At 52.4% G+C, this 140162-nt stretch overlaps 5 protein-coding genes and 1 long non-coding RNA gene across 14 annotated transcripts in view; 2 read left to right on the top strand and 4 right to left on the bottom strand.

The window, feature by feature from the left end:
• Window positions 1–7766: 7766 nt before the first annotated feature.
• On the bottom strand, window positions 7767–10742 carry GPR31 (G protein-coupled receptor 31). Of its 2 annotated transcripts, XM_043457181.1 has the most exons (3): window positions 8590–10742; window positions 8460–8511; window positions 7767–8407 (listed from the first exon to the last, which is right to left on the bottom strand). In XM_043457181.1, the coding sequence occupies exon 1, from the start codon at window positions 10652–10654 to the stop codon at window positions 9686–9688; it is 969 nt and encodes a 322-aa protein (XP_043313116.1). In that variant the 5' UTR covers window positions 10655–10742; the 3' UTR covers window positions 7767–8407; window positions 8460–8511; window positions 8590–9685. The 2 variants fall into 2 exon arrangements, with proteins under 2 accessions (XP_043313116.1, XP_043313115.1); XM_043457180.1 differs by having other exon boundaries at window positions 7767–8511.
• An 11515-nt stretch (window positions 10743–22257) lies between these two features.
• TCP10L (t-complex 10 like) lies at window positions 22258–26307 on the top strand. Its single transcript, XM_043457106.1, has 5 exons — window positions 22258–22373; window positions 22483–22618; window positions 22884–23099; window positions 24843–24956; window positions 26107–26307. The coding sequence occupies exons 1-5, from the start codon at window positions 22258–22260 to the stop codon at window positions 26305–26307; spliced, it is 783 nt and encodes a 260-aa protein (XP_043313041.1).
• Window positions 26308–31838: 5531 nt separating this feature from the next.
• Window positions 31839–43110, top strand: LOC122434215 (centromere protein J-like). The gene is made up of 4 exons (XM_043457441.1): window positions 31839–31863; window positions 36829–36910; window positions 40414–40531; window positions 42253–43110. The coding sequence occupies exons 2-4, from the start codon at window positions 36859–36861 to the stop codon at window positions 42440–42442; spliced, it is 360 nt and encodes a 119-aa protein (XP_043313376.1). The 5' UTR covers window positions 31839–31863; window positions 36829–36858; the 3' UTR covers window positions 42443–43110.
• Window positions 43111–48421: 5311 nt separating this feature from the next.
• Window positions 48422–50017, bottom strand: TTLL2 (tubulin tyrosine ligase like 2). The gene has a single exon (XM_043457108.1). The coding sequence runs from the start codon at window positions 50003–50005 to the stop codon at window positions 48422–48424; it is 1584 nt and encodes a 527-aa protein (XP_043313043.1). The 5' UTR covers window positions 50006–50017.
• Window positions 50018–61459: 11442 nt separating this feature from the next.
• Window positions 61460–97686, bottom strand: UNC93A (unc-93 homolog A). 8 transcript variants are annotated; one of them, XM_043457354.1, is made up of 11 exons: window positions 92723–92839; window positions 92426–92637; window positions 85821–85967; window positions 85529–85716; window positions 80917–81098; window positions 79691–79920; window positions 77584–77709; window positions 75457–75671; window positions 72581–72716; window positions 71567–71698; window positions 61460–62105 (listed from the first exon to the last, which is right to left on the bottom strand). In XM_043457354.1, the coding sequence occupies exons 3-11, from the start codon at window positions 85840–85842 to the stop codon at window positions 62092–62094; spliced, it is 1245 nt and encodes a 414-aa protein (XP_043313289.1). In that variant the 5' UTR covers window positions 85843–85967; window positions 92426–92637; window positions 92723–92839; the 3' UTR covers window positions 61460–62091. The 8 variants fall into 8 exon arrangements, with proteins under 8 accessions (XP_043313289.1, XP_043313283.1, XP_043313288.1 ...); XM_043457348.1 differs by lacking the exon at window positions 61460–62105 and adding an exon at window positions 65809–66566; XM_043457353.1 differs by lacking the exons at window positions 61460–62105; window positions 85821–85967 and adding an exon at window positions 65809–66566 and having other exon boundaries at window positions 85529–85658.
• A 41922-nt stretch (window positions 97687–139608) lies between these two features.
• The window catches only part of LOC122434155, a 6367-nt gene continuing 5813 nt past the window's right edge, over window positions 139609–140162 (bottom strand). The window contains exon 3 of the long non-coding RNA XR_006267273.1: window positions 139609–140162. This exon is cut by the window's right edge and continues 1738 nt beyond it. This is a non-coding gene — a long non-coding RNA (uncharacterized LOC122434155).

Here is a 140162-nt window from a genome sequence, read left to right on the forward strand (position 1 = left end):
ATCTCTGTCTCCTCCTTGGGGACCCCGGACTGCTGCCTAGGGACTGACTCAGTTGGACACAATGACCGATCGCACACCACAATTTCAAGGGGCCTGACTTCGCAGGCGACGTGGGGGCGGACCTCCGGACGGGACGCGGCTGCCACCTGCTGGTCACAGTCTGCGTTTACGGGACGTCCAGGAGAGAGGCCCCAGCATCTCAGAGGGCAACCCCGCCCCATCTGCCCGCGAGGTCAGTGGGGGACGCGCGGGCGCCCTGGAGATGCTGTCAGTGGCGGCCGGCAGCCTGGCCTTCCCAGGGAGTGGTCCTTGGCCGTGTTTCCAAGTCTGCACCCCGCGCCCAGGAAGCCTGGTGTGCGGTCGGCACTTGGGTCTCACACTTCTCTCCATGAACACTATGGTCCCACCGAAAAGGCCAGCTTTTCAAGGCTATGGTTTTTCCAGTGGTCATGTATGGATGTGAGAGTTGGACTATAAAGAAAGTTGAGTGCTGAAGAATTGATGCTTTTGAACAGTGGTGTTGGAGAAGACTCTTTGCAGTCCATCCTAAAGGAGATCAGTCCTGGGTGTTCATTGGAAGGACTGATGCTGAAGCTGAAACTCCAATACTGTGGCCACCTGATGTGAAGAACTGATTCATTTGAAAAGACCCTGATGCTGGGAAAGACTGAAGGCGGGAGGAGAAAGGGACGACAGAGGATGAGATGGTTGGATGGCATCATCGACTCGATGGACATGGGTTTGGGTGGACTCCCGGAGTTGGTGATGGACAGGGAAGCCTGGCGTGCTGCGGTCCTTGGGGCTGCAGAGTCGGACGTGACTAAACTGAAGTGGAAATGCCAGCATTGCTGTTCCAATTTGTCTTGGCAGGAAGGTGCGGGTCTCAGCACCCCTCATTTGTCCCATGGGACCCAAGCTGAGTGTGGCAGCGGGCTCAGGGGCCGGGAGGAGCAGACGCAGAGCCCTCTGCATGGGAATCGTGATGAGCCTCCTGTTAAGTCAGAGCTGGGCTTCCTGCGCTCTCCCCTGGTGGCGTTCACACCCTGTGTGCCAGCCCTGGGTGGAGAAGGGGTCTGCTGATGGTTTACAGCTGAAGCAGGGACGCTGCCAGATGCTTGCCAGGAACTCGGGTACCGAGGTTTCCACAGGCCGGTGACGGTTACCATGGTTACTAGAGCAGGGCCCGGAGGGGAGCGGCCCCCGTTGCCAGTGCCCAGGAAGGCCCTTCCCTCCCGCGGTCTGGTGTGAGTCGGCAAGGATGCTGGGAGACCTTCCTCCCCCATCAAAATCTGCAGGATGCCCCCTCCTGTCTCTCGCCCACGGAGGACGGCAGGGTCCCTTCGTCTGCCTCTCTGTTGATGAACCGGCTCTCTTCACCAGCTCTCCCCACACACTCCCCTTAAATGTCAGGTTGGGAATTTAACTTTCAAGTAACGCCATGGCTGAGTCCACAGTTTCCAGGGAATTTTGATGCCTCATTTTTGCTGTTTTCTTCCTTTATCTTAACAGTGTCTGCCTTCGTGTTGGCAGGAGTCACAGCCAGTGCGTTTTTCCTAGGCAGACAGCGCTTCAGATTTTATGATGCTGGTGTTTGGAATCAAACTAAATATTTTAGAGTAAATTAAAGCTCTAATTGCTTGCAGGCTTGTTATGATGCAGCAGGATTGGGGGGGGGTTCTTAGTAAATAAAAGTGTGATAGCATCAGAGTTCTAGTAAAAATGAGGTAAGTGAGTCATGAGAGAGTTCTAGAGTTTCTCCCACTCGACACTGAAATTCAAGGTAGAAACCAGAACGGTGTGCCTGCAGCTCCCCCTGAGCTGAGCTCGAGGCTGCTTGGAGGAATTATTTCTGTAAAATGCATGTATTTTCTCTAGTATATGGTGAGTGTGTTCACACCCCAGGTTTCTGTTCAGGCTTAAAAAGAGGTGTTTTGTGGTTTTTTTTGCCTGTATTTTAAATTTGAAAATAAGTGTTATAATTAAATATATTTGTTGAGTTTTAACTTGTAGTGCAAGGAGATCAACTCACACAATCCTAAAAGAAATCAACCCTGAATAGCCATTGGAAGGACTGATGCTGAAGCTGAAACTCCAAAACTCTGGCCACCTGACACAAAGAGCTGGCTCGTTAGAAAAGACCCCGATGCTGGGAAAGAGTGAGGGCAGAAGGAGAAGGGGGCAGCAAAGGATGAGGAAGTTGGATGGCATCATTAACTCAGCGGACACGGATCTGAGCAAATTCTGGGAGAAAGTGGAATACAGAGGAGGCTTGTGTGCTGCAGTCCATGGGGTCAGGAAGAGTCTAACTCAACTGAGTGACTCAAAAACAACAGTAACGAGACTAACCAAGAGCTGCAGCTGAGACCTGGGGGCTGAGTTTCAGGCCGGTGTTGGACCGGGGTCGGGTGTGCTGAGACCTGGCCCCTGTTTTCTCACTGAGGGAAGAACTGGTCGTATGAGCACACAGCTGCTAGAGCGGTTTGGGCTTTTGTCCAGAGGTGGGAGACAAGCCCCCTGGGCTTGAGTCCCTTTGACTGCAAGGAGCTCCAAGCAGCCCATCCTGAAGGAGATCAGTCCTGGGTGTTCATTGGAAGGACTGATGCTGAAGCTGAAGCTCCAGTACTCTGTCCACCTGATGCGAAGAGCTGACTCACTGGAAAAGACCCTGATGCTGGGAGGGATTGACGGTGGGAGAAGAAGGGGACGACAGAGGATGAGATGGCTGGATGGCATCACTGACTCAATGGACATGAGTTTGAGTAAACTCCAGGGGCTGGTGATGGACAGGGAGGCCTGGCGTGCTGCAGTCCATGGGGTCACAAAGAGTCGGACACGACTGAGCGACTGAACTGAACTGAACTGGAAAACAAATCTGTCCTATGCGCTGAACCCCCATGTGAACACACAGCCTGATCTGATAGGAGCTGAATCTAACCAAGAAATGTTCAGTTTCGCGTCGAACGGAAACCAGATGCACGCGCTCTGGGGACTCCTGATCGTCCCTAATGCAGGCACGGGAAGATGGCAGAGCAAAGCCGGCGAGGGGGTGGCGTGTGTCGGGGAGAAGCGAGGACCTCAGAGGACAGGAGGGCACTGTGGATGGGGGGAACGGAGGCCCAGGTGAAGCTGACGCTGAGAGCGTGGAGGAGAGGTGCACCAGGAGACGGGGGCGGTGGAAACGGAAATAAAGCGCTAAGAGCAGAACTTCAGACGACCTGCCCTGACAGCCGAGCTGAAATCACTGCTGTGGGAACAGGAAGGGGAGAGCAAGAGGGGAGGAGAGCTCTCCTCTCCGAGGAGCACGCAGGTGTGCACACAGGTGCAGGGATTCGTTTAAAGGGCCTGACTCCTACGCCCGCGGGCTGCAAGCTCCGGCGGGTTTCTGCCTTCAGGTCTGAGCGCAGGACGCCTCCTTCTCCCCGGGAAACCCAGGGATCTGCCTCTAAGGCCCCCTCCTGATCGGACAAGGCCCACCCTGTCAGGAAGGGTGAGGTAGCTCCTCTCCTCACAGGCAGCCGATGCAGACGCTGACCCGTCCAGAAAAGCCTCCACACAGTGCCTGGGTTAGGGTCTGGTGAGTCCCTGGGCACCAAGGTCTGGCCGTGTAGACACAGACAAGTAACCATCATGGTGACCGAAGAAGGGAAACTGAAAAATGCGTTTGAAACTCAGTGAGGTGTAGGTGGGGCTTCCCAGGTGGTCCGTGCTTTAGGGTGATGGGTAGGTCAGTGAGCCTACTGCTCAGAGCTCAGTTGGCAAAGAATCTGCCTGCAATGCGGCAGACCTGGGTTTGATCCCTGGGTCGGGAAGATCCCCTGGAGAAGGAAATGGCAACCCACTCCAGTGTTCTTGCCTGGAGAGTCCCAGGGACAGAGGGGTCTGGGGGGCTGCCATCTACGGTGTCGGACAGGACTGAGACACACGCAGCGGCAGGGAGGTGCAGACCGGAGTCCACGAAGGCATAGCTGCTCGCAGGGACCAAGGGGGCCACCTAGCGGCCGGGACGGACTGGCAGGGACGTCCACTCCAGGGCGGGGCTCCACCCCCACCCACCAAGGCCTGCGGGCGGGGGGGGTCTGTGCCCAGGGCTGGCAGCTCTGCCAGTTTTCAAAACCTAGACTTTTAAAAATGAAGAGTCTTGGGTCTCCTGAACTACATATAGTATAAGGCAAATTAAAAATTACTTGTGAGTTCAACAGAAGCCTTCTGTGAGCAGAATGCAGCCTTCGGGCAGCTGTTAGAATTCTGAGGTGGACGAGGATTTAACCATCCAGACACAGCGGCAGCCTGGGGAGGCCCCTCCTGCACCTCTCGGTGGTCAGGCGGGCGCTGTGATGGTGCAGCGGACAGCCAGGAGGCCGGGTACGGGCCAGGCGGCCGGGGGCACGCCAGGAGGCCAGGTACGGGCCAGGTGGCTGGGAGCATGCCAGGAGGCCGGGTACGGGCCAGGTGGCCGGGAGCACGCCAGGAGGCCGGGTACGGGCCAGGCGGCCGGGGGCACGCCAGGAGGCCGGGTACGGGCCAGGCGGCCGGGGGCACGCCAGGAGGCCGGGTACGGGCCAGGCGGCTGGGAGCACGCCAGGAGGCCGGGTACGGGCCAGGCGGCTGGGAGCACGCCAGGAGGCCGTGCAGGGCTGTGCAGGGCCTCCGGGGTCGGGCCTGGCACCCTCTCCCCCTCCGTCTCCCACGCCCTGTGCAGCACACTCACATCTCTGTCCTCCGCCCTCTGAGCCTCACGCGGGACGAGGAGTGCCCTGGAGCATGGTCTCCACTCTGCTCTCCTCTACAGGCTGAAGAGGTAAAGTGAGTCACAGGACAAAGACTGGCGCGTTAAGCAACCTGTCCCGTTCGAATGTGAGCGTGGAAACCATCTGTGCCGCTTGTCCAGGGGCTGGACTGACGGAGGGAAGCTCCCATCAAGTCCCGGATGGCCCAGCCTGGGGCGGGGCGTGCCTGGGGAGGCGGCGGGGCGGGTGAACTCGGGGTGTCAGCCTGGGAACCAGGCGGGGGCGGGGGAGGGTGTGAAAAGGGCCGGCGCCTCCCTGCTGCCCGGTCTCCCGTTTTCTGACCGCAGTCGGCAGACGGCTGCTCGGCAGGGCTGCACTGAAGACCCCAGGCGTCCCATGTGCACGGGTCAGGACGTGGTCCTGGGGGGCTGGCCGCCCTCCCAGCCGTCCTTCCAGTGAACGGTCATCAGCCTTTCTGGATGGAGATGTGGGCCCCACCAGGTGATGGGTTCGAGTTTCCCCGACAGAAGGGCAGCAGGGCTGAGCCTCCAGCTGAGGCCGGAGCGCTCCCGGGGACGGCAGCCCGTCCCACTCTGACTCAGGCTCCCGGGGGTCCCGTGCCCGAGGCTGCGCATGGGGGCCTCTAGGCTCTGCTTCCAGGAGTGGCTTCTCCGACCACCCTCAGGACACGTGTCTTCTGGCCAACGGTTCCAGTGAAAAAGAGGCTTAGGCATGGAAGCTGTCTGAGATCTCGGTGGAGCACAGAGCAGGGTGGCCGCAGAACGAACCCGCTGCGGGCCCAGTTCTCGCCTTCTTCTCCGTCTCTGAAGTCATCAAGTGTTTCCTGATTTTCAAAGAAACATTTCTCCACCTCACATCTCTTGGGATGGCTACTATAAACACGAAGAAGCGAACAAGCAAAACCAGAAAATGACAAGGTCTGGGAAGGAGGTGGAGCAATTTGGAACCCTCGCGCATGGCAGGCATGTGAGATGGGGCCGGCAGTGTGGATACGGTGTGGGGAATCCTCAACTAGAGCTGGAGCCACAGGGCCCAGCGTTGCTCTGCTGGGACGGCCTCTACCCATTTAAAAAAGATCCCTATTAAACAGTGAATAAAGTGAATTTTTAACTTTAGATCAGGTTGGTTTGTGTATGTATTTATTCCGCAGATTTATTAAGCCTCTACTGTGTGCCAAGCCTCGTGCAAGGAGCCTCCAGTGTGGGGAGCGCAGACGGGAGGTCCAGGGAGGCCTCTGGGCCAGGGTGAGCCAGGTGGCAGGCAGGGGGCGGTGGGCAGGGAGGGACCCCCAGGATAGAGTCTGGAGCGTCCCAGGCCCGAACCTGCACCTGCAGGACGTGTGACCCAGGCCGGCGCAGGGGGTGCTAGACTCTGGAAAGGGGAAGGAGAAGGTGGCCGGGATTTTCAAAGAGCAGCGGCGTGATCTGAGCAGAGAAAGAAATACATCTCTCGTACGGAAATCTGGGTCAGAGCTGAGGCAGGGCTGAGATTTGCAAGGTGCGCAGCGAGGCTGGAGACCCACCGCGTTGCAGGAAGTGAGTCACGGGAGAAGAGAAACCAAAACCTGCCTCTGGCAGCAGGATGATTGCGGTTCCGATGGCCGTCGTGTGCTGTCTGCTCACACTTTCATTCTGAGTCATTTCCTTACTCGGAGAAGATCATCTGGAGAAGACAACCTCCGTGCTCCGTGTCTTTAAAGAAGAGGCCAGTCCACGTGCAGAGCTGGCGTCCGACGGGAGAGGCAGGACCAGGCGGCCAAAACATCCTCAGAGATGCCTGGTGGATTCTGAACCTTCCACACACACAAAAGTTCGTCCCGTTTCACAGGATCTTTAGAAAACATGCAGAAAGGAATCGCTGGAAGGAAAGAATAGCAATAAAGCTTTGATGTAGCAGAGCTGCCGGACAGCCGGCTCAGGAGGCCGTGCTGAGGGCGTGTGGGTGAAAGGCTGAGTCCCCAGAGGGACCACAGGCTTGTGGGGACGTACACAGAGACCGCTGGTTGAGCGGGTTGTGTGGAAGCGGCCAGGTAGCACCTGCTGTACGCTGTGTCATGAGCCGGGTTCCATGCCCACAGTTTCGTGGATTGTTTCAGCCACACGGTCACCCCGTGTGGCCTGTTTCTCCTGCCCCCATTTGACAGGAGAGGAGAGTTAAGAGCAGCTGGATGAACTGTCCCAGGTCACAAGGCAAGGAAGCGATGGAGAAGCATGCTGACACAGGGGCCCCGGGCATGGACGCTGACCCCCGGACTCTCAGCCTGGCTGCACGGCGTCAGAACTGACGCTGTTGCTCAGCCGCGTCTGACTCTTTATGACCTTATGGGCTATAGCCCACCAGGCTCCTCTGTCCATGGGATTCTCCAGAAAGAATATTGGAGTGGGTTGCCATTGCCTTCTCCAGGGGATCTTCCTGACCCAGGGTTCGAACCCAACTCTCTTACATCTTCTGCATTGGCAGGCAGATTCTTTACCCTGGAACCATCTGGGAAGCCCAACGGAATTCATGAGGGGACTTCAGTCTCACCCATGCCTCCCAGACTAACTGAGTCAGAACCCCCAGGGTGAGCTGAGGCATCCAGGTTTCAAAAGTTCCCAGACTGATCCCCCAGCAAGTCCAGGAGACGGTCATCAGGACCCTGAGAGGCAGCAGTTCTGTGACGAGACCTCCCCATTTGGCCCCCCGAGTGTGGGCAGAGCCGCTGGCCACAGCGCTGTGGAGGGAGCCTGGCAAGACGGCTTGTGGGAAGCAGTCAGTGCCCAGGGTGGGCCAGCAAGCCTGTCCAGACGGTCAGGCGGGCTGGCTTTGCCCACCCCCACCCCAAGTGTACCTGACGTCTGGACGGCTGTGTGTTTTCAGGGTGTGGATTTACCTGCGTAGGGGCAGAGATGTCATCAGTACGAAGATGGTTAAGAAACACCTCCTGAGTAGATCACTGGGTTATCAATAAGGCTTATGGGGAACTTATCATAATATGGGAAAGGCTTATATTGAATGTTAGTTTCTCTAAGTTCAGTTCAGTCGCTCATTTGTGTCTGACTCTGCGACCCCAGGAACTGCAGCACGCCAGGCTCCCCTGTTTCTTTAAAGCAGCATTTAGCATTGTATGTGCAGTAAGATCAAAGGAAGAAAAATGGAGACAATTCTTTTCTTTGAGACGGAAGAAACACAGTTTAGAATGGCCACATCAGAGAATTTTATTCAGCGGCATCACAACTCATCGGGTCCTATTTCCCTTCTAAGTCCTTTGAAATTCTGTTCACTCAGGAGGAACTGAACTCCGAAAAGAGAGCGCAGTGTTGCTGGGGGACCCACATTCCCTGGGTTAGTACTGGCAGCCTGCCTCCTTCAGGGGCACAGTGGGAAGGCCATGCCCACATTTCAGGTCTGGTTCTGGCAAGGAGCCTACGTGGGAGGCACACAGATCCTGGAGGGGAGGTAGCTTTGCCATTTCCCGTTGCCTAATTCCAGCAGTTTTAACCTTCAGTACCTTCATAGAGCACCTGGGAAAAGCAGAAGTCTCTCCCTGGGGGTGGTACAGGTGAAGGTCATGCAAGGCCCCAGTGTGGGCTGCATGGGACCCAGTGCTACAGGCAGATCCCGGGACCCGGTGCTCCAAGCGGACCCCGGGATCCAGAGCTACAGGCAGATCCCAGGACCTGGTGCTCCGAGTGGACCCCGGGATCCAGAGCTACAGGCAGATCCCAGGACCCGGTGCTCCAAGCGGACCCCGGGATCCAGAGCTACAGGCAGATCCCGGGACCTGGTGCTCCGAGTGGACCCTGGGATCCAGTGCTACAGGCAGACCCTGGGATCCAGAGCTACAGGCAGATCCCGGGACCCGGTGCTCCAAGCGGACCCCGGGATCCAGAGCTACAGGCAGATCCCGGGACCTGGTGCTCCAAGCGGACCCCGGGATCCAGAGCTACGGGCAGACCCCAGGCCCCTTCTAAGCATCTTAGAGTCTCTCTGGGGTGGCACCACTGCCTTGAACAGAGGATGGGAGATGAGGCAGATATGAAGGTGATGTTCTAAGTCCTCTGTCAGCAGCATGGGTTGCAAATCTGGGACATCATCTAAGAGTCAAAGGAGAAGAGGCAGCCGCTGTTAGTGTCCAGGGGCTCTGCCCACCTTCTCTGCCATGGCCTTGCACCCAGCCGGTCCCCAGCAGCCTTGCTCAGGACTTCTGCATCGTGGGCATTGGGTGGAAAGCACGCTCTCACACCGAGTGCTCCTCCCGGGAGGCTCAGAGCACAGCGGTTGTTTTAGAGCAGGGGAAGCAGACGGAGTTTCAGAAGCACGTAGCCATTCAAACCTTAAAGAGTTCTACAAGCACTTCTGAGAAGTTTAGTGAGAAAGCACGCCTAATAATAAAGGTAGGCACTGACCGTGCTGTCTTGGGTGTGACCTATAATTTACGCAAGTGGAGCTCAAGTTTATCAAGCAGAGCTGAGCACGGGATGCTTACAGCCGGCGGAACCTGGTTTCAGACCCGAAGCCCCACTTCCCCACGTCGGTGACCACAGTCTGCACAGTAGGTGCAAAGGAGCAGAGACCTCTTTGCATTTACAAACCAGCATAGGAAGTTAAAGTGATTTGCCAACGCCGAACCGTCAGAACCACACGAGGCATGCCACCTTCCTCCTCCTCCCCCTCCATCACCGGACACAGAGCATCTTTTCTCAGCGACGAGCATGGGGCCATAATCGAGCAGTTCAGCGTGCCCCGTGATTGTGTCAAGGAGGCTCCGCTGGCTCGGTTTTGAGCAGTGGCTCCGTGAGGCTCTGTCGCTGGAGGAAATCGCAGTGAACAGCGTGGGCAGGACGCTTGCTGGCGCGGTGTGAAGTGTATAGTGCCGAATCCTGATCCTGCTTGCTTGGCCCGGGGGGTGGTGGGGGGGGGGAGTCGTCCTGGAGACAGGGAAGGGCGGGCGGTCCTCAGGAGTCCGAGTCTCTGAGGTCCCAGCCCGGGGCCTCTGCGTGCAGCCTGCGGGCCCGCAGGGTGAGGGTGTAGAAGAGCTTGCGATAGGAGTGCCGGAAGGCCGGGCTGGAGAAGCAGTAGACCACGGGATTCAGCACGCCCTGCATGTAGGTGAGGCTGCCGGTCACGTCAGCCGCATGCACCGCGGCGGTCAGGAGCCCGCAGCTGCGCGCCCCCCGGGAGGCGGCCAGCAGGACGCGGGCCACGAAGCAGGGCAGAAAGCACAGTGCGAACAGCACGCCCACCGCGCCCACCAGCGCCCGCGCCCGCCGCAGCTTGGGCTGCTTGTCCGGCTCCCGCAGCCGCTTCCGCAGGGTCCTGAGGATGCCCGCGCTGCAGAACAGGATGAGGCCGAAGGGCAGGATGAACTGGACGAAGAAGAGCGCCTCCTGCCAGAGGCGGCGGAAGGAGGACTCTTCCCGGGGCTCAGAGCTGGGGCACTCCGCCTCTGAGAGGAAGGCGCTCTGGTGCGTGAGCCCGGCCATGAGCAGCCAGACCAGGCCCGAGATGCCCCAGGCCGCCCGCAGCGACAGCGCGTTGACCCTGAGCCTGGAGTGGACCACCCGCAGGTAGCGGTCCAGGGTGACGGCGGTGAGGAAGGCCAGGCCCGCCCCGCGGCACAGGGCCCGCAGGAAGAGCAGCGCTTGGCAGGGCGCGTGCCCCGGGTCCCAGTGCTTGTGACTCAGGTAGAAGGCGGCATGGAAGGGCAGGCAGGCGGCCAGCAGGAGGTCCGCCAGCACCAGGTTGAGCAGGTAGACGGCGTAGGGCTTCCACACCTTCAGACGGAAGAAGAAGGTCCAGAGCGCCACGGCGTTGCCCAGCGTGCCCAGCCCGCACTCCAGCAGCAGCAGCGAGGCCGTGGCCACCTCCGCCGCCTGGCTGTGCGCCGAGCAGTTCGGTGGCAGCATGTCGCGCGTCCCCGCCATCCGTCCGTCCGTCTGTCCAGGGAGCCGAGGCTTCGGGAGTGGAAGGCAGGGATGGAGCCCGAGGCTGTGCTGGTTCCCACAGGGAACACACTGACAGCATCCGGATGAAGTCAGAGACAAAGTAAAATTTGTTTGGGGAAAGAGGATCAGGAGCAGAGGGGAAAAAACCCTTGCAGTTTTGTTTTGCCCTGAAAAAGGGGAAATTGTGTTTCACTTCCCGTTGTCCTGTGTTAAATCGAGTGCTTTATCCTGAGGGTCTGTGTGTGGCCCCAGAGGGGCTTGGGAAGTTCAGGAAGACTTTATAAAGTTAAGATAATGAAGGGAACAGATTGTTCTCGAGTTTGCACTGTTTTCCGACAGTCAGACCCGGTGCTGTGATCCCCAAGAAGAGGACGTGGATGACCCGGTCGTTTGACAGTTGCCCACTTTCACTTGTCCTTTCATTTCATCAGAGCTGGCCTTCTGTTGAGAAGAAGATCCTACCCTACCCTCCCACACTCCCCACGTGGGGACCCGCACCCCTGGGGGTCGGAAAGCCCCCCTCAACGGGCTTGGAAAGCAGAGTAAAACCGATGATGGGTCTGGACGCACAGGCTCCACCAGCATGTCTGGTCCACGAGCCCAGGGATGCGCTCTGTGTGCTGGTGATGAAATAGTGCCTAAGGCATAAGCAAAGTCAAAAACCAAATACTGATGAACCTGTCATTCCGACCCATCCTGACCCTAATTCACTGGGTCTTGGCCCTGATTCTCCCTCTTTCTCTTCGGCCTGAATTTTTTTTTCTTTTTTGACTTCATGACATGCAGGATCTTAGTTCTCTGACCAGGGCTTGAACCTGTGCCCCCTGCAACGGCAGTTCTTACCGCTGTACCGCTAAGAAGTCCCTGTTCAGCCTGGTTTGTGCTTTGGAGTCAAATAGGGTTTAGTTCTATCTGGCTTCTCCACTCAGCAGCCCTGTGGGGTGCATATGAGGACGTCGGCGTGCAGGGTCCCGGTGTCTGAGACACTCTTACAGGCACGGCACTGTGTGCCATCATCTGGGGCTTCACGGGTGCCAGACGCGTGTGCTGCAGTCGTCATTAACCTCTATCCGATGCTTAGACTTTCAGCAAAACTCTTCTCTCCCAACGTCGTGGTACAATTCCACACCTGACTTCAGTTCCATGTGCTTCGACGCCTTCGTTTCTGAGACCTAAGCTGGAAGCTTCAGGAGGTTTTCCAACGTGAGGATTACTAGCTGCCGTATGTCTGCCGTGTTTCAGGCACCGTCCCGTGCTCACCTGTGTTACTGCGATGAACTGAGTGGCATGAGGTGCAGGAGGCACAGGTCTAAGCTCTGCGCCGTGGACGACGGCGTGGCGGCTCGGAGAGGGGAGGTCGCTCGCTCCAGGTTGCAGGGCGGTGAGCGGCAGGAGCTGGGTCCTCCCAGCCCCGCCTGCCCCAGAGCCTGCGTCCCGGCCACTCTGCCCACGGCTTCCACGCCTCACACCTGTGTGCGTGGAAAGTCCAGGTCCCAGCAAGCCCGCCACGGCCTTTGATTTGCATGACTTCTCAGGCAATTTGACTTGTGTTCCTTCTTGCTTTAATTTTATCAGGTTTTCCTTTTCAACTGGACCACCAGCCCACACATTCTCCCATCTCTGCATCATGCAGGTTCGCCTGCCTCTTATTTCCTAAGAAGATGCATTTGGAGAGTTGTCTAAGCTTTTGCAATTGCAGAAACATCCTGCCTGGTACCTCTTGTGACGCCTCCAGGGATATGAGAGGATGCGTTTGTTCCAGCTGAGGGCTGGCTGGAGACCACCAGCTCGTCTCCAGGGATGCTGTGGCTCATGGTGACGCCCAGGAAAGCTGGCACTTACTCAACTGCTCAGGGACAGAAGTCACACAAATGCAGGAAAGAAATTGATTAAATCATTTCAACGCCTTGAAAACTTGGAGAGACCTTAAAAGCTACTATCCCTTAACAGAAGATTCACAGTATACCAAAAACTTTCTAAATTATAAATATTCTAGCTCAATAGGTAACATAAACATTAATACTTATGTATTTTCCCTTTAAATATAAAAGGAAAATACTTATATATTTTAATATATATTTATATAATATATAAATAATTATATGTTTCCTTTTACATATAAAAAATCAAAGTTATAGACTTAAAAAAATTCTGCTTCTTTTTCTCAGAATACTTGTGTGTTCTCCTTACTTCTGGAAGACGGTATTGTCCTTTAAGAAGTTTGTTGTGATCTGCACAGTCAAAGGCTTTGGTGTAAGCAATAAAACAGAAATAGATGTTTTTCTGGAACTCTCTTGTTTTATCTGTGATCCAACGGATGTTGGCAATTTGATCCCTGGTTCCTCTACCTTTTCTAAATCCAGCTTGAACGTCTGGAAGTTCATGGTCTACATACTGTTGAAGCCTGGCTTGGAGACTTTTGAGCATTACCTTGCTAGCATGTGAGATGAGTGTAATTGTGCAGTAGTTTGAACATTCTTTGGCATTGCCTTTCTTTGGGATTGGAATGAAAACTGACCTTTTCCAGTCCCGTGGCCACAGCTGAGTTTTCCAAATTTGCTGGCATATTGAGTGCAGCACTTTCACAGCATCATCTTCCAGGATTTGAAATAGCTCAGCTGGGATTCCATCACCTCCCCTAGCTTTGTTAGTAGTGATTCTTCCTAAGGCCCACCTGACTTCACATTCCAGGATGCCTGGTTCTTGGTGAGTGATCACACCACTGTGATTATCTGGGTCATGAAGATGTTTTTCGTACAGTTCTTCTGTGTATTCTTGACACCTATTCTTAATGTCTTGTGCTTCTGTTAGGTCCGTACCATTTCTGTCCTTTATTGTGCCCATCTTTGCATGAAATGTTCCCTTGCTATCTCTAATTTTCTTGAAGAGATTGCTAGTCTTTCCCATTCTTTTTTCCCATCCATTTTCCTCTATTTCTTTGCATTGATCACTGAGGAAGGCTTTCTTATCTCTCTTTGCTATTCTTGGGAACTCTGCATTCAGATGGGTATATCTTTCCTTTTCTCCTTTGCCTTTAGTAAAGAAACAGTCAAATATGCAGAATGTGATAAATTTGCTTTTCAGGACTCTGTGCTTTCCTTGAGACCTTTCCTTCTGTCCCAGTGTGTGAAATCCCAGACACCCTCTGTGGTGCCCGTGCCTGTGAGCAGATTTGGTCCATGGGGGACAGGCTCCCAGAGGGCAGCTTTGGCGAGGGTCCCTGCAGGACCCAAGTTTTGGCAGGGACCCCATGCCACTGTCAAAATTTCCTTGCTGTGAGTGAAACGAAGGTCCCTGTAAGCCGTGCCACATGGAGGAAAGGCAGGGAGAAGGGGCATTGCCTCTGCAGGCCTGCACTTGCCGGAGGAGCCCTCACACCTGGGGAAACTCGCCAGAAGGGGCTTCCCCGAGGGGTCAGGAGTGAGCAACTTTCTCCTTCCAGAGTGAGGATCCACATGGGAGCTCGGAATCTGGATGACGTGTGAGCAGGGTGGCAGCTACTGACGTTTTGTAAGGTGGCAAGTCTTCTCCTGCCTTAACCACGTTTGGGCTGCAGCGTGATCTTCAGTTCAGTCAGTCAGTGTCCGAGACTTTGCGACCCCACGGACTGCAGCATGCTGTTTATGCAGCATACATGAACCCAGAGATGGCCGCACCAAGCGAAGTGAGTCAGACGGGACAAGTACCACATGCTGTCCCTTACGCATGGAATCTAAAGTGTGGCTCAGATGAACCAGGCAGAGAACAGGTCTGTGGTTGCTAAGGGGCTGAGGAGGCTGGGGGAAGGATAGCCTGGGAGTTCGGGGTGAACAGATGCAAACTATTACATACAAGATGGATTAACAACCAGGTTCTTCTGTAGAGCAAGGGAACTGTTTCCAACAGTCTATAATAAACCACAATGGGAAAGACTATGAAAAAGAATGCATATCTGTATAACTGGGTCACTTTCTGTACGGCGGATTTTAGCACAGCATTGTAAATCAACTATATTTCAATAAAATCATTGTTTTAAAAAGCCCTCATGTGGTGATGAACTGCTAGATATGGACAGAGTATGCACACGTGTGTGTCTGTGTGTGCATCACAGATCTCTACACTGATCCGAGAGGAGCTCAGCTAGCTTTCGGGGGAAGACGACTGCTACATCAGATCTTTTCAGATTTGCTTTGAAGGCAACCTGGATAACTGTTGCTAGGATGCCGTGGCCCCTGGCTTCCGCTCCTCCCCACGCCTGGACCAGGGGCGGTGATTCTGTGCTCCTGAGTTTGCGCCCCTCTCCTCGCCCTCCCGGCGGAGTCTGGGGGGCAGGGGGCGGGGAGGGGGTCAGTGCAGCCGCCTCATCCCCACCACCCCCGCCTTCTACTGTCACAACCCACTCCCTCGACTTTCCCACCATCACTCTGATAACACACAGCTCAGAGGATTAGGAGAAATCGACGCTCATTTTCCTAGACACAGGTTTGCTTTTTTACAGAGGAGTCTCAGATCTCATCCCATCGCCAGTCTCATCATCTCATGATGAGATCTCATAATGAGATCTCGTCTCATCATCTCAGCGATAACAAACAGGAAACACAAGGAAGCGCAGTGAAAAGGGAAGTCGCTGTTACATACCCGCCCGTCACACGCGGGCCTTTACACAGAGACAGGGTCACGCAGTCCCTGCTGTGCGCAGCCTGGCTTGCCGCCGGGCCATTCTCGCCCATCAGCGGACGTGACTCTGCGCGTGGGGAGGGCTGCCGGCTGGGTGGTGTGACTGCCCCCACCGCGCCCTCCGGTCAGTACTGTCTGCTTCTCTCGCCTCTTCTTCCCCCAGACCCGAAAATGGCCAACGCAATTTCTGTGCTTATGAGAAGGATTGGAAAGTGGTCTAGTGGGCTTTAAATTCTCGTTCTCATGAGCTCAATCTTGACACTGATCACACATGTTCTCGCCCTTCCCCACGTCTTTATCTCTGTCTGTGCGTCTCTCAAGAGGGTGTGATGCCCGTGTCCACATAACTAACCGCGCTGCGAGGCTGCTCGTCACACGAGTGAACACTGCGTCCTCAGCCTCGGGCTGACGCTTCCAAAGAAAATGCGTCCCTCTCAAGTGTAACCTCACAGGTTAAAAACTTTAGAATTTACAGCTAGTTCCTTATTATTGAAGTGATCTATTCAGTCATAGAACATATAGGAAGCTATAAGTAAAATAAAAAAAATTGTTTCTAATCCCACTACTTAGAGACACTATTTGCTAAAATTTTGGTGAATTTCCTTCCAGTTCTTTCTATGAGGCGCTGCTTCACACCGCTTGTTGCTGTTGCACGCTCAGCGGCTCAGTCGTGTCTGACTCTTTGTGACCCTGTGGACTGCAGCACGCCAGGCCTCCCTGTCCTTCACTATCTCCTGGAGCAGGCTCAGACTCAGGTCCACTGAGTCGGTGATGCCATCCAACCATCTCATCCTCTGCCATCTCCTTCTCCTCCTGCCTTCAATCTTTCCCAGCATCAGGGTCTTTTCAAATGACTGACTCTTTGCATTAGGTAGCCAGATATTGGAGTTTCAGCTTCATCATCAGTCCTTCCAATGAATATTCAGGACTGATTTCCTTTACGATGGACTGGTTTGATCTCCTTGCAGTCCAAGGGACTCTCAAGAGTCTTTTCCAACACCACAGTTTGAAAGCATCAATTCTTTAGCACTCAGCCTTCTTTATGGTCCAACTCTCACATCCATATGACTACTGGAAAAACCATAGCTTTCACTAGATGGACCTTTGTTGGCAAAGAAATATCTCTGTTTTTTAATATGCTAAGTTTGTCATAGCTTTTCTTCCAAGGAGCAAGCATCTTTTAATTTCATATCTGCGGTGATTTTGGAGCCCAAGAAAATAAAGTCTGTCACTGTTTACATCATTTCCCCATCTATTTGCTGTGAAGTGATGGGACCGGATGCCATGATCTTTGTTTTTCGAATGTTGAGTTTCAAGCCAGCTTTTTCACTCTCCTCTTTCATCTTCATCAGGAGGCTTTCTGCCATAAGGGTGGTGTCATCTGTGTATCTGAGGTTATTGATATCTCTCCCAGCAACCTTGATTCCAGCTTGTGCTTCATCCAGTCCAGCATTTCATATAATGTACTCTGCATATAAGTTAAATAATCAGGGTGACAATATACAGATTTGATGTACTCCTTTCCCAATTTGGAACCAGTCCATTGTTCCATGTCTGGTTCTAACTGTTGCTTCTTGACCTGTATACACATTTCTTAGGAGGCAGGCAAGGTGGTCTGGTATTCCTATCACTTTAAGAATTTTCCGAAATTTGTTGTGATCCACACAGGCAAAGGATTTAGTGTCGTCAGTGAAGCAGAAGTAGATGTTTACAAAGTGGATATTTTTTCTCCATTTAATCTGTAATCTTAAAAAGCTTCTCATGTCATTGTGCTTTGAAATATTTGGAACATCAGCATCGTAGACACGGTGAGGGATATCCTACAGCCAAGCCTTTGTCTATGCCACTAGCTATGACTTTACAGAAGGTTCTAAGAGATGGAACTTGTGTCCATGATATAGGAGGGCTTTGCATGTGTTTGATTTTAAATTTTTTTGTTTTTAGTAAATAGGTGTAGAGTTGACACAGAAGATCGTGCATTTCTTTGGTTTTCTTTATACATCTTTTAGGCCAGGAACTGGGGGAAGAAACACACTTTGGGGGGGCTCGCTGAGGAGGCACTGGGAGTGGATTCTCCTACCGTGGGACCCCGCAGGGCCCCCGGCCCTGCCCCGGCCCGACGCACACCCCTGGGACTGAGCCGCGACCCGGCGGAAGTGCCGCCCCGCTGCTCCGTCAGTGACCCGGGACGAACCTTCCTGTCCGGCTCCACGCAGCTCTGGGAACCTGCACTCAGGCCAGCAAAAGCGTGAGTTTCAGGGACAGGCCCGCCCTTTCCTGTCTCTCAGGCTTGTGGTTACGACGAGCTGGCTGCTCCCCAGCTGTGACCCTGCTCGGGCAGCCCCCCGTGGGTGGCAGCTTCCCACAGGGCTCGGGGGTGCGGGAAACTTTGAAAGAGAATCAGAGTTTACCAGGTAGTCCTCTTCATTTATCGACATTGAACAAAAACTGAAACCACATTCACGTCTAAATTTTGCAGGCTGGGGGACCGAGGGGAAAAGGGACCCTCTTACCTGACGCTCAGAAGAGGCAGACAGGGGACATGGAGAGACGGGGTCTGTCCCATGTGCCGAAGTCCCGTGACTGAGAGAAGAGGAGCTGGTATTCACAGAGGACCCCACTCCGCACCGACCGGGCTCCTCAACTGGCACGTTCATGGGGTCCCAGAGCCAGGAGCACATTTAAAGTCATACTCCAAATTCAAACACCTTGGCCATGGTTAACTAGACATTCTCCCCGGTGTATTTGAAGAATATTACAATCTGGTCAAACTGTTCTTGTTAAGAGGGTTCTCTAATTAGACAGTATTAGGAATGTACTTTCAAACTGTTTTCTCAGTGGGCAGCATTAGTCACAAATAGTCTTTCTACTGAACCACAGGATCATGCCTTCATACAGCTAAGTGAGAGCCTAGAAATGCCTTTTTCTTCCAGCACTTTCCTAGAACTCCCAGCAACAGCCGGCACGGTTGAGAGCACAGCTTCCCTGACACGTGGTGCCCAGGGCCCGTGTCCGGGTCCTCTAATCCTGTGGCTTCACCTGGAAGCCCTGCTCTCCTCCCGTCCAGGGTCTGCAGGCTCGGGGTCGGCCCCCTCCCCCACCTCCAGGGGCTTCATCTGATTTATTTCCCCAACTGCGGACTTACATAGCCACACTCCCTCTGTGTCTGCAGGGATCCTGCTACCCTTCTAGCAAATGATGGGTCAAAGGACAGCTTTACGTCCTCGAGGACACGGGCTAAGAGAAATGAGGACTTGCTCTGTGTTATGCATGGAAAGCTTGATATTAAACACATCGTGGGTGGTCAGTTGGGAGGTGGAGTCCCACCACCTTCAGTTCCCTCTGTGGGTAATGTATTCCGCTGACTTTGAACTGACTACACCCAAACCACACGTTTGTAAATATTTAACTGTCTTCTAACTTTATGAAATCATAAAGCTCGCCAGAGTGTTGGGAAGTGTGGTACGTGTGTGCCCCTTTAAGGCGGGGAGGCGGTTTAGAATCAATCGCTGTTCTCTGAGAAGGAGTGGCGGGGTCAGGGTGGCTGTGGGGGGCCAGGACCCCACCCGATGACCACCCTGGACTAGGTGAGGCGGCAAGACTTGTTGGGTCGGCCGAGGGTGGGGTCTCCCCAAGACTGCCTTAGGAGCTGGTATTCATCCTGTTAGAGAGTCAGGAAAGGAGCACCTTTTTAGAGTCACAAGGATGACACACACAAGCCAGCTTCTGAGTGAGACTTTAGTAAAACCCAGCTGGGGCTGGGATGATGGAATGATCAGTTCATTAGTCTTTGCTGTTGGTGCTTTTGATTATCTTTCTTCACAAAACAAATGCTTTTAACTTCTTACTTTGCTGCCACTGTGGTTAAATTGTTCATTTCATGTTTAGTATAGTTTGAAGTTTATGAATAAATGCGTTTCTGTTTGCACACAGGTGTAGATGTCATAGTTTCAGTTGTCCTTGTAAGCCTGCGCCCTCCCCCAAGCGCTTGACCCTGGGACAATCACTGATGTCCTCTGTTGCTGTTGTTCCGTCGCTAAGTCATGTACACTCTTTGTGACCTCATGGATTGCAGCACACTAGGCTTCCCTGTCCTTCAGTATCTCCTGGAGCTTGCTCAAACTCATGTGCATTGAGTCAGTGATGCCATCCAACCATCTCATCCTCTGTTGCCCCCCTTTCCTCCTGCCCTCAATCTTTCCCAGCATCAGGGTCTTTTCCAGTAAGTTGGCTCTTCGAATCAGGTGGCCAAAATATTGGAGTTTCAGCTTCATCATCAGTCCTTCCAATGAATATTCAGGGTTGATTTCCTTTAGGATAGTCTGATTTGATCTCCTTGCAGTCCGAGGGATTCTCAAGAGTCTTCTCCAACACCACAGTTCAAAGCATCATTTTTTTGGTGCTCAGCTTTCTTTATGGTATAATTCTCACATCCATACATGACTACTGGAAAAACCATAGTTTGTTGGCAAAGTAATGTCTCTGTTTTTTAACATACAGTCTATGTTGGTCATAGCTTTTCTTTCAAGGAATAAGCATCTTTTAATTTCATGGCTTCAGTCACAATCAGCAGTGATTTTGGAGTCCAAAAAAATAAAAGTCTGTCACTGTTTCCATTGTTTCACCTTCTATTTGCCATGAAGTGATGGGACCAGATACCATGATCTTAGTTTTTTGAATGTTGAGTTTTAAGCTAGCTTTTCATTCTCCTCTTTCATCCTCATCAAGAGGCTCTTTAGTTCCTCTTCACTTTCTGCCATAAGTGTGGTATCATCTACCTATCTGAGGTTACTGATGTTCCTCCTGGCAATCTTGATCCCAGCTTGCGCTTCCTTCAGCCCAGTGTTTCTCATGATGTGCTCTGCATATAAGTTAAATAAGCAGGGTGACAATACACCGCCTTGACGTACTCCTTTCCCAATTTTGAATCATGTAAGTTGTTCCATATCAGGTTCTAACTATTGCTTCTTGACCTGCACACAGATTTCTCAGGAGATAGGTAAGGTGGTCTGGTATTTCCATCTTTTTAAGAATTTTCTACAGTTTGCTGATATTCACACAGTCAAAGGTTTTAGAATGGTTAGTGAAGCAGAAGTAGATGCTTTTCTGGGATTCTCTTTTCTCCATGATCCAACATATGTTGGCAATTTGATCTCTGGTTCCTCTGCCTTTTCTAAAACCAGCTTGAACATCTGGAAGTTCTAGGTTCATGTACTGTTGAAGCCTTGCTTAAAGGATTTTGAACATTTCCTTGCTAGCATGTTAAATGAGCACAATTATGTGGTAGTTTGAACATTCTTTGAGATTGCTCTTCTTTAGGACTGGAATGAAAACTGATCTTTTCCAGTCCTGTGGTCACTGCTGAGTTTTCCAAATTTGTTGGCATATTGAGTGCAGCACTTTAACAGCATCATCTTTTAGGTTTTGAAATAGCTCAGCTGGAATTCTATCACCTCTACTAGCTTTGTTTGTAGTAATGCTTCCTAAGGCCCACTTGACTTCACATTCCAGGATGTTTACCTTTAGGTGAGTGACCACGCCATCATGGTCTTTATGATTATCCAGGTCATTATGGCCTTTTACGTAAAGTTCTTCTGTGTATTCTTGCCATCTCTTCTTAATATCTTCTGCTTCTGTTAGGTCCTTGTGGTTTCTGTCATTTTTTGTGCCCATCCTTGCCTGAAATGTTCCCTTGAAATATCCAATTCTCTTGAAGAGATCTCGAATCTTTCCCATTCTGTTGTTTTCCTCTATTTCTTCACATTATTCACTTGAAAAGGCTTTCTTATCTCTCCTTGTTCTTTGGAACTCTGCATTCAGTTGGGTTTATCTTTCCCTTCTCACTTTGCCTTTCACTTCTCTTTCTTTCCTCAGCTGTTTCTAAGGCCTCCTCAGACAACCACTTTGCCTTCTTGCATTTCTTTTTCTTTGGGGATGGTTTTGATCACCACCTCCCCTACAATGTTACAAATCTTCATCCATAGTTCTTCAGGCACTCTGTCTATCAGATCTAATCCCTTGAATCTATTTGTCACATCCAGTGTATAATCATAAGGGATTTGATTTAGGTCATACCTGAATGGCCTAGTGGTTTTCCCTACTTTCTTCAATTTAAGTCTGAATTTGGCAATAAGGAGCTCGTGATCTGAGCCACAGTCAGCTCCCTGTCTTGTTTTTGCTGACTGTGTAGAGCTTCTCCATCTTCAGCTGCAAAGAATATAATCAATCTGATTTGGGTTTTGACTGCCTGGTAATGTCCACGAGTAGAGTCGTCTCTTGTGTTGTTGGAAGAACATGTTTGCTGTGACCGGTGTGTTCGCTTGACAAAAGTCCCTGTTAGCCTTTGCCCTGCTGCATTCTGTACTCAAGGCCACACTCGCCTGTTACTCTGAGTCAGGCTTAATCCTCATTTTGATAAAGGGCTGGGTTTACTTAAAACGGAGCGGAAAGACCATCAGCTGAGGGTGGTTTCAGAGGATGCCCTGTGTTTGGGGAATTTGGTTTCTCGGGTATCGCTCTGTTTTCTGCCGCCGTGAGGTGCGGCGGTGGTGGACGCGCCGTCCCGGAGGCCTGGTTCCTCCCGGTGTCTGCGCACAGCCTGTCCGGGAGCCACAGGAGTCTCCATGGCCGAAAGCCCGCAGCCTGAAGGCAGGAAATGCGTCCACCCGTCCCCTGCCTGGGGTGTCCGGGGGCAGGGCCAGCACCCCGCTCTAGGGTGACATCCCTTGTCCCCAGTGGCCCAGACTCGGCCCGCTGGGGGTGTTGGAAAAGCTGCCCCTTCAGCCCGGCGGAAGGAGGGTCCGTTCCAGCTTTTGGGCAGTGGCCCTCATGCTGAGTGCAGAGCAGGGGCCCTCAGTTTCCCACGGAGACGCTCCTGAGCACACCCGCGGTCGCGGGGCCAGCCACAGTCCCATCTGCACGGCCCGATGGTCTGTGAGTTCAAGTGTCTGCTCTCCACCACCAAGGAGAGCCTGCGTGTGGCCACTCAGTCCTCCGTGGGAGCTTGGCGGACACCGCCATGGCCTGTCCATGAGTCAGCTTTGTAGGCATCACACAGGCCGAGCTGGACTGTCCTGAAGGGGGATCCCATGCTGCAGTGGGGGGCAGCCTGCACCCCCTCCCTGCCCACCGACCTTCTGCTCCCTCCTCAGAATGCTGAGGGCTCACCTGGGGGCCGACAAGCTGGCAGAGACGGAACTGGGCTGCCCAGAGAATGGTGGGGCTGAGCCTCACCCTGACACAGCGGCCGGGCGCTCCCCAGAGGACGGCAGGGCTGAGGATATGCTGGTGAGCGGGGCACAGGCCCGGGGGTGCAGCCTTGGACGGGTGCAGGCCTGGAGAATGCAGTCTCAGAGGGGTGCAGATCTGAGGTTGAAGGTCTAGGGAGTGTAGACCTGTAGGGAGAATAGAAGGTCCAGGGGATGAAGGTCCAGGTGGTACAGGCCTGGGGGTGCAGTCCTGGAGCGATGCAGGCCTGGGTGTATAAATGGGGGTGCATCGCGCCCAGCGGCCGCGGGCTCCTGACAGCGGTCCTTGTTCTTTCCCGGCGCAGCGGCTGCAGCAGGAGGTCTCGGGGCTCCGAGAGGAGTTCAGGAGGCAGGAGGCCCGCTGGGCAGCCACCCACCGTGAGCTCCGGGCCCAGATGGACGTACTGGTGAAGCAGAACCTGGAGCTGCGGGCCGGGCTGAGGGCCTCGGAGAGGCAGCGCCTGGAGGCCAAGCGGAGTGAGGCGGGCTCGGTGCACGTGAGAAGATGCTCAGACACTCGGGTACCGGGGCCTCTGTTTGCTGCCCAGAGCGTCTCCCCCAGAGCTGCGTGCTTGGCGCTGGGCGGCCGTGGCACTTCCCATGCAGGAGACAGGGGGCTTGCTTCCTCTGGCCAAATCCACACCCCATGAGCAACCAGTTCAGTTGGGAGGGGCCAGGCCATTCACGGGGGCCCCGCACGTCTGTCTGCAAAGACATCTCCTAACACCAAGCAACAGCACGTGGGATGCTGCCCAGGTTTACGGGGGCAGTCTGTGCTTTCTGCCCCTATTGACCCCTGCCATGACCCCTGAGGTGGGTCTGTCCTACCCTAGGGATAGTCAAGTGGCTGGGGAGCCCAGAGTCTAGATTCGGACCAGCTCGCTGATTCCAGAAGCAGCCCATGGGCCCCAGGGCCGCTCTGTCCATGCCGTGGGACTACTTAATGGAGAGGTGGGAAAGCGACCACCCTGCTTCCCTGCACGCAGCGCCCGGCTTCCACGTGTGGGTGGCATGGTTGAGCGTAGGCCGCAGAGATGGTGGGGTGGCCAGGACTTGTTGCTGTGTTGGCAAGTGCATCTAAAGAACTGGACCATTCGAGTTGTACGTGCAGGAGTCAGCAAGAAACCATGTAAACACCCTCGAAAAGTAACTGGGGGTTTCCTCTAGCAGATTAAGGGAAGCGCCAACACTTCTTGTCTGCACGCACCGTGTGCTTCTGAGTCTGTAGTTCAAGGACTTGAAACTGAAAAATGAAGTTGCTCAGTTGTGTCCAACTCTCTGTGACCCCAGGGACTATATAGTCCATGGAATTCTCCAGGCCAGAATACTGGAGTGGGGAGACACTCCCTTCTCAGGAGATCTTCCCAACCCAGAGATGGATCCAGGGTCTCCCAGTTTGCAGGCGAATTCTTTACCAGCTGAGCCCCCAGGGAAGCCCTGGGGGTATCTCTGATATGACGGCTGGCCCTCCCTCTCTCATCTCTCTCTCGTGTTGAGCTCTTGTACTTGGCGGGCTTCCAAACACGCCTTAGGTCTGTGGACAGTCCCCGTCGCAGGGTCCTGGGGTTACTTAGAGGGACCGGGCCTGCCCTCCAAAGTACACACCCGATCTGAAGGGAACAGACACACATGGGAATTGCACACCTTAGGTGCACACAGGTGCATCTGTGTGCAGACACGACTTCAGGGACAGAAGATCAGAAGGTCAGCGACCTCAAGGTCAGTGACCACTCACGAGCACACTGGACCAGCCTCCCCCCATCCCCCACACCCTCGCCCCTTCCCCGCCCAGCCCTCCTCTGAGCTGAATGGTGAGTAACTTAGAATACCTCCTCCCGCCTGAGGGATTGGGCCACATGCTTCAGATCTGGGAGGCTATGGCTCTCCCAATTCCGATCTTAGATAAACTGTGAGTGATGCTAGAAACGGGGGCACTTTTTTCCTTCTTGAATTCTTTCTCAGCTGAAGACACACAGCGCAAGGAAACAAATTAGGTGTTGGTTTTGTTGCCTTGGGGATCTTGGGATATTTTCAAACAGTGAGCCATGACATCCCCATGTTTGGGATGTGGTGTGTGTTCCTGGAGAACCTTCCACACGTTGAGGGGAGAATCCCACCCTGGTCCCCCACTTGGCATCCCTGTTTTTTCCCTAGGACACTGTAGTTACTGTTGAATGAGTTAAATGTGCGTTTCTCTCCCAGTTACTGTACATCAGGAGACGTGACCTCGCTTCCTGAATTTTCTGTGTGATAAATTGTCTTAGGTGTCAGAGCCTACTGTCGGGAAAACGTCCCCTCTGCCAGCTGATACAGGGATAACACCGAAACACGCTGGCCAAAGTCACAGTGCAGCGCTCCTAGGACTGCCGTCAGGGAAGGTAACTTCCACCCGCTGACTCTTGGGTTTGTCATCTGTGAAAGGACGCGAAGGCTGGGCACCCAGGCCCACGTGTCCCCACAGCGTCCCGGGGGGACCCTGCCTCTTTGAGGGATTCCCTCCTGATAAAGCAGGGTTCCCCTCTCTTGCCGCAGTCTCCCTGGGGCCGTGAGGGCAGAGGGCCTGGCAGGGAGCTGGCCACGGGCGGGAGGGCCGTACACCTGGGTCTGGGCTGTATTTCTACCGATCCAGCCTCGGGTCGGGGCCCAGGTGACCACAGCCACGACGCTGTCTGGCTCATCGTCGTGTGTACCTGCAGCCATCGCGTCCCCTTGTGGCTCGTGCCCTGGACTCTCTCCACGCACAGTTCATGCTGCTGTCTGGGGGCCTCCTGCGGGGTGTTATTTTATCTCGCTGCATTTTCCTGGCTAAGGGCAGCTCCTCTTTAGTCTGTCTTAACCAGCAGCATATTTGCTACTTCAGCTCTGAGGTGTCTTCACACCTGGAGGCCAGCATCGGGTAATGGGTGACTCGGGCTGAAAAGCCCCCGGACTCCTGGGGATGGCCTGGTGTCCTGCCCTCCTGCCCAATGCCTCGACTGAGCAGAAAATATTTTATTCCTTGAAGGAGGGTCTGGGCTCTCCTAATCCAGGTGTTTATTAAAAGTGGGAAAGCTGTCTTTTTCGGGTCATTGGGGTGGGGAGTGTCCGAAGCTCCAGCGCTGTGTGGAGTTGCTGGTTTGCTTTGGGACGAAGCGTTGTCTTATGTTCTGCATTGAAATGAATTAATTAGGAGCGTGCAACGTAATTCCTTAATCAATGCATGTGTAAGTGAAGAATTGGTATGCTCACACCACAAAGCTATCAATTTTCGAATAATGCAAAGGATAGAAAAAATTTCTGCTGCATGTTTTAAAATTCAGTTTTGAGCAATTTGTTATGCTGTGATAGCAAATCTCTTCTAGACAATCAATGCTAACTTTCTTCGATTCCGTGTGAACACGGGCTAGCACGTGGGAGACTAGATACACCAAGAATTCTGCTTTGCAGCATGTGCAAAACAGGGCTAGAACAGCCTAGCATGAGGTTTTTGCTGATATTTTTGGATAATTATTGTCATTAATGCAAAAGTACTGCCACGTTCCTTTTCAGCCAATAAGCAGAGAGACAGAGAAAACTGACTCAGGGAAACCGGTACCGTGTGAAGATGGCAATAAAGCTCTTTTCAGAAATCTTCACGACAAACGTGCAAAGCCTCCTGGGAGGGAACAAGCCTCTGAAGAAAGGCCAGCCCTGTCTGAGGATGCCAAGGTAGCACTGGGGAGTAGTGAGAATTTGTACTGCTTATGCTGAAAGTCTAGGTTTAGATGGAATTCCACTATGTCTAAAAAGAATCCTCAATTTATCATTCTAAATAGTTTAAATTTATTAAGAATAATTATATTTTCATATACTAATGAATATTATTTGACTTTAATGCTAAAAAAGTAAACGAATGGAGCTGATTATCATTTTCTCCGTTGTGCTCTGTATTTTCCTACACCTAAACACGGCCCCGTGAATAACTGACTCGATGGCGGTGAGTTTGGGTGAACTCTGGGAGTTGGTGATGGACAGGGAGTCCTGGCGTGCTGCAGTCCATGGGGTTCCAAAGAGTCGGACACGACTGAGCGACTGAACTGAACTGAACTGACTCTATGGCAGACATTGAGAAATATGACAAACCAGCTATATACCTCAATAGAATACATTTTATTTTATTTTTTTAAGCAGTTATTTACAGGCATATGAGAACTAAGATAACTTACCCAAATCAACTATTTTTAAAATAAATTTATTCATTTTAATTGGAGGCTAATTACGTTACACTGTTGTAGTGGTTTTGCCATACACTGACATGAATCAGCCACGGGTGTACATGTGTCCCCCATCCTGAACCCCCCTCCCTCCTCCCTCCCATCCCATCCCTCTGGGTCATCATCCCAGTGCACCGGCCCTAAGCACCCTGTCTCGAGCATCGAACCTGGACTGGTGATCTTCTTCACGTATGATAATAGACATGTTTCAATGGCATTCTCCCAAATCATCCCACCCTCGCCCTCTCCTAGAGTCCAAAAAACTATTCTATACACCTGTGTCTATACATAGAATACATTAAAAAAAAAATAGCCCCTAAAAATAGAACTGTCATATGACTCAGCACTCCCACTCCTGGGCACACATCCGCAGAAAATCATAATTTGAAAAGGTACACACACCCCAGTGTTCATAGCAGCACTGTTTACTACAGCCAAGACACGGACGTAACCTAGACGCCCATCAGCAGAGGAAGGACAAAGGCGACGTGGCACATACATACAGTGGAGCGTCACTCAGCCACAAGACAAATGAAATAAGGCCGTTTGCAGCAACGTGGATATAACCAGAGAGCATTCTACTAAGTAAAATCAGGGGAGAAAGACAAATACACATGATGATATCACTTACATGTAGGATCTAAGATATGATATAAATGAACTTACACTCGAAACAGAAATAGACCCACAGACATAGAACACAAACTTATATTTACCAAAGAGGAAAGGGTATGCAGAGGGATAAATTAGCATTAACATGCACACACTATTGCAGATAAAACGGATAAGGAACAAGGACCGGCTGTATAGCGTAGGGAGCTCTGCTCCATATCTTGTAATAACCTATAAGGGAAAAGAGGCTGAAAAAGAATACAGATGTTTAACTGAGTCACTTTACACCTGAAACTAACATAGCACTGTAAATCAACTCTACGTCAATAACGACAACAACAACAAAAATAATATGACCAAAAAAAAAAAAGGTCCTTCTTGCAGTGCTGGGCTCAGGGCTGCTGGCAGAGTCCTCGGACGCTTTGAAAACGCTGACCGTGGAAGGGCTTTCTGCGGCGTGTCTTTGCGGCCCTGAGGGCTGCAGCTGAGCGGGCCTGTGGGCTCTGTGCCCGTCCTTGCTCCTAGGTGCTCCAACAATCACCCCAAAGTCTGCAGAAATGGAGCGGCAGGAGGTCCCCAGCGCCAGCTGCTCTTGCGGTCGCCCCCCAGGACCACCGAGCCAAGGACGACCCGGGTGAGCCTCCTGGAGCGGGTTTTTCCTCGGCGTTGCTGTTGGCTCCCAGACGTCGGTTTTATTATCCTGTTAGCGTTTTATTATCCTGAAGATCTTCCCGGGGCGAGCGCCTGTGTTTCTCAGCAGGTCGTCCACCCTGCTCTGACCCTCTTCTCTGGTTCCCTCGCCGGGCCCCCTTCTGCCAGTCTTTCCCGCACACCCCGCTCTCCCCGCACACGCAGAGCTGGTCCTGGGGGCGGGCGGTCCCGCCACCCAGATGGGACCGTCCCCGCCCCGTTTCTGAGCTCGGGGCTCTCAGCATAGCTGAGCTGGGTGACCCTGGCTCCGGGTCCCAGCAGCAGGACCAGAGAGCCCCGAGCTCTGGACGTGTCGGGGAGCCCTTCCCAAGTCACCTTCGACCTGCCTGCCACCCTAAAGCCCACCTCCGCGCCGGCCAGAGCCCTGAGGGTGGGGCCTTTGCGCGGAGCAGGAGCTGCGGGGCCTCGGGCACCGAGAACTCAGCGGGACAATCAGGATTGCCTGGCTTCTGGAGACCTGACCCTCGCACTTAGCTGCCTGTCCCCCGCCAGTCCTCCTGGCAGGACCCCCAGCCTTGCCATCTCAGAGCCCGCCCTCGGCCCAGGTGGACGCGGGCCCCTGCCCCGCGCCGGTCCTCTGGGTCCCCCCGGCGGTCTCCCTACAGCCCAGGCTAGCTATTCATCCCCCAGAAGGTCGATGCCGGCGGCCCCTCGCACCCCCCGAGGACCCTGTGGGCCAGGCCCGACCCTGCTCCCCCAGCCTCAGTTTACCTGCTGGTGCTTCCTGCTGCTGACTTGCCGAGTAGGACAGCCCCCACCCCACCCCAGCCTCAACCTCCAGTCCTGTTTCCCCTGAGGAGCGGTGCCTCCTTGGAGACACGCTCCCCGACTCCTGGGACCGAGGGGGCGCTCACCCCCGGCGCCCTCTGCCCAGCAGACCTGCCACCGTGGGGTCAGGTTTTTCTCTCCTCGCACCCATCTGCCGGCTGGCTCACTCGCAGCTCCAAGGCAGACAACAGGCCTTTGGATTCCATCACCCGAGCCATCTTACTATGCGAAAAAGGGTGAATGTATTCTTTAAATGGGCTTCCCAGGTGGCGCCAGTGGTAAAGAGCCTGCCTGCCAGTGCAGGAGAGGTTAGAGGCACGGTGTCGATCCCCGGGTCCAGAAGATCCCCTGGAGGAGGAAATGGTAAAACCCACTCCAGTGTTCTTGTCTGGAGGATCCCACGGACAGAAGAGTCTGGCGGGCAGCAGTCCATAGGGTCGCAGAGTCGGACACGGCTTAAGCGACTTAGCACACATATTCTTTAAACAGTTCATGTTTCCTGCATGATCAATTGACGCTGTGTCTGCATAATGGACCCTCTGTTTGCATGTTGATCTCATGAAGGAAAGAGAACGTGTTCACAGTCAGTTTACGTGGGACTTGGGAACCAGATGAAGATAATGTGGTTTTGAGACGTGTGTTCACTGTTCACTCAACCTCACGCGCTTGCTCCACAGACACACGCTCCTCGCCCTCCGGGAGTGATGCAGGCAGGCCCCCTGCCCGGATCCCGACAGATGAGCCCACGTGTTCCTCCCCAGCCATCTCCGAGGAGCCACAGGTGGGTGGGGTGAGGGGGTGCAGCCCCCAGCACTGGGAGGGACACCCCCTCTGTCTTCATGGGGAGAACAGAAAATGATGATGATTCCAAATGCCCCTCCTAACCTGCCGAAGGGCTGCAGCCTTACCGATATGTCGAAACATTTTTTCTAGCTTTCACTTGGATGCATTTAGCATGTTGTCAAAATAAGAGCGATAATTTTCCATCACTTGAGTTCTCAAATTAAGTTTTATATTATAATAATTTTACTTATAATTTTTAACCAAAACTATTAATAGTAAAATCAAAGGCAAATATAGCGTAATTACCTCCAACTGCTAGCTAGCAATCTGCTTATTATATGCTGTATTTAAAACAAGAATAAGTAGTATTATTCAGTTCAGTTCAGTCGCTCAGTCATGTCTGACTCTTTGCGACCCCGTGGACCGAAGCACGCCAGGCTTCCTTGTCCATCACTAACTCCCGGAGCTTACTCAAACTCATGTCCATTGTGTCGGTGATGCCATCCAACCATCTCATCCTCTGTCATCCCCTTCTCCTCCCACCTTCAATCTTTTCCAGTATCAGGATCTTTTCCAATGAGTTGGTTCTTCGAATCAGGCGGCCAAAGTATTGGAGTTTCAGCTTCAACATCAGTCCTTCCAATGAATATTCAGGCCTGATTTCCTTTAGGATTGACAGATTGGATCTCCTTGCAGTCCAAGGGACTCTCAAGAGTCTTCTCCAACACCACAGTTCAAAAGCATCAATTCTTCGGCGCTCAACTTTCTTTATAGTCCAATTCTCACATCCACTGGAAAAACCATATCCTTGACTAGATGGACCTTTGCTGGCAAAGTAATGTCTCTGCTTTTTAATGTGCTGTCTAGGTTGGTCATAGCTTTTCTTCCAAGGAGCAAGCGTCTTTTAATTTCATGGCTGCAATCATCATCTGCAGTGATTTTGGAGCCAAAAATAAATAAAGTCTGTCACTGTTTCCATTGTTTTTCCATCTATTTGCCATCAAGTGATGGGACTGGATGCCATGATCTTAGTTTTTTGAATGTGGAGTTTTAAGCAAACTTTTTCATTCTTCTCTTTCACTTTCATCAAGAGGCTCTTTAGTTCTTTGTTTTCTGCCATAAGGGTGGCGTCATCTGCATATCTGAGGCTAATGATATTTCTCCCGGCAATCTTGATTCCAGTTTGTGCTTCATCTAGCCTGACATTTCACATTATGTACTCTGCATATAACTTCAATAAGCAGAGTGACAGTATACAGCCTTGATGTACTCCTTTCCCGATTTGGAACCAGTCTGTTGTTCCATGTCCAGTTCTAATTGTTACTTCTTGACCTGCATACAGATTTCTCAGGAGGCAGGTCAGGTGGTCTGTTATTCCCATCTCTTTAAGAATTTATAATTTTCTCCATGGAAGGAAATTTGGGCTTGAACGTATTTATGGTGTAAAAGTTGTTGTTTAGTCACTATGTCATGTCTGACTCTTTGTGACCCTCTGGACTGTAGCCCGCCAGGCTCCTCTCCATGGAATTCTCCAGGCAAGAATACCGAAGTGGGTTGCCATCTCCTCCTCCAGGGGAGCTTCCTGACCCAGGGGTCTCCTGCATTGCAGGCAGATTCTTCACCATCCGAGCCGCCTGGGGAGCCCAACAACAGCAACATGGTGTGGAAGTAGGGAGCTGTGAGAGATAACTTCCCTTCCCTCCTCCCAAGAACAGCCCACATTCTGTTCTGCCCTTTCTGACGTCATAAGTAAGGCGCTAAGAGGTGACATTTTTCTCTGGCTTTTACTTGGTTTTGGACCCTTACTCACGGGTTCACCTCAACTCCTGAGAAGGAACCCCGCCAGCTCTGGGTGGGGGCCGACGTCTCCATCAGGAAGTGCTTCATTACCTGCCGTCAGTCACTCAGTCATCCTGGCCTGGATCAGATGAACAGGGATGCTGGGGACATGTGCCTTCATAAAAGCCCAGAACACAGCCCTGGATCGGGTGCGGGGCTGGCCCAGTGAGGTGTGGTGGCAGGGGTCCTAACCACGGTTTCCATGGAGACCTCAGACACTTTGATGCTCTTTGCACAGGATCCTCCTGTAGAACCAGAGTCGCCCCCAAATGCGTCTCAGCATGAGGACACCGAGATAAAACAGGAGGAGGAGGGGGGAGTCCAGCACCCCAAGGACAAGGTAGGCGGTGGTACGGCTGCCCATCTTCCCAGGCCAAGCTCCTGGGCTGACAGTCTGTTTCCAGTAAGCAAAGCCACATGCTTCCCAGAGGAAAACAGATTTAAACATAATTTGTCTTGTATTGCCTGGAGTGTCTCCTTGCTCCACATTTCGACCCTTGGGAAGAGTCTCAGTTCCTGAAGGTCACGTCCATGCAGTGGGCGGGGGTGTGGGGTGTGGGGGGCAGGGCTCTCAGGAAGCGGGTGGAACAGTATGGCCGCCACTGCAGCCCCAGATGTCCCGTGGGCTCTGACGAATATTCACTGATGCCCAGATGACTCCCCAGGTCCGCATTCAACTGACGGCATTTTGAGCTGGTCGTCGGCCTGTGGCAAGGTCGGAGTCTGGCTCATTCTTGCTTGTTGAATTGCCTCTGGCCTAGGTGAAGATGGACCCATGCTCTTTAGGGTCAGGAAGATCCCCTGGAGAAGGGAGTAGCTATGTACTCCAGTATTATTGCCTGGAGAATCCTGTGGACAGAGGAGGCTGGAGGGCTGCAGTCCTTGGGGTCGCAAAGAGTTGGACATGATTGAGGGTCTAGGCCTGAGCACCAGCAGGACTGAACAGAACATAACCTCCCTTCCTCATTGGCCGGTTTGGGGCCTGGGTGACGGTGCAGCCTTGGCTCCGACCTCAAAGCGGAAGGCTACTGTGTTGGCCAGCAGAGCATCCACCGTAATTCGTTTGATGGATTTTGCTCCGGGTATTTTCAGAAGCCAATGTTAGCTTTCATTTCCTCTGTATTTTCTCAGTTGAATTGCTGCTGTATTTCTGAGCTATGGTAGGAGTAATAAGGCCATAAATTAGCCACAACACATTTTACTAATTGGAAAATATACACAAATATTAACTCCCAAAATTCTGATATTATTTGTCAGTTTTCTCCTTTCTGTTCATTTTTATCATGACAATATTTTCAAGGGGAAGACATAGATATTCTTTTCTAAATTTCTAGTTCAGCATGATGGATATGAAGCAATATAATATTTGCCAATGGTCAACTGAAATCAATAAACATTCCAGACAGAGTAGTGTATGCATCAACAAGATGGGGTAGAAACAAAAGAAAAATGTGAAACGGAATATGTTTAGACAGTAATTATTGTATTTACATGGCCTAGGATTTCCAAATTTAACAAATTCAATGACTATGAAATAGCTAGTGTGTGTGTGTGTGTGTGCGTGTGTGCACGCGTGCATGCGTGCACATGCGTGTTCAGTTGATCAGTCGTGTCTGAGTCTTTGCTACCCTACAAACTGTAGCCCACCAAGCTCCTCTGTCCATGGAATTCTCCAGGCAAGAATACTGGAGTGGATTGCCATGCCCTCCTCCTGGGGATTTTATCTAGACTGATACTTAATAATTTGATAATCTAGGCACATTTACATAACATGGCCTTAAGGAAACCAGATATTTGAAAGGCAAATCATATCATTTTTTACTCATAACCAAATTCAGGGTGGGGATTTGGCGCTGATCAATTTAGTGAGACTTATTCATGGAAATGTTACAGTTGGTGTCTATGATGCCACGCAGGCAGTAGGCTTATAACAGTTCTGAACAGAAGGAAAGATCATGAAACCACAGTAGTGAGACTTTAAGTAATTTTCCATCTCAGAACCCTTGTGTTTCCATCAAGGGGGGACAAGCACTCAGCGACACCTGTAAAATGGGCACTTTCTCAAAAGGCACCGAGAAGGATGTGCGTGCTGACAAGAAGGCCGCCGCCCCACGGTGTTCTAACCGGGACATGTAGGAGAGCCCACCAGACACCAGACTGGTGTGCACAGCCTTAAAAAAAACCAAACCCCACCCGGTCATTAGGAAAGTTTCTGCTCATCGTCACCCTCTTCCTCGGGGGCTCAATGAGGAAGCTAGAAAGTGGGCAGGTGCCAGGCTTTCACTGGGGGGGCTCTTCTGCCTACTGGGCGCTCTTGGGCCGGTGAGATGCTCAAGTCAATGGGAAACTCGGGATTCCACACCACAGAGGGAGTAGCTGCCAGCCCCCTTCCGGCCGTGAGCTCTCACTCCATCATTCAGGCACTGGTCAGCCCTCTAAGCCTCTGTAACATGAGCGTCACTTGATGGATGGTGATGAATAGCTAGTGACACAGGGCATAACCTGTGTAGCAAACAGCGCCTGTGTTTACTAACCTGTGTTTGTAAACTCAGTAGTAAACACTTAGCGAAAGTGCCTTAATTATAGAGTTAATGTCAGTACTGCAACAGATTTAGGCAGAGAACTCAGTCCTAGTGTGAGCCGGAGGTCAAATGGAAGGGATGGCTTCTCTTTTCTTCAGTTGGATGGCTTTTGCACAGTCTGGTAGGAGAAGGAGGCAGTCTTCCCAAAGCTGGTGCTGCCTGCTGGGTGCTGGGTGCTGGGTGCTAGGTGCTAGGTGCTGGTCGCTGGGTGCTGGGTGCTAGGTGCTGGGTGCTGGGCACTGGGTGCTGGTCTCTGGGTGTTGGCCCTAAGTGCTCAGTGCTGGTCTTCTGGTTCTGGGTTTTGGATGCTGGGTGCTGGGTGGAGCAGGAAGCCTGGGCCTTGGAGCCACAAGGTTCTGGGACAGTGACCTGAGATTTCTCCATGACCACGAGTATGAACATGGGAAATGAACTGATCTTCTGAGCCCTCAGTTTCTGCATCTGAAAATCAGGGCACACCTGTTTAACAGATCAGTAGTTCTCAACTGGCACCCGGGAACATTTGCAAGGCTGGGGGACCCTCTTGGCTGTCATGACTGGAGTGATGGGGGGAGGGGGGGTTTGGCATCCAGAGGGTGGAGGCCATGGGCACGGTCAATGTCCTACAGCAGGTGTAGGATGCCCCCTTGCATTCTAACACACACACAACAAAGGACAATCTGGCCCAAATTATCAGCTGTGCCCAGTCTGGGAAAATCCACTACAGGTTATTAAACAGACTAAATTCACACCAGGCCGGTATTGCTTGGTGCATATCTAGCACTCAGTCTCTGGTTATAACTGGTAGAGGCACGTGATGTGTTTGGGGGGAGCAGGGGTCAGTGTTGACCGAGGCTCATGGGACAAACTGATGTCTGGGTTGTGTTAAGTTATCATATTTGGGGGAAGAGATTCAGCACAATCTCAGAATTTACAGGAACTTCTCCAGAAAGGCAATTGTCCAGATAATTTGGGATTTAACTTGGTTCTAACTAAGGAAACTTTGGGAATTTACAAATCATCCTTTTAGTAAGGCCTGGAGATGAGAGTAGGGTTGTAATAGACTGATAACTGTCTTTTAGCACTAAAACATCACCAAACTGTGTTCTACACATTTCTTAAGCCTTCTTTAAATACTCAACTTGACTTTTTTATTTTAACCAGGCTTAGGGATTAAGAGGTAGTGCTCAGGGCCCTGGGAGTCCTGAAGGACTGCAGAGCTCATCTCTGCTGTTTCCCTCATGTTTTATTGGTTTTAATTGGGTCAGCTGATGGCTCTGTGATTTCACTCCAGCTAAAGCCTCTGACCCTTTCTGAGGGTGAACGTTGGAGTGCTAAACTATTTTCCTGCCACGTGAGCTCTCATTGGCCTGAGTTAACCTACACGTTCCCTTTTACTTGCAAACCAAGGCAAACAGGAGAGTCTGGAAGAACCTGTTTGGAAGGTGGCCTCTCATTTTGTCACAGCTATGTGGTATTGATCTCGTAACCTACCCAACCCTTCACACTTTGAACTCTGAGTTTCCCTGACGTTGGGGTAATAGATAGTTGTTTCTTAGCCAGACTCAGGAGCAGGTGGAGACGCAGAGACCAAGGATGGGTGTAGATGCTCGGTGTAGATGGTGAAGACGAGCCGCTGGATCGGCTTGCTGTGTGGTCACGGGGAAGTCACGGGGGTGGGGGGGGAGGGGGAGGATGACCCCAGGGCCCCTGCTGGGCGAACATGGCTCTCTTCCATGCCTCCCTCCGGTCTCCAGGGAGACCTGGCCTCTGAAACTTGGTTGAACTTCATAATTACTGTGATGCTGGACAAATAAGCCTTCTCTCTGCTTCTGCTCACTTCGGGACAGACGATCCATGTGAGAAGACTCACTTCAAAACAAGAAAGCGCCGCAGTCCCTCTAGCCTTGGTAGCACAGTTCTCCGAATAATTCAGCTTTACTTAAACAGCTCTCTCCACGGGCCCATTCTCTCAGCCTCTTTTCCTGACGAGCAGAGATGCTCAGGATGTCTGGCACCAGCTGACCGGGCCAGACCCTCAGAGCTCGGAGTAGACTGAGGTTTCTTCCTCCCAAGTTCTCACTTTGAAAACAAACCCATCCATTAAACAGCCTTTTGTATCTGTAGCCTTCCTTTCTTTAACCTGCCCTCCCTGCTGCGTGGTTCAGGCACACCCAGCTTAGTCCAGGGACCCCCCGAACAACAAGCCTCTCCCCCTCCTCTCCTGCACTTTCCCACCTGGTCCTTCTACACTTGATCGGAAGCCAAAGGAGTCACCATAACTCAGAAGCTCACAATCACAGGAACTGTTAAAAAGGCAGAGATGTGCAGACGGATGACCATAGAGGAGCTTGTGTGTTACCCGGAGCTGGGCGGTGAGGTTCTCGGTGGCAGGGATCACAGCCCACACTCACTGAGCTCATCACGAAATAGGGGGGATCTAGATGGCTACAGATCTCCCCAAGGCTGCCTAGCTTGGGCAGGTTCCAGGTTCTGGAGCCCGTCTGGGTGAAGGGCTGAGGGCTACCTCTTGGCCCACTGACCTCCCGTACTAACGAGGCATCCCAGTTGCCTTCATTTTGGGGGCTTTGGTGTCCAGCTCCTCTTCCAAAGCCCTACTTCCCTTCCCACGCACAGCTCAGGCCTCCGCCTGCAGGAAGCGCTCCACTCGATTCACAGATTAAACCCAAGCTCAGAGTGACCCCTGGACAGCATCCCAACACAGGGGTTTCTGGTGCTTGCAGACACACTCTGCTGGGGCTCGGACAGCACGCATGGCACATCGCCGGCCTCTGGAAGTCGGGCGCGTTCCCAACAAGCAGACAGGTAAGTGATACCAGTGCACCTCTGGGGAGAGGTGCTGGCCGTGGGCAGGAGATGCCCAGGGCGCTGTCTGGGGAAAGGTTAATTCTACCAGCTGTGGGCGCTTTTAGAGCAAATTCTCCATGCAGACGTCGGCCAGATGACTCGGCAATTAACTCACTTAATACAAGCCCTTTTCAGACTGTTCCTGGGGTTCTCAAGGCAAGAATGCTGAAGTGGTTTGCCATCCCCTTCTCCAGTGGGCCACGTTTTGTCAGAACTCTCCTCCATGACCTGTCCATCTTGGGTGGTTCTACACGGCATGGCTCACAGTTTCATTGATTTAGGCAAGGCTGTGGTCCATGTGGTCAGTTTGGTTAGTTTTCTGTGATCGTGGTTTTCATTCTGTCTCCCTTCTGATGGATAAGCCTCAGAGCTTGTGGAAGCTTCCTGATGGGAGGGACTGGCTGTGGGGTAAATTGGGTCTTGCTCTGGTGAGTAAGACCATGCTCAGTAAACTTTTATTCAATTTTCTGCTATTGGGTGGGGCTGTGTTCCCTCCCTGTAGTTTGGCCTGAGGTCAAACTCTGGTGGCGTAGTGGCATCACAGACTCAGTGGACATGAGTTTGAGGAAGCTCTGGGAGGGAGACGATGATGGACAGGGAAGCCTGGCGTGCTGCATTCCATGGGGTCACAAAGAGTCAGACATGACTGAGCGACTGAACAACAATGATAACAATGAAAACTGCCCCCTTTCCTTATTCTTATCAGATGACTGTGAGCCCGCCTCTCCAGCCTGGCCCCTGGAGAGACGCCTCTGGACCTCGGTCAGTGGGCTTGCAGTCAGCTTTCCCGCCTGGTCCTGTCAAGCATCAGGGGCAAAGTCACCAGCCACAGGGCCTGACGCTTAACTTTGCACCTTCATCCTCTTAAAACGTCAAATTCTTTTCCCAAGTTTACAGGGACTCTGGAATGCAAAGCTCGGGTTAAAACCTGAGAAATCTGGCCTTGTGAATTTGCTTCACCTGTGATCTAATTTTATCGTTCATTATTTTGAATCCCTATATTTTGCATATTAATGATTTGAATATCCTCAGAGGACCTGGCTCTCTAAATGGTACGAGCTAGTGGACAATCCTCCCATTTAGCATCATCTCCACCATCCACAAGCTCCGGGAGATGGTAAAGGACAGGGAAGCCTGGCATGCTGCAGTCCACGGGGTCACAGAACGGGATGTGACTGAGTGATTAAACAACCGCCATCAGCATTACAGCCAGAACTTTGAGAATGTTGCCTCTGGAGTGGATTTTTAAAAGAGTGTACAGATTGCATCCCCAAGGTCTTTCTTGCCGCCTATAGCTACTGAGGCTCTGTGTGAGATGGGCATTTCCATCTTCTTGAGTTGCTGCTCTTGCTGTTGAAACTAACAAAGTCCTGGTCCTGTGCTGAGCTTTGTAGATTTCCAAAAGATTGTCCCTGGGATGGCTTAATTGCAGCCGGTCAGCCTCCACCCCATTATGGGGCTGTCTGTCTCCCGAGCCGTCATAGAAGGAGGGTCAGACTTGTGGTCACCATCTCGGCTTCTTTGCACAGTGTCACTTCCTGATCTGGGACCGATTTAAAAATAGATCCCCCTCTGGGTTGGACACTTCCCATGTGCCATCATTTAATATCCTTCCTGACCACTGTACATGGTTTCACAGCTGTCCTGAGAGAGGGTGGAATTATAACATGTTCTCTGTGGTCATCGGGACCATAGGCCCAATTTGTGAACACCCACCAACGTCCGCATTGAAGGACCAGGGTCCCTGATGAATGAACCAGTGACAGCTTACCTGTTCAATTCAAGAGGTTCATTACTTTGTCTTTATATTTTCCAACCAAAAAAGTTATTTCCTATTTGTCAAGTGTTTCAAATCCTGTTGTTCCTTACACATAATTGGAGGTGGGTTAGTACTGCCCTCGGCTTTTCAAAACAAAGATGCTGAAATGATACCAAACCAAGGCGTCCTTCCCTCACTAAGACAGGAAACTCATCTCTCTGAGTTTGTAACCTACAGAACCAAAACCACCCTCAATATAGGCTCACTGACCATCATGCAAACCACCCCAGTGTGTTCCCCTGTCTAGTTCTCTCACATTTAGGTGGCCACTCTTTTTCTCTCTATGAAATGCGACTAATCACCCCAGAAGGGTGTGTCAAGGACAGCTGGTTATGGGTATTGACTGGGGGCAGAGAACCTCGTGTTCCATTGAGGGTAGTAAGATAGGACAAAATATTTCTATCGGGTGTGTGTGATCCTGGACATGAATCTCAGTCTGAGACTTTTCCCTCTATTTTAGCTTTGCCGATTTAATTTTCTTTATAGGAGTATGACTCCTATGTATGACTCCTTTCTTCCGTACGACTCCTATTTAAATGTCCTGATTCTGTGTGAGCTTGAGAGGAATGTGAGCTCTTTTGGGCACTGCATTCTGTATTTATCAATTAGAGCAAACTCTTTAACTGTTACCCAGCTCCTGTATTTTTTGTTTGCCCTAAATTAAAAAATACATATTTATTTTAATGTAAGTTTCCTATATGCTCTTTACCCAGATTCACCAAGTTTTAACCTGTTGCCACATCTGTTGTATCATTCTCTGGGTGCGTGTATGTATACATGCAAACATACACATCCATTGTTTATAGTTTCCGTTCCCCTTGGGGATAAGCTGCATATATGAAGATCAGTGCCCCTCTGACCATGACGACTTCCATTCCTATGACCAGTCCTGTTGGGTCAGGGCTCATCCTGCTCCAGCATGACGTCATCTTGACTAATTTCATGTCCTAATAAGGCCATGCTCTGAGGTGCTGGGGCCAGGACATCAATACAGGAACTCTGCGGTGGGGGACAGGTCAAGCCATAGCATGCCCCTCGGATTTCTTTTCATTTATTCTGCTTGGAATAAGCTGGGCCTCTTAGATCTGTAGAGCCACATTTTTGCATCCAGTCTGGGAAATTCAGTCATTATCTTTGATCATATCTGTGTTCCTCCACATTCTTTCATTCTTCTTCTGGAATTCCAGTCCGATGCTTTTCCACATCTTCTCTCTCCCCTCGAACATTCACCATCTGGCCTGACCCCTCAAGTCAACAGGAAACAGTGACAGTGAACTCTACCCTACTGAGGGTCCAAGGCCTTCAAAGGCCCACATGCTGTGGGGGGAGTGATGACCTTGGGTCTTGAAAGGCAGGATTTAGGGAGCCAGAGAGCATATGGAAGGAAAGAAAAATTTTAATTAGGGAGATAATTTGAGTGAAGTTGGGAGAATATAAATTATGTATTTTAATGAGACCAGGGGGATGGGCCTGCCTGGAGCAAGATATGCAAATATAAATAAAATATGAGAGAGTAGGATACAAGAACGTCTTGAATACTAGTCCTCTTGGAGCGGATCACTGTAAAATATGTTTGTACAGCTAAATAATGCAACAAGTGTTCTAGTTATGAAGATCTGTTGACTTAACCTATATTCTTCAGAAAAAGTCTGCCCTGACGGCTCAAAGGAAATCGTGTTTCCAGATGGGACGGTGTGGCGTCTGAATGATGGACGCGAGGAGACTGTATTCCCAGACGGGACCATTGTGAGTGTGGAGAGGTTGGTACCGGGAGAGGCGGTGTCAATCTGAAGTCTCCGCAATTTGTGGTTTGTGCAGTTGTCAAGTCTCTGGATTAATTTAATTTTTGTAAAAGTTTCAGTATTTGTATAAATATAATAGAAAACGTCTTTGACCCTAGAGGTTTGGTCTTATGACCTTGATCTGATGGATTTCATAGCGAACATGGATGTAAAAACTCATTTTTTAAAAATATTACTTTTAATTGGAGGATAGTTGCTTTACAAGACTGTGTAGGTTTCTGCCAGACATCAGCGTGAATCAGCCATGTATATACCAAGTCCCCTGCCTCTTGACGCTCCCTCCCACCTCCCACTCCACAAACACTCGTTTTTAAGTGTTTCCTTCACTGACATTGGTCATGACTGAATTGCAGCCATAAAAATAGTCTCCGGCGTCTGGTGTGTGCCCACTGAGACCGTGTTGTGTAGCAGCCCGAGCCTGCAGCAGCTCAACAACTAAGATGGACGGGGAAGCGCCGTCCTGACGGGGGACGAGCAGGGAGGCCCTGCACCCCCTCCCCTGTGCCGACTCTCAGACCCTCGAGCTCCCCCCTCCCCACAGTGCAGGGGCCCTGGCTTTGGTGGGCTGCTGCCTCCGTGGGTCCCCTCTCCTGTCACAGAGGCACAAGTGTCGCCATCACTGCCAGAGTCACTGTGCTCGAGTGACTACACCAGGCTCCTGTGGCTCCCAAGTGATTCCACCTCAGGTCCCCGCTCCCCGGGTGACTCTACCTCAGGTCCCCGCTCCCCCCAAGTGATTCTACCTCAGGTTTCTGCTCCCCGGGTGATTCTACCTCAGGTTTCTGCTCCCCGGGTGATTCTACCTCAGGCTCCTGCTCCCTGGGTGACTCCACCTCAGGTCCCCGCTCCCTGGGTGATTCCACCTCAGGTCCCCGCTCCCCAGGTGATCCTACCTCAGGCTCCTGCTCCCCGGGTGATTCTACCTCAGGTTTCTGCTCCCCGGGTGATTCTACCTCAGGCTCCTGCTCCCTGGGTGATTCCACCTCAGGTCCCCGCTCCCCGGGTGACTCCACCTCAGGTCCCCGCTCCCCCCAAGTGATTCTACCTCAGGTTCCTGCTCCCCAGGTGATTCTACCCCAGGTTCCCCGCTCCCCCCAAGTGATTCTACCTCAGGTCCCCGCTCCCCGAGTGATTCCACCTCAGGTCCCCGCTCCCCAGGTGATTCTACCTCAGGTCCCCGCTCCCCAGGTGATTCTACCTCAGGCTCCTGCTCCCCGTGTGACTCTACCTCAGGTTTCTGCTCCCCGTGTGACTCTACCTCAGGTCCCCGCTCCCCAGGTGACTCCACCTCAGGTCCCCGCTCCCCGGGTGACTCCACCTCAGGTTTCTGCTCCCCGGGTGATTCCACCTCAGGTCCCTGCCCCCTGGGTGGAGCCCTGTAGCCTCTCCTTCCTTCCTCAGAACTGCCTTCGGGCGCCCCGCGAGCGACTCTGCCCAAACAGGCCCACGAGCCCGGCCTCTCTCCTGAGCTCTCCCCGGGGCCGCCCTGAGCCCCGCTCAGCTCCTGTCTATACCCTGACTCTGCAGGTGTCTTCACTGCTCCTGCCCTGGCGGGACCTGTACCCTCATCTACCAAGATCTGGGGTTCAGATGTGCAGACCTGGATGGTCACATCCCTTGGGCCCCACGGGTTCCCCATGGGATGTGCTGGCCACTGACAAGGTTGTTCTCTCCACCAGGAACGGTGACAAGACCATCGTGCTCAGCAACGGTCAGCGGGAGATCCACACGGCCCAGTTCAAGAGGAGGGAGTACCCCGATGGCACCACCAAGACCGTGTACCATGACGGCCACCAGGAGACCAAGGACGCGTCTGGGAGGGTCAAGGTCAGGGATGAGGCTGGAAACATCATCCTGGACAGGAAGTAGCTTCTCCCTCAAAACTAGCCTTACCTGTGACCTTCCAATATCACCTTGACCTTCCAACCTTATCTGTGCCCTTCCAACAATACCTGTGAATTTCCAACATTACTGTGACCTTCCAACCTTACCTGTGCCCTTCCAACATTACCCGTGACCTTCCAACATTACCTGTGAACTTCCAACATTACTTGTGACCATCCAACTTATGTGTAACCTTCCAACTACATTATTTGCTAAAAAAAGAAACGACTAATATATGTGGCCCTATGTGATGAAAAATCATGTAAAACTTGAGGACTACCCAAGTCATCCAGACATTATAAAGGAAGAGACAGCCTGGTCCCCAGGGCTCCTGGTTAGGAAAGGCGGCTGCATCAACACTAGACCAGCCAGAGAACAGGAAGCTCCCAGACAATGACACCAGGGCCCCGGCCAGACCCCGTCCTCTCTGCCCATCACAAGAACCAGCTCTACACGTGACGGGCAGCCTTCCCTGGGCCCCGGGTGCCTCTACCTCTGCCTGCAGCTGGCCCCTGGCCCTCTCCTGAATTATACCAGCTTAGCCTGACCATCCCATCCATTATCCTCAGGGCACCAGTGCCCACGACCTTGCTGGGCCAGATAAGAATACAGTTCACGCCACTACAGGAGCACCCACAGGGAGCCTGACCCAGGGTCCAAGTGACCTGGCCTCATGCCCATAGCTGTGCGGGTGGTAAGCCACCGCCTGAAACTCTGCATTGTTAAATCTCGCAGTCAAGGCAATGACAGTTGCCTCTTTTATTGTTTTGTAAGCAGCCTAGAAAATAAGACACAAACTGGCATTTAACTGATTTTTATACTAAAATAACCCCCAAATACAACAAAGGAATAATTTCCTGAAAAATCTTATGACAAGATGTTTGTATGTGCTCATGTCTTCATGTGACAGAAGTGAAGTATCATCTGTTAGTGAGTGTGATCATTTCAGTCCTAAAGTCTATGGTGCACACAGCTCGGTCGCCTCCGTGGTTGGGTGAGGCTTTTTGAAGTAACTCAAGAGTAATGTGTGGTCTTGGCTTGACTTGAAAATCGAAGCATTCTATTGCAATCACACTGGATGGGGCCTTTTCTGCCCAGGAGGCAGCTACCACAGAGTGAGGTCATTTGTCAGATGTAACAGACAAAACCAACCCACTGCTGAAAAGCCAAAAATAGAAAGAAGTGAAAGGTGAAAGTGTAAGTTGTTCAGTCGTGTCCTACTCTTTGTGACCCCATGGACAGGGCCCCCCAGGCTCCTCTGTCCATGGGATTCTCCAAGCAAGAATACTGACGTGAGCTGCCATTCCCAGGGGATCATCCCAACCCAGGGATTGAACCCAGGTCTCCTGCACTCAGGCAGATTCTTTACCTTCTGACCACCACCAGGGAAAAGCCAGAAATGGACTCGCTCATTGCTTTGACTATTTTGAGTTGGCTTATCCTGGAAATTTTCATTAAAGCAAACAAAGCAAAAAAACCTCTCTACCAAGTTAAAGGGCTTCTAACTGTTTGGGGAGATCAGGGGAAGAAAGTAGCAGACAATTTTGTGGGTAAACTGTGTTCAAACAGCAGATAATCTGCCTGATGGGCAGTCTGCATGAACTCTAGCCTGCAGAATGCTCCTCAACAGCCACGCACGTGAGGTCGTGGGTCAGAATAAGACAGGTCACCCGGAAGGCCCATGTGTGCTGTGTGTTCTGGTATGCTGCATATCAGAACAAGCTTATAAAAACATTTCATTCTGATTCCCAAAATCTAGAACATACTTTTAAATCTGGGCTTCCCTAGTGGCTCAATGTCTGCCTGTTGAGGCAGGAGACTCGGGTTCCATTCCTGGGTCAGGAAGATCCCCTGGAGAAGGAAATGACTACCCACTCCAGTATTCTTGCCTAGAGAATTCCATGCACAGAGGAGTCCGGTGGGTCATAGCGTCGCAAAGGGTCGGACGTGACTGAAGCGGCTTAGCATGCATGCATGCGTAGCTCCATGTACCTGCAGCAGTCTGCAGCATGCTGAGTTCGTTGGAAGGGCCTCGACAGCCTCAGAGGACAGGGAAGATGGGCATGTGGGGAAAACAGGAGGAGCCAGCCACGGGCTCCAGAGGTGGGGCTTGAAGGAGGAGCTGGGCTTCCCCGACCAGGCGGTCCTCTGTGGTCCTGGCAAGGGCAGCCCACTAGTCTCCTGCTCATCCTGCCTGAACGTGTGGCCTGCACGTCGAGGAGTGTGGTGAGGGTGGGGACAAGGGTCAGCAGCAGACCCGCCCCCTCCACGGGTAACCAGGGAGGGGGCTGCCTCAGGAATGCAGGCTTCCCCAAATCCCGTCTTCCGTGTGGAGCCCCCAGAGGCTCCACGTGTCCCTCAAGGAAAAGGTGCTTGTTCAGAGCGAGGCCCTGGGCTTCCCGAGACCCTGGACCAGCTGCTTCTCCTGGCTCCTCCCTCCTCGCTCACCGCAGCCCACCCTGAGCACCCCGCACGCCACCCAGGGACAGTCCCCTCCCTCGGGACCTGCCGCATCTTCACCCGGGTCACCTCTGCTGTCCTTCCGAGCCCAGCGCGGCCGCCCTGGGCCTGGAAGGACTCCTGGGTCCGCCCTCCACGTCCGCGGAGGGCGGAGCCCTGCCGGGAACACGGAGCCCCGCCCCTCTGCCCGAGGCCTCTCCCCGCACTGATGAGAACCCACAGGTGCCTGCCCTGAGCCCAGCTAAGTCTGCGTCACTTACACGGCCCAGTACACTGTCCTGCTGCCGTCCCCCGATGGATTCCAGGGAAGGGTGGAGGGCTGATGACGGGCACTTCAACTGTTTCCTGTTCCGGCGGGACATCAGCTTCTCCTATCTCAGGAGGGGGGCGCGGGGCGGGGTGGCTCTGCTAACACCTCCCGGACTGGTCCTCCCCGCGGGGAGCTGAGAAGCCCAGCCCAGCATCCTTCCCCGCCTCCACGGCCAGTGTGTCAGCAGCCAGCCTGCAGGTGGACGGTGGGCTGGGAACAAGGAAGAGGCAAGGCATGAGGAGACAGGCTGGCAGAGGGCGCCGCGTGGCCACAGGGACAGCAGTGGTCAATTGTCCATGCCCCGGGCCTGGGGCCCTGATCCCTGGGCCCCCACGGCCTCCCCACCTGTGGTCCAGAGGCGGCGGGAGCGTGCCTGCAGAGGTGATGCGGGATCTGTCCACTCTGCTCAGGGAAGTCCGGCAGGTGGGCCTCCCACGCAGCCCAGAGTGACCTCTGTGTCACGGGAACAAACCCCTTCGTTCCTCATTCCTTCTAGAAGATTCTGATCCTGATTTCCTGTTCCCTCTCTGCTGGTTCCCTCTAAGCCCAAGTCAATCCAGTTTTGAAACGAAAGAAGAACCTTCCCTTTCAGCTGTAAGACACTTCCAGGCCCTGGAGGTCTCTCAGAACCAAAGATCCCAGGCCGTTTCCCAGACTCTCTAACTGACAGTTTTTGCAATTGCTCAGTCACCAGTCCCCGGGTTGGAGAGCAGGCCTGGGCCTCCTCGGTCCGCGTCCACTTCCCTCTCTGGGCTGCCTGCTCCTTTGGAGTGTCGTTTTGAGGGGATGAGGCCAAAAAGAACCCCCGACATCCCGCCCCGGGTTTCCTGGGTCCTTGGTGGGCTGCCTCCTTTCCACCTCTCAGGGGCTCCCCTGCCCAATGTACACGCTCTGCTCAAGGTTTGCAGATGTCCCTCGTGGAGGAACAGGGAAATACTCGCCTCCTCCCCTCCTTGGGGAGTAGAGGCCCAAGTATTTCTAGAGAACTCCTCGGTTTCCCAACTTGGGGCTTTGCTGTTCCACTTCAGCAAGATGCTGTCTGGGCTCTTTCCTCCACATACCCCACCCCCCACCCCACCCCACATCGGTACTCCTGATGCTAATTCTAGGAAATTAGCAAAAACGTTTCCTATCTCTTTTGAAATTCTTAGTCTGTTATTATTTCAGTTTAATTGGCCTACCCTTTACTATAAGACAGGTACAGCCCAGGTTTGGGATTTTTGGATGGCCCAAGGCTATTCTAGCCCGAAAAACTCCAAATGCACAAACAAGAGCATCTTTCCTTAATAACACATGCTCTGCTCACCTGTGTAAGATTCACGTTCACGTCTAAAGAATCGTTAAAACCTCGCTTGTAATAAAGAAGCCAGCATTTCAAACACTGAGGGAGACTGAGATCTTATCTCTGGTTCTTGAGTGATGGGTGTTGCATGGTTTGGTCTCATCAGATGACCTGGGCATCTGTGGAAAAGGCTCCTGTCTTTATTTGCCAGATGTAATGTAGGAGCCTGGCTGAGGAATGCTAAGTCACTTCAGTCGTGTCTGACTCTGTGACCCTATGGACTGCAGCCCGCCAGGCTCCTCTGTCCATGGGATTCTCTAGGCAAGAATACTGGAGTGGGTAGCCATTCCCTTCTCCAGGGTATCTTCTTGACTCAGGGATTGAACCCTTGTCTCTCATATCTCCTGCATTGGCTGGTGGGGTGGGGGGGGGGCGTTCTTTACCACTAGCACCACCTGGGAAGCCTGACTGACAGGTAAGCTCAAAACCACCTTGATGCACTTATCTTCTTGACTCCTTCCAGCCTTTCCTGGAACAAGGAGGGGAGCAATAAGGTATAGATGCCTGAAAACAGGCAACGAATAAGAGATGCATTGCAGTGTCGGGACTAAACCTGCTGTAAAATTTCCCCTTTTTTTTCCTCTGAACCATCCAGGTCAAGTAATAAAATGTTATTGGTCATTTCAGAAGCCCCTCCATGTGCACCCAAAACAGGAAGTAATCATTATCTTGAAATGGATGCTACTCACTTCCTTTTTATTTAAGCCCAGCTGCGAGGCATGTGGAATCTTAGTTTCCTGACCAGATATCGAATCTGTGTCCCCTGCACTGGTAGTGTGGAGTCTTAATTGCTGGCCTGCCAGGATAGTCCCAAGTCCTTACTTCCTTGCATTTGGCTATTTATACTTGCATCACGTGCTATGCATTCCAATTCTCAATAATTTAATCTTGTCTTTTTTTTTTTTTTCCTGCTTTAACTGTTTTTTATTGTGGTAAAACAAGCACAAGATGAAATTTACAGTTAGTGACATTTAGCACATTTATCTGGTCCTAAACATTTATACATGTTGTGCAACCATCACCACTCTACTTCCAGAAATTTTTGTCCCAAAAGGAAACCCTGCCATTTAACTGTCATTCCCCACCCACACCAACTCCTGGAAACCACCAACCTACTTTCTATTTCTGTGGATTTACCAACTCTGGGCATTTCATGTAAATGGAATCATACAGCACAAGATCTGTCTGGCTTCTCAGCAAGGCGTTTACAATAAATACTGGAGCTTTATGTCTCTCCTATCTGGCAGGAATGGTAACTTGCCTAATTTGGAAGTTTTGGACTTTGCAGGGCTGGAGGGTAATCTAATAGTGATAAAGCCAGCAGAGAGGGGACACTTTCCAAATATGGCTGATGGATGTCCCCGGTGGGAAGCTATTTGGTACAGTGTCTGATTTAGGACTGAGGATCCATAAAGACCATAGTCATTTGACTGTTTGTGGGGAAGCTTTCAGTAACTCATTTTAGACAAATGTTTGATCGTTAACAAGGTTAATTGTGAACAAAAGATTAATGGTGAACAAAATATGGTCTATTAAAAAAGAAAAAGCTAACCGTTGGCCTTTCTTATACTGTTTTCACCTAAGAATGTTTTTAAATATAATCTTTTTCATGTTAAAAACACACAGTATAACTGTAATAAGGCATTTCTAAGTACAGGTAAGGGTCGTGTGGTTCTTAGAGATTTGAGCAAAGAGACGGGTGATGTGACGGAACAGAACCACACCCGAGCATGCTCTACTGTGAGTTTTTATATTTATGTACAAATCGACAGCTCTCATCCCAGGGAAGTAACTGAGGTGGGGACAGAACCACCTGCCTTCCCTGGCAGAGGAATTCCTGGTTTTCAAGAAGTCATGTTATTTTCTTTTCTGCCACTTGAGAACATTGCTTATGCGTTAGTTTCTGGAGCTCTTGAATTATCCTCCTGACATTGAGTCCATTCCTAGATGCTCCAAAAGTTGCTTCGTTGAAAGGAAAAATGAGAACAAAGTTGCCTGCCTGGGGGCCGGGCACCCAGCTGCTGTCCGGCTGGACGTGTGGGGAGAGGCCCTTCTCCCGGCCGTGGGGCTGGATGAGCGACACGCAGGGGATGAGCGTCTTGAGGGCCGGGTGCCTGGCCCCGGCCTTCGGCTTGGCTTTGGGAGGCTCCCGCGTCGATGGGTGTACCTCCTTCTGCCTGCTCAGTGCTTCTCGGGGCTGGCAGGTGTGCCGGTTTTCAGGGCACGTCGTGACCGCTTTCTTCACTGGAGTTTCATCCTTACTGAACGCTCTTCTGCTCCTGAGTTGTGAGAAGGACTCGTAAGGAAGGTCGCTGCCCCGACCTCTGTCTTTCTCAGCAAGGGAGACGCCGGGACTTGCATTTGCAGCCCCACAGCTCTCCTTACTCTCGTTTCTGAGACTGTGCAAGTGAATCAGCTCGACGGTGTCATGGATGAGCCTCCTCTTCACGGACACGTCTGCCGAGCAGTCGAGGGACAGGCCCGGGCTGTAGTTGACCTCCAACAGCCACGGCTTCAAGTTGTCATCGATGAGGATGTCAAATCCGAAGAGCTCAAAGCAGTTGGCCGCGAAGGGCACGGAAGGCGCGATGGCCAGCACAGTGAGGATCACCACGCGGTTGATTTTCTGCCAGAGGAGCAGGTCGTCCACGTCCCAGCTCCGCAGGTAGGAGAAGAAGCGGCTGAGGGTCCACTTGCAGCCGCTGCCCACCACCTCTTTGATCTTCTCATACGAGGCCCCGGACCTGTTGATGCTGCTGTTGGTCAAGTGGGCGTAGCTGTTCTCCAGATCACCGAGGTCAAACTTCTCTGTGGCAAAGCGCACCAGCCCTTCCTGATAGATGTAGATGGTCAACGGCTTGAAGTCAGTGACACACACGTAGACGCGGAGGTCACACTTGTATCTCCCGACAAGTAGAGGGTTGCAGATGTATTTCTGTATGATGCATGTGTCAGCAAAGATCAGGTTTTTAATGTCACTGAAAATGATGATTCCTCGCCCTCGAGAGAGCTCTGCAGGCTTGCAAATCCAGTAGCTGAGCTTGGCATCCAACGCCTGCTTCTCCTTGAAGTACTCGGCCACGAACTTGCTGTAGTCGCTGGGCATGACAAACGTGGGGGGGAGGAACGCGTACAGTGGGGTGCCGTACAGACGCCCCATGTGCTGCAGGTGTTTGGCCAGGAGGTCCTTCCTGGTGAGCCTGGTGGTGCCCGGGTGGTGGTTCAGGCACTGCCAGGGCTTGACGTTGGCGTGCTCGGCCATCCGGAAGGAGGAGGTCCTCCAGTAGAGGTTCCAGTCCTCCACGTTCCGATCGTGCTGGTCAAACTTGCTCCAGCCGCGCTCCAGGAGGACACTCTGCACCACCTCGGGGGTGGTCTCGTCCACCCGGAACACCAGGGGCTTCAGACTGGCCCCTGGAGGCTCATCTTCCGCCATCAGATACGGTTTTCTTTTCTAGAAATGGATGATCAGAAAAGTGTTAGAGGAAGAGAATAATGGAAGGGATGGAGAGGGAGTTTGCGATTAACAAACATACATAAGTGGCGCCCCCTCCAGCACTCTGGCCTGGAGAATCCCAGGGACAGAGGAGCCTGGCGGGCTACAGTCCATGGACTTGCAAAGAGTCGGACACGACTGAAGTGACTCGCATAACACACCTAACTGAGTCACTTTGCCGTGTGGCAGAAACTAACTCAACATTGCAAAGCAACTATGAAGTGAAGTGAAAGTCACTCAGTCGTCTCTGACTGTACAGTCCATGGAATTCTCCAGGCCAGAACACTGGAGTGGGTGGCCTTTCCCTTCTCCAGGGGATCTTCCCAACCCAGGGATCAAACCGGGGTCTCCTGCATTGCAGGCAGATTCTTCACCAGCTGAGCCCCCAGGGAAGCCCAAGAATACTGGAGTGGGAGGCCTATCCCTTCTCCAGTGGACCTTCCCAACCCAGAAATTGACCTGGGGTCTCCTGCATGGCAGGCGGATTCTTTACCAACTGAGCTATGAGGGAAGCCCCAACTTCAAAGAAGGAAGTAAAGCAACTATACTTCAACTAAAAAAAATAAAATATATTGTTAGAAAAGAGGTTGGGTGGACAGATGGCGACCTGGTGGAGATTTCATCTAGGAGTCCAAGTCCGGAGGTCACCTGTGGTCTGTACCCTCCCAGACGTTATCCGGTCTCACGGACTCTTGCCTCTGCACAAACATGCCCATCACTGCTGCCTAGAGACCCAGACCCACGTGTCCCCACGCTCTTCTCCTCAGAGCTCAACAGCGCACCTCCTTCTATAAGAATGAGCTAAACGTGCCGGCAGGGACCCCGCCACACTTCCACTGAGCCTCAGTGGACCCTGTTGGCTACAACGTGAGCACTGTTCAGAGCAAAAATGGCCACGTTTCTACAGTTAAGTGAATCCGAGCATGTGTAAAAAGCTGGGAACCGTGGTGTTACGAGATTAGCCAGGGTCTGGTTGGCCTGAGAAGTTTCAGGAACTCGGGCCGGGCCCCTGTGACTATCTCCTAGGGCCCACCTCATGGTCCCAGGGCCTGGAGGTGTTTCAGAGGCCCCAGTTTGTTCAAATATCAGCTCATTTGCAAGAAAGAGTTGAGGAAGAACATTGGAGTTTTTAAAAACTCATTCTGTGATCGCAATGGTTGTCTGAGGATTGCACCTCACATTTTACAAGAGAAACAGAAAGTGCAGATTCAACATTTTTCTGAGCTTTCAAAGAAAGAAAACAGGAACATTTGTGAGAAAAACCAAAACTGACGATAAAGCTTGAGGCTTTGGTATGACCTAGAAAAAAGGTGAAAATAGTCATAGCCTCTGGGAGAAAATGTCAGTATTCCAAAGTCCTCTGTGCTCATCAAAAATTCCAAGTTCAGGCCACTTTGACTGTTTCTTTGACCATATTTGTATCATTCATGCATAATTAACCACGTAAAGTGACATAAATAATTTATTTGATGGAAATTCTGTGGTGTTCGGAAGATTCCAATTGATGGAGCAGGAGTAAATGTGACACACGCTGTATTTTCAGGGTGTCCAGTCTGGACAAGAAAGGAAGGAAGGAAGGGAAGAAGGAAAGAAGGAAGAAAGTGATAAAATGAAATTTATTACTTTAAGGCAGGACAAGAAAAAAATTAAACATAAAATTCTGTATGTATGTGTGTGTTAGGGCCATGTGCATCTCATTACATGTTAACCAGAGCTCCTCAAAGACAGGAGGGCCTGGGCAACCATAAAGGTCAAGTTTTTTCTTTCTTCTGACATTAGCAATAAAACTTCATAAAAGTAGAGTGTTTTCCCAGCTCTGTCGAGGGTCATGGAGACTTGCTGTTTACTCTGTATGTGTTTACTTGGACTATGGATCCTTGGTGAACTTTATGTAATGTAGCAGTGTGTTATCTTGATGTACAATTTCTTGTCTCAAATATACATGACTGTGCCTTTGACTTCTAGCGGTTGGGACGGTTCTCCGAGCATTCTGAGCCTCTACTTCCTGGGTTATAATCCTCAATTTGGCTCCAATAAAATTCCCTTTTTTCTTCTTCCTAACTTGATGGTTAATTGAATTTTCATCAACAAAAGAAGGGAAAAAAGAAGAATGGAAGAAAGGGAGGGAGGGAAGGAAGGAAGGATGAAAGGGAGGGGGCGGGGAGACTCGACTTGCTCACCCACCTTCTCCATATTTGAAGCTGCGAGAAGTTGTTGAGGAGGAAGGGAGATACTTGTTGCCAAGCGACCTTGTTTCTGAACTGAAGCCACCTGTAGGGTGTGGGTCGCCTCTGCTATCAAGGCTGCCAGTGGGCTAGGAAGGGCTTCCACACAAGGGTCCGAAAGAGTTATGAACAAAGCAGAATCAACAAAATGAGTGCCCCTTCAGCGTCATTACTGCTTTGACCTGGAACGTATTTATAGATTTTTTATAGATATTTCATAAAATTATATAAAATTTAAATTTATAATTATAATTATAAAGTTATAAATTTATAAAATTTATAAAATTTAAAAAAATTTATAAATATAAATATATATTTATAAATTATAGAATTTATAGATCTGTCGTGGCTGGTACAGAATTCTGTCTTTGCAATTGACCGTGATGTTTTCAAACTGTGTTCAGTGGTATTAACACGTATTTCAAGCCGTGTGTGTGTGTGTACATTTGTGAGTGTGTACATTTGTGTGTGTGCATGGCAGGCGTGAGGGTGGAAATAAGGGCTGGGTGAGGCTGGCTCAAATAATGATGGAAGCTGATTAAACAAAGTTAAAAATGCTTATCTCTGTCTCCAAGAAAGTTGCCATGATTGAACAGGATCCCCTCTTCAGGTGTGTGTGACGTGCTAATGGTAGCATTTCACAAAAGCAGTGTAAGAAATGCCGAGTCGGACGAACCAGCTGGACTGGTGTCCAGGTTCTGGCCGCCTCCGCCTTCTCCCACCTTGGGAGTAAACCTCTCGGAGGCTCGAGAGAAGAAGGTGTGCTCTACCAGAGCCCGCTTCACCTGGAATCAGGGCTCAGAGGCTGGAGCCAGCCTTCCCCAGCCTGTGCAGGTGGCGGTCAGAGAAGCCGGAGGAGAACAGAAACGGGAAACGCTGCTCCCAGGCAGCTCCGCTGGCCTGGGTCTGCTCCCACCGCGGAGCCCAGGAGGCCATGGCTCATCCTGGGGTGGGTGGTCGGGGGGGGAACGAAGTCTAAGGAGGCCAAATCCTGGCAGGCTGCTGGGCGGTACACACACTGCCCTTGGACCTCGTTTCAATCAAGTATCCACTTTCTTATTAAAATTTCACTGAGAAACCAAATGCATATTTGAGCTTTTTCTCCTGAATAAAAGTCCTTCTGGAGCTACTTGAAATGTGTTTATCCTGCCTTGTTCTCACAGGTACTGATGACAGCAAACAGTTCAATTAAGAAAAATATGTGTAGAGGTTATGTGTAGGGATTAAAAATAGGTTGGACCATCATCAAAGAATCTACAAACAATAAAAGGTGGAGAGGGAGTGTTTGGAGAAAAGGACTGTGTTGGTGGGAATGCAAACTGTTGTAACCACTGTGGAGAACAGTACTGAGGTTCCTTAAAACACTAAATACAGGGTGACCATATGATCTCGCAATGCCACTCCTGGGCAGAGCTCCAGAGAAAACCACAACTTGAAAAGGTACATGCACCCCCAAAATTCCTTGCAATACCATAATAGCCAAGGCATGAAAGCAACCTAGACGTCCATCAAAGGACAGAGATGTGGGACGTATACACAGGAGAGCGTATCCATGCGAAAGGACTGAATCATGCTTTTTGCAGTAACATAGGCAGGCCCAGAGACTGGCACACTCGGTGAAATAATCCAGAAAAAGGAAGACAAATACCATATAATGTCATTTATATGTGGAATCTAAATAAGATGGTGCAAAGGGACTTATTTACAAAACAGAAGTAGTCACAGATGTAGAAAACAGAGACATATATATAAAAGAAACAACTGATAAGGACTTTCTGTTCAGCTCAGGGGACTCTACTCAATATTCTGCAATGACCTGTATGGGAAAAGAATCTAAAAAAGGATGGAGATATATATATGTGCGTATATAACTGAGTCACTTCTCTGTACACCTGAAATGAATGCAACACTGTACGTCAACTAGACTCTAATTTAAAAAAGAAAAACAGGCTGGAGACAAACTCTGAAGCCCTTCTGTGGGAGGAGGGACGTGGGTCGTAGAGAGTCCCTTGGAAACTGGTACCTCCTGGAATGCTCCCAAGCCAGCACCCCCAAGGAGAGGGGTCCCCCTCCCCGAGGATGGAGGCCAGGGGCGGGTCTCTGTCCCTGGAGGAGGCGGCGGGCAGGAGCCCCCTCAGCTCTGGGGAGCTGTGAGCTCTGCAGACCCTGCAGCAGCCAGGGCCAGCATCCTGTGTGTGCCCGACGCTGCTGCGGTGAATGAACACTCTGCATGGTTCCTGAGATGAGAGCCCTCATCCAGACGGACGATCCAGCACACAGGGCCAGGACCAGCCTCGAACTCAGCTGTGTGAAGTGGAGTGCGTCAAAGCCTAGGGAACCTTGGAACGGGCTACCCAAGACCGATGTTTCAGACATGCCGCATTCCATGTCTTCCGTGGGAGGTAACACGCTGACTTCATCAGAGCAGGAGCTGGTCCAGGAGCAAGACAATTCCAGACACAGAGGAGGTCATGAGCATAATTAGTCTCATGACGTCATAGCTCAGCTGGTAAAGAATCTGCCCGCAATGCAGGAGAACCCGGCCTGATTCCTGGGTCAGGAAGATCCCCTGGAGAAGGGACAGGCTACCCACTCCAGGATTCTTGGGCTTCCCTGGTGGCTCAGCTGGTAAAGAATCCACCTCCAATGCGGGAGACCTGGGTTCTATCCCTGGGTTGGTAAGAGCCCCTGGAGAAGGGAAAGGCTGCCCACTCCAGTATTCTGTCCTGGAGAATTCCACGGACTGTATAGTCCATGGGGTCGCAAAGAGTCAGGCACGACTGAGCGACTTTCACTTTCAGCCCCGGTCACACACAGTCCTGGCCATGAAGGAAGTTTCTCTTTCCCAGACCTTGATGATACCTCAGAGCACACGGGTTCTGGGGAAGGGAATCAGTCAGACAGCACTTCTGTCATCACTGGAATCCCGGCTCCTGGGATGCCCCTGTGGGCCCACTGCTTCTCCCGAAAGACCAATCACTGCACATGCATTCCTGGGTGGGGCTGGCCCCCAGGGCCTGTCAGACTGCCAGTTCTCACATTTCCTTCCAAACTAGACCCTCAGAGAAGAACTGGGAGTTAGTTCTTTTATTTTTTTAATTCACACTTTATTTTTTGGCACTTCCACTGCTTAAAAGACAAATTGCCCTGGGGCATCTTCCACGGGAACAGGATCCCACTGAAGTATTAAACCATCTAATTAACACCTTGCCCTTCATTCGCCAATGAACTGAGAGAGGAAAGGTGTGGGGGCCGGGAGAAGGACCTTCTCAGGTGACCCTGATTCAGACGCAGCACAGAGTCCACCTAAGTGGGGGCTGGTTCCATAAGAAACGTCGGTCAGCGGATGTGGCCTACGAGCCTGTTTATAGCGTGTATGTGCACAAGATACAAGTCATGAAACTGTATGTTTCTACAGAAAGGCCTTGATATTTCAATTTGAAAAGTTAAATCCAAAAATATTTTCCCCGCCTTTTTTGGGAAGTACTGGAGATTTCCTTTACAAAGCCTTTATTTTTATGCGTCTCTTGTGAAAATGTGATTTCCTTTTTTTTTCTTATTATTAATAGCATTACCTTCAGTCACAGTGTAAGTATATTTTAAAATGCCATCTTGTTGTGAATGTAGAATTTGTACCCACAGATGATATTTCACACGGCTTAACACAGCGATTTGCAAATTGAGAAGTTAATTGTTTAAACTTTAAAAAATTTTCCATTTTTATTGAATGGGAGCCAGCAGTAGCGGGAGGTTCCAGCATAATTTTTCTAGATGGTGAAGCCAGCTTATGGGGATGAATCAACCTCAACCGTTTGTCTTAGAGACGTCACCATCCTGTTTATCCCCCTTTCCTGATGCATAATCTATAGATTTCAGTCGTGGTTTATAGTTTATAGAAACACAGAGTGCCTCTCACATGAAAAATATTACCTATGTATTACTTGCTCTATTTTTTAAAGTCTTTATCGAATTTGTTACAATATTGCTTCTCTTTTACATTTTGGTTTTCTGGCCATACTCTGGCCATGAGGCATGTAGGATTTTAACTCCCCAACCAGGGACTGAACCCCCACCTCTGTGTTGGAAGGTGAAGGCTTAACCACTGCATCACCAGGCAAGTCCATGATTTGTCCTATATTTTAAGTCAGCCAACTTAAGAGTTCCTTGTTACACTTGAAACTAATATTGTAAATCAACTAAACTTCAATAATAACTTTGTAAAAAGAGTTCCTATGTACTACATACATACATGTTCTTTTCAGGAAAAAGTTGGCATTGTTTAAACCCAGAACAATTTCATTATTCTCAAACAGAATCCATGTGCCATTTTTGGTGTTAATTGTAAGGAAGTCTATTTTATCATTAAATCCTTCAGTTTCCTGAAGGCAAAGGCCACTTCCAAACACCTCTTGCACCCAGCCTCCCGAGCACGTGTTCGCGGTTCATAAACGCTGGTGGAAGGGGCCAGGCTGGAAATGAAAACTCTGCCATGGTCCCAGGCTTCGCTGGTGGCTCAGACAGTATCGAACCTGCCTGCTATGCCCACAGGAGAGGACGTCTGCTCACCGATCCTAGTGGCCCTGGACCCAGCGCCTTAGGGGCCTCCCCCCAGGCGTGGCTGCGATGTCCAGGCGTGGGTGCGATGTCCAGGCGTGGCTGCGGTGTCCAGGCGGGGGTGCGGTGTCCAGGCGTGGCTGCGATGTCCAGGCGTGGCTGCGATGTCCAGGCGTGGGTGCGATGTCCAGGCGGGGGTGCGGTGTCCAAGTGTGAGTGCGATGTCCAGGCGTGGCTGCGATGGTCCCTGAGCCGGCTGGGTGTAAACGCAGGGCACCAAGCGGGAACGGAACGCTGCGTTGTCAGGCCCTGATCCAACGGTGGGTTTGGGGTCTTCCCTCGGCAGCTGCAGAGACCAGCTGAGAAGGGCAGGACCGGATGCAGGTGTGCGGGTCACCAGTGATGCGGCCTGCTCTCCTCACAAACCCTGGGGGCCGGTCAGGGTGTGGGCCCTGGGCTTCCCTCCCTTCAGGAGACCACACAGGCCGAGGCTGAGTGGTCCCATTGACGACACTCCTGAGGCCTCGGAGAAGAGGTGGTGGGCTCCTCTGGTGAGCCCCTGGGGATCTCCTGGGCTTTACTTTAGTGGGACCACAATAAATATTATTTCTACATAAAACATCTGCATTTCCAAAGTGAACATTTTTTATCCACTGAAGCCACAGCAGACGCCGGGTGGATGCACCCTCCAGGAAGGCTACCCCAGAATCTCACCCCGTCTTCTGGGGCCTGTGGGCCAGGCCTGTGGACTATAGGCCTCAACCCAACCCAAGAGAGCCGTCTCGAAGCCGGGGCCTCACACAGAAACTTTGTACTCAGCCCCTTCAGGTTCCAGCGCGCTATCGCTCACTGATTAATGTGTAATGTTTCCCCATCACCTACCTCATTACAGGCACGGTTATAACCACTCGGGACCAATAAACTGCTTCACGTAACTATATAAAAGCCGCACAGCCCAGCAGCCAAAGATGCCGGCTGAGTGGTGTCAAACAAAAGGGAATCACTGCAGATTTTCTAGTTAGCAAATCAAGAATAAAATCATTCCTTGTATGGAGCCTAGAAGGCAACTTTCTTTTTCGGTTTGTCGTATTAACCTGTTAATTATTCATTGCTGTCCTCCGGCCACCCACCTAGTAAATTTTCTAAAAACCAAGAGTAATCAAGTCCTTCCGCCGCTGACTGTCTTCAGGCACAGCAGACAAACGGCAGGTCTGGGAGGATGTCAGGGACGCGCACGCCGGGGGAGGCCTCCAGGCTGGAGTGGAGGCGTCTGGACCTGAATTGTCTGAGTCTGATCAACAGCTGTAGATGTTCCATTCAGCTTGAGATGGTCGCTTGAGCTTCCAGAGTTCCAAGCTGGGTGCCCCGCTGGGTGCCGGGGCTGGGAAAGGAGGTGATGGTCCCGATGAGAGGCGGTTGCTAAGGGCCCATGAACAGCAAGGAAAATGCAGGGGGCACTTATCTGATGACAATGATGTCCTTTTCCAAAATGAGAAAACGCGTTTCTCCCAACTGTCTTTTCGACGTTCAGCCTCCTTTTGATCATTTCTCAATGGGCTCAGTTTTCTCCACGGCTTGAGTTCACCAGGGGAACCTGGGCCTCCTCACGCATAGAGAGGCTTCCAGTGAGTGCCTGCTGGTCACTGCCCACACGCAAAACAGCCTCCAAGGGGCGTCCACGCTCCAGGGCAGGGCTGATCTGCCTGGATCATGGAGCCTTCTGCCCGGCTCCACACCAAAGCCTTTGAGGCTTTCTGTCATCAGTTATGTGGACCTCACAGGCATCCACTGTTTACAGCATCTGCTAACCTCACCCTCAAGCTCACAGGTCTGTTCTCTGAGACCGGACAGTCTTACTAAACACGCTCCCCTCTGAGAGCATCAGGAGGAAGCGCCTAATGCTTCTTCTTTTCCCAGCCCCAACTCATTATGATGTTTAAAATCTAGAATTTTCACGAAGTCCAAGGAAACTCTGAATCCACAATAGAATGTTCACTATTTTGTTACACCAAGTTCCATCACCAAGACCCTTGCCCCAAGTGGTCAATAGAAAAACAACCCCATCTACCAAGCCTGAGGGAGGCAGCCAGGGAAAGCAGCATGATTATGGGAATGTGGAAGTCTTTCCTGGACGCCAAAGAACGTCCCAACCAGTAACCACACCACTGACACTTTGCCAGTTAATATGCATGGAAAATCGAAACTTGCATAGTGCCTGGTTCATTGGAAGGATGGTAAGTATTTATTGAGAATGGACTGTTATTAATTACCATCATCGCTTAAGTACTGTTGAAGAACTTACATGAACAAGATACTTTTGTAAGAAAAACTTGAGAGAGACGCGTGTAAGTAAGCACATAAAATCAGCCTATGGTTTTGGGAGCTGTCACCCTTGGAGGAAGTGACAACAGTGAGTCCCCCGGGGGTCCACGCTGGTGGTGGTCTGTTTCTTGGTCTGGGTGCTGGTTACATCAGTGTGTTCAGTTTGTGAAAATTCACCAAACTGTACACATATAATTGTACCTTTTCTGTCTTTATGTTGCAGTTCAATAAAAAGTTCTAAAAACTTAGCATCTATCTCAGTTGAGGAGCATTGGGAGTTATTTATCACTCTTGTGCCTTTTAGTAGAAAAACATCCTCAACCATAAGTTATGAAACCAGGTTCTAGTATCATTTCTTCAGTTAGCCAGCTGTGTGATCCAGGACGAGTCACTAACCTTGCTGTCTAGTCTTGCTTTTCTCAATTTCTCAGGAGGAATTTGATCTAGAATCATTTCAACCTTATGGTCCTCCCCACCCCCAAGCCCTCCAGGGCCTTTTGTCTGTGGAAAAACTTTAGCCAAGAATAAGATTAATCAGAGAAGTGAGAAAATGCAGAAGCAAAGAAAAGCAGTCTAACAAGACTAAATAATGTAGTTTAGTCGTTGTTGTTTAGTCGATAACTTGTGTCCGACTCTGCCTGCCAGGCTCCTCTGTCCATGGATTTCCCCAGGCAAGAATACTGGAGTGGGGCTGTTATTTCCTTCTCCAGGGGATCTTCCCAACCCAGGGATCGAACCCACGTCTTATGCTTGGCAGGGAGATTCTTTACCACTGAGCCGTTAGGGAAGCCCTGAACTGAAGATTAATTGCTCTTAAAATAGTCAAGATGCTGGTCAGACCACCAGTGACGCCAGAGCTGCATGTAGCCCCTTCCCTCCATCTATACACCCCTGAAACTCCGCCTTAGAAGCTCTTGCCCACTGACCCTCAGCGGCAAGACGGTCGGGGGGGTTAGCGGTGGGAGCTGGCCTTTGGAGAGGAGTCACACGCCCCCCTGGGTTCCAGCAACCAGAATAAAGCAAACTTTCCCTTTCACCAACCTTGCCTGTTTTCTGACTTATGACCCATGAGCAGCTGTCACCAATTTTGGTGACATAATGACCCTTGTACCCGAGGCCACGCTGGAGCTGTGGCCTCTTCTCTCTGGAGAAAACTTCTGGGCGGAGCTGGAGACCCCACCGTCTACACTCCTCTTTGAGCCACTGGGCTCCCGTCTTCATCTCCAAAGTCCCGCCAGTCTCTGCGATCACGGACAGCAGCAGCCTCATCACCGCCAAGTCAGCAACCGGCCTGTCCTCATCCCACCTCACCCGGTCTCTGTCTGGACCCTGCAGCCCCGCTCAGCCAGCCTCCCTGGTCACGTCCCCCAGCTCCTCGCCCTCACCCTGACGTTTAAAGCTTGGAAAATGCCAGTGTTGAGACCTCAGATCTTCACTTTCCTCCGGCCGCTCACTCGAGTGTCAGCTAGGACCTGGGCCTCCACTGCAGGCAGATTCTTTACTGTCTGAGCCACGAGGGAAGCCTGCTTGTGGCTCTTTTGTTTTATTTTTCGTAAGGAAATGAGGGAGGAGCGGTGAAGGAGCCCTGCACGAAAGTCGGACGGATGTTCTGACAGAAATAACAAGCGGATCCTGGAGCCAGAGGGAGGTGGGCCTGGTGTCACCTGCGGCGGGAGCATCCCTCGGGGAGCTCGGGTGCGGGTCGGTGCCCTCCCTGCCCGCCAGGGGGCGCCGTGCAGCCGCCCGGCCTCCGCGGTCCAGGTGATGCTGGCGCGCTGCTCCCCGGCCTGGACGGACAGAGGGGACAGACAGGCGCCTCCCTCCTGCCCGCCTCCCCGGGCCCGGGGTGCTGAGCCCCCGCGGGAGAGAGGGGAACAGGCGGGCTGCCCACCGCTGCCGCAAACCCAGGCTCCTCCCGCTGAGGGATCTGCCCCCATCCCCACCGTCCCACCAGAGAAGGGACAGACAGACAGACTGGTGAAACCGGAGGCGTGGGAGGAAGCGCTGAACCCTCTGGGGAAGGGTCTCTGCCTGGGAGGAGCAAGGCAGTTTTCAAAGTGTGCGCCTGAAAAAAGGCATCTGAGGTGAATTTTGAGCACAGGGGGAGGAAAGAAATTTTGATAAAGCCAGCGATCACTGCTGAGGTGTGGAGATTATGATATTTATATGCAATATATTTATAAGTTTATGTCATACTGGGGGAACTTATATTGTAATTTGGGGAGAGAAGGGGTGGGGGCAAGGATGAGTCAGGACTGACTCACGGAGGGTCCAGCAGGCCCGACTAAGGTGTTGAAAAAAAAAAAAATGGTCAGCACTGGCCGGTCATGAGTAGAGGAGGCAGCGGGTGAGTCTGACTCTTGAAGGATGGTCATTGGGTCAGGAGCCACCAGAGGCCACAGACAGCGCGGGGCTGGAAGACTTCCCAGAAGCGAGGCCAACGGGGCCGGTGCCTGACAGAGGCGGTGGTGGGTGTGGGTTAGGCCAGGGCAGCCGGCGGGTGCGTGGCGGGTGGGGGGGTGCTCCCTATGGGAGATGATGCTGGAGACAGAGGCCTGTCCAGGGGCGGGTGAGTGACTGCCGGGAGCTGGGCCCAGAGTCCTGGGCGGTCACAGGCGCTGTCTGCAGGCGTTGGGGGGCAGAGGCCTGCAGGGGAGGCCAGGCCCCTGGAGGGGGTGCTGGAGGCTGAGGGGTGCGGCGGGTCCGGGGCAGGGAAAGGGTCAGTGGACCCGCGGAGGGCCTGGCTGAGCCGCCACCAGGAAACGCGAGGACAGCGAAGGCCGAGGCGTCTCCCCCGGGAGCTCTTGGCCGAGCGGTGCCGACGGTGATGGGCCCCTCACTCGGCTGTTTGGCTAAACGTCAGTGGAGCTGCTACTATTGTCGTGTTCCTTCATGGCGTCCAGGGGGCACTGGGATTCCACGATGTCACTTGTCATGAGCTGCAATGACAACGACAAGCAGTGGTGCTTACTCCCAGAATTCTTTTCAGAAATGTACTTCATATGCTGTTAGCCAGCTAAGTGAGCGAGCCGCTGCAAGAGCAGAGACATGACATGACTTTAAAACCCAGCCACACGGTCCAACACTGGGGAGCTTTCCAAAATGCGGATGCCCAGGCTCCACTCCAGGCTGAGCCCCTGGGTCAGAGGTCAGGAGAGATAAACCCAGTGCTCCCCCCCCCCAGCTGTAAGGACGGGATGAGGAAGCCTCGTAACTGGTCACGGACTCAGCGCGGCAGTGGTGACAGCCCTGTGGAGGGCCCACCGTGTCCCCGGGATGAGGGGCTGCCCTGCAGCCCACAAGGCTCTCCCCCAACAGTGGGGTCCCCCCGACGCTTGGCCAGGCGTCTGGAGGTGGTGGACGCAGCACCTTCCGTGAACGTGTCCTGTCTGTTCCGTCCGCAAACGTCGCCTCCCCGCAGATGGATGGACAGAGACCTGCCCGTGAGCTGAGACGAAGCCATGGAGACAGACTTTGCAGGTAGATGAATGTGTCAGACTTTTAGTCTGGTATTTGAAAAAGAAAACCAGGAAGCCTGGGCCCAGGAACTGGGAGGGAGGCGATTAAAGGAGCAGGGAGATGGGAGATGAACTCAGATTATGGGGCAGGGGGAGGCCTGGAAAGGATTGTGTGACTGGGGAGGGGGGTTCTGAGGGCCTGTTTGGAGGAGGCTGGTGGGGGGGAGCTCAGAGACGTGGAGAAGCGTGACCTGGGCCTGGAAGGGGGCTCAGGAGGGGGAAAAAAAAATTTCCGTTTCTGATTTGGGTGTGAAACTAGAAGAGGCTGCCAAACCCCGAGTCCTTTTTAACCCTCTCGTTCCATGTGATTTATTTTGTCATCCTCTCTGACTAGTAAACTAGTAAACTGGTAAACTAGTAAACTAGTAAACTAGCGCCTCACTCACGGACTACATAAACCTGGCTGGGGTCAGGGTGAGGGTGAGGGTCTCCCGAGGCCCAACGCTTCGACTCGAGTAGGAGTTTCCAGGCTCCTGGAGGGTGGGGTGTGACGTGACGGGCCGTTCTCACTGAAGGCCGCCCTCCTGGCTTCCTGGGGCCCCCGGCCCGTCCGCAGAAGCCCGTCCGGCGGGCTCCCAGAGTGGTCACTGTCGCCACGACCAGCAGGACACCTGGCCGTCGGCCAGGGGCGGTGTCCACGGGCTCGCCGGTGTTCCTCACCCGTGACCCACGCGGGTGCTCATTTACGTGTCACCTAGAGGACTGTTCTCTTCTGAAGACTGGCAGCCCCCTTCCATCAAATAGTGACCATGAGGTTGTCTGTGCTCTCTCTTCTTACCTGGGCTGCCAGTAAACTCAGGGCTTGTTTTAGACGATGGTGACTCCTGCGCCCATGAGCCTGGATTATTGCCACACAGACTTTCTCTTTATTATTATGTGCTTGTGACTTCATTTCTACACTTACCACTTTATTTTAGATACACATTTAATTTTTAGGATATGTTTAACCATACATTGTGACATTACATTTGCACATTTTATTTTTGAAAATCTTTTCCTAGTGAGTAACTCTGAGCAAGTAGTAAAATTTTGCCTTTGTTCCTGAGCCCTGGCAGGTGGATAAGAGACTTACAATTGTTGGATCCAGTCTAATTGAGGCTCATAATAGCCCCACTGGGGTTTAGAGATGGACGAAACCATTGCATTTAATCTTAGTCTGAGGTGTTCATTCTTATTTCACTGTGTACAGTACTTGGTGTGTGTGCTCAGTCACTCAAATTGTGTCCACTCTTTGAGAGCCATGGACAGTAGCCCGCCAGGCTCCTCTGTCCATGGGATTCTCCAGGCTAGAATACTGGAGTGGGTTGCCATTGCATTCTCCAGGGGATCTTTCCGACCCAGGGACTGAACCAGCATCTCCTGCATCTCCTGCGTTGGCAGGCGGGTTCTTTACCCCTAAGCCACCTGGGAAGTCCGTACAGTGCTTTATAGCGTTTTATAACCCACAGTGTTTTTTCAAAAAAATTCTAAGCATTATATATATATATTTTTTTCTTTTTCAGACTCTTTCCTTTATAGGTTATTTTAAAATATTGAGTATATTTCCCTGTGCTATACAGTAGGTCCTTGTTGTTCTTCTACTTTATATGTAATAGTTTGTATATGTTGTTCTACTTTATATGTAACAGGGTGTATATGTTATTCTCAAACTCCTAGTTTATCTCTCCTCTGCTTTTTCCCTTTGAATAACATCTTGTCTCAAGGATTCCTCATGAAGGAGGAACATTTCCATTTTGCAAATAGAGTACTATGCTCAAGATTAAGTCCCTTACTTTCTGCTACAATTCAGCCTTCCCAGAGCAACACTGGCGCAACCCAGGGACCCCCGCTCACCCCCCGCCCCAGCCCGGGGCCCAGGAGGAAGCAAGAGCCCTGTTCTGTCTCTGTGCCCGCATCAAGGTACCCGAACATACACCCAGGTTGAAGGGCGCAGGCCAAGTTCAGAGGATGAGCAGGAAAGAACAGGCCTGAGTGCCACAGGCCACCTTCCAGGAGCAGCCGGCCAGCAGGCGGGAGCTGCCGTCCAGTGGGAGCCTTCGGCGGCCCCGGCGGCCGCTCTTCAGATGGCTGCCCGGCCCGGGCCCTCACCCCCTGGACCCGCAGCCCTCCCGTCGCCCGAGGGGCTGGGGCTCCCGCACATTTTCCCTCGAGCAGCAACAGCCGCAGACAGAGCAAGGAGCTCTGCCTTCCGCCAGAGCCCGGGGTGCCTTGGCCTCCGACTCCGGACCTCACGGGGACGCAGGGCCCTCCCGTGGCTTCTCAGCCTGGAGTCGGGAGAAGGGGCGGCTGTGGGTCTGATGTTCCCGGCCGAGCCCCTCTGCCCACGTTCGTGCATTTCTGCGAGTCCACTGGGTCTCTGCAGGCAGAGTGTCCCCAGCTCCAGCACCCAGGCCCAGGAGGACCAAGCACTGCCAGCCACAGTACTGAGCAGGGGGCGCACACAAATGCCAGCGTTAGGAAGTGTGCGTCCCGCGGCCACGGCCACAGCCCGGACAAGCCCGAGGGGTCTGTGTTGAGGGCAGGAAGGCACTCAAGGTCGAGGAGGCCCGTGAGCAAAGCTCTAGAGGCCACAGTGCCTTGGAGAGGGGCCGGGCGGCCCCCTGGAAGGTGGAAGGCCCTGGGCTCGGCTGTAGGACACACCTCGGAAACTCAGCCTTGGGAGGGCCACAGGGCCTGCCAGACAGGTTTGCTTCAGGGCTGGAGGAGGGCAGGCAGGCACACGGCCACGGGATGCGTGGAGAGAAGCCTGGAGAAGAGCAGGGACCGAGGCGGGGGAGGAGGCAAGCTGGGCTGAAAGGAGAAAAGAGGAGACATGGGGAGCCCTGTCTGAGAGGTTCCGGGGGTGAGGTGTCTCCAAAAGACAGCTGGGCTCAGAGAATGCCCGTGCCTGCATTATCGGGCGTCAGACGAGGAGGAAGGAGCAGGATGGATGTACTTGCCGGAGAGGCAGGCAGAGGCCAGGAGACTGGTGGGCCCGCGTCCGGGTTCATGTGTTATCAGCCCCATGTGTCAAGTCCCGTTGGAAGTAACTTGCATCTGTTGTCATCAGTGGCCTCCGACAAGCCAATGTGATGACGTTTGTTTGTGTGATCCAGGTGGGTGGAGTAAAGTATTTGGACAAGAGTTAGGTCCATAAAATAACTGCATTTATTTAGAAACTCATACCCTATAAGCTTCAAGACACAGAGAGCCTCGTCTGGCTTTGTCCCTCACTGACTCTGGGAGGCAGTCACTGACTTGCCAGGGCGTCAGTTTGCCCATTTGCAAAGTGCTGGCATTGGGCTGCGTCTTTTCAGCGACTTTCGAGTTCTTAACAACAACCCCGAAACAAGCCTAGGCTATTGACCCGTGACTCTAGGCAAGTCCCTGGTGGCTGGTGGTATCCTGAGTTTATCTCTTCTGTATCTGAAACGAACTGATTCCTCCACCTACACTCTGCATCTCCGCTGATGAGATGGTGGACTGAAGAATCTGATAAGATAGAAAAAACATCACCTAAAAGTAAAACCGCGTTGAAGCGGTCGTAAAGAATCAACCGCAGACCCCGCGGAGTCTCCGGGTAACGCTCGCCTGCTCTGGGGCCGCCCCAGGTCCGCCCACCGCGGGGCTTGTCGGTTCACAGCTTCGTCTGTGCCACCCCCTCCTCGGCGGGTTTTGTCCGCGCTGCGGCCAGCGGCCCGACCGCCTTCCTGGACTCCAGGTACTCGACGGCCCCGTAGGCGGCCATGGCGGCGCCCAGGACGCCCAGGAGGACGTACAGTTTGACGCTGACGCACAGGAACGTGCTGTATCCGAAGGCGATGACGAAGCCCAGGGCTTCCCAGAGGCGGTAGTTGGCGAAGGCGGCCTCCTTGTTCTTCTCAAACAGAACCCCGAAGAGAGCTGCAGGCAGAGGCGGAAACGCGGCTGTGATTCCGGCGGAGAACGCTGCCGCTTCCCCGAGGCCCAGGTACCCACCCCAGGACCTTCCTGTCTGGAAATCAGAAGGGTTTCACGGTGTGGACGGTAACCAGTCCGGTGAGCGGGCCTCTCGCAGAGAAGCACCATCGCGTGGACTAGAAAGAGAATGGATGAGAGTGACCTCCGGAGGGGCCGTGAACCAGCCCCGTACCTCGCAGGTCAGGAAAGCAAGACTGGGAGATGGGACCTGAGTAGATGAGGGCGAGGGGCCCCCTCTGCAGGGTCCACGGGTGGGCCAGCTGTGTGCTGTCCCCCCGCTCAACGCGACGAGAAAGGCCCTGCACGCCGGGGTCTTCCTCCCTGAAACCAGCCCAGTGATGAGAAGACATCAGACGAGCCTGAATTAAGGGGCAGTCTACACAACCCCTGACCCATATTCTCCAAAAGGGCCACAGGCATCAAAGCAGAGCAGAGAGGCTGGCACAGACCAAAAAGCAGACGCGGTGGCTGCATGTAACGTGGCCACCTGCCTGGGGTCTCGGAGCACATAGAGAAAGGGGGGGAAGCTGGGGAAATGGAATAAAATCTGAAGTTCCGTTATTTCCCAGTGTTAATCCCTCGGTTTCGACAAATGTACCACAGGTTTGTAAGATGTTCACATTAAGGAAACAGAATGGACAGTATGTGGGAATTCTGCACTCTATTGGCAACTTTTCGTAGATCTAGGATTATTATAAAACAAAAAGAAAAGCCTGCTCGCCGTCCGACCTGGCCAAGGCACCAGGTGAAAGTGACTGGATGCGGACTCCCGTGCTCAGAGGCCGGGACGATGACAAGTCTTGTTTGGTTGGAAACGACAGGTTTCGTGAACCGGGCATGTAAGAGAGGACAGATTTTCTGAATTTATCAGCCTGAAAACAGCCCCTTCAGTGGCTGATGAGGCAAAAGGGTATTTCAAGGCCAGACTTTCTGAGTCGTCTCAGATTCAGGCATTGGCGTGCAAGTGTTGCCATGGCAACAGTACTGTCAGGGTGGATAAGCAGAGAGCAGCCAAGATGAATGGCTCCACAGGCCGGAGGGCTCCCCGGAGCCCAGTGGGAACCCAGAGCAGGGAGAGGCAGGATTCTGCCCCAGGAAGGAGGGGCTGGGATGGTCCCGCCCCGTCGTAGCAATCTGCTTTTCCATTGAGAAGTGGTGACTGCAAAGGAGGGTTACGCTGTATGCAGTTGCATCCCGTCTCATTAAGTAGGAATGTACGTGACTCATGTCTTTTCTTAACAGACACATTCAGGAAATCCAACTTGCTACTGAAACAGCAGAAGTGAGAGAACTGGTCTTGGTAGGTGGCAAAAGCTACACAAAATGTGCAGTTTTTGAAAACACAGAGACAGTATGGATGGACCACACTACAGGGAGGTGGAGCCGGCCCGCAGGGAGCTCTGTTGTTAACACAGCCCTCCTGGTCAAGATGGTTAAGGTCACAAATCATAGACGGGAACAACAGTTTCCCTCCAAGAACTGATTTTTACTCAAAAAAACCCTTACTTCTAATTTGAACAAAAAGACAGAAATAGTTCATTTTAAATTGGTATTCTTATTCAAGAAGGACTTTACCCGAGTCTTTCACCGGACTTCATGCAGCTGCTCAACCTGACAGAAGCTCAGCCTGACAGTCTCTCGTGTCCGTGGAAAGGAAGGGGGACTTGGAGCAATTACTCCCATGTCTCAGGGAGAGAGAAAACCAAACAGGTTTACCGCGAGCCTTCCGAACACCTGGGGATTGTTGTACGCTGTGCATGGCTGTGCATCCCAGGCCCTGACCTGACTTCTAAGTGTAAACACTTCAAAAAACTCCCTGAGCTCAGGGAAGGCAGTTATTCAGAGAGCAAGTCTGCAGAAGCACTGGGGTGTAAACAGTGGGGGTCCCTCGCCCCTCCACGGGGACGTGGAGACGCTCTCTCCAGATGATCGCTGGCTGAAGCGCCTAAGAGTCCTGCCGGGGCTGTTGGGACCTCTCACTGGCTTACAGTCCAGACGGCTGAGAAAAGCGAGCATGGTTGCTGTTTGTCTCCTCTACTGACTCAGGCATTTCCTCTGTTGAACAACAGCCCCACCTGCGGCTAATCTGTCACCGCTTCCACCAGCTGCCCTTTGTTCCAAACACAGCAGTCTGTGGCGCTGAGCCGAGCACAACTCTGTCCCCTGGCTCAGAACTCCAGGAGCGCCTCCTGCGTTGTGGAGGCAGGAGAAAGACTGTGAAACCCAAACCCCTTGATTCCAATGGCATCGGGTTTGCTCGGGGATGTTCCCCCACTGTTTCACAGGCCGGCCACGACTGAGGTGCTAAGGAGGGCTGTCCTGGGATGCCGAGGCCCCATGTGTGACGTCCCTGGGTGCAGGGACCGCAGCCAGGCCCCCGTCCCTGGAAACGGCGGCTGCTGGCTTGTTTGTGGCTGGGCATGACCCACTTTCCAGTCCCAGGTGCTTCCCTGACGAGGGCTGGACGGTGGGTGGCGTTTCCAAGGGGAGAAGCTCCCTTCTGAGCCGGTCTGCCCCTGGGGCCCCGGCCCACCCATCGGTGGCCTATCGGCCGCAGAGACGGCTCGCCTCCTGGGGCCTCGACACTCCTGCCCCCCAGCCAGGGCTGTCGATGGGTCCTGGGAGACCCTGCCCTCCTGAGTCCCTCGCTGCTTCAGCCCAGACCTCTGCAGGTGCCTCACTGCTGCTGGGTGAGGTGCCATGGGGGTGATGCCAACCGCTGGGTTACATCATGAGCAAATCCTCACAGGATTAACCTGCCGGCCGCAGCCAATGCCCTCTGTCACATTAGGGCATCCCTGGCTGTGGCTCCTCCAGGAAGCCAGGACTCTCAGGCCTGAACTTAACTCCTTTCCCCAGAGTGGTAGTCTCTGTGTCCTTCATGCCAACTGCCTTCTCACACTTTCCAAAGAAAGGGGACCCCTCCCCTCCCAGCCTGGGTGCCCCTCAGTCCCCCTGACCCCACACACCCTCCTTGGGCGCCCTCCCCGCCTCTCAGCTGTCCTCTGCTCCCCACGCCCCTTCTCCTCTCCTCACAGCCCTTCACTCTGCATAGAAAATTAATAATCAGATTTTCTCTTCTTGGACTCCAAAATCACTGCAGATGGTGACTTTAGCCATGAAACTAGAAGATGCTTGCTTCTTGGAAGAAAAGCTATGACAAACCTAGACAGCATATTAAAAAGAAGAAACATCACTTTGCCAACAAAGGTCCATCTAGTCAAAGCTATGATTTTTCCAGTAGTCATGTATGGATGTGAGAGCTGAACCATAAAGAAACCTGAGCGCTGAAGAATTGATGCTTTTGAACTGTGGTTTTGAAGAAGACTCTTGAGAGTCCCTTGGACTGCAAGGAGATCCAACCAGTCCATCCTAAAGGAAATCAACCCTGAATATTGATTGGAAGGACTGAAGTTGAAGCTGAAGCTGAAGCTCCAATACTTTGTGCATCTGATGTGAAGAGCTGACTCATTGGAAAAGACCCTGATGCTGGGAAAGATTGAAGGCAGGAGGTGAAGAGGGCAGAAGAGGATGATATGGTTGGATGGCATCACTGATTCAATGAACATGAACTTGGGCAAACTCTGGGAGATGGTGAGGGACAGGGAGGCCTGGTGTGCTGCAGTCCATGGGGTCGCAAAGAGTTGGACATGATTGAGCGACTTAACAATAACATTACTGCTACATACGCCCAAGACAACCCCTTTCAGGGCTGGGTCCCCCTGATCGGGGTCCTCTGTCCTGTTCAAGCCCAAGCCAAGCCCTTCAGCGGACGCCTCCAACTCTGCTGTCTGTGGGCTTGCCGGCCGCCTCCAGCCCTGGGGGTCCTGATGTCCAGCCCGGCCCCGGGACTGCCAGGTCCTGGCCTGTCCTGGCCTCCTTTCCTCCCTGCGTCCAGCAGCTCCACCGCTCAGCCCCTTCTCACCACGTCCCTCTGCGCGGCAAACCCCTGCACATCCCCACGTCACCTGCGTTGCAGCAGCAGCTCACCCTACCCCCGTCCTCAGCTGTAAACCCCTGCTGCTGCTTCCGCGGGTGCTGAGTGAACCCCGCCCCTTCACCAGGCAGGTCGGTCCCAGATCGGGCCAGCTGCGGCCCTTCCCTTCAGCGCTGCAGCCAGCCTGTCCTCACAATTCCCCCTAAACACAGAGGCTGAAACCCCCAGGGGACGGTGTTGGGAGGTGGTCTCTGGGAGCGAAGAGGTTGTGGGGGGAGCCCTCGGGGTTAGAGTGCCCTTGTGAAGGGGACGCCCAATGCCTCCCCCCCCCCCGCCCCGCCCCTGCATCCACCGAAGACTCAGTGAGACGTTTATGAGCCAGGAGGCGGGCCCTCCAGACCCCGGATCCGCCTGCCTTCATCCTGGACACCCAGCCCCGGAACAATGAGCAGGATAGTCTCCTGTTTACAAGCCCCACCCCCGGCTGCGGGGTGCTGTTATGGAGCCGGCCTCTTCCCGGCCTCCCCCAGGCTCCCCGCTGCCCAGAGGACAATCAGACTGGACATCACTCGCCACTCGGGCGTGGCCCCAGGATGAAGCCGCGACTGACCCCTCCCACCCCCTAGTTCAGTTCTCCCCGCCCACCGAGGGATGTTGCCATGGTAACCTATAAGCTTTGCCCCGCCGCCCCCCCCCCCCCCCACCCCCGGCCTCAGCAGGCAGAAGCCCTTCTGCCCAGACGCCACGGGCAGGACATCGTTCTGCCCAGAAGTGCTCTTCCGGGGGGGACCCACGACGGGACGGTTGCGTTAGCAAGGACAGCTGCGCGCTTGGTTGCCTTTTATCCTGGGCATCGCGCATCCAAGTCCGCAGGAGGAAGTGGGGCCCGCCCTCCGGCCCCTGCTCCTTGACGCGCGGCTCCCCATCTCCCTTCGGGGGCCCTGCGCCTTCCGCCGCTGGCCAAGCTGGGGCCCCTGAGCGGGCCGGCCGTGCGCCAGGCACTCACCGTTGTTCTGTGTCTGCCAGACCGCGTCGGCCATGCCCCAGAGGCCGGGGAACACGAAGAACACGGGCAGCTGGCTGGGGTGCGGCTTCCACAGCAGGAGGGCGACAATGCAGGCCAGCTGGGTCACGGCCCCTGGGGGCAGGGGGGCGGGGGTCCTCTCAGACCGTCGGAACCGCCGGCGGAGCCTCCGACCCCGCCTCTGACCCCCTGCTCCCTAGACTACTGCTGCATGCTTTCTCCCGCGCCTTTGACGTGACCCTTACGGGCTGGCGGCTGCCGGGGGTCACCCCTGCAGGTGCGGGACTCTGCCCGGCTGTGGCCTCCACAGGGGCAAGGACGGGGGGCCTTGGGGTGACACACCTCTGCGTCTTAGAGCAAAGTGTCATCTTGCTGGGCAGAGGAGGCCCCAGATTGTGGGGGCTCAGGGTGGGAGAGACTGGGCTTCTTCATTCAGGGAGACTGGTGAGACCCCTGCTTCTCACTGAGTGGGGGGCATGGGGAGGGGAGGGGAAAAGGGCCACCCAGCCTGGGAGCTGGGCTTTCCAAACAGGACGGGGAGGCAGGGGCTGGGGGCAGGGCCTCCTCGCTCCTCCCGGCTTTGTCCTCACGGCCTGAGGTCTCGGCTTCGTGAGTCTGCAGACCCTGTGATGCCCCCTGATGGAGGGGACAGAGCAGCCTGGGACCCTCCGGGGTTTCCCAGGGCTCTGTGACCTTGGGCAAGTTACTAGGCGTCTCTGTTCCTCAATATAAAACAAAAGACTCTAGCTGTCTCCGTGAACACCCTCACTTCTCACTGTCACCTTGCGTCTGCTGCTCCCTGGTCCCCCAGGGGAAGCAGAAGGGGCTGCGTGTTTAGACAGCCAGCTGCATCCGGCGCGTGAACCGAGATCTCCTCCTTCTGGGAGGTTCCCTGCCTCCCGCCTGACCCCCACCCGCCCGCTCTGTGCCTCCAGCGACCCCCCCCGTCCTCACCCCAACCCCCAGCCGGATGGGCCACACCCAGCACCCGCCTACCCAGCACGAAGAGCGCGATCCTGCCGGTGTGCCGGGCCAGCCTCCCGAAGAGCACGGAGCACAGGGCGTCGACGGCCCCGAAGCAGATCATCACGTAGCCCACGAACTGGATCCCCAGGGCACAGGTGGCGTAGGACTGCGGGAGAGAGCAGAGGTCACCCGCGCCCGGAGGCCCCGCGTGGGAGCCTCCGCGCTCAGGGGCCTCTTCCTAGTCAGGGAATCCAGGCTGTGCTAAAACGCTGTCTGCTGTGTGACTGCTGGCCTGCTGAGCTGGCCTGAAAGCTTGTCCCGGCCTTCCGTTCGCAGGCGGAGGCAGTGTTGGCGGCCCTTCTGAGGGAGAGCTGAGACGGGACCGTCTGGACGGACCTTCTCCCCGTGTCCCTGCAGCGCAGGTGTGCTGCACTATTGTTCAGAGCCTGAAGTCTTCTTGCTGCAGCGGGCCGTGCCCCTCGGGCCTGTAGGAAGCTGGCTGAGGACAGAGCTGGGAGTGAGCGGGGGGGCTCGGGTGGCTTTAGGGCCCTGAAGCTGGCCTGAATTATACCGTCATGGTGCATTCATGTCATCACGCCTGCGTCCAAACCCCGAGAACACACACACCAAGAGCGAGCCCCCGGGGAGACGCAGGACGCGGGGTGATGAGAATGTGTCCGTGTGGGTGCGCCAGTAGTGACAGGCTGACAAATGGACTGTAGACAGTGGGGGAGGCCGTGGCCCGGTGGGGTCGGGGTGGGGCGGTACGGGAAATCTCTAATTTCTGCTCAGTTTTACTGTGAACCTAAAACTGCTCTAAAAAATAAGGTCTTAATAAAAAAGAAGATGGAAGGAACAGGGAGGGAATCTCCATAGAGATGAGAAGAACAGAAAGACCTCCTGCCCCAGACCCGGGAGGTGGGGGGCGGAGGGGCCCCGGGGGACCAGGGCTCAAGGGCTGCGGCTCTCACGCTCACACAATCAGGACAGACACATCAGGAGGCCCCTGGCTCCCGGATGGTGCAGGCCCTGCCTGAGCTCACGGGAGGCGGTCCCTGACAAGTCCGAGGGGAGTGGCTGCGTCCAGACCCAGGGACTGTGTGTCATCCCCGCTGTTCTTGGAAACTCCAGGACTCCAACGGGGCAGTCCTCAGAGCATGGGCCACGGGCAGCCCCGGGCGCCCGAGCATGCAGGGCCGTATACCCGGGGAGTTTGCGGTTTGTCTGGAACTCAGATCCGTGCCCTGCCTTTTTTCCTGCCAGTCCGCAGCCCCTCCTGGGAAGGAGCCGTCGGGGGGCTGCAGTGGAAGTTCCCTGGAGGAAGAGTGCTGGTCCTCGGGGGCTGGCCTCTCGACACAGCTCGGAGGGTCCAGCCTTGGCCCTGGCTGTCTCCAGCCCCTCCAACACCCAGCTGCTCTCCCACACTTTCTGGGTAGAAACCTTCTCTCTGCCATCCCTGTCTGTGACGTCCCTTCCACGGCATCCCACAGGGCTCTGCAGGACAGAACCCCACCTGGGCAGGGGCTCCGGAGACGGGCTTGGGGAGAGACCCTCGATAAAGTGGCCAGCCAGACACGGGCTCCTCTCCAGCCACGCCTGAAGAAGGACCCCTGAAGAAGGCACAGAGTGGGCAGACAGTGCAGGGGGCCAGTGGACAGCCAGGGAAAGGGCATCAACTGCGCTGAGCCACCTCCGTTTCTAGACTGTAACTCATTATTCAAGAACTAGGTAAGGGCCCAAATAGGCTTTTCTCCAGAGAGGACATGCAGAGGAGCAAGAGGCACATGAAAAGATGCTCCACATCGCTAATTACTAGAGAAACACAAATCAAAACTACCGCGAGGTACCCCTCACGCCAGTCAGAATGGCCGTCATCAAAAAGTCTAGAAACGATAAGTGCTGGAGAGAGTGTGGAGAGAAGGGAATCCTTCTACACTGTAAGAGGGAGTATAAATTAGTACAGCTCCCGTGCAGAACAGTGTGGAGACTTCTTAAGAAACTAAAAATAGAGCTACCTTATGACCCTGCAATCCCACTCCTGGGCAAATATTCAGAGAAGAACATGGCCTCAGAGGATACACGCAGCACTGTCTACAGTAGCCAAGACATGGAGGCAACCTAGATGTCCATCCACAGATGGATGGATAAAGATGTGGTGCATACGTACAATGGAATACTACTCAACCATAAGAAGGATGAAATGATGTCATTTGTGGCAACATGGATGTGACCAGAGATTATCATACTATGTAAAGTTGGCCAGAGAAAGACAAATATCATATGATAAATGATGCAAATGAACTCATTTACAAAACAGAAACAAACTCAGAGGCTTAGAGAACTAACATGGTAACGAGCAGGGGAAGAATGGAGGGAAGGGACAGTTAGGGAGTTTGGGGTGAACATGTACACTCTGCTATATTTAAAGTGGATAACCAACAGGGATCTACTATGTAACACAGGGCACTCTGCTCAATATTCTGTAATAACCTAAATGGGGAAAGAATTTGAGAGAGAATGTATACATACAGATGTATAACTGAACCACCCCGCTGTACACCTAAGGGTAACACAACACTGTAAATCAACTGGACTTTAATGTAGAATAAAAAATCTTTAAAAGCTAGGTGATAAGCAATTTCAGTGTTATTTGTAGATTTCAGTGCTTTCTCTATTCTCTAAGACAAGGACACCGGGTGAGATGCAGGCAAACAGAGTCCCTGCGATGACTCCCGAGCAGCTTTGGTCCTTTACCTGGAGACACGTCTCAAGCGAGAGGTGTCCCCGGGAAGGTCCCAGGCCAGATGAGCTCACGTCCAGACCCACGGGCAGCTCCCCTGAGGCCGGAAGGGCGGAGTGCAGCCCCGGGGAGCCCCGAGCCGCCCGCCAGCCAGCCCCTCTCTTACCCGCGTGTAGTCGCCCGACAGGAAGGCTTGCTCGAACCCGCTGAGCATCGGCAGCAGGATCAGGAGACGCAGGCGCTTGTCTCGGAGCAGCTTAAATGTCGACAGCAAAGTGGACCAGAAAGGGGTCGCCCGCTTCTCGCTGTCACCTTCCGGCCCAGCATCTTTTACGGGTTCCAGAAACACGGCTGTGAGCAGGACTGCCAGGAAGCCGCACCCTGAAAGGACAGGGAGGGGACAGGCTGCCGTGCGGGGCTGCAGGGGCCCCGCACACGCACACGGGTTCCCCGCCTCGCCTTCTGGCCTCCAGCCCCGCTGGCTGCCTCTGGGGCTTCTCTGCCTTCAGGGCCCACTCATCTCTCCTTCTCTGCTGGTAAACTCCTACGCATCCTTCAATACCCGGCTTGGGTACCACCTCCCCATCAGAGCTGCCCTAGAACCCAATTTCCCAAGGAGATGTAGCTACTTGTCAACTGACAACTTTGTTCAAAACACTCGTCCTCTCAAATTTTGATTAGTTGAATGCACATCTGGCCTCTAAGGTCACCAACAGCCAGGACCTCATCTGCCTGGTTTCTGGGCCCCACCTCTAGTGCTCACCCTGGTTTGCCAGCGTAAAGGGCCCCCTCGGCACCTCTGATGTGGAAGTGACTTTGAAACAGACCAGAGTGTTGGTGGTAGCAGATCTCTCCATGGAGATAAGCCGACTGTGCCCACGGCCTCCCGACCTTTGATTCCCAGTGGTGTCTGCACTCAGCCCCATAAAATCTGACTCTTATCAGACTCCTGGTCATTAAGGATACAATCCAAGGCCTTCACAGATTCCAGAATTCAAGAATGATAAAGAATATCCTTAAATTTTCTTCAAATGGACACCAAAAAAACAAAAACCTAATCTAAAGCTATGCCCAAAGTAGTGGAGTCATTTAGAAATTTTTCATTCAAATAAGCATCTTAAGGATAAGAGATCAAGGAAATCATAAAGGAAATCAGCCCTGAATACTCATTGGAAGGACTGATGCTGAAGCTGAAGCTCCAATACTTTGGCCACCTGATGCAAAGAACTGGCTCATTGGAAAAGGCCTTGATGCTGGGAAAGACTGAAGGCAGGAGAAGAAGGGGACGACAGAGGATGAGATGGTTGGATGGCATCACCGACTCAATGGACATGAGTTTGAGTAAACTCCAGGAGATGAAGAAGGACAGGGAAGCCTGGCGTGCTGCAGCCTGTGGGGTCGCAAGGGGTCGGACACAACTGAGCGGCTGAACAACAAGGATAAGAGCCATCACAGGGACTCACTCCCCTTGGGCAGCCATCTCTTCACAAACTTCCAGTCTTCAGCACCATCTGCTGTCCTGTGACCAGCAGTGGGAGCCACGAGGCTTCACAGATACCCAAGTGTGGGCAGTGGGAGACGCCCGCCCAGCCCCAGCCTCTCAGAAGTCATTCAAGTATATGCTTCAGAAAAAGGTGATAAGCGCGAGATTTGGGACTTCCAAATCCAACCAGATGTAGTTGAAACGTGAAGTGTGACATTCACTCAGTCGTGTCTGACTCTGTGCGACCCCATGGACTGTAGCCCACCAGGCTCCTCTGTCCATGGCATTCTCCAGGCAAGAACCCTGGAGTGGGTTGCCATGCCCTCCTCCAGGGGATCTTCCTGGCCCAGGGATTGAGCCTGGGCCTCCCACATTGCAGGCGGATTCACTGCTGTCTGAGCCACCAGGGAAGCCCTACAAGTATCCGATGCACCAAGGCCGTGGGCCACCTCGGTGCCACCAACAGGACGGCCACAGCCCCGAGTGGCCACTGAGCACTTGAACCGTGCCCGCTGTGACCTTGGAAGAGTCATCTGACTTTCGTTAATTAGAATTTCAATAAGCACATGTGATGACAGTGGGCCTGGACGGTGCAGACGCGGGGCTGGTTCCATCATCACACGAGACCTCCGACAGCAGAGGCTGCTGCCCCGGGTCTCATGTGGGAAAAGCCCCGGGCACCTGCAGCTGAACGCATTCTGAGGGGCGTGTGCAGATAAGCTCAGATCATCCGTGCCCTGGGAAGGCGGTCCTTTTGGCCCGGGAAGGCATTCGTCTTGCTTTGCCCGGGTTCCTGGGGCCGGCACGTACCCGTGTAGATGCCCATGAGCGTGTAGATGAGGTCCTGGGAGGGCCGCCTCGTGCTGTTGGTGGACGCCGCGGCCATCAGGCAGTCGCTGGCCCCACAGGTCTGCAGCTGCTCCTCCGGGACGGTCCCTGGGGAAGCAGAGAGGCAGGCTGAGGACGCGGGGTACTCGTAACAGGAGACGGGACACGCGGAAGGAGGCACTGGGGAGAGGAGTGTGGCCATGCGGAGCGTGAGACCCACCACGGGTCAGAGCCAACCACGGGGGCTGCTCCGCCCAGTGTCTCAGCCACGTCTCTCCTAGGAAATGTCTATATGCTTGATTTTAAGACACTCCGGACTCATGTGGAATAAATGCTCGCTTATGGTTATATTGCGTTGCTAACTTCATTGAAAATTTTCCACTTTTCAGAATGATAAATAGGGTACGTTAGACTGGGTGTCAGGCCCACTGGGTTCTCAGACTCATCTGTAAAGAGACCCGTCACCATGGGCGGGTTCATTCATATTCACTCTGAATGTTGCTTTCTTAGCCATTAAAAGAGAGACATGTGAGCGATCAGTGACTCTCAGTAGACCCACATCGAATCTCTGAAGAAAGGGGACACATGTCACAGACAAGCGTCCTCAGTGTTCCAGAGTTCCCATAATAGTGAGCTCAGTGCACGAGATGCCGCAGCACCCCTGTGACTGGGGAGGTGTCCAGCCCACGGACAAGGTGGCGGCGTGGAGGCTGGGGGCACAGGAAGGTGGAGACGCCTTGCAAGGCTCCCAACGTGCCTTCCAGCCCTCAAACTCTGTGTCCAGTGACCAGGGAGAGGTTAAGCTTACTTGTCTGCATGCCTTTAAAAGTGAACCTGTTCACGCCTCCACACCAGTGATGTCAGAGCCTGGACTTTCACCCCGGCTTCGGTTGGTTGGTTGCTGATGGTTTGGACAATACCAAGTAATGATTGGTGTCTATCAACCCTGCGATTTCCCTCTGCAGACGTACTCAGCAAGGATGACACCATGTGAGCAAAAAGGGAGGAAAGATTCTTATTTCTGAAAGCTGGGACTTAAGTGGGTGAGCAATACAGAGGACCAAGGCAGAGAGAAATATTCCTGATAACAGGAGAGTTAGCACTTCTTCCCCATTAATAAAGCGTCCTGTGAGAACTGAAGACATGCATTTCCTCTGCCCTTGGTTGAAGTCTTCAGACAGCAAAGTGTGCAGGCATAAAACAGACACACACTCTGTAACCCTCTGTGAGTGAGGCTGGGCAGAGAAAAAAGTTAAGACCCTGGTCATCAAATGTTCAGATCTGTTGGGGATAGTGGTCTTTTGTGTAATATTTAAAATACTGGTGAGTGGGTTGATTCAGTGGGAAAATAAATTCCTGGAAACCATTCTTAGTCTAGAAGGATAGTAAGGACTCCATGGATGTGTATGGATGTGAGAGTTGGACTGTAAAGAAAGCTGAGTGCTGAAGAATTGATGCTTTTGAACTGTGGTGTTGGAGAAGACTCTTGAGAGTCCCTTGGACTGCAAGGAGATCCAACTAGTCCATCCTAGAGGAAATCAGTCCTGAATATTCATTGGAAGGACTATGCTGAAGCTGAAACTCCAATATGTTGGCCACCTGTTTTGAAGAAATGACTCATTTGAAAAGACCCTGATGCTGGGAAAGACTGAAGGCAGGAGAAGGGGATGACAGAGGATGAGATGGTTGGATGGCATCACCGACTCAAAGGACATGAGTTTGAGTAAGCTCTGGGAGTTGGCAATGGACAGGGAGGCCTGGCATGCTGCAGTCCATGGGGTTGCAAAGAGTCGGACATGACTGAGCCACTGAACTGAACTGAACTGAACTGAACTGAAGGACTCCATGAACTCACGTTCCACAGGTAGTGGCCCTCAGTTTCCCCAGGACACCTTTCCCTAAGGACTGGCGGCCAAGGCACCCAGGGACCAGATGGGCCTTCAGACCCGCCCAGACTGTCCAGGGAGGAGCTGGGGTCCATGCAGTCTGAGAACCAGGTCTGGGGGCCCCCGTGACCACCTGCTCATGTCCTGAATGAGGACATGAGGGGAGGGACCAGGGACCCTGGGTGGCCCCCACTTCCTGTTACCTTGAGTGGGCGTCTGGCCGAACACGAGAGACGAGATCAGGTTGCCCCACACGCCAGACGACTGGAATATGAGAAAGAAGATGCCGAAGTACTGGTTGACCACGTCTTTGCCGACTTGTCCTGTCTTCCGCGCCTGCATGTTCCCCACGATGGTGAGGTAGGTGCCCTGTGCAGACCACAGCGCGGCGGCCCCGAGTCCCACCAGGATGGAGGTGGGGATCAAAGTGTACCTGAGAGACAAAAGTGGACGTGGGCTGCCTTGGCCCCTTCCTCCCTCCCTAGCTCCCGGCCTGGCCCAGGGAAGGTCACTGTGTTGTTGGGTTGGCCAGCTTGACTGAGTCACCCTCAGACTCAGATCAATGAGAAAATCAGACACTTTTCTGGTTCAGGGTCATTTGCAAGAGTGAAATTTGGTGTCAGTGCTGTTTTTGTGCTTGGATGCAGCTACAGTGAGCTGGGACAACAGGTAAGACTGGGAGGGCTCTAGATGTTTCTAATGGCAGAAGATTAAACCTGATTTATTATCTATGTATCCACCCACCTCCCTATCTATCGCTCTCTGTCAGGAGGATCCTGTCTGGTAACAAGAGAAAGAATAACGTGAAGCTACCATAGCAGCGTGCTTCCCTGATGGCTCAGCGGTAAAGACCCCACCTGCAGAGCAGGAGACGTGGGTTCCATCCCTGGGTCAGGAAGACCCCCTGGAGTAGGCAATGACAACCCACGGCCGTGTTCTTGTCTGGAGAACCCCCTGGATGGAGGAGCCTGGTGGGCTACAGCCCATGGGGTATCAACGAGTCGGACACGACTCAGCAGCACGTCAGTACATCCTGGATGACAAAGGGTGTCCCTCTAGGAGACGCTTGAGCAGCGTGCCCCTGGAAGCAAGGGTCCCTGTCCGTCCCGGAGCAGGCGGAGCTCAGGTGCAGCCCGGGACACCAGCTCCAGCCCTGCCACATGCACCCTTTGTGATGGGCTGAGCGTGTGAGGTTTGGCCCAGGTCACATTCTGCTCGGTCTCCCTGAAATTCACCCTCCACAGCTTAGGCAGCTTCTCCCCTTGCTGCTGGGTCCGTGAACGTGCCCTCCCTGGCCCAGGAGGGAAGCTGGGGGCTTGTGGAGAGGTCAGGTTGGGAGTCGGGGCATCTTGGCGGGAAAGCAGGGGACGCGGTCACGGCCTGCCCCGGGTGCAGGGCAGGGTGCGGCAGCTGCCGGGAGCGGGCGTACCAGCTGGCGTAGAAGTTGCCGAGAGAGAAGGCCACGTAGCAGCACATGGCGAGCACGAGGGTCCACTTGCAGCCGAGCTTCCCGATGAGGACGGGCGGCAGGAACATGGAGGACAGCAGCATGCCGCCGTAGAGCGTGCTGAGCGCAGCCACGCCCAGGCCCTCCTCGCTGTACAAGCTGCTCTGCGGGGACACGGACGGCGTCAGAGGCCGGGGCCAGGCGCTCCCTGCCGCCTCCCGCCCCCAAGGCCCAGCGGCAGGCCTCCTCTGCTCCAGCCGAGGGAGGGACGGGGCAGACGAGATGGCAGTGGACTCGGATCAAGCTGAGTCAGCAACTCTGGAGACCAGGGACGGGCAGCCCAGGGCCCCTGGCAGCTCAGAGACCGCGGGGAGGCCGGGGGTGGGGGGGCTCAGGCTTTTGCAGCACCTGCCCCTGCCCCCGTCGGGAGAGGGGAGAGGGCATCCAGGCAGCCGGGAGCCCTGGGGTCCCCAGGCTCCTCGGGAGATGAGCATTCTGGCTGAGCAAGGAGCCCCGGTCTGAAGCTGTGCAAACACAGATGACGCTTCTCCTAGTGCTGTCCTTTTTAACTTGAGTGCTTAGCGTAGCTTAGTGTGAAGGGGCCAAAAGGTCGGATAGGTACCAGACCCGCTTGGCAAAGGCCATGCCAGGGGTGATGTTTGGTTTTTGCTGTGACAGAAGAACCAGCCTGATTGCTTCTTCCATTTGTTTCACATGTAAAAGGAAAGGGGGGGAGGAGGAGGAGGGGAGGAGGGAGTGGGGAGGAGAGAGAGGATGGGGAATGGGAGGAGAGTGGGAGGAAGGGGAGGGGAGGGGAAGGGGAGGGGAATTGGGAGGAGGGATGGGGAATGGGAGGAGGGGAGAGAGGAGGGGGAGGATGGGGAGAGGGAGGAGGGGGAGGGAGGGAGGGGAGGAGAGGGAAAGAAAACAAGTGCTCCCCCCAGCAGCCAGACCCTCCCTCTGGAGGGTCCTCCCGACCCTGTTTCCTTCACCTCCACATCCTGATCAGCCCGACCCTGTGGTCATTCGTGGAGGGATGCTGGCTGGCCTCCAGGCCACTGACCAGACACCAGGGGAGAAACATGACCCCAACAGGGTCTCTCCCCTGCAGAAGCCAGAGCCCCAGACTCAGGAAACCACCATGGCCTGAGTGTCGGCAGCAGGCAGACACTGAACTGAGAGCTCCCGCCTTCCTTCTCCTTCCGGCTGGGATGGTGGCCCTGCCCCCTCGGGAAAGCTGGGCACTGTGTCAAGTCGCACACCTGGCTAACTAGTCTAGACGACGCCAAACCCTGACGTAAACACCGGCACCGTTCACCTTCCTTCCTACCAGGTGCCCCCCCACCCCGCGAGACAGACCGCCGGGGACCCCACCCACCCGCCGGGCGCTCTGCCTCCTGCAGATGGCAGGCCCACAGGCCGAGCTCTCACTCCAGGACTGGCTCTTTCCCTCCGCACCAACGCCCTGCCCTCTGACCATCCTCCTCTGTCCGGATGGTGCCCTTTCTTCAAGCACAGGTCAAGGGTCTCCAGGGGTCTTGAGTTTGGGGAGGTGTGCTTTTTCTGAATCTCCCCGAGTGCCTTGCCCCAAATAGGTACTTAATCGTGTTGGCTGATTAACTGGCACTGAAAACAAGGACTGGACCCATGAAAATTCTAAAATCTGGTTGGAAGTCAGAAGTTGAATAGTCTGCTCTGAAGTGGGGGGTACCTGGAAATTTCTGCTCATAACTAGTCTCCTGGAGCATGGAGCAAGAGAACGGGCTTGGCCAGGGCCCCTTGCTCGAGCCTGACGCCTCCCGACTCGTGAGCTTTCCCCTTCACGTGCTAATGAGAGGCTGGCATCGGGGCTCTGCGCCAGGATGTCCTCCCCCCACAGCCCCACAGCCAACCAGCAGGTACGTCTGTTACTGACCATAGCGCTTCACTGCCCACCGCTGGGAAAGAAGGTGGATCTCAACCTCCAACACGGGAAACGACTTTCAAAAGCAAATACCTCTTTCTTACACGAGTGACCGTGTTCAAAGGCCTGTCTTTGCAAATGTGAGGAGAACCAACTTGCAAAACACCTGCCCAAGAAAAAGCCCGTGGGAGTGACCTGTACTCAACAGCGGGCTGGTCACTCAACTCGATCCGCAGGTCAATCGGTCACAAGCGTGGACCAGCAGCGGCTGATGTGAGGCCCCAGGGATGCTCAAGGAAAAGACAACACCTGCACGGATATCAGGTGTCAGTGATGCCGCCAACAGGCTACCGCAGGGGACAGTGAGCCCTGCCGGGGAGACTCGGGGGCCGACCTCCTAGGAGGACGCGAAGGCCGGGCCTTCTCGCGTCAGAAGACTCTCTGGAAGGCGTGAGACCTGCAGGACGTGGAGGGGACCAGGGAAATGTCAGGAGGTGTAGGTGAGGGGGGGATGTTTAGGGCGTGGGTTACAGAGGCCCCATCCTGAGAGGGGAGCCCCCAGAACAGTCAGATGCTTCAGCCAGAGCCACTAAGCTCTCTTCCAGGGAGATGCAGCTGGACGACTAGACCTGCGGGAGACCCGGACCCCGTCCTGGGGACCTGGAGCAGATCTGTAAGCCCGTGGAGCGCCCCAGGGGGGCTTAAGCAGGAGATGAGCACATATCAATGGCTTCACTCACCAAATGGCCATCAAGTGTGCCAAGCGCTGTCTGAGGCAGGGATACAGCGGTGCCGTTGGTGGGTGGGGGGCCGGCCTCGTGGAATTCACACACCGTGCGGTGTGACCCATAGGACCCCAGGTGCACACACACAGATGTGAGACCCCGGGCACGGGGAAGGAGCAGAAGAAATGCGACAGGCACACTGCGATCTGAACGATAAACAGGAGGCTGACGGCTCATGTGGGAGGCAGCGTAGACGTGTGTCTGGGTCCCCAGCAAGTGCACGACCACATCCAGACCGGGGCTGGGACACTGGGCATGCTCATGGCTGCCTTTGCTACCTCTCTGGGGCCCGAGAATGACGCCAAGCAGATGAAAGCAGAAGGAAGTGATGGGGGCAGGCAGATCCCTCCAACGTGGGATTCAGCCACCCCGAAGGCCACATCCGTGCTGTCCTTACATGCTGTTTCTGAAGCCAGTTCCGGCTGCCAGCATTCAGACACAACATGCTCTGGATCAGTGGGCGAGGAGATATAGCCCAATTAGCAGGGACAGAGTGGGGTGAGGGGTAGGTGGGTTCCTCCCATGACAGGTTGGAGGTCTCATTCCCCAGCATCGCTGGTTTTCTGAGGAGGAGGAGGCCACGCCAGTGACAGCAGGCCCCAGCGGGTGCCCTGGGGAAGATGTGGCGGCCGGCGTGGCCTCCCCTCAACTGCACGCTCTCCCCACACAGAGGCCGCTCCGACAGGCTCCTGGGGAGGCCCTCAGATCGTGTGTATCCTGGAGGCCCACAGTCCCAAGAGCTGGGAGTCCAGGCAGATCCTAAGGCGGGACCCCCTCCCTGCCCGGCTTCTCGGTCCAGGGGCCAATCTGCTGTCAGATCACAACTGCTCCCTGAGAATTCTGACCCCACCAGCCACGCCAGGGCCCAAGGAGAGTGGCCTGGCCGACTTCCTCCTGTGTGGACGGTGGCACCGATGGGTCCACGCTTTCGCTCAGCTCTCCTTCTGGACACCACTCACCACATTCAACATGAGCTCAGTGCAGCCCCAAAACGCAGGTGCTTCACACATGCTAGGACTTTACGTCACAGAGCGCTGAGCAGTGTCTACAAAGTCATGGGTGATCCTGGCAAGAAAGGGACTGTGCTTCCCCTTCAACTTGACTCTGGGCATCCCCCTGGGCTGAAATTTCATTCTCTGCAAGAGCTTAATCAGAAAAGAGACCAGATAGGGGTTCATTGAGGAAAACATGAACTTGGGGTTCAGGGCTGAATTTGAGCTTCCTCATCAACCACAAGTCCAGAGTTTGCACTGTAACAATGAGAACAGAAGGTTCGAATCTCTACCGCTGTCTTGACCCTCCGATTCTGAGCCCCTTCCGTGTGCTATTCTGGTTCAATACCGTGCGCTCAGTAGGAGCCTGACCGACAGACCTTGCGGGACCACACTACGTGTCATCAGAAACCTTACAAATGCTTCATGGAGGGGCAGCGCCCAAGGCACAGAGCTGGTGAAGGCAGCACCAGGGGCCTGAAGACCGGCTCCTTCCTGCCCAGCCCTGGGGGTTCCTCGAGGCTTCATCCATAGTGAAAGGTCAGACATGAAGTGGAACTACCCAGATCAAGGAGCAAGCAGGAGTCCACGCGGACCTCTGACGCATTCGCGTTACCGCCCCGACCACAGATTCACAGTGATTCGTCGTGTGTCTCCTCTCACCCACAAAAGGCAAGGTGGACCTTATCAAACCACTGACCCAAGTCCAGCTCTCCTCGTCCAAGGGTCAGACACCAGCAGTTGCGCAATCCCGCTGAACTGGGAGCGGGGGCTGCGTGTAGAGCCACGTCTGTGTAGAGGACTGGGGAGGGTGACCTGGGCAGACCCCACGCTCCTCGCCGTCTGCGGCTCGGGTAAGCTTGGTGTCCCGGAGGCGTCCCGGAGGTGAGGTCACGCGGCCGTCGCACACCTACCTGCAGGCTCTGCAGCCCTCCGTAGGCAGTGAAGAGCAGCAGAAACCCCAAGGAGAGCAGGAGGACGTTCTTCAGGTTCCTTTCCATGGCGCCGGCCGGAAGCTTCACGCCCGAGAGGCTCCGCGGTTCCCTGAAAGACACCAGCCGGGCTCGGGGAGAGCAGCGGCACCCAGAAGTCACATTCTGTCCTGGAGTCCAAGTGAGACGTGCGTTAGTCACCGGGGCTGCTGAGGGTTAATGAGCTTGATAACCACCGACGCCACGAGGCACCCTGACCCTGTTATTCACTCACCTTTTCTGCAACCCGTAGTCATCCCTTTCTCACCAGGCGACACTTAGGACTCATCAGCTTTCGTGGACCGAACTTTTTTCTGTTCATTTCCATTAGATATGGTCCATGTGGGAAAGTGACGATGTTCGTATTACATGGTATAATTGCCTACATTACATAATTAGATATATGTGTATATCTTAAAGAACAAAGCATACATGTCAGCTTCAAGATCCATAATTCAACTTCTGAAAAAGAGCTGACATGATTGTAAGACCCAAGGGCCAAAGTATTAGTATGTCAAAGACTAGATGATTTTATGACACTGCAATAAAGTAACAGAATTTATATAACACTTTATAGTTTGCAAAGCCTTTTACACGCTGTCTTACTTACAGTGCGGTGATAATTATCATTAGATCTTAGACCCATTACCAGACAGGAAACAGCATCAGAAGACTTTGAGGGGTTTGAATTTCAGATTTAGAGCAGTGCTGTCCAAGAGAACTTTCTGCACCGTCCAATATAGTAGCCATTTAAATTTCTATTTTAATCAATTAAGATGAAAAATTTCCCTCTCCATATATGTATATATATGAAATATACATATATGAAAAAAATATATATGTATATATGCCACAACTTCATTCATTTATCTGTTGATAAAAACTTATGTTGTTTCCACATCTTGGCTATTGTAAATAATGCTGCTATGAACCTAAGGGTGCAGATTCTTTCTAAGTTAGTATTTTCATTTCCTTCCTCCACTCTCAGCCTCTGGAATGCACTTCCTCAGTGGCACTAGCCATGTTTTACATGCTCAGAAGCCACATGATTATTGCAACTGAGGAAGTGAACCCATAGTTGCATTTCATTTTAATTGATTAAAATAGAAATTTAAATGGCTACATATGACCAGTGTGATCGTACGGGACAGGGTCAGTCTAGAGTTTAAACAGCTTATCTCATATCTCACAGCCAATAAGCAAGCAAAATCACTTGTCTTTCCAATTGTGAGTCACTCTATTCAATTATTAGTAAATCTTGGAGTTTGAAGACTGTTTCGAAAGCTCTGTGAAGCCAGTTATTTTTATCTAGTTCAGATTAATAAGGCGAACCTTACAGTGTAGGTAATTGTTACCCAGGGTGGTGACCCAGTTCAGGGAAGCAAGCCATACCACATGAATAGCGTGATAAAGTTCTTCTTGCAGCTTAACTTATTCCTATGGAAATAACATTTTGCAGAAAATGACAGTTCTGGGGATTGACTGACCATAAATGATCACACTTACAAAGACACGAGAGCAGCGTGGTCTAGGAAAAGGGATGGTAACCACAGAAATGAACGCGATCTGAGGATCTAACCCTAATCCTGTAACTTCCTAGCCGGACCATCTCAGATGGATCACTGACTCTTCAAACCTCAGCTTCCTCTTGAAAAAGGAGCTGCAGAAGTTCAAGAAGCTAATCACTGGGAAAGCCCTTGGCGCAGCCTTGACACAGATCACCAGTGAATGTTAACCGGCTAAGATGACATGCCAACTTTCAGTGAGGATACAGAGGGGACAATATGCCAAGAAATGCCACACGTATACGCTAGAGACACTGTGTGTGAGATAGACAGCTAATGAGAACCTGCCGCACAGCTCAGGGGCCTCTGCGCAACGCTCTACGGTGACCTAAATCGGAAGGAAACTCCCCAAAGAGGGGCTACATGTAATGGCTGATTTTCCAGTAGTCATGTACGGATGTGAGATTTGGACCATAAAAAAGTCTGAGCGCCAAAGAATTGATGCTTTTGAACTGTGATGCTGGCAAGGACTCTTGAGAGTCTAAGGGACTGCAAGGGGATCAAACCAGTCTATCCTAAAGGAAATCCGTTCTGAATATTCAGTGGAAGGACTGATGCTGAAGCTGAAGCTCCAATACTTGGGCCACCTGATGGGAAGAGCTGGCTCATTGGGAAAGACCCTGAGGCTGGGAAAGATTGAAGGCAGGAGGAGAAGGGGTTGACAGAGGATGAGATGGCTGGATGGCATCACCTTGTCAGTGAATGTGAGTTTACCAAACTTTGGAACATAGCAAAGGACAGGGAAGCCTGGCGCGCAGCAGTCCATGAGGTTGCAAAGAGTCGGACATGACTTGGCAACTAAACGACAACATAGCCGAATCACTTCACTGTACAGTAAAAACTAGCATAACCCTGTAAGCGACTATACTCCAATAACAATCTTTTAAAATGTCACATCTAGCATGACATGGGCTTTTCACACCAATCTTACCATCAGTTATCTGACATCCTTTTTATTCTTCAGCAACACTCTAGCTTACTTCAATTCTGATCTGTCTTTACCCGTGGAAGACTTACATTTTCCTATCAGAAGCCCCTCCGAGGGTTTCCTTCTGCTACTCGCTGTTCAAAGTCACCAGAACGACCTTCCTGACTTTCTAACTGGCTCCACGCGCACCTCCCAGTAGCTGCCGACCCAGCCATTTCACCGTCAGCCCGGGTCTCCCGAGGAGCTGTGAGTCTGTGCGGAGGCGCGTCGGGGCTCTGTCTCTGGTCTGTTCCACCCCGCCCCTCTAACTGTCCTTGTTCTAATCAGGAATCAATCGCTGACATCATGCTTTGCCAGGCTTGCTTTTTCAGTCTCCCTCTTGGTGTTTCCCCTTTGTCTTAAGAGGGATGTTTAAAATGAAACAGACGGTTTGCAATCAACCTTGCTCTCTAGCAAGACAAAAATGTTTCTTTTTTCCCCTCCAGTTTTTTCAGGAAATAATCGACATACATCACTGTATAAGCTTATGGTGTACAGTTTGAGTTACATCTGTTGTGAAATTGTGGTCACAATAGGTTCATCTGACACCCATCTTCTCATATGGATACAATAAGAAGAAAAGAGAAAGGAAAAAAAAGGTTTCCTCATGATGAGAACTCCTAGGATTCATTCTCTTAATAACACTGCTTTGTATCAAATAGCAGTGAAACTAGACTCACCACGTAGTGTGTGACGTCACTAGTCCTTACTTATCTTGCAAATGGAAGTTTGCACTTTTGGACCACCTTTCTCCAATCTTTCCCCCCTCCACCCTCTGCCTCTGGTAACCACAAGTCTGATCTCTTTTTCATGAGTTTGTTTTTAAATTTTTTAAAAAAGATTCCCAATATAAGTGAGTTCATACAGTATTTCCTCTCTCTGTCTGACTTCACTTAGAATAATTGAGGGCAAGGTCCATCCACGTCATCACAAATCATAGGATCTCCTTGTCTTTCTTGTTGTGTATGATATTATATTAATTGTATATATATTATATAAATGTATATATATATATGTATACTGTGTGTGCGTAGTCACTCAGCATGTCCGACTGTGACCCCTTGGACTGTAGCCCGCCAGGCTCCTGTCCATGGAATTATCCAGGCAAGACTACTGGAGTGGGTTGCCATTCCCTTCTCCATATATGTATATGTATATATGGAATATACATATATGAAAAAAATATATATGTATATATACCACAACTTCATTCATTTATCTGTTGATAAAAACTTACATTGTTTCCACATCTTGGCCATTGCAAATAACGCTGCTATGAACCTGAGGGTGCAGATGTCTTTCTAAGTCAGTGTTTTCACTTTCTTTGCATAAACACCCAGCAGTGGAATCGCAGGACCAGATGGCAGCTCTGTTCATGATTTTCTGAGAAACCTCGTTTTCCATGGTGGCTGCACCACTTTCCAACCAACAGCGCATGGAGGTTCCCGCCTCCTGTTCTTGCCGGTATTTGCCACGTCTTCTCTTTATGGTGATGGCGGTTCTAACGGGTGTGAGCTGATATCGCTTTGTGGTGAGAAAGTCAATTCCTAGGCAGGTTGATAAGAAGTCCAGGGGTCCCCAAGGAGAGAGGGGTCTGGAATTCTCAAGGAGGAAGAAAGGACAAACATTTTTTTTCCTCTACATTCCTTAGGATTATACAACAATAATGTATCTTGCTTGAGGACAGTTTCTGGAAAAAACCTTCTGGCTAATCCTGTTATCTTAAAATGTAAATTATGGGAGTGGGTCTAGTAAGATTTTTACAACCTCCAGACATTCTTTTGATTCATTGTAATAACTAATTAAAAGGCATATAACTCCATTGCTAACACTAGCGAGGGGGCACTCTTTCTGCCCCCCTCTGATGTCTATGTCAGAAGCTTTCTCTATCTCTTTTATATTCTAATAAAACTCTATTACACAAAAGCTCTGAGCGATCAAGCCTCATCTCTGGCCCTGGATTGCATTCTTCTCCTCCGGAGGGCAAGAATCCCTGAGTCTTTCAAGGTTCAGCAACAACATTTCAGTGGCTTTAATTTGAATTTCCTTAACAACTAGTAATGATGAACACTTTTCGTGTACCTGCTGGCCGTTCATGTATCTTCTCTGGAGGAATGCTCAGGTCCTTTGCCCATTTTTTAATTAAGTTATTTTATTTTTCACTGTTGAGTTTATATGGGTTCTTTAGTTTGAATATTAGCCTGTTATCAGATATATGGCTTGCAAGTACGCTTTTCCAATCATGTAGGTTGTCGTTTCACTTTGTTGATGATTTCTTTCGCTGTGCAGAAGCTTCTTTGATTAATGTCCTCCCACTCGCTTAATTTTTATTTTGGTGCTTGTGCCTTGCTTGGCATATCCAAAAAAATCATTGCCAAGATCCACATCTGGGAGAATTTTCCCATGTTTTCTTCTAGGAGTTCTATAGTTTCAGAACTTCTGTTAGTTTTTAATCTATCTTGAGTTAATTTTGGGGAACGGTGTAAAACATAGATCCTGTTTCATTCTTTTACCTGTGAATATCTAATGATTCCGGCATCATCTATTGAGTATTCTTGGTTCCCTTGTCAAATATTGACCGTATATGATTCGGTTTATTTCTGGGCTGTCTGTTCTATTGGTTTAATTGTCTGTTATTATGTTGTCTCCACACTATTTTGATGACGATAGCTTTATAGTATAGCTTGAAATCAGGACATGTGATTTCCCTTGCTTTGTTCTTCTTAGGATTTCTTAGGCTATTCAGGGCCTTCTGTGGTTCTACATAAATTTTAGAAGTGTTTTTTCTACTTCTGTAAAAAAAAGTCATTGGAATCTTGATAGGGATTGCATTGAATCTACAAGTAGATTTTGATAATATTGCTATGTTAACAAAATTAATTTTTCTAATTCTTGAACACAGAATAACTTTCCATTTATTGGTGTCTTTAATTTTTTTCGTTTATGTCTTACAGTCTTAGAGATCCTTTGCCTTCTTAGTAAAATTTTTTTCCAGTTATTTTGTTTTTGATGCTATTCTGAGATCAATTTATTTCTTTTTCAGAAAATTTGTTGTCAGTGTGTAGAAACACTACTGATTTTTGTGTTATTTGTTTGTATCCTGTAATTTTACTGAAATCAGATTTTTTTGGTTGAGTCTTTAGAATTTTCTTTATATAAAATCAAATATAAATAAGGACAGCTTTACTTTCCCCTTTACAATTCTGAAGCCCTTTGCTTCTTTTTCTTGCCTGATTGATCTGCTAGGACTTCCAACACTATGTTGAATAGGAATGGGAAGAGTGGGCTTGCCTTGTTCCTGATCTTAGAGGAGAAGTTCTCAACCTTTCACCGTTGAGTATGATGCTCGTTGTGAGCCTGGGGACCCAAGTCAGGTCTGAGTGTGCGCTGACCTCTCTGGTCTGCCGATAGGGGAAGCCACAGGCTATGCTCTGGGTCCAAGACCCCTGCCCGTGCGGCTGTTGACTGGGCTTTGTGGCTCCCGGGTGCTCTGGGTGGGTCTCTGGTCGCTCAGGCTGAAGCCTGTGTTCAGCGATGAGCAGGCCTCTGAGTCCCTGCCCTGGCTCAGCTGGAAAAGCAGCTCTAAGGCCAGGAAAGCTCGGGGCTTTCTTAACTGAAGCCAACGTGCACCCCAAGCTCTCTGATCAGACAGAGTCACTGGCAAACCATTGGCCCCACCCACCTCTCAGCTCAAGCCCTGCTGGGCCACACAACTTCCAGGAGGCCTTGCCAGTCCTCCGGTCAGACAGGGCTGGGGGTGTGCCCCGGCTCGCTTGCCCGGGCAGGAGGGGAGAGGCTGCTCCCGGCCACCCGCAGCTTCCCAGTTGGCTCTCCAGCCTGGAGATGCGAGGAGCTGCCGTCAGCCTTGGCTCTGAGCTTGTCCCCTGGCTGTGGGCAGCAGAGAGCGGGCACACTGGCCCCCAGCTCTGCTCTGGGGGCGACCCGCTCTGCCTGCCCGCCTCCAGCGTGAGCGCAGCTGGGCGCACAGCTTGCAGGAGTCCTTGCCAGCCTCCTGGTCGGACGGGGCTGGCCGGTTGCCTGCCAGCGGGCGGGGCCGTGACTCAGCTCCTGCCTGGACCTGGGCAAACAGCTCTTAGGTCGGCAAAACTCCAGTCTGAGGATCTAAATCAGGCGAATCCACACCCAGCAAAGCGGCGCACAGTGCTCGGGGCGGGTGGGCGGAGGCTGCCCCCACCCCAGCTCTTGTCCCACTCAGGGGTCTGGAGGCTCGAGGGGGCCCCTCCACGTGGTGCGGTGCCGGGGGCGGGGGGGAGGGGCAGTGCCCTAAGCCTGTGGCCACTTTCTTACCTGGCATGCAGTCTCCCAGTCCCTGGGGTCAGGGCGCTGTGGCCTCCGCCCAGACTTCCAGGGTTTGCTCACTGCTGTCCCACTCTCCAAGGCGGTCAGTTGCCCTTCTTGTGAGGGGAGTGAAGTCAGGAAGGGCCCGTGTCACCATCTTGGTGACCTCACTCTCCCAAAATACTTCTCAGAAGAAACGTCCTCCACGTTCCAAACTGTTACTGTGAGGAGGGCAGTAATGTGACACTTTCCTCACAATCAGAGGGACCCGGGCTCAGAGGTGTGTCCCCCCTAACTCACGCCTACCTGCAGGCATGTGGTGGGGATGGGCAGGGCAGGGGAATTTCCAGGAACCGAAAGGAAAACTGCCTCGACCTTTCAGCAGCAGCAGTGATGTGTTGGCGGAAACGTGAACCTGAACCCCGAGCCAGGGCAAACCTCAAGTGGCTAAAAAGAGATGCGGTATAAGTGACTCAGAAGATATCAGCTATCGTTTCACTCCTCAATGTTAACATCAATACCAGACCACTTGATTAGCTTCCCCAGTAGCTCGGGCGTGAAGCATCTGCCGGCAGTGCGGAGATGCAGGTTCGAACCCTGGGTCAGGAAGATCTCCTGGAGGAAGGCATGGCAACCCACTCCAGAATTCTGGCCTGGAGAATCCCATGGGCAGAGGAGCCTGGTGGGCTACAGTCCATGCGGTTGCAGAGAGCAACGGAGCATTGCCACTTTGCAGAAAGAGGATGATTTTGCAGAGTTGCTTAAATGTTCGTGATCACTTGCTGGATATAAAAATGACGGAATGTTCTAGGGAACTGGGTAACGGCTGACACTGGTGTGATTCTACCAGTCACTAGGTGTCACGGTCTGCCTGCCAGTGTGGGCGTGCTCTGTCACGTCCGGCTCTGTGTGACCCCAAGGACTGCAGCCCCCTAGGGTCCTCTGCCCATGGGATTCTCCAGGCAAGAATACTGGAGTGGGTTGCCATTGTCTACTCCAGGGGATCGAACCCCGGTCTCCTGTGTCTCTTGCTTGGCAGGCAGGTTCTTTACCACTGAGCCACCCAGGATACCTGCTGCTCAAGTTCACCAAAAGCAACAAGGGGCTGAGAGCCGAAGAGCCACGTTTAAATTGTGTGCATTTATTTCTGGCCCTGCTGGGTCCTCGCTGCTGCATTCTCTAGTTGTGGAGAGCGGGGGCTGCTCTCTAGCTGTGTCTGGGCGTCTCGCTGCAGAGGCTTCTCTTCTCGGGAACACGGGCTCTGGGGCACTCATGCCTCCTAGCTGCAGCACCCAGCCTCAGGAGCTGCGGCTCTTGGGCTTAGTTGCTCCGAGGCATGAGGGGTACTCCTGGATCAGGGATGGAACCCGTGTCCCCTGCATTGGCAGGCAGATTCTTATCCATTGCCTCACCCAGGAAGTCCAAGAATCACATTTTAAATCAGCAGACTTCCTGCTAAGAAGCTAAAAATTGCTCTGAATTCAAGGGAAGTCCAATCAATGATTTGCTCTTTTAAAGGAATTGCTTATGTAAGAAAACTTATATCAACTTTCTTGACATTTAAATCTGACATCTTTGTTAATAAAAACAGCACCAAATAAATTTGCATTTGTCCTATTCGTTAATTATACTTTAATCTACATAAAGAATTAAAAATGTATATGAGGGCCTGAAACGAATTATTGCCTAAGTTAAATTCTTACACTTTGGAAATAAATGTACTTCGTGCTTTGTTTTTAAGAAAAAAGAAAAGCAATTTATGTTAGCATAACTCTAACTTGAGAAAGTGTTTTTGAAACAGGAGGGAAGCGGGTGGGGCACAACCTTTGAAATAATGACAGGGGCCGAGGACACAACATGAACTGATTAGACTCAAATGGGTCCAAGGTGGCAAAGTCAACCTAGACTAGACCTTGATCATCAATATCACGCTTATTGTGCTCCAAGGCCACACTCCCCTGTTACTCCAGGAATCTCTTGACTTTCTTCTTTTGCATTCCAGTCCCTGATGATGAAAAGGACTTTTTTTTTTTTTTGGTGTTAGTTCTAGAAGGTCTTGTAGGTCACCATAGAACCATTCAACTTCAGCTTCTTTGACATTGCTGGTCGGGGCATAGACTTGGATTACTGTGATACTGAATGGTTTGCCTTGGAAACAAGCGGAGATCATTCTGTCATTTTGAGTTACACCCTAGAACTGCATTTTGGACTCTTTTGTTGACTATGATGATTACTCCATTTCTTCTAAGGGATTTTTGCCCACAGTAGTAGATATAATGGTCATCTGAATTAAATTCATCCATTCCCGTCCATTTCAGTTCCCTGATTCCTAAGATGTCGATGTTCAGTCTTGCCATCTTCTGCTTGACCACATCTGGTTTACCTCGATTCATGGACCTAATGTTCCAGGTTACCATGCAATATTGTTCTTTACACCATTGTATTTTACTTTAACCACCAGACACATCCACGACGGAGTGTTTTTTCCCCATTGGCCCAGCCAATTCATTCTTTCTGGAGTTATTAGTAATTGCCCTCAGCTCTTCCCCAGCAGCATACTGGACACCTGCTGATCTGCGGGGGCTCATCTTCCGGTGTCATATCTTTTTGACTTTTCTTACTGTTCATGGGGTTCTCTCAGCACCTCAGCAAGCGAAATGACCCTCAGAAGTGCCATGACAGTTGCAAGGCAGACCATCAAAACCAAAAAATGAGCAGTGGCCCAATGCTTAGAAGTTTCCACCCCTTCCCCAAAATAATTGGAATGATCCTCCCACCCATCAGCCTAGGAAATTACTCAGCCATAAAAGCCAACCACACCTCATTTCGAGGCTGCTCTCCGCTCTGTGCCAGCCCACACTGGTCTGAATAAATCGGAATAAATCCACTTCTTACCTCCCACTTCGTCTCCCACAGAATTCTTTCTGCGATGAGACACCAGGAACCTGAGCTTCATCAAGTCCTGAAACCAGGTGTGTGCTCTCGGTTGGAAGACCGTGGGTTTTGGCCGGGTTCAAGCCCCGGTCTGAGGGGAATGGTTTCATCTCCTCAGAGCGCGTCTTCCAAAGCAGCCAAACCCTTCCAGCAGCTGGCTCATCTGCTGACCCCGAGTTGAGATGGTCCGGGCCACGGGGACGATGACACTGAAGCTGGCGGGGGCTCTCCTGGGTCCAGCCCCACCCTGCCACGCCATCACTTAGAGAGCAGAGACCCTCCTCAGGGTCTCTGCTGACACAGGGCCAGAAAAAGACGAGAAACAGTCCACACACTTTCACCCTCACAGCACCCGCGATGTTATCAGCGCCCAGCTCTCGCGAGATTCCGGGTTTTCTCTGCCCTCTGGGTTCTCAGAACCCACTTCCACCGGGTCCATCTGGGCCGCGTGACTGCACAGCCAGAACCTTCCAGGGGAACTGCCGAGGCCCTGGCCTGCAGCGCTGAAGAGGCCACACACCCTCACGCCGAACGGAGGCAGGAGGAAGAGGGGCAGGGCACGGCCTCAGAAGACCCACGGCCGTCGAGGACACCACGCGAACGGGTTGGAACCGATTAGGCCCAAGATGGCAGAAGATTCAACTTCCCGTGGTCCTTGAGCCTCACTATGCGTTCTCACACATCAGCTAAATGACACAGCCACGGGCAGCATCCCAGTTCCCAGGCTTATCATGAAAGGTCAGAAAGTGGGCGGTGGGGGCCCCTTCCCCTATGAAATTGCCCAGCTCGTAGACTCGAACCACCCCACTCCTCGGGCGCTCCTGCCTTGTCAGAGGGACCACACTCTGTCTATGGACTGAGCACCTACCTCGGCGGCCTGGTTGCCTGTGACTGTGGCCGGCTCTTGAATACTTCCCGGCTGGCAGCCAAGGACCCTCACAGCAGCCCATCCCGGGGCTCAGCCAAGACCTGGGGTGTGAGCATCCTCTCACGCCCCATTGTCCTGCAACATCTTTACAGAGGAAGAGGAAGAAGGCGGTCTTTCCCTTCCCTCCCGTGTTCCCTTTGATTATAAAAGTGTAGCCCACTTATTTCCCCAGAGCCCCCTTACCTGCCTGCTTGTACCCCTCACAGTGTCCTACATTAACACATCTACTTCTCACGTATCACTTTGCCTCTCACTGAATTCCTTCTGTGCTGAGACATAAAGAACCTGAGCTTCAAGTCCTGAAACAAGGTGTATGACTTTAGTTAGAAGACTGTGGATTCAAGTCCCAGCTGAAGAGTTCACGTCTCCCCTGGAGCCAGACACTGTGGCTTGGAGTTCATCCAGAGTGGAGGAGGCTGGCAGGGCACGGCCACCACTTCTGACGTGCCTCACACTCACCCCGACAGCCGTGCAACAGGGGGCTCTGTGATGGGGGCTGCTGGAGTGGGACACACTCATGTTCACACAGACATGCACACACATGCACACACACACGTGCACGCACACACACACACATGCATGCACACCTTTCCTTTCCCAAAGGCATAACCTCTTTCCCTGCCCAGGATGCCCTCTGCTGCCTTAGGCAGAGAACTACTTTCACAATCTTCCATGCGCCTGCTGGGTGCCCACCCCACGCCAGGTACCCCCCAGGAGCGGGGGCCTCACACTGACGGGGCGGTGAGAGCCCCCGTCCTAGAGGAGGAACGGGAAATAGACAACTAGGCAAAGAGAGAAATCAGACAAAGGCAGGGGAGACGTGCGTGTCATTCCCCAAACAGAGCAGGGAACCTGGCCGGCAGCCTGGGGACGTGTCCTACCGGGATCCCACCCCAACGTCTCCACGAAGCTGGCCGAGTAACCTCAGGCCCCTGATACAGCCGCTCAGCTCCCCAGATGCAAACCCAGACAGGTTTCTCTGGGTGGAAACCCACAGCCCCGGGTCTGCCGTTCACAGACCGGCTTGGTGAGCCCCACGGAGGGGAGCAGGCTGCCCTGGCAAGGCAGGCGGAGCGCCGAGGAGCCGGACGCCACAGCTGGACAGCGAGGGCCCAGCGCCCACGGGCTCCCAAAGCCCAGATGTGGGCAAGGGTGACGATGCTGACGGTACGTTTTCTATACAGGCCAGGCCATGGCGGGGTAACAGTACGCGGGTAAATATCCAAAGATAACTTTGTGCCTCTGCTCCCACAACACGCAAACATCCATACAATTTGAATTTTGTCCCCAAACTAAATAACGCCACCCTCCATCGATTTTACCTAGTTCTGTGGCCTCCTTAGTTCCAGGCACCATCGTAGCACATGGCTTCTTAACCTTGGAGTGTGTCAGAACCCTGAGATGCTTCCCTGGTTGGCTTTCGGTTGCAAAGGAAATGGCTCTTTGCAATGGTACCGTGGGCAATTGTGTCGTAATACTTGTTTTCGCTCCAGCAAGTGGCAGGACCTGTTTGTAAATTGCAGAGCCCCTGGCAGCTGCTGACCTGGGAACTTCTGAACTCTTTGGAAAAAATAAATTGCTGGCAAGATGTAGAGAGACTACAGAGACTGGGGGTGATTAAATGAGAACATTGTGTAAAGATCGCTACTGGAAATGATTGTGTGGGTTCTAAATAAAAATGGTAGGAAATCATTGTAATGAAAAAAGTCATCCACATTTGTGTGTATGTATGTAGAAATAGAAGAACTGACTCATTGGAAAAGACTGATGCTGGGAAAGATTGAAGGCAGGAGGAGAAGGGGACGACAGAGGATGAGATGGTTGGATGGCATCACTGACTCGGTGGACATGAATGTGAGCAAACTCCAGGAGATGGTGAAGGACAGGAAAGCCTGGCACTCTGCAGTCCATGGGGTCACAAAGAGTCAGACACGGCTTAGCGACTGAACAACAACATGTAGGAATATATATACACTCATACACACACACACACACACACACACACACATGCAATGAGTCTGTAAGGAGACACACGAAACCCTTCTCTGTACAGTAGAACCTGTTGGGGGAAGCAGTATGTGTGCTCTATCGATGCCCTTTTACATTGTTTCCATATTTTTAGAAAGAGGATTTCATTTTTAAAAGAATAAAGATTTTTAAAGAAATTGTTCGTTGCAGCACTATTTACAATAGCTAGAATATGGAAGCAACCTAGATGTCCATCGACAGATGAATGGATAAAGAAGTTGTGGTACATATATACAATGGAATATTAGTCAGTCATAAAAATCCAAAAACAAAAAACCATAAAAATCATTTGAGTCAGTTCTGATGAGGTGGATGAACCTAGAACATATTATACGGGGTGAAGTGAGTTAGAAAGAGAACGATAAACATCATATTCTAACGCACATATACGGAATGTAGAAAAATGGCACTGAAGAATTTATTTACAGGGCAACAATGGAGAAACAAATTAGAGAACAGACTTATGGACATGGGGAGAGGGGAGGAGAGGGTGAGATGTATGGAAAGAGTATCATGGAAACTTATGTTACTTATTTACTTATTTTACATATGTAAAATAGACAGCTAACAGGAATTTGCCGCACGGCTCAGGACACTCTAACTGGGGCTCTGTATCAGCCTGGAGGGGTGGGATGAGGTGGGAGATGGGAGGGAGGTGCAAAAGGGAGGGGATATATGTGTACCCATGGCTCATTCATGTTGAGGTTTGACAGAAAACAGCGAAATTCTGTAAAACATCCTTCAATAAAAAAAATAAAGAAAAAAATAAAGATTTGTAAAGGAAAATATACTTTTCATGAAGACATATTGTTATGAAGAACTCCAGAAAGTAAACGGAAGCTTCGGCATTTTTTAGGTCTCTCCCTTTCGTTGTTGAACCGTTTCCCCTTGGTTTCTCTCCAGCCCCTCTTCCCAGCTGGTGGTGTACAAGGCACGTGCACGGATGATCAGCCCTCAGCCTGGCCGCTCACCCACTCCTGCGCTCCCCAATGAACCCCACCTTCCCTGCGCCCCACCGACGCATGGGCCGGCCTTCGGGGGTGAAGTGGTCCCACTGCCCCACCCTGATCATCCATCCTCCCACTGCCTGCCCACCGGACTGACAGCTCCCTGAGGCCTGGCCTGTCTAAAGAAGCAAGTGATGTGGCGGGGCCCCTGGAGAGGCTGGCAGACAGTGTTGCAGACAGCCTCCCCGCATCCAGCAAACTTCCCCGGGGCTGCACTCTGCATGGGCTGCGGGGGCCTGGACACAGAGGAGAAGCAGGGCTGCCTCCCAGCCAGGAATCCTGCGGCTGAGAGCCCGGCCAGCAGGACCGATATCCTTCTCTCTGCCCCAGAGAGCTGGACCGGACATCCCTCTCTCTGCCCCAGACAGAGCTGCCTGTCTCTAGGGCGTCACCGCATACCTGCTCATCTTGAGCAGTCTGGTCACTTCCCGTCCTCTGTGCCAGGGACCCAGGGATGGCAGTGGGCTGGGGAAGGGTAATCCTGCTCGGGCCAGGCAGGGGCAGGCTGATGATGAGCTCTGAGAACCGGACAAGATTGTGAGTCACAATGGGGGAGAGTTCTGTGTGAACAGCGAGCCGCCCGCAAACCTGGCCTCTATGTTCCGGGTGAGCCGAGTGTCCAGCGCCCCCAAAGAGGGACCCCCAGCTGGGGGCACGCAGAGCCTCCGTGGCTGGGATCTCTCCTGAGATCTCCTGGGATCTTGGTCTTCCGCGGCCGAGAGGCAGCGACACACCCACTGTGTCAGTGGCCGTCCGAGCTAGGACGTGGCTCTGCACCTAGGACCCGGGCTCTTCCTGGGAAAGGGGTCTGGACGTGGGCGCCACAGGCCAAGTCAGGGTTCTCCAAGGAATCCCGAATGTCCTGCTTCTTAAACTCTGGGGTGCGGCTGAGTAACGGTGTGACGCTTCACCGTGTCTGACCCGTGGCTTGGGAAGCGCCCCTCACCTGGACGGCTCGAGTGAGGACGGGGTGGGGGCGACAGGCACCTCTCGTCTCCACCTCCCCCCTCCCCACTCCCCAGCATGGATGCGTCAGACCTGTTCTCAACAGCTTTCCTTCATGGTGCTCCACTGCAGTTCCTTTATTTCCTAGGAGCTGAGAACCCTGTGTCTTAAGAGCTGGTTATGAACTCTGTCGAGGATCTCCCCGTGCCTGGGAGGCTGGGGGGTGGGGCGTGGTCCAGGGGCCACAGCAGAAATCTACGTAGACGGGGGCTCCCTGGGCTGCAGCAGAAGGGGTACGTGGGTTCGCAGAGGTCAGGCACGCCCCCCGTCTCACCCCCACCTTGGAGTGAGGAGAGCGGGGCCTCGCGAGGCGGGGACACAGCCGTCCATCTGTCCGTCTGTAGCTCTGTCCCTCAGTCTGACCAGCATTTCTCTCCACGCTTTGCACTTGACCTTCAGTATATATTTTTTTGGATTTAGTAAAACATACAGACTCTACCAAACAAGACGATGCCTGACTTGTGGGTATCATGCTCCCAGGACACTCTGGGAGATTCTGACTCTACAGAATCATTTCCTGAAATGCCCTGGGGTCCAGAAGAGATGGCGATGGTTGAAAGGTTTGCAAACAACTGTATCTTTGGCCTCCTAAGTGACGTTGACATCACTGTAGCCCGCGAGGGATTTCCCAGACAAGAATACGGGAGTGGGTTGTCATCTCCTGCTCCAGGGGATGTTCCTGACTCTGGAATCGAACCCTGCTTTGCAGGCAGATTCTTTACCTCTGCGGCACCTGGGAAGCCAGCACAGTGCCTCAAAATAGAAAACCATGGAGTCTGCAAAATATTTGGTGAATTCACTCAAATAATCACAAAGGGAGTTTGTCTGAACTGCTCACATCACCTACTTACAAATCACACATGAACAAGTATCTTCAACAGCTTGCCACTATTTCCTGACTTTTATACCTACAAGATATCACCCGATGTTTTGGAAACCAAACAAACCAAACCAGACTATAAATTGATGGAATGGAAGAAGGCTGAGGCAGAGCCAGGGAGGGTTTAAGCCACCAAAATGATTTTTAAAATTTAATTTAAGTCAGGACTCAACTTGGAGCAACCCAACAAGCAGGGTCCGAGTTGAGTTTTCTAATTCTCCATCTTCCCATACTATGTGCACTGCGTTTAATTTAGAATTCCAGAGCAAAGAATGGCAAATTTCAGGAGAGCTAATTCCCCTTTACTCTTTTGTTAGTCACTCACTGGTGTCTGACTTTGTGACCCCATGGACTGTAACCGCCAGGCTCCTCTGACCACGGGATTCTCCAGGCAAGAATACTGAAGTGGGTCGCCATGCCTTCTCTTGGGGATCTTCCCAACCCAGGGATCGAACCCAGGTCCCCCGCATTGCAGGCAGATTCTTTACTGTCTGAGCACCAGGGAAGCCCAAGAATACTGGAGTGGGTAGCCTAACCCTTCTCTTCCCAATCCAGGAATCGGACCCGGGTCTCTTGCATTACAGGTGTATTCTTTACCATCTGAGCCACAAGGGAAGCTCCCCTCTGCTCTGTCGGTCTCTCAAACTGCTCTTTTAGTTCACAGCCCAGGACCTGTGGTGAACGTTCCAGAGAGCCTCGTTGGGCAGAGCGTCTGTGAAGGACCCACATGGAAACAGGCCAGGCCAGCTTCTGGGGCCGGAGAAACTCCAAAGGGCCGGGGGAGAAGGCCGAGAAGCGTCGTCTTCCCCCGCCCCGCCCCGCCCCGCCCCGCCCCGCCCCGCCCCGCCCCGCCCCGCCCCCGGCCCCGCCCCCGGCCCCGGCCCGCCCCCAGCCCGGCCCCTGACTCCGCCCCACCCCGCCCCCGGCCCCGCCCCAGTCCAGCCCCTGACTCCGCCCCGCCTCTTTTCTCACTCGGATCCAGCACAGTCGCTTGGTTCTGCCAGGGGAAGGGCACAGTCAGAGACACTGCCAGGCGTGGGCAACAGACACCAGACCGCCTCCTGGGAGTTCACGAGTCCTGGCGCAGGTCTGGGTTCACAAGTGGTTTTCAGAGAATGGATAGGCATCAGCTCATACTTTCATTTTCAACTTGTTCATATTCTTATAACTTAGGCAAGTCTCAAGATGTAGATGAATTAAAAAAAAATCTGAGAAATTCACCTATTCACTTGAAATTTAGTTCAAAAATGCTATAACTACTGAAATAAACTTATTTTGTCAATATTACTTGTGCTTTTTCTTTGTCCTAATTTTGTTGCTCTTTACACCTTCTTTTTATTTGGTTGAATTTATGCTTGTTTTCATACTCCATTTTCTATTTTAGATGTTACTCATTCTTTTTCTACTCCTTTAATGGTGATCCTCGACTTTTAACTTACCTTAAGTTAATGAATGTCTTAAACTTTCCATTTGAATAATAAGAATTTAAGAACATCCTTCCTAATTTATATGTTGCTGTTTTGTATTAACTGTTTTCAATTTAATCTCCCAAACTAAACTTCTTTTTTTTAATGGATGATATTAGTTTGTGTTTCCCTGTATGCTCAACGGTGTCTTTGCTCATCACTCCTTCTTATGTGTCAGCCCTTTCTACAGGATAACTTTCCTTTTCTGGAAGTTTGTTCTATAGAATTTGCTTTAATGAGTTCTTGGGTGGTAAAACCTCCCAGTTTTTTTTTCGTTTGTTTTAATCTTAAACTGTACTTATGGCACTGGGCATATAATTCTAGATGAACAGCTGTTTTCCGCCAGAACTTAGATTCTAAATGAAAGTGTGCCAGGCAGAGAGCGGGGCAGGAGCAGGGCCCTGATCCTCCTCTCACAGCGTCCCCAGGCCTTGCAGCCCGAGCAGGCGCCGTGTGTTCCGTTCTACCAGCACATTTGTGTAACGGTGAGTCTGCTGTGCCCATCACCGAACAGTAAAGGCGTTTGTCACCGGGCGTGGCGCTCTCTCCCCTCACTGCGCGTTTAGTACATGCCTGCCTCTGTGATTAAAGCTCTCTGCATCCTTGAGCTCAGTTCCTCTCACAGTCTCCTCCTCACTCTTGTTTCTGTGGAATTTGGTGTTTTGCCAAACACTTCATAGTGTCCACTTTGCAAGAATGAGATGGAAGGACACAGGCGGTGTTGCGCCCTCGAACTTCAGGGGGCCGAACTCTGCCCCTGACACCAAAGCCCTGCCCTTCTCCCACAGCATATCCTCGGACAGTCTCTGAGCTGCTTTTATTGTCCTTCGGATGCCCTTGGCGTTCCAACTTTCAAGTCACAGAGCAGCTTCTAATAACGGTACAAGTGCAATCTGGTGCAAAATCAGAATTTAGTTTTCTCTTTGTTAAAAAAGAACAAGATTTTCTTCAACTATTGTTCTGCTCTTGATAAGAGATTGTGAAAAGTTCGTCTTTACCTTTTCGGTTACCTGTCTGGAAAGCAAAGATTCTGCATCCTATCAAAATCTCCTATGCTTTGTGTCTTTCTTAGGTCTTTGATTACTTGGGAGAACTGAATCTTCTCAATATTAAAAGAGCTAAATTTTATTCATAATTATATACACTTTTGGGCGTGCTAAGTCATTTTAGTCCTGTCCGACTCTTTGTGACCCTATGGACTGCAGCCCACCAGGCTCCTCTGTCCATGGAATTCTCGAGGCAAGAATATTGGAGCGGGTTACCATTTCCTTCTCCAGGGGATCTTCCTGACCCAGGGATCGAACCCTTGTCTGCTGCATTGCAGGCGGATTCTTTTCCTTCTGAGTAACCAGGGAAACCCCTGAAACTTCTGCATTTGCCTTTAAAACCTCCCATTGTCACTTTGTTCCAACATATAATTAAACATTATTTACCAGTGATCTATGATCCTATTTGATCAAATGTTCAAAACTGTTGACATTTTGGACAACTTCCCCAAATCAAATTCTAAATGGAGTCTTTTGACCTCAAACTGACTTTGAAATTTCCCGGAGAGAAATACCTCAATTTGATGAATTCTTTTTTTCTTTTCAAAGTTTTATTGAAATATAGTTGATGCATAATGCCGTGTTAATTTCTGCTGTACGGCAAAGTGATTCAGATACATACATACATATATACATTATTCTTTTTAAAAATATTCTTTCCTATTATGGTTTATCACAGAATATTGAATATATTCCCTGTGCTAAGCAATTGTTGTTTAGTTGCTAAACTGTGTACAACTCTATGCAATGGCCAGTTACAAATTGGCACTTATCAAAAGCATCGTCAAAGACTGAACACCAAAGGCCTTTGCCATCTGCCTCTACGGGGACTGAGCCCCGAGCTGCGATAGCTGGTGACCTTCACCACCCCCTGAGGGAGTTCCGGGTGGGGTGAGGCCCTCTGTGCTCCAGGGGATCTGGTGGGACAGGTCTTTAGATAGCTGGATGTTTTTAGGAACAGGTTTTATGGTCTCAATTCTTAAATCTCATATCTAGAGGCACTAAATCCCTTCATGGTGACATCAGATCCTCATGACTGAGGATCAAAAAAAAATTGTAAAATGAATGCTTCATGGTAGTGAACTCCCCCTTCACCAAAACCTTTTATATTGGCCTTCTCCCACTGCCACTTTGGAGCAGACTCTCAGACCCCACCCCATAGACTGAAGCCCACTCGGTTCCTCTGTCCACAAGTCATCCTGACAAGAATACTGGAGTGGGTTGCTATTTCCTTCTCTTTCCTTTTTCTTTTAATATTTATTTTTATTTATTTGTTTGGCTGTGCTGGGTCTTAGTTGCAGCACGCAGGGTCTTTGGTTGAGGCACGCAAGATTTTTTTTTTTTTTTTCAGTTGCGGCTTACAGGATCTAGTTTCTAAGGGAAGCTGAGCACAATCAGCCAACAAGGCTTCAAGCTGAAGCCAAGTGTGACAGTCCTTCCCCGGCCCCTGTCTTTTCTCCGTCCCATCTCTCCCAGTTCTGGTCAGGGAGCACTCTCACCACTTCTGCCCCGTGCTCCCCTAAGCTCTCAAGACTCAGAACAAACAGGAAGACCAACCAGACCGAAGTTCTTCCCTATGAAAAAAGGATAAAGGATGAACAACCGCCACTTCTGGGAGGAAAGAATCTGGAAACCAAGAGTAATTTACCAAATTTCCCCCAAGTCATTGAGCCAAGAAATTAGCACCATTCTTTCTCCTGCTAATATAATTTTAGAAAAGAGATAAAGGACTCTTACCACTCAGTTTCCACCAGACCCTGCAGGCAGAGCTCCAAGAGGCTAACTGACTACAAAAATGCTTACTTCTTTTATCAGGAATTTCAGGCTCTCTGAGCCTCAGCAGCCTAGGGGCAAGTAGTGTTCCATCAGTAAGTTGAATCCAGCCACCTACATCAACTGGGAGGAAGAAATTGTCCTCTACCATTTTAGGTTCACTTGGCTAATCTAAGAACTAACAGGGATGGACAGGGAGGCCTGGCGTGCTACGATTCATGAGGTTGCAAAAAGTCGGACACAACTGAGTGACTGAACTGAACTGAGCTGAAGAATCAACATGAGACAGATCAATCAGAGAAAATCAAACAAAATTTAGATAACGTGTATACATCAGTCAGTTCAGTTCAGTCGCTCAGTCGTGTCCAACTGTTTGTAACCCCATGGACTGCAGCACACCAGGCTTCCCTATCCATCACCAACTCCCAGAGCCTGCTCAAACGCATGTCCATTGAGTCGGTGATGCCATCCAACCATCTCAACCTCTGTCGTCCCCTTCTCCTCCCACCTTCAATCTTTCCCAGCATCAGCATCTTTTCCCACGAGTCAGCTCTTTGCATCAGGTGGCCAAAGTATTGGAGCTTCAGCTTCAGCATCAGTCCTTCCAATGAACACCCAGGGCTGATCTCCTTTAGGATGGACTGGTTGGATCTCCTTGCAGTCCAAGGGACTCTCAACAGTCTTCTCCAACACCACAGTTCAAAAGCATCAGTTCTTCGGCGCTCAATTTTCTCTATGGTCCAACTCACACATCCATACATGACCACTGGAAAAACCATAGCTTCGACTAACTGACCTTCATCGGCAAAGTAATGTCTCTGCTTTTTAATATGTTTTCTAGGTTGGTCATAGCTTTTCTTCCAAGGAGCAAGTGGCTTTTAATTTCAAGGCTGTAGTCACCATATGAAGTGATTTTGGAGCCCAAGAAAATAAAGTCCACCACTGTTTCCATTGTTTCCCCATCTATTTGCCATGAAGTGACGGGATCATGGATGCCATTATCTTAATTTTTTGAATGTTTAGTTTTAAGTCAGCTTTTTCACTCTCCTCTTTCACTTTCATGTCTAATTAGTTGCTCAGTCATGGCTGACTCTTTGTGAACCCACAGACTGTAACCCACCAGGCTCCTCTGCCCATGGAATTATCCAGGCAAGAATACTGGAGTGGGTTGCCATTTCCTACTCCAGGGATCTTCCCAATCCAGGGATCAAACCCACGTCTCCTACGGCTCCTAAATCAACAGGCAGATTCTTTACCATTGAGCCACCTGGGAGAGACCCAAGAAAACTGAGTAATTCACCAAAATTGCCAGAGCCCTCTCCTCAAACACCATTTTCAGCTAAATGCCAAAGAAGATGTTGGGGGTTGGGGACTTCAGAAGGGACCAAGACAATTCGCATGGAGATAGTGTCAACTAGAAGTTGGCACTCGCCAAGAGCATTTGCCAGTGACTGAACAACAGCAACAAGGGCATTTGCAATCTGGCGCTGCAGATATTGAACCTGGTGTTGCTATAGCTGCCGGCTTATAGCGCCCCCTGAAGGGAATTCAGGGTGGAGAAGCAGGCACTCCATGCTCCAAGGAAACTGGTGGAACAGGCCTTCAGAAAGAGATTTTCAGGAACTGATTTCATGATCCCAATCCTTGCATCTCATCATATCTACAAGAGCACTGAATCCCCCAGCTCCTGGTGACTAGCAGAACACCTCTTGTAAAGTAAGCGCTTGCCTGCACTGAACTCCCCCTTCACCAAAATCTTATGCATTGACCTCCCTGCACTGCCTCTTTAGAGAAGCCTCTCAGAGCTCTCTGACGTGCTATCTCCCAGGCTGCAGTCCTCATTTGCTGCAAATAAAATTTGATTCTAAACTCTCACATTGTGCATTTTTTAGTTGACAATAGAAAAACAAATACTGGGTAAATTAGTGTTCGTTTGGCCAGCAGAAACAAGGGGACATAGAGGGGAATTTTAGCAAAGTCATCCTGAGGATAACTGTGAATATAACTGAGGATCACTCCCTGTGAACGGCCGCAGGGAGGAGAAAGGATACAGCCCCTCTGGAGACTGCCCACAGCCAGGAAATGTTTGACTTTATTTCCTCCCGTTTTAGTGTAAAAGAAGCCTGAACTCTAACTCAGGCAAGATGCTTCTTTGGGGTCTGAGTCCACTGTCCTCTTGGTTTGCTGGCTTTCTGAATAAAGTTGCTATTCTTTGTCCAGATAACAATAGCAACAACACAAACTCCTATCCACAGGTTTCCCCTGTTTACACACCTGTCAACTTAAAAAAAAAAGCACAATGTGGTAGTTTCACGTTAAGTTTTGTTTGGGACAAAATGAGGACAGCAGCCAATAGCTCTGAGAAACTGCTCCAAAGAGGTAGGGGGCAAGGTCAGTATAGGTGATTCTGTTGAAGGGGAAGTTCATGCAAACAAACACTTCTCTTTACAAAAGGTTTTCTGCTAGTCATGAGGGGCTGATGTCACCATGAAGTGATTTAGTGCTTTTCTAGATAGAGGAGATGCCAGGATTGGAGTCATAAAACCAGTTCCTGAAAATCTGTAATTATCTAAAGGCCTGTTCCACCAGTTTTCTGAAGCACAAGATAGCTCAGCCCTGTTTTCCCCCTTGAACTCCCTTCAGGGCAGGTCAAAGGTCACGGCTGCAGCAGCTCTGGACTCGGTGCCCACAGAGGCAGACGGCAAATGCACCTGTTGTTGTTCATCGCTAAGTCGCGTCCTTCTCTTTGTGACCCCACGGACAGCAGCACCCCAGGCTCCTCTGTCCTCCACTATCTCGCAGAGTTTGTTCAAATTCATGTCCATTGAGTCAGTGATGCTACCTAATCATCTCATCCTCTGCCACCCCCTTCTCCATTGCCTTCAATTTTTCCCAGCATCACGCTTTTTTCCAATGAACGGCTTTTCACATCAGGTGGTCAAAGTAGTGGAGCTTCAGCTTCAGCAACAGTCCTTCCAGGGATTTTTCAGGATTAATTTCCTTTAGGATTGACCTGTTTGATATCTGTCAGTCCAAGGGACTCTCAAGAGCCTTCTCCAGCACCACAATTCAAAAGCATCAATTTTTAACACTTAGCCTTCTTTATGGTCCAACTCTCACATCCATGCATGACCACTGTAAAAACCATAGCTTTGACTAAACAGACCTTTCTCAGCAAAGTGATGTCTCTGCTTTTTAACACACTGTCTAGGTTTGTCATAGCTTTTCTTCCAAGGAGCAAGCATCTTTTAATTTCACGGCTGCAGTCACCATCCTCAGTGATATTGGAGCCCGAGAAAATCTGTCCCTGTTTCCGTCTATTTGCTGCTACAGTGGCTGATGGCTTGAAGGCCTCAGCATCCTTTGTTTTTGACATGGCAACACTGTTTTTCTTCTCTTTCTTTCTTTTTCTTTGGCCACACTGCTCTGCTTATGGGATCTTTGTTCCCTGACCGGGGATTGAACCTGGGCATTAGGCAGTGAAAGTCGAGAGTCCTAACCATTCTCCATCCCCAGCACATTCTGTGCAGGTGTCTGCATGTTCTAAGAGGTTGTTCGCAGAGAAAGGGAAACCATGATGTGTCAGGGAGAAAGAAAGTTTTCACCATCCTTTCAGAGAAAGCTAAAGGAGAGTCCCTCAGGAGCTCACTTTCTTCAGAAGTCCCCACCAGAGCCAGAGCAAGTAGGAACTGCTAAGGAGTTTAATTTTTAAAAATCAAACAAACCAGCACATACAAAAAAAATTTACATTGTTTGCCAGTGTTGGCTGTATTGATAAACCCAACTTTTTTTCAGAGTTCAATATCCACCTGAGGGGAATAAGTGTTGGGTCACAAAACCCCAAGCACCTCACCTCAAGGCTAATTGGTAGAGAACAGCTGGCGAAAGTCCTCAAGTTTTTATCTTCCCTACAACTGATACTATTCTTACATTCTAATCCCAACACCAGAGCCCACACTGGTTGCTCTCACTGATTCTAGAGAATTCAGCTCAGATCCGAATCCAAGGAAGGACTCACTCTGAGGACCCCAGAGCGCATCCTGCGGGAGGAGCAGAGTGCCGCTCAGAGGGATTGACCGCGGGCGGGACGTCCCAGCTGGGCCCGGCTCTGCTGGGGAAGGAGCGGTGGAGGAAACCGCTGGCCTGGCAGGCTTGCCCCTCCAGGGACCGACACGGGGCCAAGCCTGAGGCTCTGACTGCACACGCACAGATGCATCCTCAAGTCATGTCTCCAGACGGTGAACAGCCAGGCCCTGGGAGCCCCGGACTGCAGGCCCCTAGGTCTGGCTTCTAGAGGGGCTGGAAGATGCCGCCCCAAATACACCGCTCTACACAGGGAGGCTTCTGAGCTGAACCAGTAAGAAAAAGGAAATACAAGATAAACTCTGCCCCACCCCCCATCAGTAAGGGCTGGACGATTCTTAATTATTTGGCGATTCTAGACTGTTCTCAGCCCACAGACGGCACTTAGGACTCTGCGCAGCAAACCCTCCTGAAACACTGTTGCCTCCATCAGCCTGTGCCAGCCCGTCTTCGCTATCCCTGGGGGCTCGAGTCCCAGTCCTCTGTCCTGCCCCTTCTCTCCGAGCCCCTCGTTCTCCTGCTGGGACGCCGTGGAAGCTGTGGTGCCCAGCACCCCAGTCCCGCATCACTGCGTTCTCGTGTAAATGCGCCACGCACGCCTTAGGAGCTCCTGTTTGCTTTTCTCCCATCCATCTGTCTCAGGTTAGCCTCACTTGGTGGCCCCCGGCAGTGCCCCTAATACAGGTGAGAACCGAGATGCCCTGGAGACGAGTGGCCACCAGGTGTCAGGAAAGTCCACGTCTGGGGCTTGTCCTTGGAGACTGACGTGCATTCTCTGGGCAACCGTGAGAATCACCTGGAAAATGGAGGGGTGTGAAGAGGCCAAACTCCATTAGACAGACAGACACACAGACAGCCAGAAAGCCAGCTGGCTGAAATAAGCCAGAGAAAGACAAACACTGCGTGACCTCAAAACCAGCCAGACTGCCAGAACCAAGGCACAGTGATGGTCGCCAGGCTGGGGCGGGGGGTGAAGTGGAGTGGGGGGCGGGAGGTGTCCATCAGAGGATGCAGACCTCCAGTTAGCAGGTGAAGATGCTCTGGATCGATGCCCAGCCTGGCGACTGCAGTTAGTAACGCTCTGCATCTGCTTGAAACATGCTCAGAGAGGAGATGTAAGTGTTCTCATCATGAGGAATGAAAGGTGTCCGTGGGGGTGCTGGATGCGTCAATGAACCTGGTGTGGGAAACATGTCACATGCATGCAAAACACCGCACCACACGCCTTCAGAAACAATTTCCATTTGTCACTTTTACCTCAAACAAGCTGGGCAGAATAAATCAGCTTCTTAAAAGGAGGGCCACCCCCCAGGACCAGGACGTAGGGAGAGGCTGGTATCTGGCCCCAGACCCAGGCTGAGGGCCGACCTGAGGAGCAGGACCCCTGGGGGGGTCCCCGCTTCCTTCCCGGGCCGCACCGGTGCATTTCTGCCTGGGCATGCAGTTGGCGGATGTATAATTACGAGCTATCAGGGAGCCATTCCACTTGGTTCCAACCAGGAGGGCCTCCATCGTCCCAGCTGAAGGATCTGAGCCCTCCTGGGATTAGGTGGCCGTTTGACGGACAGACCCGCTTGTCCCGGTCTCTGATTTTGTCCCGTTTACTGCAGCCAAGGAAACGGGGTGGGGTGGGGGGTTGTTACTCGGCAGGAATGACGACCCCAATGGCAGAAGACGGCCGAGTGAGGGAGCCCCCCTCACTGACTGTCACGGGCAGTTTGGGGACCCCTCTGTCACAGGGGGATGAAGGGATGGAGCTTCAGAGACAGGCAGCGGGGAGACTCAGGGGAGAAGGAGCTAGTCTGAGAAGCAGGAACGCAGGTATTGATCGAGCAGCTGCCGAGACCAGGCCCTGGTCAAGTCGCCCCCAGATTTCCTGTCCTGCAACCTTGGCTTGAACACAGCGAGGCGGGCAGTATCCTTCCTCACTGGGTGGATAAGAAATCCAGGGCTAGGCATGAGTGGGGGCCACTGGCCCGTGTTTCTCAGGGCAGTACTGACTCGCCAGACACCCCAGTTCTGTACCTTAATTTCAGAAAGTTAATTTTTGCTTAGAAAACACTCATCGCCAAGTTCCTGGGGGGTGAGTGACCTTCTCTGTGGTCATGCGGGCCCCTGGTCCCGGCACCATTTTGCCCCTGGAGATCATGAAGTCTCCCCATTCAGCCAGAGAAAGAGGAGAGAGGAGGCTTCCAGGGCCAGGTTGCTAGGGGCCCCGAGCTCATCCTGCCCTCCCTGGGCAGAATCGGCCACACGGCCACGCCCACTGGAGGCAGTTGGGGCCGGGGGTGGTGGGCGGCAGAGTCCTGGGCTCAGCAAACCTGGCCAGGCCGTCAGGGCCCCCACCAACCTCTGTCAGCCTGACTGCAAGCTGTGCTTTCTCTCAGACTTAAGGTTTCTGAAAACCAGGGGTCTCCCCCACAGAGTGGGGAAAATTCCAGAATGAAAAAGAAGACCGTTGGAAGGGGCGTGATGAGAAACGGCTGTGTCTGCTCCATCCTTCATCCTTAGCTGGGGACCAGGGTCCTCTCCAGACAAGAGCTGCCTCCTTCCTGCTGCCCCCGGGGGGCCATCTCCCCCAACTCCGCCGCCCCCAGGAGCAGGTATCCGACTTCACGCCAACCAGGCCGTTTGGTGAGGTGTCGTCTGAAATCCACCAGGGCAGAACAGGAGGTGGCAGCAAATGAAAACAGAGGTCTAACTGAGCAGGAAGACCTGGAACCGAAAAAAGAATATCAAGTTCCCTTCTGCAAGCGAACAGTCAACAACTGTAGCACAGCTTCAAGGCTGCAGCTTTCAGAAACCAAACCCCTCGGTGGCCTAGAATGCCTTCCTTTGATGTCAGAGTCCCCAGAAACGGCCACAGTTCCTTTCACACCCACGTGCAAGGGCTCAGGAGCATCCAGCTCTCCAAGAGGACCCTGGAAAGCAGCAGTTATAGGTTTCAATATTTCCGTTTCTCTCCCTTTCTTTAATTTACCCCAAAAAGAAAAGCGAAGAGTGGGAGCAGTGGCTTGACTGACAGAAGCAGAGCAAGTGGCTGCTCCGGGTTATTATTGATTTCCCAGTGAACTTAAGAGAACAGGGCATTTCCCGGAGCCCCGGGGCTGGTCTTTGTTCCCTGACATCGTGGGCTACAGGGGAAGCCATGCTCCCCTCCCTCCTGGCTGGGCCCCGGGAAGCTGTGGAGGAGGCGGGGAGTGAGCAGCTTCAAGACCCCCAGGTCAGACTTCAGTGTCTCCACGAGGCCCAAATCCAGCACGAGGCGCTTGAGCACAGAGTCAGCGTTGAGACATCGGCGGTGGGAAGTAAAGGAAGGGCCCGCAGGCCACAGGTCACGCTCTGGCCTCTGAGTTCACCCTCTCAGCAGTGAGGACCCGGAGAAAAGAGATTCTGAAGGCAGAGCCTGTACGGCTGGAGGCCGGCCAGGGACAGCCAGGAAGCCTCTGGCCTGGGGTCAGGGACACACAGTTCCCTCCCCAGCCAAGGGCCTGAGCCTGGGGCACTTCCCTCAGGCCCAGTGATCATGGCTTTAATCCCGTGCTTGGCGCAAAAATCATCATTATTTCAGACTCGGTAAGCCAGGACTCAGCTTATTAACACGGCATTTTGGCTGTGAAGGGCAGAATCCAAAGGCCATCTGTGAGCTATGATTTCAGGGGCCCCAGAAAATTCCCCCTTGTCCCTGACTCTCTCTCTGCCACATTTTATGAAATCTCGCACTAGAACCAGATTATCTTAAGACCTTTAAACTGACTTCCCAGATGGCATAGTTGGTAGAGAATCTGCCTCCAGTTCAGGAGACTCAAGAGACTTGGCTTCGATCCCTGGGTCAGGAAGATCCGCTGGAGAAGGAAGTGGTAACCCACTCCTGTATTCTTGCCTGGGAAATCCCACGGACAGAGAAGCCTGGCAGGCTATAGCCCATGGGGTTGCCAAAGAGTTGGACTCAACTGAGCATGCATGCATTAATCAAGACCTTTAAGTATTTCAGCCTTTAAAAAAGCTTAATAAAAACCCTTCACACCCTTGCGAATAGTTCAGTGAACCATTATTCATAAAAGCAGCTTCAGTTTCATCAGCCCCCACACCTCCTCCACTACAACAAATACTTGGTGATGCTCTGTTATGATCTTCAAATGGAATTCACAGACAGCACAGCCTCTTTAAAAAGCAATGGTGGTACTTGGTGGTTTAGTCGCTAAGTCATGTCCAACTCCATGGACTGTAGCCCGCCAGGCTCCCCTGTCCATGGAATCCTCCAGGCAAGAACACTGGAGTGGGTTGCCATTTCCTTCTGCAGGGGATCTTCCCGACCCAGGGATTGAACCTGTGTCTTCTGCATTGAAGGCAAATTCTTTACCACTGAGCCACCAGGGAAGCCCTAAAAAGCCATATAAGGCCCTCATTTTTATCTGAAGAAGTAAGCAGAGTAGTCAGGATGGTAAATTTTGTGTCAATCCGACTGGCCAAGGGCACCCAGGGGCTTCCCCGTTGGCTCAGAACCCACTGCCAATGCAGAAGACACAAATTTGATCCCTGGGTAGAGAAGTTCCCCTGGAGAAGGAAACGGCAATCCACTCCAGTATCCTTGCCTGGAGGATCCCACGGGCAGAGGAGCCTGGCGGGCTACAGTCCCGGGAATCGCTAAGAGGCGGACGTGACTGAGTGAATTAGCATGCACGCACCCGGATTAGACAGGACTCTGAGTGTGTGTGAGAGTGTTTCCAGATGAGAGATTAACATTTGAACAGGTGGACTCTTTAAAGCCCTGGGCCCCACCCTGTTGTGACTGGGCAGTGTCCAGTCAGCTGGGGCCCCAATAGGACAGAAGGTGCTGGGCAGAGGATCCCCCATTTCTCCTGCTCACTGATGCACTGAGCCGGCTCATTCAGCCTCTCCTGCCCCTCGCTGGGGTTCACACCTTCCGCTCTGCTGGTTCTCAGGCTTTCAGACCAAACTGCCTTGCACCACCTTCTGGTCTCAGCTTGCAGACGGCATGTGGTGGGGCTTCTCAGCCTCCGTGACCATGTGAACCATTTCCTTTCATTACATATGTAAATGTGTATATGTATATGTGTGTATGCCTATATATGTATATATGCATATGTACATGTGTATATGTGTATATGTATATGCATATGTATACACACACACACATATAAATATATCTCAGTGTGCATCTCAGAGTTGGTGGGTGGGGAATCTGGAAGTCATCTGAAGGCTGGACGTCCAAGGTGGCATCTCCCATGGCATCCACACCTCACGCATGGCCTCCTACAGGGATGCTGTGGGCCTTCATGACACCGCGCTGGCTTGTCCCCAGTGAGGCCTCCCAGGGAGCGTGAGGAGGATCCAGCTGCCTTGGTGATCCGCAGGGAAGTGATATGAATCACGTCCGCCATACTCCACCTGTGCAAAGCGAATCACAACGTCCAGTTCGCACCAAGAGGAGCGAACGTGCTTTAAAATAGCACCTCCATTGAAAACCCTGCTATAGAATTTTCTTTTTCATTCTTAGTGTAATTACCTCTCAGGAAAAAGATGAGTGAGACCTGGCTGTACTATGTGAATTCAAGCATTAGGCTTCTTGCTATTTCATGAGTAAACCAGGTTAGGGGATTAGGAACTAGACCTTGAGACCACATGTCCTTGGTTTAAACTACAAAGTAAGATTTTCCTAGCCCTTGAAATATTCAGGGAATGGATATCCCCAGAGTCCTTACTGATCAATTTTGGGTATTTGGAGGTCTTTGTTTCATTGCATTCTAGATCCTTAAATAAAGATTTGTTTGGTTATTTCAGAATAGAGGCCGGTTCATTTTGCAAGTATCTGCATTTCCTAACTGTATCTGACTATCAAAGCTTCTGCAGCTCACACCTATAAATTGTGGTTTATTTTAGGAAATGGGCCTGAGAAATAATATAGCTTGGTTTCTAATTCCTAATCTTAAAACAGTTCTCATAACTATCAAAATGACATGGTTGATTCTAGAAAAAGAAAAAACTGTACTGGAGCCTCTGCCATTTCTTGGGGTGGGGTAGGATGTCATTCTTGGGGTCAAAATCAATCTGGGTTTTTAATCATGCCCTATAATTTAAGCAAGCATTTGATAAGGCATGTATTTGTGCAAATGTTCTGAGTGGCTTTGGCAATGAATGTGCTCTCATAAATGCCCTATCTACTTTATTTACATTTCCCACAGTCCTTTTCATACAGATAAATGCATGTCTTCCAGCAAAAAATAAAATTGTAATGGCTCACTTGCTAACCCACCAAAGACAACACTGTTATTTAGTCTCCCAGTCATGTCCAACTTACTGTGACCCCACGGACTGTAGCCCACCAGGCTCCTCTGTCCGTGGGATTCTCCAGGAAAAAATACTGGAGTGGGGTTGCCGTTTCCTTCTCCAGGGGATCTTCCCGACCAGGGATCGAACGTGCATCTCCTGAAAGTCTCCTGCATCTCTGCATTGCAGGACGACTCTTTGCTGCTGAGCCATCAGGGAAGCCCAAAGACAAATGTGAGTCTTAAAATGATCGGACCGAGGCAAGGCCACATTGAAAAGGCAAATGTGAAAGTCGATCGAGTTGAAATTTGAAAAATTTAAAGCTTTCTGGTTTATGTAGACAGCACAAAATTATAAGAAGCTAATTATGTCAAGTAATTAGCACATCTTCAGAAATCAAGTGCAAGGGCAGTCTGTCTGCACGGAGACCAGAAGAAACTATACAATCAGAGAGCTGAGAAAACGCTGTTGCGTTCTGTGTGGGGCCATGAACTCCACACGGGAAGGGGCAGCACATCGGCTCACTGCCTTTAAAGGATCCTGGTCCCGGCGTGCTGGAGGGGCTGGCTTCAGTCTTTAAAGCTGCGTTCTTGGCTTCCTGACTGAAGCTGAAAATTGGCCTGGAGAATGGATGGGTCAGGTCTTACTCATGAATGGATTTATATTTAATGGCATTTTAAAGGTTGTTTATAATTAGCAGTACAACAGAAAACATCCTTGACACCTATGAGGAATGCAGCCTGAGAGGTCCCAGTCGGAAAGGAGGGGGAAGGGGGAGACAGACCTGCAGGGGAGCTGGGTAATCACTCAGGCGGGGAGTGGGTGTACCAAGTCCAGGGACCCTGTTCTACGACCAGAGACCTGAGACCCGGCCTGTCCGTCAAGAGCAAGAAGAGAGGTGGAGCTCAGGGCCGACGCAGAGCATCCGCATCAGCGGAACCACGTCCTCCCTGCGGGCCTGGGCAGCCAGGGTACCAACAAGGCGGCTGAGAGAGAAGCATTTTAACAACTTCCTCAAGGCTGCTGTGTTTTGAGGTTAATGTCTCTTGAGAGATGCCCTGGTCTTTTCTAAAAGTTTACAGCATAAAGGAGAGTACTTTGGGTTTTTGGCACCTCTGTCAACAAAAGTCCGTCTAGTCAAGGCTATGGTATTTCCAGTGATCATGTATGGATGTGAGAGCTGGACTATATAGAAAGCTGAGTGCTGAAGAACTGATGCTTTTGAACTGTGGTGTTGGAGAAGACTCTTGAGAGTCCCTTGGACTGCAAGGAGATCCAACTAGTCCATCCTAGAGGAAATCAGTCCTGAATATTCATTGGAAGGACTATGCTGAAGCTGAAACTCCAATATGTTGGCCACCTGTTTTGAAGAAATGACTCATTTGAAAAGACCCTGATGCTGGGAAAGACTGAAGGCAGGAGAAGGGGATGACAGAGGATGAGATGGTTGGATGGCATCACTGACTCAACGGACATGAGTTTGAGTAAACTCCGGGAGTTGGTGATGGACAGAGAGGCCTGGCGTGCTGCAGTTCATGGGGTCGCAGAGTCAGACACGACTGAGTGACTGAACTGATAAGACCAGGGAGAAACAGTCAAGAACAGTCTTGGGGCAAGCTTCTGCTTCGCCACTACTGACTACACACAACAGTGTCTTTGAGCTGTTTTGCAGATACTGAAACCTCTTCAGGTGGGAGAAGTTATTGAGACACAAAGTATGCTGCCACGGGCATGTAGACCCCAGAGCAGCTGACCTGAAGGTTGGTGATGCTAACTCTGACTCACCTCACCACCACCAACCCATGAGAAGAGTGTCCACCCACTGATCACGCCCACTTTGAACAATTGCCATAAAGCTTCTCACTGTCCTCCCCACGTGTTGGCACTTGGTTTTGAGGGCATTAGCCCACGGTGGCTCCCTTCCCCTGGCAAAGCAATAAAGCATCTTTTTCTACGTCTCCCAAAGCTCTGCGTCTGAGGTTTTATTTAGCACCAGTACACTCAGAGAGGCTGAGCTTGCGGCATCACGGTGAGCGAGCCTAATCGGCGTGTGAGAAAGACGCAGAGGTCACGCAGCTGAAACAGGGAATAACCAAAGGGCATGGACCCGGGGGCCAAGCGGCCCGGCTGTGTTACGAGGGGCGATGTGAGCTTGAACAAGCCCCCCACCCCTTGGAGACCCAGTCGCCTCCTCTGTGGAATGGAGACCTCACCTCTTTCCCAGGTGTGGCAGGTTGGATAACTGGTCCCCACTCTTCCATCACCTATGAAAAGAGTGTCTATCTGCCCTTTACCGCGTGACTTTGCAAGATCTCCCGGAAGGATCTGACCATGTGACTTGGCCCACTGGCATCAGGCGTGGCCACGGGGCTTGCCTGGCAGGGATGCGGGCAGCGACATCAGTGTGGAGGCTCTGGGGGCAGGACCTAGGGGTCCTTGCTAGTTCTCATGCTCCACCACGAAGGGAACAGCTGGTCAGCTGCTGTCCTTCAGCTGTGGCCCCAGAACAGCATTCGGGTCAGACAGAAATTCAGCCCACAGCTTGGAGCCAAGCCACCCACACAGCCAGCCCAGCCCCGTGTAGGCCAGCTGAACCACCAGTGACCTAGACACTCATGAGGGTGAAACACAGCCTTTGTTCTTGGAAACCCCTGAGCTTTGGGGTGGCTTGTTACTCAGCATTACTGTGATAACTGGACGAATACACTCACAAGTTCCTGTGAGCTTCTCCTAAGGCAATGAGCGTGAGAATGCTTTGTAATCTGCTTTAAGAGAAACACTCATCTGGAACGAATCCTCTATAAAGGCAGAAACTTTCATTACTTTACCTAGAAGAGCTCCTGGTACACGACAGTAACTCAATACATCCAGTAGTGATTGAATTGAAGAACGGATGTGTGTATTGTTCCATAGAAAATATATGTGCGTGGGTTTGATCCCTGGGTCGGGAAGATCCTCTGGAGAAGGGCATGGCAGCCCACCCCAGTATCCTTGCCTAGAAAATTCCATGGATGGAGGAGCCTGATGGGCTACAGTCCAAGGTGTGTCAAAGAGTCAGCCATGACTGAAACGACTTAGCACACACACATGTATGTGTATGAACCCTGGAATTTCTACTATAGGCACTGTTTTTCTTGGATTTAAGTAATTCACTTAAGAATATAAATATCCCTGAGAAAGGTGAACTTTTTTTTTTTTTTTGGTAACACTATGATTTGAGGACATTCTAAGTCAGATACTTGGAATGATTATAGAATCTGTAGATAACCAGAGGTAAGAGCAGGGGTCTAAGAAATGAATTTTCCACTTTGACCCACATTCAATTTATACCCTTCAACAAAACTTTAGGAGTTTTATTGAAACTAGCATTCTGTCTCCCCAAAAAATTTCTTTCATAAAATAAAGGCACACAGACACACACCCAAACATGAGCACTAATATAGTCTTGTGCACATTTGCCGAGGTTGCATGTGTGTGGCTGTGTGTCTACCCACCCATCTATCTTCTATTTATGCAGAGAGACAGATCTGTTTCAGCCACAAGGAAACTCACATGTCTTCTGGGAGACTAGAAACAGAGCTTTGAGAGAATTACTCCGTTTGTGCTGAATCTGTACACAAAACGTGTGTGCTTCATGGAGCTGGGGCCCAAGAATATGGGCTGGAAGCTTTGCTTCTATCGTTGGTGATGGGACTTTGGACAAGCATAAAGTAAGAGTTTGGGTTAGATTAGCTCCAGGTTCTTCGAAATGTATTCTCTGTAGTTTATGAAGGAGTGAGAAGCTGTGTTTACCTGAACCATTTGGTGACCGCAGTGGGTTAGGGCACAACTCCTTGAAAGCGTTGTCTGAGACTTCAGGGGTAAAAGTGGGGGAAGTCCAGTCCTGAGACCCCTGCTCTTCGCCTCCGATCTGAAAGCTTAATTCCCGGCCTGCTGGTGTGCTGGCTGTGACGTCCTCGTCACTCCCTCACCCAACAGCCCTGGTGCCCCGGGCAGGGTTAACGTGTGTTCAGCGTCTTCGCTGGGACACCTGCGGCTCTCGCAGGAAGGTGAGCATGCAGCACGCCGTCTGAGGGAGACGTGGCATCCTGGCGGAAGGACTTGGGCAGCCCACGGGCCGACCCAGCACACAGCTGCTGGGGCTCTGCTTGGCTTCTCCTGCTGTTTTTATGACCTTTGAAAGCTTTCCTAAACCTGGACTGGACGTTCCTGGGGCCACATGGTGCCCTCTGGTTGCTTCCTGCTGCATGACCAGCAGCGTTTGTGCTGGTCTAGCCTCGATCCAAAGGGGCCGGGACAGAGGCCCAGCTCCCCCGGGCGGTTACCGGGGTCCGGGGGCTGTGTGTTCCCTCGCTGGGCCAACAACGACCAGTTTGGAGACCACCCAGCATCCAGTGTGGCTTTCCGCCCTGCCTCACTCCCAGCCCCCTGCAGACCCATGTTGTGTTCACCATGGAGACCCGGGCTGTGCACTCTGACGGTCCTCCACAGAGCATCCCTGGTCACCGCTGCCGGGCAAAGAGGACGGCGTGGCCCCAGCACAGGCCCTGGGCGCCCAAGGCCGGCGGGCTGAGGGGCGAGCTCTCTGGGCCTGAGTTTGTCCCCGCGGCACGCAGAGCCTGCCGTGGCCTAGACACACGCCCTCCTCAGGGTGGCTGCCCCTGCTCCATCTGCCTGCCGCCCTTTCTGAATTCCGGGAGCACCTGTTGTCGGCATCACTGGCCAGGAACAGGGTTCCACACCCGGACCCTGTGTTTCAGGGGCACAGGGGCTCGGAGTTTGAGTTCAAACGCTGTGCCGACTCAGGGCCACGGGATCGATGGCTGTCGTCGGGTCTTAATCTGGGTGTCTTCACACACTCACAGCCCCCAGGGCGTTGCCTCTCTCTGCAGATGGGAAAGTAGTGGCTGAGAGCTCAGGGGACCGCCAGGAGGCAGAGGGGACGTCAACACCGACCCAGGAGGGACCAAGCCCTCCCCTCGGGCCCGGCGCTGCGTCCCGGCTGCTCCGTGAAGAGCTCCCCTCTCCAAGTACCTCCCGAAGGGCCTCCCCGGAGCTCCTCTTGGCTAGTCTTCCGGGTTTGGTGGAAGGACTGCAGTGAGCGTATGCACGGGGTGAGAGATGGCCTTTTCTTCCAGGAAAGACGGTCAGCGCTCCACCCCATCCCAGTTTCTACCCAACAGTCGCGGCTGCGAGGGAGGGAATGTGCCACCTTGCCGCGAACATGAGAGGCGGCCCGTCTGCACGTTTCAGTCCGAAGAGTGTTCCTGGGGATGTCGTTGGCCTTAGGCGACCACTCTGTCCTGAGTGTGTGCCCCATGACACTCAGCACAGTGCCGTCGCCCCTCTCCCCAAGAGACGCCCTGCGGGGAGACCGGCCCCAGCTACCCAAGCCGCGGCCGCAGGGGTGCCATGGGGAGAGGGTTAGGGGAGAGGCGGCCACAGCCCAGGGCCAGGGCCAGGTCCTCCCGCTCAGCGAGGTTGCTCAGCATAGACAGCTTCAGCGGCGGCCAAGCCCGCCTTCCCTGATTTCTGGGCAGCTTGCTGGGATGGCTGAAGCAGTGCGTGGGGGGCGGGGGGGGGACCCTAATCCCTCCGCGAGCCTGGAACCCCCCTCCCCGAGCTGCTGGGGCTCAGGGAGCCGGGAGCTGGGGAATGGAAACTGCAGCAGGCCAGGAAGGGAGGCCTTAGGAAGACGGAGAGGGCGGAGTGTGCGTGGGGTGGGGGCCACCTCTGATTCCCCTGTCCCTGCTTCCCAGAATCCACACACAGCAGGCCCTGAGTGATGCCCCCGACACATGGCGCCCTTTTGCATCTTGTTTTTCCCATTTAAAATGTTACGCTAGTCATCATCCAGCGGGATCACGCCCTCCCCCCTTGACTGCCTGTTGTTGTCAAGCGAAGTGAGTTATTCTGATTCAAGCGTGTATCACAGAAACATCAAGTCACCTCATTGCCTCCGAGGGGCCTTGGGGAACATGCCCCCTGGGGACAGGGCCTTAAAATGAGGGGCCGCCAGCCCAGGGCTTCACACCCAGGGTAGAATTTGGTGAATGTTTATGGGATCAATTGGGATGGGGGTGGTGTTGGAGAAGACTCTTGAGAGTCCCTTGGACTGCAAGGAGATCCAACCAGTCAATCCTAAAGGAAATCAGTCCTGGGTGTTCATTGGAAGGACTGATGTTGAAGCTGAAACTCCAATACTTTGGCCACCTGATGCGAAGAGTTGACTCATTGGAAAAGACCCTGATGCTGGGAAGGATTGGGGGCAGGAGGAGAAGGGGACCACAGAGGATGAGATGGCTGGATGGCATCACTGACTCGATGGGCATGAGTTTGAGTAAACTCTGGGAGTTTGTGATGGACAGGGAGGCCTGGCGTGCTGCGATTCATGGGGTCTCAGAGAGTCAGACACGACTGAGTGACTGAACTGAACTGAACTGAGGGTTTCCCTGGTGGCTCAGATGGTAAAGAATCCACCTGCAATGCGGGAGACCTGGGTTCGATCCCTGGGTTGGGAAGATCCCCTGGAGAAGGGAAAGGCTACCCACTCCAGTATTCTGGCCTGGAGAATTCCATGGACAGAGGAGCCTGGCGGGCTACAGTCCGTGGGGTCGCAAAGAGTCAGACACTACTGAAGCAACTTAGCACTCGAGGCTCTGCCCAGGACGTCCTTTCTGGTCCAGCAGAGCTGAAGCCAGGCCCCTGCCTCCCCACCCTGGCGGCTGTCCCGGCTCCGGGGTCCCTCCTATGGCTGCGGCGAGGTGCCAAGGGCACCGGCCAGACACAGGCCTGGGGCTCGGGTCCAGCTCAGCGAGCCGTTCGGCCTCAGCTCCCGGCACTGAGAGCGGACCATGGCAGTGATGTCTGCTCAGTGTTTGGGGGATGAAGCGAGTTAAATCATGCGAGGCTGTCAGAGCCACCCTGGGCAGTGGGACAGGCTCTGCGGCCCGGGCACGTGCCTCTGCGGCCCCGAGTGGTCCTCTGAGACACGGACCCCGTCACCCTCTGGCCCCACTGGCCCCTCTGGTCCTAGAAGAGGCCTCGTGAACGCCATGCCTGCCCCGGCCTGGCTGCTGGCCCATTGCGCCTGAGCCCTGCGAGCAGCCTGGGATCACGGGGCAGCGTGGCTGGCCGGGCGGCAGTCCCGTGGACGCGGACATCGTCCTCCGCCCGGCGTGCGGGTCCCCACGCGGGCGAGGCTGTGTACCTCCCAGGGGCACCATGGTGCCGCCTCTCCATGTACAGAGGGAGCCCAGGACCCAGAGGGCCACACTGCAGAGGGACTTGACACCCTGGAGCCCTTGACGGCCCCCGGCACCGTGACCAGGGCCCCAGCAGGGGCGGGGTCCCGAGGGCTCCTGGGCGCCAGACCCCACCCCCTACACTGATGCGCCTTGTGATTCTAAGCCCTTCCCTTCCCTCCAGGTCCCTGCCCCCCCACCCCCAGGGCTCAGGGTCTCAGGAGTGAACGTGGACGCTGCCTGCGCAGGGGCTGGCCCGGCCGGCGGGCGCCGCTGAGGGCACCCAGATGTGCCGAGAAGTAAACATCGCCCTGTTTTTCTTCCCACTGGCCCATCAGAGCGTTTGCACTCAGATTTTCTCCTCGCGAGCTTCCCAGTAATTCAAACAGTAAAGAATCTGCCTGCAGTGCAGGAGACCCAGGTTTGACCCCTGGGTGGGGAAGACTCCCTGGAGGAGGGCCTGGCAACCCACTCCAGTATCCTTGCCTGGAGAATCCCATGGACGGAGGAGCCTGGCGGGCTGCAGTTCACGGGGTCACAAAGAGTCGGACACAACTGAGCGACACGTTCTCCTCTCTGGAAGAGACCCCCAAATCTGCACCGTGAGGGCTCTCACAGACAATGACGGCCTCTTAGCCCGGCTCCCGTGTCTGCAGGGGGCCGTCCCGTGGGACACAGCTGTGTGAGGGGGAAACTGGGGTTAGGGGCGGCACTCGGCTTGTGGCAGAGGGCCGTGTGAGCCCACAGCTGACGGGCATGATAAGCCGATGGCCGCTGCTCCTGCACGGACCGCTGAGGCCCCCAGGGTTTAGTGCCGACCCCGCCCCTCCCCGCTCTGCACTGAGCGGCCAGCACACTCTGTGCCCGCCCCGTCCCCGCTGCGGCCTCAGTGAGCCTGCAGCTGCCCCGGCCACTCTCTCAGACTCGGGGGGAGGAGGGCGGAGCTGCCCAGGCGGGTTGTGAGGGGCCCGCAAGCAGCGGCTCCTGCACGGCACGGCGGGCGGCTTGCTTTGGACCCTGACCTTGTTCACGTTCAGGTGACCTGCCGGTTGAGGGGGGCTTGCGGCGATGGCGGTGAGGGGGCTGTGTCCCTGTGGCAACCACACCGGTCACTCCCCTTCAGCCTTTGACCCATGAGACAGAGCCCCATATGCAGACAGGGCCTGGAGGCCAGCAGTGACCCCGGCCCAGCTGCCCGGCCCGGCTGGACTCGCTCAGCAGTGCATTTGGAGCTTCTGACTGCAGAGGCCCCGGCTCCACTGATCATGTGATCACTGTCCTGCCCGTGGCTCGGACATCCACACTGACCACCAGCACGTCTGGGCGAACCTCTGCAGCCGTGTCTTCCAGACCCGGAGGGACCCTCTCTGCGGCCGTGGACTGGCCTCTGTCCCAGGCGGGCGTCTTCCAGGAAGGGGAGCGCAGGGCCCAGGAGGTCCTCAGGCGATCTCCTGGTCAGTATGATCTGCAATAACTAGGACAGCGCTCCTCCTTTAGAAATCCACCCTGACAATCCCATCCCCTCTGTTCAAATGTGAGCGCCAGCTCTCCAGGGGACAGTTTGAGCTGTCGGCAGGTACCTCCCCACCACGTGGGTTTATCAGATCACTGAGCGTCTCACAGGAGGACCCGGAGGGGATGGATGTGGGCCTGGTGGCGAGGGGTCTGGGACCCCCAGGGCTATATTTAAAGGGGAAGCCCAAGAACACTGGAGTGGGTAGCCTATCCCTTCTCCAGCAGATCTTCCTGACCCAGGAATCAAACCGGGGTCTCCTGCCTTGCAGGAGGATTCTTTACCAACTAGGGAAGCCCCAAAGGGGAAGTCAGGGAGAAAATAAAATTTGCCTACTTTGTATTTTTCCCATGGTGTGCATAAGTCTGGATGGACTATTTCATGCCCTCGGTTCACAGGACACTGTAGGCTGTAGCTCTGCTCCTCTGCAAAAGGAGCAACTGGATTTCACTACAGTCGTGGATGTGTGGTGCGTGTGTGTGACGTGTGCTGTGCGTGTGAGTGGCATGTGTGTGCATGCACGTGCCTGTGTGTGCTGTGTGTGGTGCGTGTGAAGAACATACACGTTGGGAGAAGCGGGGAGAGGAGCGTGGTGGGGGCTCCGGGCCTGGGGCCATGCTGCGTGCTCACCTGGAGGGTGAGTGGAGCCAGCTGCAGACCAGCTGGGGAGACGCTCCGCATGGGTAGGGGGAGCCTTCCGGGCAGTGAGCGGGGCTGTGCGCCTACCCGCCCGCGGCACAGACAGCCGGGGGGCGGAGAAGAGCTGCCAGCCCGTCGGCACCATCTGGGATCCGTGCCAGCCCCCTTGCACTCATTGTGACAACTTTCCGACGTGTGATCGGAAACGACCTGCAACCTGAGGCACAAACCTGTTTTCAGAAACGGGTGGCACTTGGATTTTCTGCTCGCGAAGATGACTGATCACAAACCCAAACCGTTTCTGGCCCGGTTCCTTGCAGCCTTAAAATCCACTAGACTGGAAAGGCCGCAGGGACAGCCTTCCTGCAGAGCGTGCGGGTCGACAGCTGGCTGGCCGAGTGCTGGGGCCCTTTGTCAGCAAAGACAGACCCGCTTCTCAGGGAAAAAGTCATTCCAAACCTTCCCTTCTTTGGACATCGACAGAACCTTTAGCCTTAAAGATGTGATTTGTCACAGATGTTACTTTTTTCCTGTATCTCCATGCCTGCCGCCCCCTCTCCATATGGCTACATATGAAAATAATAATAATAGTAACAGCAAGAGTGGTCACCGTTGTTAAAGTTTCAGGTATGGGCAAGCCTATTGTTTAACCTCACCATTATTAAAAATGAAATTATATAAACTTTCAATTGTGTAAATTACATTTTACAAAGGTAACAAATACTCAGAGATCATCCCTTCCTACAGGTTTTTCTACACCTCACGATTTCTCTGCCTTTGAGTTGCTCACTGCCTTGAGTCCTGCTCGGATGGGAGGATGTGGAGATTCAGTGTCCCCTCCCGTGATGGACAGCAGGGGGCAACCCCCCACCAGGCACACACTGCAGGCGTTCAGGTGTTCTGAGAAGCTCCATCTGCTGAGACCCATGACCAGCCCAGCAGGCCTTTCTGGGCTTTCCTGGTGACTCAGGGGTAGAGTCCACCTGCAACACAGGAGACGCAGGTTCAGTCCTTGGGTCGGGAAGATCCCCTGGAGGAGGAAATGGCAGCCTGCTCCAGTATTCTGGCCTGGAGAATCCCAGTCCACAGAGGTCACACAGGGGTCACACAGAGTCGGACACGACTGGATGACTAAACAACAGCAGCAAAAACACCCGCCACCTCTTACCGATGCTGTTTTCCTACAAGAGTGATGAGGCTTCTAACATCATAACTGCCTGTGACCGGACTAAACACGCACCTGTTCTGAACGGCATCTGTCAGCCGACCCGGCAGGAGGCGACGGTTCCAGCTGACACCCCTCGGATGTCCCACCCCACACCCAGCACCTCCGCCAACTTTCAGAGTACCTTCCGTGGGCTGAGTCTACCTCTCCCAGATCCACCGTGATGGTGTCAGAAGGTGGGTCTATGGGAGGTGATGAGGTCAGCAGGGTGGAGCCCCCCTGATGGGATTAGTGCCCTAAGGAGAGAGCACTCCCCCTAAGGTGGGAGCCAGAGAGCCTCCCACCCCGCCCACGCGAAGACACAGTGAGAAGACCCGTCTGCGAACCAGCAAGTGGGCCCAGCAGACAGTGAAAGTCCCGGGGCCCTCACTCTGCACCTGAACCTGTGGATTTTCATTATCGCTGCCTAAATGGACTGAAACAGCTCCTTCCCTGGAGAGCGAAAGGTCATGCTCACGCTCAGCGGTGTCCTACTCCTATGTCTGACTCTTTGCGATTGCATGGACTGCAGCCTGCTAGCTTTTCTGTTGATGGGATTTCCCAGGCAAATGAGTGTGCCTCATTTGTGTTTCCTCCTTCAGGGCATCTTCCCAGAGAATGAAAAACTCTTTCCAAAACTCCTACATAGTTTTGAAAGGTGCATTTGCCCCTTACTTTTGCCTATATTAATATCAATACCTTGAAACAAATTACCAATGCATGTAACTGATTTAGCATATTAGCAATTGTTTTATTTTACAAGGGAATTATTATTACATCATTCTATGATTAATCACATCATTTAAATAGTAGATCTTGTTTAGCTGATCTCAGAATAAAACAAGCATACTTGTTCTGAGCTTCTTAAAATTAATTGTAAATGTGGAGGCTTATGCATTAATTATTTAAACTTACATTTAAAATAATTGGCCAGATTACTTAAAGTCATATAGACTGACCACATTCTTTAGCTTTTGTTTTATCTTCACAAAGAATGAAAAAAATTGCTTGAAATGTTTTAACATATATAAACTGTCATCATATTCTTTAGGCTTTATTTCCTGACATATGATTTTAAAGTAGGAAACATTTCCTTACAATGATTCATGTTTATACAGAACCCATAACTTGGCTTCAGCTCTGAATTGTTATTAACTTTAAGCCTTCATTAAAATGCCCCATTTGCAAAGAGCAAGGAAGTTTACTGCTAAAGCACGCATTTATTGTATTAACAGTCAACTACCAGCAAGTCAGCACCGTGGTCAAAGGAAAGGCATGTAGGTAACGAAAGCCACAAATGCTTTTTCCAAAAGCGTGAGCTGTGACGGGTTCTGAGGCGTTTGTCCTCCTCTCGCCTGACGGTCACCAGCACGCGGGCTCTAGGGTGTTTCCGGGGCTGGAGATTTCGCTCTGTCCTCCTGGGTGTCTTCATTTCCGGCTGTTTTCAGGGCGGCTCCTCCGGCTGCTGGAAAGAGTGAATTAAGACAGGCAGATCTTCCCTCCCACGCGCCACCGCTGGCGCCTGTGGGCTCACTTTTCCTGAGGAAGAGCCAGAAGTCTCTCGTTTTAAAGGCCATCATATTCCTTCTGCTTTCAGGCCCTTTGACGGCTTCTTTCCCGGTGCGTTTTGGGATGAAACACAGCCTGGACTAAAGAGGGAGCTCTTGGGATGGGGAGCGGGTGGGGATGGGGCGGGGTGCTGGGGGACCCCGGGCGCGGCGGGGGCGGGGACCCCGCTCTCCTGCTGGGTGAGAGCAGTCTGGGTGCGGAGCGCGGACGGACGGGAAAGGCTGGTGCTTCCGCACAGGACGCGGGCACCCCCGCTGCGCTCTCCAGCTGGGGGTTCTGGGCCCGGGTCGGGGCAGCAGGAGCCGCAACAGGGCGGATGGCGAGGGCGTGGGGTCCCCCAGGCGGCCTGTAAGGGGCGAGGCCGCTCGCTCCCTCCATCACGGCAGCCTCATGGTGGCCCCCGTCTCCAGGCCTCAGGCCCTCACCAAGCCCCAGGACCGGAGCGTGGCGTCGAGGGGCCGGGGGGCGGCGGAGGCAGTCGGGTCTCCTGCTTTCCCGGGCAGAGCTGACGGGTAGGGGACCCCCGCCGTTGGTGTCCTCACCAGGACCCCTGCAGACACCCCTCCTGGCTAGCCAGCCTGCTCCCGCCCCCACCCAGGAGCCGGCCCGCCCCCCGGCCCCTCGGAGGGGCTCTTCCCAGGGCCTGAGTCCCTCCAGCCAAGGCAGACGTGGCTCTCAGCAAGGAATGGGTTCCAGTGGAGAATGTCATTTCCTCCCTCCTTAATTTTCACTGAGGGGTGGACATTTTCTCAAAGCAGATTCGTCAGGCTCCGAGCAGTACCTGCAGGAGGACATCAGCGGCTGCTTCCTTTCACGTCTGTATTTTCCCACTCTTGTCCCAGCTTCTTACTGTTGTGCTAACTTTACAGTAAACAAAACAAAGTGAAAGTGAAGGTTGCTCTGTCGTGTCCGACTCTTTGCGACCCCATGGACTATACAGTCCATGGAATTCTCCAGGCCAGAATACTGGCCTGGGTAGCCTTTCCCTTCTCCAGGGGATCTTCCCAACCCAGAGATCGAACTCAGGTCTCCCACACTGCAGGCGGATTCTTTACCAGCTGAGCCACCAGGAAAGCCCAGGAAGACTGGAGTGGGTAGCTTATCCCTTCTCCAGCTGATCTTCCCAACCCAGGAATCAAACCGGGGTCTCCTGCATTGCAGGCGGATTCTTTACCAACTGAGCTATCAGAGAAGCACAAACAAAGCAAAACAAAATCAAAAAGAGAAAAAACAGGAGAAAGGAGACTTTCCTCTTGCCGATTAAGGGATCCACGTGACCACTGACTCCGCTCCTAAGACCTTGAGCCATGTCCGTCTCGGTGTTCCCAATCCTCTGGCTCCCGGTGGCCTCCGGTCTCGTGGCAGCAGGACAGATTGGCCGTGGCTCCCAGGTCACCACGGCCCAGGTGGCTGCACTCCCACGAGACTTTTTCAGTCAAAGGAGAACATCGGAAAATGTCTTCGAACCCGCCGTGACCTACATTTTAATCAAGCTTACCAAGCATGAGCGGACTTTTTATGTCCTCCTCTGAGAACCTAAGATTTTACTTAAATAAGTTCTTCAAACAATTTCCTGCAGGAAAACACATTTTCTCACTGAACTCTGTATCTGTTCCCATTTCCATAATTCCTGCTAAGTAAAAGCTATAGGGATTCAGTGTAATACCCACGAAACACTCAGGATCATCCTGACAAGCTGTGAACAGTGCTGTTTCATTATTTTCCTCCATACCCTGCCCTCGCTCTCAGCCCCTTTCCTGTCTTGGGCCCCAACGACTCTGCTTTATACCTAAAGACACGTGTGGGCCCCTGAAAGTGTAATACACTCTATCTTCAGGTCTTTTAATTTACGTAAATTATATTGTGCTTTAAGTGTCAATCAGCGTCTTCCTTTTTCCCACTCACGCTGTGTTTTGAAATCTCTCGAGGGAAGGATTGGGAGTCTGGGGTTAGCAGATACGAGCTATTATATACAGGATGGGTAAACGGCAGGGTCCTACGACAGTGCAGGGACCTATATTCAGTATCTTGGGATAAACTGTAACAGAAAAGACTGTAAAGAAGAATGTGTGTATGTATAACTGAATCACTGTTGTACAGCAGAAATTAACACGTCGTAAATCAGCTTCAATAAAATGCATCTTAAAAGATGGCTCCGTGCTGCTGTCTGTTACGGTAACCCACTCCTGGGTCCCTGTGACACGCCCGCCGTTCACAGACGCCGTGACTTCCCCTGTGCCGCCGGGCTCCCTGCTAATGAGGGCGTCCGTGCAGAGGCGGGCAAGGCTCCCCTGGAGTCTGTGCTGGGAGGGGTCGCCGGTCTCGGGAACAGCGTCTTAACCCACTGCTGGGACCCATCAACCACCTGCATTTCTGCCAATTCCGGTGCTCACGGGTCGTCCGTGCGCTTTTTTCTGAACGTGGGAGGGACCGAACAGCTCACCTGCTGAGGCTGCTCCCTCCGTTAAAGCTTGGCAGAACTTGCCTCTTTTTCTCTCGAGCTGATGGTCTTATCGCTGATTAGCAAGTGTTCCCAGTCTCCTGGACATGTTAGTTCTCAGCTGTTTCTGCCATCCACATGCTAACTCTGTCCCTGCCTCCTGCGTAACTATGAGGCCACCAAGCCTTCCGTGTTACTGCCTGTGGTTTGGAACTTGGGGATCTTATGTAAAAATCTCTTTTCTCTCCAAGATCCCTAGGTTGGGAAGATCCTCTGGAGAAGGAAATGGCAACCCACTCCAGTGTTCTTGCATGGAAAAAACCCATGGACGGAGGAGCGGGGTGGGCTAGTCCATGGGGTCGCAAAGAGTCCAACACGACTGAGCGACTTCACTTTCACTTTTCTTTCCAGCAAGAACACTTGCCTGTTCTTCCCTCTGCAGGACTCCCTTCACGTTGGTGTCTGGGGTCGTCTGACGTTTTCCCTGTATGGGCTGAGGAAGGGCGAGGCTTGTTCCTTCACCTCTGCGCCTCTTTTCCTGACCCCACCTACTGATGACCGCGCCTTCCCCGCTGACCTGTGCTGCTACTGTGTTAATCAGCATGGAGTCTCCTTGTGTGCTCACGCCTGACTTCAGCGTCTCCTCAGGACGCTGCTGTCCTTCCCGTCCCCTAGAGGTGGGCAGGCCACTGTCCCCGGGGCCAGGACCCCTCCCCAAGCAGTTTCCTTCCTGTCTAGGACTGGGGAATGCGCACTCCTGTAGACCAAAAGGAAACGTTTGGTCTGCATCCTTAGTGCACATTTAGCAGGGGACCCAGTTGCGTCCTGTTCCATCGCTGTTGCTCCGCTGGCTTTGTGTGCTCTGGACTGTGGAGACTGGGTTCTGAATGAGTGGAAAACTCACCGGTTCCTGGGCCCCACGTCCCCCCACCCTGGAGCCCCCGGGCCTTTTCTCAAGCTCCTGGTGACAAGGGCACCGTCCCGCCCAATGTGCAGGCGATGGCAGACCACAGACCCTCTGCCTGAGGTGCTTTTGCAGCCAAGCAGAGGCTGGGATGACGCCAGGGGCTTGGACTTGCCCAAGGAGGGATTCGTGGTCCCAAAGGATGTGTGTCTGAATATTTCTGGGCTCAGAGACAGGGAAGCTGAAGTCCACATTGCTCCCAGTGACCCTGTCCTCTCGAGAGCACCCGGCTCGTGCCGGACCCACGTGTCCCTCCCAGGCTGCCGAGAAGGAGCCCAGGGGAGCAGGGCCCTTCCCGCCCTGCCCGGCTCCCCTCCTGTCCTGGAGCCGGAGGCTGGGTGGAGGCCCGGCCCATACGGGGAGGTCGGCCAGGGGTCTGGGAACGGAGTCACTGCCCGCCACCCACGGTGGTCAGTGAGCCAGGAGGGGGCCTCTGGGGGGTGGGGTGGGAGGATGCGCACGATGGAGGTGGGCCTGGAGAAGCAGGCTCCCTGCTCTGACCTGGCGAGCTGTCGGCCAGCCCCCGGGCGTCCCCGGGGAGCCCCGCCATCGAGGGCAGTGGCTTGGCCCCAGGAGCTCCTGCATGGAGGCACAGCTGAGCAGTCAGGACAGAGTCCAAGTTTCCCGGGAGTCACAGGAGTCGGGGTCCCCAGCTGGGCCTGCGAAGTCCTCCTGTGAGACGGCAGACGGAGGGCTTGCTGGGGTGCTGAAACCCTGAGGCTGAACACGGTGGGGTCGTTCTCACGGGAGGAGACACAGCCCCTCTGCGCCGGAAAGTCCTTGGTGGAAATGGGAGGAAGTTTTAAAAAGTACTAGCGACCCTTTTTGAACACAATCTCTCTCTGAGGTGTAATTTCCTCTTTTCCATTTAAAATAAACCAGAGATAAAAATAAATACATCATTGTAAAAAAGACTAAGAGTTATAAGATAAAATACAACAGAAGGTCAAGTAAGGCACAATAAAAGGCCAAATAGATAAGCATAATACAATTAATTTTGTTTTTTAAGAACAATAAAACAATAAAATCTAGGGCATAGCCTTTGTCTAAACCTAAATGACTTGAGGCAGTCGGTAACTGTTTTAAGGCAGTCACGTCCAGTAGAGTATTAATACGGTGTCCAGTAGCCTACAATGTCAAGTATAATAGAGCAACCTGCAGAAATATAAGGTCCAGTAGAAATTTAATGCAAGCCATGTACATAATAGTATACTTCCTAGGAGTCACATTAAAAAAAATAAAAAATAAATAGCTGCAATTAATTTTAATGGCATATTTTATGCTCAGTCTCAGCATAAAAGGCGGAAGCTTGGAGCACAGAGCGTGTTCACTGAAGTTCTGCAGCAACGACCCGAGGGCTTGGACGGGGTCGGGTGGAGCCTCCGGCACCGGGGAGCCGTCAGGGACGTGGGTCCCTTCTTCCTGATTCAGCCTCAGCCTGAGGGCCTGACACCACCGGCAGTGTGGGAGGCTGCTCGGGCCCCCCAAATGCCCCGGATCCAGTGGACAGTCTGATTCTGTGATCTGTTATTTGCATTTCTTTGATCATCAGTGACGTTGAATGATTCTCCCTGGTTTATAGGTTATTTTGACTCCTGCTTTTATGCTTAAAACCAGATTGTTGAGTTAGAAGACTCTCATATACAACTTGCCTAGCATTAAGACGAGAGAGGCAGCAGAGAGAGATTAAGAAGAAAGAGGGGTTTTATGCAATCCAGAGAGAGGGGCCCCGTGACTGAACCAGGCAAGTGTTCCACTTACCGCCCCGGTGCCTGCCCCTGCCTGCCCCGCACCCTCAGGGGCGACTCTGGACCTGCCCGACTAGAGGAGGAGCGTGTGCCCGGTCCTGTTCCTGTCAGTTTTGCCCAGAAGACTCACTTTGCTCCGAACATCTTCCATAGCCAGGAGGAGAGGCACACGGCCCAGCAGCTGGTCACAGCAGAGGATGTGAGCAGAGGCCCCTCTGACCTCAGCCCTGCAGCTGGAGTCCGCGCTGACCGGTGAGCGGGGAACGCGTGGGCCTGGCTGCAGCCATGGAGGTCGGGGCAGCTTGTTACAAAGCGTCAGCGTGAAAATAACTGCCTCACAAAGGCGCGCCAGGCCTGGGGAGCCATAACCAAATGTGTAACAGGAAAATTCCTGAACCCCACCGCTAGCGGTGGGCAGAATGCACATATAAAGGCAAACTGGTCGGTTCTCTTGACTCCATGTAGGAGGAAATGCTACAATTCCTGTGTGGGGGAGGGTGATTTATGAAAAAGAATCAGACTGAGGAAGAATCTGGCCTCTCTAGACCAAGGCCCTTATGGTGACACTAAATTTAAACAGCATTTAGTGTAGGAAATTTGTCTCTTGATAGTCCCTTGGACAACAAGGAGCTCAAACCAGTCAATCGTAAAAGGAAATCAACCCTGAATATTCATTGGAGGGACTGATGCTGAAGCTGAAACTCCAATAATTTGGCCACTTGATGCGAAGAGCTGACTCATTCGAGAAGAGCCTGATGCTGGGCAAGACTGAAGACGGGAGGAGAAGGGGAGGACAGAGGATGAGATGGTTGGATGGCATCACTGACTCGATGGACATGAGTTTGAGCAAGCTCCGGGAGTTGGTGATGGACAGGGAGGCCTGGCGTGCTGCAGTCCATGGGCTCGGCAAAGAGTCAGACACAGCTTAGCAACTGAACAAACAAGTTTAAAAAGCAGTTCGGATAGGGAATTTGAGAGAAAGAGTATTGGCATGCCCTCCTCCAGCAGATCTTCCCGACCCAGGGATCGAACACATGTCTCTTACGTCTCCTGCATTGACAGGCAGATTCTTTACCACTATAGCTCCACCTGGGAAGCCTGAGGGAAAGAGTATGGGAACCTGACAGTCAGCCAAATTGTTGTTTAACTTTGAGAGTAAAAGAAAGATATTTTACCTCCCATGCACTCTGTTCGAAAACAAAGAAATTGCTCAGTGTAATACACCACCCACACCAAAACTGAAAGAAAATTCCCCATAGATTTAGAGTCTAAGTCCAAAATCCATTGTTTTTCCACTGCACAGATTTTTCAAAAATATGTTCCAAGAAACATTCGTCTCAGAAGACATTCATAAAAATAGGCTTTATGGGTCTAATGAGTTTGGGAAACATGCGTGCTTTCATTGCAGGAACAGCTAATGTGCGCGTGCACTCCCGGGCGTGTCCTGCAGGAAGTCGCTCAGTCCTCAGGACTGCTCACCGCTGCGGGTGCCGTCCTGGCCGGGCCACAGGCGAGGAAAGGCATCCCTCAGGGTGCCGGGCGAGTCGGCCGGCTGCACACAGGTGAGGGGGTCTGGACCCCCAGAGCCTCCCACACGGACTTCCCCCCAAAACAGCCACAATGCCCGGGCATCCCACGGCCCCGCACAGCCACCTCACCGTGGCTCTGTCTGCAGGAGGGAAGCTCAGGTAGACGCAGACCGAGATAGAGCAAGCCCCTGTCGTCTCCAGCTCTGCCTGTGTGGGGGGTCCCCCCAGCTGAGAGCGCGGTGCGGTGCTCGCAGCCCCAGGCCCTGCTCACGGGCCCAGACGAGAGTGCGAGGTTCTCCCGGCTGCGGCGCTGGGCCTGGAGGGGGCAACGTCACAGGCTGGGTGATGAGCGACCTTCCCTGAGGGTCACCGTGAAGACCCTTTGCTCCCTAAGACTGTGAACCAGGTGGGAATGTGTGTCCCCAGCACTTCTACCCAAGGCTGCACGAGCCAGTGAGCTAAGCCAAGAATGGAAATACAGCTTACACATACTGGTGAGGCAGCCTAAAATCTGCCTTTATTTGCAAATGACATGGCTAAGTATGCGGGAAATTCTAAGGAATTGCCACAGAAGACTTCCAGAGGTACAGAGTAATTGAACAAAATTGTAGGATACCTACAATACCAACAGAAGTCCATTATATTTACATACATTAGCAATGCAAAAAATGGAAAATAATTGTATTTTTTATTTATTTTATTTTATTTTTTAAAATTTTTAAAAAATCTTGTATAAAAGCACAAAATACATGCTTAAGGAGAACTTTAACAAAATAAGTGTGAGACCTAAAAAAAAAAAATTGAAAATACAATACATAGGATAGATGATTTCAACAAATGAAGAAATGGACAGTGTTCGTGGATTGAATGAGTTAATATTGCTAAAATGTTAATTCCTCTCAGCTGATCCATAGATTCAATGAAATCCACACCACACACACCACACAAACAAGCACATGTGTATGTATTTGTGTGTGCATGTTTTGTGTATTTGTGTGTATGTGCATGTATTGTTTGTGTATACTTGTTTGTATGTATATCGAAAGTGAAATCGCTCAGTCATGTCCAACTCTTTGCGACCCTGTGGGCTGTAGCCTACCAGGCTCCTCCATCCATGGAATTCTCCAGGCAAGAATACTGGAGTAGGATGCCATTTCCTTCTCCAGGGGATCTTCCCGACCCAGGGATCCAACCGAGGTTTCCTGCCTTGCAGGCAGACGTTTTATCCTCTGAGCCACCAGGGCAACCTCTATGTATATATTTGTATGTATTTCTGTGTGTGTGTGTATTTGTCTATATGTGTTTATGTGTCTGTATTTTTTGTGTATATTTGTGTTTGTATGTACATATTTGTGTGTGTGTGCGTGTACTTGTGTGTGTGTGCACACGCGTGCACGTGTACCTGACCTCCAGCACCCCCTCGGGCCCCATCGGAGGACGAGACCCCACCACACAGTCAGGAGTCACAGGTGACTCTGAGGGTCGAGGGTTTTAAGGACAGCTAGAACAATCAGAAATGGGGACACCCTGTTCCAGGAGCAAAACCACCTTCTACTGAATCCTTTTTTTTATAGATGGAATGTGACTTGTTCGATTTCACGTGTCTACCTGGGTCTTGGTTGCGGCCCTGGGGACCTCCCTTGCCGCCTGCCAGATCTTCTGCCGCTGGGGGTGGGCTCTTGGCTGTGGCAGGCAGGCTTCTTTCTCCAGCACTTGCAGCGCTCTGGCTCCAGAGCGCACAGGCTCAGGAGTTGGGGCATGTGGGCTTAGTTGCACCTGGCCCTGTGGGGTCCTAGTTCCCCAACCAGGAATTGAACCCGAATCCCCTGCGTTGCAAGGTGGATTCTTACCCACAGGACCAGCAGAAAAGTCCCACCTTCCACTGAATTCTTCAGACGGAAATCACGAACAGGCTTGCCGTTGCATGACACTAGAATTACTACCGAATTTCGGAACAGATTTCTTTTTCTCACTTCCCTTTTCCTGCACAGTTCTTCTAATGATGGAGGTTGAAGGGGACGAGCAGGAAACTGGTGACAAGGCCAGCCGGGCCTCTGCCTTGCTCCGGTGGGCGCCCCCAGGGCCAGCTGACGGGCGAGCGGCTTGAAGCAGGACCGAGGGGCACGCTGCCTGGGTCCCTGGCAGGGTCTGCAGGATCCGGAGGCCGTGAGCACAGCTCCATCAGCCTGGTCTGCTCGCAGGAACACGGGGACGAAACGATCCTGTGAATCCCATGAGATAATGCGACCCGAACGGCTCCCGGGAAGAAGTGCTGATGATTTCAGAAACCTTTCTAAGAAACGCAGCCTTAGCATGTGGGCATCAAAGCCTGCGTTCTGACCATACCCACCAAAGACTGTTTCGGAGGCGAAATGCCATGAAAATTAAAAAGCGCTTCACTTCCAATTACCTTGCTGCTCCGCGAGGTTAAATTCTTACTTTCTCCTCTTCTTGACAACCTGAGAAATTTTTAGCTCTGCCTTATGTAAATATTAAGCCCAACTGGGTCTTCCTAATTAGACCAACCTATGTCTCTCGACCCCTCCTCCCCAGGGCCACCCTTTCTTTAAGGCGAGCACAATGCCCTGAACCAGCTGCTCTGAATTATGCATGCTTCAGCCGGGAGGTCCAGCCAGGCCTGGACAAAGGGATACAGCGGGCTAGCATCTCACTTTTGTCTGCGCCTGCTGTCCTTTGTGAGGTGGCATGGGAAAACCCTAATGAGGCTGCCCGCCGGCTGCAGAAATTCTTGTCGGATAAAGAGGCGCCCCCCTCCTTCCACCTGGCGCGCTCCAGAGAACACGCAGCCCCCCGCCCTCGCTCAGCCCCTGCCACGGCCCTATTTGGTATCCTAGGCAACGGAAAGCCAGAGGAAAACAAGGTACCACGGGAGGTGAATCTGATGTAAGAAAAGGCAGATTAGACAGCGGAGTCGGAGCGGAGAGGCACGTCCTGTCTGGGAGGAGGTGGAGGGAAGCGCCTCCATCCTCCCAGGAGGGCGGGGCCGCAGCTGACGGACCGCCTTCAAGGTCAAGGATGCTGCACCCCCTCCGTTTCTAAACACCCCTTGAATGATGAGCTTAGTTTTAACCCCTGAGTCACTGAAGATTCACCAGCTACGGGGGACTGAAGCAATAACATCATTAAAAGTGACCGGGAGGCAGAGTCCTTCAAAAACATGAAATCCGCCTGTGCGATAAATGGAAGAAAAACATAACATGCAGTCATGGGGTCCCACCAGCAGCTAAGCATATGCGCTGTACAAACACAAACTGGAAATACGTGTTGAGCAAGGTAAGAAGCTGGGCATCCACCCGGTGCCGCGTGGACGGTGTGAGAGCTGACCCTCAGACGGAAACCGCTGTGGCGCAGAAGGCCTCCAGGCCCCCCCCACCCCCGGGGGCAGAGGGCCCCCCGCCCCCCCACCCCCGGGGGCAGAAGGCCCCCGCCGCTTTCCTGCGTCGTCACCTCACCTCCTGACGCAGGATCCCGCCCACATCGGCTGCCTTCCCTCCCGACAGCCTCTGCGCCCAAATGCACAGCCTCCTGACAGGCGGGGAGCGGGCATTGGAAAACAGGCCATGTTTGGGATGACTGCGGCTTTGAGGGACCAGACAATGAATTATTTCCTGCCTGGCCAGGAAGCCTCGGTGCCTGGGGTGGGAGTGTTCTCGGGACAGGGAAACAATAGCAGACAGAGCCCCTGGGAGGAGAGGACCAGGCTGTCTACTCCATGAACTGAGTCAGAGAAAAGGGCTGGGGTAGTCATTCTGCACCCCTCTAATGCAGGACACGGGGAGGAAGTGGCAGCCCACTCCAGGATTCCTGCCTGGGAACTCCCAAGGACAGAGGAGCCTGGCGGGCTGCAGTCCACGGGGTCACAGAGAGCTAGACACGATGGAGCAACTAAACAACAACAAAACAACAACTCAGGGAACACACACGTTACGTGTTTTAAGGCACGTGGACATTTTTGGTCCCCAGGTAGATAATTGTTATCATCTGAAAGGTAGCTTTCCACTGGGGGGAAAGGGTTTGTGTTCTGTCAACAATCCTTGGACCTCATGTCGACAGAAGGAACAAAGAAATAACGTCCCACACGCACACCAGCTCAAGCCTGTGGGAGGTTTCCACACCCTCCTTGTGCTAAGTCACTTCAGTCGTGTCCGACTCTTTGCGGCACCATGGACTGCAGCCCGCCAGGCTCCTCTGTCCATGGGATTCTCCAGGCAAGAACACTGGAGTGGGTTGTCATTTCCTTCTCCAGGGGGTCTTCCTGACCCAGGGATCGAACCTGCGTCTCCTGCGTCTCCTGCACTGAAGTCAGATTCTTCACCACCGAACCATCAGGGAAGCCCCAAGTTGATCACTCAACAGATGCTGTCTATAAGCTTCACTTTTACATAATGGCCCATCTCTGGGAACCTTGCTTCCAATACCTGGGCGTTGAACTAAAATACCTTTATTTAGCTCACAGGAAATTTCCCAACCAGCCCACTTTGAATAGTTGAAGGAAGTGTTAGGTAGTTAGAATAGGGAGAAAGAGTCCAAAATGGTGGTGGCTAAAAGACCTGGAAGGGAAAGCCCACAAAAATAGAACAGAGGAAGGTCCGAGGACCAGAGTGAGAACCTCAGGTAAAACAAACAACGCTCCTGCCTAAGCCCAATTTACACAAGGCAGGCCCAGGGACAGAGTAACATATAAAAAGAGGAGCCAAAGCCCTCTTCTCCCCTTATTTTGCTCCCTCCCTCTCCCCCGCGCGATGGGGCAATCGTCTCTTCGCGTCTTTGGATCAACGTGCCCTCATGCCTCAAAGATGGATTTTCCTGCTATTATCTAAATAAATAGAGCTGTAACACTGAGCTGTAACACTGGTTTATTTAAGAGCTATAACACGGTCTGTTCGATACCCGAGAGCTATAACACGGTCTGTCTTCCGAGAGCTGTGACCCGCCAAGGGGCTTTAATGTCCCACTCCAAATTTTTGTTGTGACGAGACAAAGAGCCGAGGAACATACACTCGCGTGACAGAAGGAAGAAATTGTTAATAACAAATCCCCTCTGGAGGTTGCCCAGAACCGGGACTTAACTCCCTCTCCTTTTAGTATAAAGAGGTCTGAATGCTCACTGAGGCGGGTGGATCTGCAGGACACAGGTCCACCACCTTCTCGTCTGCTCTGCCGGCTTTCCGAATGACGTTGCTATTTCTCACCTCAACTACTTGTGTCTTTGTTGATTGGCCTGTTGTGTGATCAGCAGGAGGATGGTCTTGGGCCTGGAAACAATTACACACCCAGCCTAGCATGGAGTAAACTCCGTTAGTATCTGTCCTACAGAAGGTGACAGCATCGCTGGGATTCTTCTTCCAGACTCTGCTCTTTCCAGCGACTCTCTCACCTCCGGCCACTCAAAGGACACCGGATCCTGAAACCAGCCCCACGCTCTTGCCCGAGG

The sequence above is a fragment of the Cervus canadensis genome, chromosome 33, assembly GCF_019320065.1.
Source record: "Cervus canadensis isolate Bull #8, Minnesota chromosome 33, ASM1932006v1, whole genome shotgun sequence".
NCBI classification, from domain to species: Eukaryota; Metazoa; Chordata; class Mammalia; order Artiodactyla; family Cervidae; genus Cervus; species Cervus canadensis.

Coding starts and splice junctions, on each gene's coding strand:
- GPR31 (XM_043457181.1), bottom strand. CDS start 10,654: ATGGCGGGGACGCGCGACATGCTGCCACCGAACTGCTCGGCGCACAGC.
- TCP10L (XM_043457106.1), top strand. CDS start 22,258: ATGGTCTGTGAGTTCAAGTGTCTGCTCTCCACCACCAAGGAGAGCCTG. Junction 22,374..22,482: donor CCTGTCCATGAGTCAGCTTT/GTAGGCATCACA, acceptor CTCCCTCCTCAG/AATGCTGAGGGCTCACCTGG. Junction 23,100..24,842: donor GAAGATGCTCAGACACTCGG/GTACCGGGGCCT, acceptor AAATTGTCTTAG/GTGTCAGAGCCTACTGTCGG.
- LOC122434215 (XM_043457441.1), top strand. CDS start 36,859: ATGGCACATCGCCGGCCTCTGGAAGTCGGGCGCGTTCCCAACAAGCAG. Junction 36,911..40,413: donor CGTTCCCAACAAGCAGACAG/GTAAGTGATACC, acceptor TATATTCTTCAG/AAAAAGTCTGCCCTGACGGC. Junction 40,532..42,252: donor ACCATTGTGAGTGTGGAGAG/GTTGGTACCGGG, acceptor TCTCTCCACCAG/GAACGGTGACAAGACCATCG.
- TTLL2 (XM_043457108.1), bottom strand. CDS start 50,005: ATGGCGGAAGATGAGCCTCCAGGGGCCAGTCTGAAGCCCCTGGTGTTC.
- UNC93A (XM_043457348.1), bottom strand. CDS start 85,842: ATGACTACGGGTTGCAGAAAAG. Junction 81,099..85,528: donor GAGGGCTGCAGAGCCTGCAG/GTAGGTGTGCGA, acceptor GTGTCCCCGCAG/AGCAGCTTGTACAGCGAGGA. Junction 79,921..80,916: donor GGCAACTTCTACGCCAGCTG/GTACGCCCGCTC, acceptor TTTGTCTCTCAG/GTACACTTTGATCCCCACCT.